The 128,255-nt window shown below is 38.2% G+C and overlaps 2 protein-coding genes across 3 annotated transcripts; one reads left to right on the top strand and one right to left on the bottom strand.

The window, feature by feature from the left end:
• The first annotated feature begins 25,059 nt into the window (after nucleotides 1-25,059).
• On the top strand, nucleotides 25,060-30,373 carry Mnn1 (menin 1). Its single transcript, XM_090173425.1, has 6 exons — nucleotides 25,060-25,618; nucleotides 25,683-26,020; nucleotides 26,670-26,935; nucleotides 26,996-27,323; nucleotides 27,701-28,075; nucleotides 28,162-30,373. The coding sequence occupies exons 1-6, from the start codon at nucleotides 25,171-25,173 to the stop codon at nucleotides 28,399-28,401; spliced, it is 1,995 nt and encodes a 664-aa protein (XP_090029551.1). The 5' UTR covers nucleotides 25,060-25,170; the 3' UTR covers nucleotides 28,402-30,373.
• Nucleotides 30,374-31,113: 740 nt separating this feature from the next.
• On the bottom strand, nucleotides 31,114-115,149 carry rk (G-protein coupled receptor rickets). 2 transcript variants are annotated; one of them, XR_016480638.1, is made up of 19 exons: nucleotides 114,081-115,149; nucleotides 109,561-109,864; nucleotides 68,973-69,044; nucleotides 65,790-65,861; nucleotides 58,215-58,361; nucleotides 55,795-55,866; nucleotides 55,369-55,443; nucleotides 49,824-49,895; nucleotides 44,569-44,712; nucleotides 43,601-43,741; nucleotides 40,113-40,178; nucleotides 39,905-40,048; nucleotides 36,299-36,370; nucleotides 35,874-36,166; nucleotides 35,599-35,769; nucleotides 35,391-35,522; nucleotides 35,221-35,327; nucleotides 32,191-35,159; nucleotides 31,114-32,054 (listed from the first exon to the last, which is right to left on the bottom strand). XR_016480638.1 is itself a non-coding variant. In XM_090173426.1 (18 exons), the coding sequence occupies exons 1-18, from the start codon at nucleotides 114,157-114,159 to the stop codon at nucleotides 32,475-32,477; spliced, it is 4,848 nt and encodes a 1,615-aa protein (XP_090029552.1). In that variant the 5' UTR covers nucleotides 114,160-115,149; the 3' UTR covers nucleotides 31,114-32,474. The 2 variants fall into 2 exon arrangements, 1 of the variants encoding a protein (XP_090029552.1); XM_090173426.1 differs by having other exon boundaries at nucleotides 31,114-35,159.
• Nucleotides 115,150-128,255: the final 13,106 nt, after the last annotated feature.

Genomic DNA, 128,255 nt, shown 5'->3' on the forward strand with positions numbered 1-128,255 from the left:
ACAGAACCCTGGGGGACCCCCTTGTCAACAGCACTCCAAGAAGAGGCTTGCCCCTGCAGAATAACTCTCCGCTTAAGACCAGAAAGGTAGTCGGAAAGCCGAGATAAGACATCGCCCCGAATACCAGCGGAGTGAAGGGCCTTAAGAAGGTACCCTAGCAGCACAAGGCAGTCGGATTAGAGTCGGGTAAGAGTCGTGTAGTTGGGTACGCGATGGAGGCGGTTTTCAGTTGTAGTGCGACTAATACCCAACTTATAAAAAAAACGAAAAGTCTATTAGCAGTAACCTTAACCACGAACTGTCATTTCTTAGAAGCCCAACTCGTGATTGTGAAATGCCATTTCAAAGCCTCAACCGTGAAAAGTCTTTCAATAATAGTCTCAATCTTGAAAAGTCGATTAATAGTAGCCTCGACCAGGCAATGCCATTTAGGAGTTATAGTCCTGGATGTGGTCGTGAAAAGACGTTTAATATCCGCAACTGTGAAAAGACATTTAATAACAGTTTTAATCGTGAAATGTCGGTTAATGGTAGACTTGTTCGTGAAAGGTCATTTAGTGGTAACAAAGAACGTGATTCTTCAATTAGGAACCTAAATGAGTTTATTTATGAAAATGATCGTGATAGATATCCTGATAGACCTTATTGTGAGTATTAATAGTGTGTTAAATTTTTACCAAATTTTTTTTTTCTACATATGGTTTTATGGTATTATAGCACCGGAGCGATCAACGAGACAAAGCAACGGGATCGAGCCAGAGTTCGTTAGGAATTGCATAAAAAATGCCACTTTGCAAGGAAAATAGATAAATTATTTTTGGTTTTTATTCATAATTTTCATCTAACTGCTCATTTGGCATTTGGACGATACTAGGTGCGTTTGGCTAGGTACTGTCCTCTAGGTCGCGTTTTAGAAGGCCCAGCTTGGTTATAAAGAACGGGGCTGGGGGGGCGCCGGTCCGGCCCCCCAGCGCTCGAGCGAAGTGAGTGAGCGGCGCCGTCAGGCGCCAATACTTAGAATACATTGCCCGTTCTATAAGTCAACCTAACACAAAAGACATAGAGAAGGACAGGCTATAGTATAAGAGTCGGTGAAATGAGCTGTCTTTCAAAAGAGCAGTCGTTCAAAAGAGCAGTCGTTCAAAAGAGCAGTCGTTCAAAAGAGCAGTCGTTCAAAAGAGCAGTCGTTCAAAAGAGCAGTCGTTCAAAAGAGCAGTCGTTCAAAAGAGCAGTCGTTCAAAAGAGCAGTCGTTCAAAAGAGCAGTCGTTCAAATGAGCAGTCGTTCAAATGAGCAGTCGTTCAAATGAGCAGTCGTTCAAATGAGCAGTCGTTCAAATGAGCAGTCGTTCAAATGAGCAGTCGTTCAAATGAGCAGTCGTTCAAATGAGCAGGCGGTCAAATGAGCAGGCGGTCAAATGAGCAGGCGGTCAAATGAGCAGGCGGTCAAATGAGCAGGCGGTCAAATGAGCAGTCGTTCAAATGAGCAGTCGTTCAAATGAGCAGTCGTTCAAATGAGCAGTCGTTCAAATGAGCAGTCGTTCAAATGAGCAGTCGTTCAAATGAGCAGTCGTTCAAATGAGCAGTCGTTCAAATGAGCAGTCGTTCAAATGAGCAGTCGTTCAAATGAGCAGTCGTTCAAATGAGCAGTCGTTCAAATGAGCAGTCGTTCAAATGAGCAGTCGTTCAAATGAGCAGTCGTTCAAATGAGCAGTCGTTCAAATGAGCAGTCGTTCAAATGAGCAGTCGTTCAAATGAGCAGTCGTTCAAATGAGCAGGCGGTCAAATGAGCAGGCGGTCAAATGAGCAGGCGGTCAAATGAGCAGGCGGTCAAATGAGCAGGCGGTCAAATGAGCAGGCGGTCAAATGAGCAGGCGGTCAAATGAGCAGGCGGTCAAATGAGCAGGCGGTCAAATGAGCAGGCGGTCAAATGAGCAGGCGGTCAAATGAGCAGGCGGTCAAATGAGCAGGCGGTCAAATGAGCAGGCGGTCAAATGAGCAGGCGGTCAAATGAGCAGGCGGTCAAATGAGCAGGCGGTCAAATGAGCAGGCGGTCAAATGAGCAGGCGGTCAAATGAGCAGGCGGTCAAATGAGCAGGCGGTCAAATGAGCAGGCGGTCAAATGAGCAGGCGGTCAAATGAGCAGGCGGTCAAATGAGCAGGCGGTCAAATGAGCAGGCGGTCAAATGAGCAGGCGGTCAAATGAGCAGGCGGTCAAATGAGCAGGCGGTCAAATGAGCAGGCGGTCAAATGAGCAGGCGGTCAAATGAGCAGGCGGTCAAATGAGCAGGCGGTCAAATGAGCAGGCGGTCAAATGAGCAGGCGGTCAAATGAGCAGGCGGTCAAATGAGCAGGCGGTCAAATGAGCAGGCGGTCAAATGAGCAGGCGGTCAAATGAGCAGGCGGTCAAATGAGCAGGCGGTCAAATGAGCAGGCGGTCAAATGAGCAGGCGGTCAAATGAGCAGGCGGTCAAATGAGCAGGCGGTCAAATGAGCAGGCGGTCAAATGAGCAGGCGGTCAAATGAGCAGGCGGTCAAATGAGCAGTCGTTCAAATGAGCAGTCGTTCAAATGAGCAGGCGGTCAAATGAGCAGGCGGTCAAATGAGCAGGCGGTCAAATGAGCAGGCGGTCAAATGAGCAGGCGGTCAAATGAGCAGGCGGTCAAATGAGCAGGCGGTCAAATGAGCAGGCGGTCAAATGAGCAGGCGGTCAAATGAGCAGGCGGTCAAATGAGCAGGCGGTCAAACGAGCAGTCGGTCAAACGAGCAGTCGGCCAAACGAGCAGTCGGTCAAACGAGCAGTCGGCCAAACGAGCAGTCGGCCAAACGAGCAGTCGGCCAAACGAGCAGTCGGCCAAACGAGCAGTCGGTCAAACGAGCAGTCGGTCAAATGAGCAGTCGGTCAAATGAGCAGTCGGTCAAATGAGCAGTCGGTCAAATGATCAGTCGGTCAAATGAGCAGTCGGTCAAATGAGTAGTCGGACAAATGAGTAGTCGGACAAATGGGCTGCTCATTTGGCCGACCATAATTTCGGCTGAAAGAGTAGTCGGCCAAATGGGCTTTCGGACATATGAGGAGTCGGCCAAATGCACCCCACCCATCCTAACACCGACCTCGTTACGGATTTGTTAACTACGTAGCAAACAAAAGAAAAAAATAGAGGAACAAGCAAAGATTCAGTGGCGCGATCGAGCGGGCACGATTCTGATTCATATCCTCCATGATTAACAGCAAAAGATTCCATCACTAGAGTTTGATTCCCGAGGTGATTCCACGATTCTGGTATGAGATGATTCAATGATTCGAATTTGAAATCCTGTAAGATTCCATGATTCGGTTATGATTCCAGATCTGAAGATAATTCTTTGATTCCGGAAACATTTAAGATTCCCGCGATTCTGAATAGGGGAATCAAGGCCTGTTACCTGTACTTGATTCCTTGAAGTGGCGGACCCCTCGCTCACTCGTCTAAATTCTGCATCATTATTTTAGAGTTCCAACTAGTCTAGATATTATGGAATCACCGCTCCCAAAATGGTTTCTTCCACTCTATAGTGTTTACATCTACTTCATAGTTAGCTTGTGCCCATACAATTAGTTCTTATTTACAAACGTCCAGATAACTTGCAAGTTTAAATTTTGTTTTCTTCGTCACTCGTGACCTTCGGTTTCGTCGCGCAGAAAAGAACGCTAGGTTTTTTGGTTTTTTCAAAGTTCACAATTTGGTATTCTAGAATTTGAACAAGTCGGCCCAGGCCGTAATATTAGTTCCACATCAGTGTATTCGAGTGGGCAAACCCATACACCCTTAGTAGACACAGGTAGGCAAACTAATACAAAAGCTGTTGAGGCTACGTGATTTCTTATCGTTTGATATATAAATTGCCATCCTAAGTTAAAGAGTGGATGCCGCCCACCATCAGGAGACCTGGGGGGGGGGGGCACACTGATATAAAAGCTGTTGAGCCCATGTGATTTCCTATTGTTTGATATATAATTTACCAATCTATGTTAAAGAGTACGCATCGCCCACCCTCTGGATACGCGGGTGGGCAAAGCAATACAAAAGCTGTTAAGCCCATGTGATTTCCTATTATTTGATATATAATTTACCATCCTAAGTTGAAGGATTAAAACTTGGGCGCCACCCACCCTCAGGATACGCGGGTGGGCAAAGCAATACAAAAGCTGTTAAGCCCATGTGATTTCCTATTATTTGATATATAATTTACCATCCTAAGTTGAAGGATTAAAACTTGGGCGCCACCCACCCTCAGGATACGCGGGTGGGCAAAGCAATACAAAAGCTGTTAAGCCCATGTGATTTCCTATTGTCTGATATATAATTTACCAATCTATGTTAAAGAGTGCGCATCGCCCACCCTCTGGTTACGCGGGTGGGCAAACCAATACAAAAGCTGTTGAGGTCATGTGATTTCCTATCGTTATATATATAAAATACCATCCTAAGTTGAAGGATTAAAACTTGGGCGCCACTCACCCTCAGGATACGCGGGTGGGCAAAGCAATACAAAAGCTGTTAAGCCCATGTGATTTCCTATTGTCTGATATATAATTTACCAATCTATGTTAAAGAGTGCGCATCGCCCACCCTCTGGATACGCGGGTGGGCAAACCAATACAAAAGCTGTTGAGGCCATGTGATTTCCTATCGTTATATATATAAAATACCATCCTAAGTTGAAGGATTAAAACTTGGGCGCCACCCACCCTCAGGATACGCGGGTGGGCAAAGCAATACAAAATTTGTTAAGCCCATGTGATTTCCTATTGTCTGATATATAATTTACCAATCTATGTTAAAGAGTGCGCATCGCCCACCCTATGGATACGCGGGTGGGCAAACCAATACAAAAGCTGTTGAGGCCATGTGATTTCCTATCGTTATATATATAAAATACCATCCTAAGTTGAAGGATTAAAACGTGGGCGGAACCCACCATCAGGATACGCGGGTGGGCAAAGCAATACAAAAGCTGTTAAGCCCATGTGATTTCCTATTATTTGATATATAATTTACCATCCTAAGTTGAAGGATTAAAACTTGGGCGCCACCCACCCTCAGGATACGCGGGTGGGCAAAGCAATACAAAAGCTGTTAAGCCCATGTGATTTCCTATTGTCTGATATATAATTTACCAATCTATGTTAAAGAGTGCGCATCGCCCACCCTCTGGTTACGCGGGTGGGCAAACCAATACAAAAGCTGTTGAGGCCATGTGATTTCCTATCGTTATATATATAAAATACCATCCTAAGTTGAAGGATTAAAACTTGGGCGCCACCCACCCTCAGGATACGCGGGTGGGCAAAGCAATACAAAATTTGTTAAGCCCATGTGATTTCCTATTGTCTGATATATAATTTACCAATCTATGTTAAAGAGTGCGCATCGCCCACCCTATGGATACGCGGGTGGGCAAACCAATACAAAAGCTGTTGAGGCCATGTGATTTCCTATCGTTTGATATATAATTTACCATCCTATGTTAAAGAGTGGCCACCGCCCACCCTCAGGATACCCGGGTGGGCAAACCAATACAAAAGCTGTTGAGGCCATGTGATTTCCTATCGTTTGATATACCATCCTAAGTTGAAGGATTAAAACTTGGGCGCCACCCACCCTCCGTATACGCGGATGGGCAAACCAATACAAAAGCTGTTGAGGCCATGTGATTTCCTATTGTTTGATATATAATTTACCATCCTATGTTAAAGAGTGGCCACCGCCCACCCTCAGGATACGCGGGTGGGCAAACCAATTCAAAAGCTGTTGAGGCCATGTGATTTCCTATTGTTTGATATATAATTTACCATCCTATGTTAAAGAGTGGCCACCGCCCACCCTCAGGATACGCGGGTGGGCAAACCAATACAAAAGCTGTTGAGGCCATGTGATTTCCTATCGTTAGATATACCATCCTAAGTTGAAGGATTAAAACTTGGGCGCCACCCACCCTCCGTATACGCGGGTGGGCAAACCAATTCATAAGCTGTTGAGGCCATGTGATTTCCTATTGTTTGATATATAATTTACCATCCTATGTTAAAGAGTGGCCACCGCCCACCCTCAGGATACCCGGGTGGGCAAACCAATACAAAAGCTGTTGAGGCCATGTGATTTCCTATTGTTTGATATATAATTTACCATCCTATGTTAAAGAGTGGCCACCGCCCACCCTCAGGATACGCGGGTGGGCAAAGCAATACAAAAGCTGTTAAGCCCATGTGATTTCCTATTGTCTGATATATAATTTACCAATCTATGTTAAAGAGTGCGCAACGCCCACCCTCTGGATACGCGGGTGGGCAAACCAATACAAAAGCTGTTGAGGCCATGTGATTTCCTATCGTTATATATATAAAATACCATCCTAAGTTGAAGGATTAAAACTTGGGCGCCACCCACCCTCAGGATACGCGGGTGGGCAAAGCAATACAAAATTTGTTAAGCCCATGTGATTTCCTATTGTCTGATATATAATTTACCAATCTATGTTAAAGAGTGCGCATCGCCCACCCTATGGATACGCGGGTGGGCAAACCAATACAAAAGCTGTTGAGGCCATGTGATTTCCTATCGTTATATATATAAAATACCATCCTAAGTTGAAGGATTAAAACGTGGGCGGAACCCACCATCAGGATACGCGGGTGGGCAAAGCAATACAAAAGCTGTTAAGCCCATGTGATTTCCTATTATTTGATATATAATTTACCATCCTAAGTTGAAGGATTAAAACTTGGGCGCCACCCACCCTCAGGATACGCGGGTGGGCAAAGCAATACAAAAGCTGTTAAGCCCATGTGATTTCCTATTGTCTGATATATAATTTACCAATCTATGTTAAAGAGTGCGCATCGCCCACCCTCTGGTTACGCGGGTGGGCAAACCAATACAAAAGCTGTTGAGGCCATGTGATTTCCTATCGTTATATATATAAAATACCATCCTAAGTTGAAGGATTAAAACTTGGGCGCCACCCACCCTCAGGATACGCGGGTGGGCAAAGCAATACAAAATTTGTTAAGCCCATGTGATTTCCTATTGTCTGATATATAATTTACCAATCTATGTTAAAGAGTGCGCATCGCCCACCCTATGGATACGCGGGTGGGCAAACCAATACAAAAGCTGTTGAGGCCATGTGATTTCCTATCGTTATATATATAAAATACCATCCTAAGTTGAAGGATTAAAACGTGGGCGGAACCCACCCTCAGGATACGCGGGTGGGCAAACCAATACAAAAGCTGTTGAGGCCATGTGATTTCCTATCGTTTGATATACCATCCTAAGTTGAAGGATTAAAACTTGGGCGCCACCCACCCTCCGTATACGCGGATGGGCAAACCAATACAAAAGCTGTTGAGGCCATGTGATTTCCTATCGTTATATATATAAAATACCATCCTAAGTTGAAGGATTAAAACTTGGGCGCCACCCACCCTCAGGATACGCGGGTGGGCAAAGCAATACAAAATTTGTTAAGCCCATGTGATTTCCTATTGTCTGATATATAATTTACCAATCTATGTTAAAGAGTGCGCATCGCCCACCCTATGGATACGCGGGTGGGCAAACCAATACAAAAGCTGTTGAGGCCATGTGATTTCCTATCGTTATATATATAAAATACCATCCTAAGTTGAAGGATTAAAACGTGGGCGGAACCCACCCTCAGGATACGCGGGTGGGCAAACCAATACAAAAGCTGTTGAGGCCATGTGATTTCCTATCGTTTGATATACCATCCTAAGTTAAAGGATTAAAACTTGGGCGCCACCCACCCTCCGTATACGCGGATGGGCAAACCAATTCATAAGCTGTTGAGGCCATGTGATTTCCTATTGTTTGATATATAATTTACCATCCTATGTTAAAGAGTGGCCACCGCCCACCCTCAGGATACGCGGGTGGGCAAACCAATACAAAAGCTGTTGAGGCCATGTGATTTCCTATCGTTTGATATATAATTTACCATCCTATGTTAAAGAGTGGCCACCGCCCACCCTCAGGATACGCGGGTGGGCAAACCAATACAAAAGCTGTTGAGGCCATGTGATTTCCTATCGTTAGATATACCATCCTAAGTTGAAGGATTAAAACTTGGGCGCCACCCACCCTCCGTATACGCGGATGGGCAAACCAATTCATAAGCTGTTGAGGCCATGTGATTTCCTATTGTTTGATATATAATTTACCATCCTATGTTAAAGAGTGGCCACCGCCCACCCTCAGGATACGCGGGTGGGCAAACCAATACAAAAGCTGTTGAGGCCATGTGATTTCCTATCGTTAGATATACCATCCTAAGTTGAAGGATTAAAACTTGGGCGCCACCCACCCTCCGTATACGCGGGTGGGCAAACCAATTCATAAGCTGTTGAGGCCATGTGATTTCCTATTGTTTGATATATAATTTACCATCCTATGTTAAAGAGTGGCCACCGCCCACCCTCAGGATACGCGGGTGGGCAAACCAATTCAAAAGCTGTTGAGGCCATGTGATTTCCTATTGTTAGATATATAATTTACCATCCTATGTTAAAGAGTGGCCACCGCCCACCCTCAGGATACGCGGGTGGGCAAACCAATACAAAAGCTGTTGAGGCCATGTGATTTCCTATCGTTAGATATACCATCCTAAGTTGAAGGATTAAAACTTGGGCGCCACCCACCCTCCGTATACGCGGGTGGGCAAACCAATTCATAAGCTGTTGAGGCCATGTGATTTCCTATTGTTTGATATATAATTTACCATCCTATGTTAAAGAGTGGCCACCGCCCACCCTCAGGATACGCGGGTGGGCAAACCAATTCAAAAGCTGTTGAGGCCATGTGATTTCCTATTGTTTGATATATAATTTACCATCCTATGTTAAAGAGTGGCCACCGCCCACCCTCAGGATACGCGGGTGGGCAAACCAATACAAAAGCTGTTGAGGCCATGTGATTTCCTATCGTTAGATATACCATCCTAAGTTGAAGGATTAAAACTTGGGCGCCACCCACCCTCCGTATACGCGGGTGGGCAAACCAATTCATAAGCTGTTGAGGCCATGTGATTTCCTATTGTTTGATATATAATTTACCATCCTATGTTAAAGAGTGGCCACCGCCCACCCTCAGGATACCCGGGTGGGCAAACCAATACAAAAGCTGTTGAGGCCATGTGATTTCCTATTGTTTGATATATAATTTACCATCCTATGTTAAAGAGTGGCCACCGCCCACCCTCAGGATACGCGGGTGGGCAAACCAATACAAAAGCTGTTGAGGCCATGTGATTTCCTATCGTTAGATATACCATCCTAAGTTGAAGGATTAAAACTTGGGCGCCACCCACCCTCCGTATACGCGGGTGGGCAAACCAATTCATAAGCTGTTGAGGCCATGTGATTTCCTATTGTTTGATATATAATTTACCATCCTATGTTAAAGAGTGGCCACCGCCCACCCTCAGGATACGCGGGTGGGCAAACCAATTCAAAAGCTGTTGAGGCCATGTGATTTCCTATTGTTTGATATATAATTTACCATCCTATGTTAAAGAGTGGCCACCGCCCACCCTCAGGATACGCGGGTGGGCAAACCAATACAAAAGCTGTTGAGGCCATGTGATTTCCTATCGTTAGATATACCATCCTAAGTTGAAGGATTAAAACTTGGGCGCCACCCACCCTCCGTATACGCGGGTGGGCAAACCAATTCATAAGCTGTTGAGGCCATGTGATTTCCTATTGTTTGATATATAATTTACCATCCTATGTTAAAGAGTGGCCACCGCCCACCCTCAGGATACGCGGGTGGGCAAACCAATTCAAAAGCTGTTGAGGCCATGTGATTTCCTATTGTTTGATATATAATTTACCATCCTATGTTAAAGAGTGGCCACCGCCCACCCTCAGGATACGCGGGCGGGCAAACCAATACAAAAGCTGTTGAGGCCATGTGATTTCCTATCGTTAGATATACCATCCTAAGTTGAAGGATTAAAACTTGGGCGCCACCCACCCTCCGTATACGCGGGTGGGCAAACCAATTCATAAGCTGTTGAGGCCATGTGATTTCCTATTGTTTGATATATAATTTACCATCCTATGTTAAAGAGTGGCCACCGCCCACCCTCAGGATACGCGGGTGGGCAAACCAATTCAAAAGCTGTTGAGGCCATGTGATTTCCTATTGTTTGATATATAATTTACCATCCTATGTTAAAGAGTGGCCACCGCCCACCCTCAGGATACGCGGGTGGGCAAACCAATACAAAAGCTGTTGAGGCCATGTGATTTCCTATCGTTAGATATACCATCCTAAGTTGAAGGATTAAAACTTGGGCGCCACCCACCCTCCGTATACGCGGGTGGGCAAACCAATTCATAAGCTGTTGAGGCCATGTGATTTCCTATTGTTTGATATATAATTTACCATCCTATGTTAAAGAGTGGCCACCGCCCACCCTCAGGATACCCGGGTGGGCAAACCAATACAAAAGCTGTTGAGGCCATGTGATTTCCTATTGTTTGATATATAATTTACCATCCTATGTTAAAGAGTGGCCACCGCCCACCCTCAGGATACGCGGGTGGGCAAAGCAATACAAAAGCTGTTAAGCCCATGTGATTTCCTATTGTCTGATATATAATTTACCAATCTATGTTAAAGAGTGCGCATCGCCCACCCTCTGGATACGCGGGTGGGCAAACCAATACAAAAGCTGTTGAGGCCATGTGATTTCCTATCGTTATATATATAAAATACCATCCTAAGTTGAAGGATTAAAACTTGGGCGCCACCCACCCTCAGGATACGCGGGTGGGCAAAGCAATACAAAATTTGTTAAGCCCATGTGATTTCCTATTGTCTGATATATAATTTACCAATCTATGTTAAAGAGTGCGCATCGCCCACCCTATGGATACGCGGGTGGGCAAACCAATACAAAAGCTGTTGAGGCCATGTGATTTCCTATCGTTATATATATAAAATACCATCCTAAGTTGAAGGATTAAAACGTGGGCGGAAACCACCATCAGGATACGCGGGTGGGCAAAGCAATACAAAAGCTGTTAAGCCCATGTGATTTCCTATTATTTGATATATAATTTACCATCCTAAGTTGAAGGATTAAAACTTGGGCGCCACCCACCCTCAGGATACGCGGGTGGGCAAAGCAATACAAAAGCTGTTAAGCCCATGTGATTTCCTATTGTCTGATATATAATTTACCAATCTATGTTAAAGAGTGCGCATCGCCCACCCTCTGGTTACGCGGGTGGGCAAACCAATACAAAAGCTGTTGAGGCCATGTGATTTCCTATCGTTATATATATAAAATACCATCCTAAGTTGAAGGATTAAAACTTGGGCGCCACCCACCCTCAGGATACGCGGGTGGGCAAAGCAATACAAAATTTGTTAAGCCCATGTGATTTCCTATTGTCTGATATATAATTTACCAATCTATGTTAAAGAGTGCGCATCGCCCACCCTATGGATACGCGGGTGGGCAAACCAATACAAAAGCTGTTGAGGCCATGTGATTTCCTATCGTTATATATATAAAATACCATCCTAAGTTGAAGGATTAAAACGTGGGCGGAACCCACCCTCAGGATACGCGGGTGGGCAAAGCAATACAAAAGCTGTTAAGCCCATGTGATTTCCTATTGTTTGATATATAATTTACCAATCTATGTTAAAGAGTTCGCATCGCCCACCCTCTGGATACGCGGGTGGGCAAACCAATACAAAAGCTGTTGAGGCCATGTGATTTCCTATCGTTTGATATACCATCCTAAGTTGAAGGATTAAAACTTGGGCGCCACCCACCCTCCGTATACGCGGATGGGCAAACCAATACAAAAGCTGTTGAGGCCATGTGATTTCCTATCGTTTGATATATAATTTACCATCCTATGTTAAAGAGTGGCCACCGCCCACCCTCAGGATACGCGGGTGGGCAAACCAATACAAAAGCTGTTGAGGCCATGTGATTTCCTATCGTTTGATATACCATCCTAAGTTGAAGGATTAAAACTTGGGCGCCACCCACCCTCCGTATACGCGGATGGGCAAACCAATACAAAAGCTGTTGAGGCCATGTGATTTCCTATCGTTTGATATATAATTTACCATCCTATGTTAAAGAGTGGCCACCGCCCACCCTCAGGATACGCGGGTGGGCAAACCAATACAAAAGCTGTTGAGGCCATGTGATTTCCTATCGTTAGATATACCATCCTAAGTTGAAGGATTAAAACTTGGGCGCCACCCACCCTCCGTATACGCGGATGGGCAAACCAATTCATAAGCTGTTGAGGCCATGTGATTTCCTATTGTTTGATATATAATTTACCATCCTATGTTAAAGAGTGGCCACCGCCCACCCTCAGGATACGCGGGTGGGCAAACCAATTCAAAAGCTGTTGAGGCCATGTGATTTCCTATTGTTTGATATATAATTTACCATCCTATGTTAAAGAGTGGCCACCGCCCACCCTCAGGATACGCGGGTGGGCAAACCAATTCAAAAGCTGTTGAGGCCATGTGATTTCCTATTGTTTGATATATAATTTACCATCCTATGTTAAAGAGTGGCCACCGCCCACCCTCAGGATACGCGGGTGGGCAAACCAATTCAAAAGCTGTTGAGGCCATGTGATTTCCTATTGTTTGATATATAATTTACCATCCTATGTTAAAGAGTGGCCACCGCCCACCCTCAGGATACGCGGGTGGGCAAACCAATACAAAAGCTGTTGAGGCCATGTGATTTCCTATCGTTAGATATACCATCCTAAGTTGAAGGATTAAAACTTGGGCGCCACCCACCCTCCGTATACGCGGGTGGGCAAACCAATTCATAAGCTGTTGAGGCCATGTGATTTCCTATTGTTTGATATATAATTTACCATCCTATGTTAAAGAGTGGCCACCGCCCACCCTCAGGATACCCGGGTGGGCAAACCAATACAAAAGCTGTTGAGGCCATGTGATTTCCTATCGTTTGATATACCATCCTAAGTTGAAGGATTAAAACTTGGGCGCCACCCACCCTCCGTATACGCGGATGGGCAAACCAATACAAAAGCTGTTGAGGCCATGTGATTTCCTATCGTTAGATATACCATCCTAAGTTGAAGGATTAAAACTTGGGCGCCACCCACCCTCCGTATACGCGGATGGGCAAACCAATACAAAAGCTGTTGAGGCCATGTGATTTCCTATCGTTTGATATATAATTTACCATCCTATGTTAAAGAGTGGCCACCGCCCACCCTCAGGATACGCGGGTGGGCAAACCAATACAAAAGCTGTTGAGGCCATGTGATTTCCTATCGTTTGATATACCATCCTAAGTTGAAGGATTAAAACTTGGGCGCCACCCACCCTCCGTATACGCGGATGGGCAAACCAATACAAAAGCTGTTGAGGCCATGTGATTTCCTATCGTTAGATATACCATCCTAAGTTGAAGGATTAAAACTTGGGCGCCACCCACCCTCCGTATACGCGGATGGGCAAACCAATACAAAAGCTGTTGAGGCCATGTGATTTCCTATCGTTTGATATATAATTTACCATCCTATGTTAAAGAGTGGCCACCGCCCACCCTCAGGATACGCGGGTGGGCAAACCAATACAAAAGCTGTTGAGGCCATGTGATTTCCTATCGTTAGATATACCATCCTAAGTTGAAGGATTAAAACTTGGGCGCCACCCACCCTCCGTATACGCGGGTGGGCAAACCAATTCATAAGCTGTTGAGGCCATGTGATTTCCTATTGTTTGATATATAATTTACCATCCTATGTTAAAGAGTGGCCACCGCCCACCCTCAGGGTACCCGGGTGGGCAAACCAATACAAAAGCTGTTGAGGCCATGTGATTTCCTATCGTTTGATATACCATCCTAAGTTGAAGGATTAAAACTTGGGCGCCACCCACCCTCCGTATACGCGGGTGGGCAAACCAATTCATAAGCTGTTGAGGCCATGTGATTTCCTATTGTTTGATATATAATTTACCATCCTATGTTAAAGAGTGGCCACCGCCCACCCTCAGGATACGCGGGTGGGCAAACCAATACAAAAGCTGTTGAGGCCATGTGATTTCCTATCGTTTGATATACCATCCTAAGTTGAAGGATTAAAACTTGGGCGCCACCCACCCTCCGTATACGCGGATGGGCAAACCAATACAAAAGCTGTTGAGGCCATGTGATTTCCTATCGTTAGATATACCATCCTAAGTTGAAGGATTAAAACTTGGGCGCCACCCACCCTCCGTATACGCGGATGGGCAAACCAATACAAAAGCTGTTGAGGCCATGTGATTTCCTATCGTTTGATATATAATTTACCATCCTATGTTAAAGAGTGGCCACCGCCCACCCTCAGGATACCGGGTGGGCAAACCAAATTAACCGATACAAAAGCTGGCCATGTGATTTCCTATCGTTAGATAGACGGAAAGTATCAAAGGTGAAATAGGTTAGCAAAACACGACGAACATAATTCTTTTAAATTATTGAAATTAGTGGAAATATGATTTAAAGAAATTCTTTAACTGGGATTCAAATGGGTTTATTTTAGGAAATTTATATCAAACATTTGGGTAGTTTAGGCACCAAAAATCATGTAAATTCGCAAATTCATAAAAAAAATACCCATTAATTTATTAACTGTTTTTTTTTTCGATCACTCTCCCTTTAAGGGGGTTGGTCGGACGGGTCGGAAATTACCGGCACTGCGTGCGCGTCAAGGAATTCTATCGAATGAGACCAACTGGTTTTTTTTGGGTAACTCTCAATTAAAGGGGGTTGGTCGGAGGGGGCGGCAATTAACGGCGCGCGTGAGGGGCGGAAAATCACGGGACCAACTATACAAACTATAAAAGTGTTCAAGGCTAAAAGTTCAAGCATGAGATTCGAAGAGAACGGCGTGGCTCGCTTGATAAAGGCGTCAGTTTTGGAAACTACGCGGCCAGAAATCTGGGTTCGAATCCGGTGTGGTCAATAATATAAATTATTTTTCGCAGCTCCATCTACCGTGTCGTCGCTTTCCACGACAAACAAACAAACTACAACACTTAACGACATTCCGTCCATAGCAATAGTCCTACTTCGATATACAGGGTCTTTTTTTTTGCTCGGAAAAGTGTTTTTTTTCAAAAACTATTTATAGTACCGATTTCAAATTTGGAAGGTCAATTCTCTATACCGGGGGACATCAGTTTGAGAAATTTGAGCGTTTTCGGTAATGTTTTTCACCAATTTTGAAAAATTATTTTTCGACCACTAGGTGCGAGATAAAAAATTTCTATTATAAAGTTGTAGGCCGTCATCGAAAACCCTTAAAAATTGTTCACTCGACGAAAAACAATTTATTTATCAGTGAAAATTCGAGCTTGAAAAATTTACAAGTTGGTGAAGCCAAATTACGATTGTTTGAAACGATAATTGAAACCGAATTACCTAATCCAGTTGAAACTTTGGTTAAAAAAACGACCGGATTTAAAAAACACGAGGCTATAGGTCAATCCTAAACATGCATTGGGTATTTAAAGGAAAACTTTGGGAGATTATTATCAGTGTTTGATAATATTTCGAACAATGCCTCGTTATTCAGTAGCTGAGCGTACCGAGATAGTTGCCATTTACTATGGAGAAGCAGCGCAAAACCTTAGAAGAGTGACTGAAATCTTCGCAGAAAGACATCCAAATGGAGCACCATCTGTAAATACAGTAAGACGAGCAATTTACGATTTCAATCAATTTGGTAACTTGCAACCTAGGTTTCGCGGATTGGGTCAACCGGATTTAGACTTCGAGAACAATGTACTCGCGTACTTTGTGGCATATCCTCGTCACAGTTGCGCTAACGCCGCTGCTGATTTGGGTTGTTCTGCAAATCGTGTGTGGAAAATTCTTCGTAAGAATCGCTATCACCCATACAGAGCTACGCTCCACCAAGGACTAATTGACGGAGACCATCAAAGACGTTATGAATTTAGCAACTGGTTACTAAATGCTGTCCAAGAAGATAGACAATTTTTGCGCCATGTTTTGTTCTCCGACGAAGCGTCATTTTCTAGAGATGGGCCCTTTAATCATCAAAACAGCCATCTTTGGTCTGACATCAACCCACATTGGGGTTTTGAATATCATCACCAGGTTCAATTTGAACGGGTCAATGTTTGGGTTGGACTTGTTGGAAACCGTTTGATTGGTCCCTTTTTCCTGCCGACGAACCTCAACGGCCAAAGGTATTTACATTTTCTACAGAACGAACTGAGTGACGCAATCGACGACCTTCCATTGGCTGAAAGACGTCAGTTGTGGTTTCAGCAAGATGGCGCCCCTCCGCATTTTTCCCGGCAAGTAACTGAGCACCTCAACAACGAGTTTCCTGAAAGGTGGATAGGGAGAAATGGTCCAGTGCATTAGCCAGCAAGGTCACCTGACCTAACACCGCTGGATTATTTTCTCTGGGGATTCGTTAAAGCAAAGGTATACGCCACGCCCATTGAAACTAGGGAGGAACTCATTAGACGAATAATCAGTGCTTGCCGAGACGCCACACCAGAAATGGTAGAGAAAGCGTTTGAGAACTTAATTGTCCGCGCACAAACCTGTGTTGCAGCCAATGGTGATATTATTGAAAATGTTTTGTAAAAATTTATGTGAATAAAATATCTGCATTTAAAAACCAAACGTGTACATTTTTTCAAGTGTGAAAACTCTACTACGTTTGTATTAGACTTGTTCCCTTTTCAATTATCGTTTCAAACAATCGTAATTTGGCTTCACCAACTTGTAAATTTTTCAAGCTCGAATTTTCACTGATAAATAAGTTGTTTTTCGTCGAGTGAACAATTTTTAAGGGTTTTCGATGACGGCCTACAACTTTATAATTGAAATTTTTTATCTCGCACCTAGTGGTCGAAAAATAATATTTCAAAATTGGTGAAAAACATTACCGAAAACGCTCAAATTTCTCAAACTGATGTCCCCCGGTATAGAGAATTGACCTTCCAAATTTGAAATCGGTACTATAAATAGTTTTTGAAAAAAAACACTTTTCCGAGCAAAAAAAAAGACCCTGTATATATACCGATGTGGAACTAAAAACTAGAATTCTATTTGTCGGTGCGAATAGTTTAGCCTAAAAATGACCAAATAATTTGGTCAAATCGAATAATGACGAATACTTTGCACAGCCCTATATTTAGCAGAGATCCTATATAGCTATTCAAGTTTTTCGGGATGCCGTACACCCGAATCGTGGCGCCATCTAGTGGAATGGAGTAAAACCAGAGAACCAGAAACACGTGATAATTTTCTAGAAATAAATGTTTTTACTCCCTGCCACCGAGGCGCTGGCGTAGCAAAGGGAAACCAAAGGGGGTAGACACTGTACGCGATTATACCATTGCTGTAGCGTATTGTTTCATATCTCCCTTAGCGTCAAGGTTCGTAAAAATGCTTGCCGGGTAACCAAGGCGTAAATATAGGAACTCTGTTATTTAGGTGAATGAGAACCTTGTAGTCTACTATCCCTTTAAGGGTCGCTCTTGAACAGGAAATATATTGCCCTGTTTAAATGTTACACGGGCAACGGAATAATATCTCGCCTTCTTGGCGAACTTGTTTAAATTTATTAAGTCAGATGGTGTCATCTATAAGCGTCATTTAGTGAGCAGAATCGAAAGTATTAAGTATGGCATCTTTCACGAATACAAAAATTTATAAATATATTATATACAAAATAAGAAGGAAGATTATTCTTGGTGTATGTGGTCACAAGGCCTTCACACCATACACAGTAAAAACAAGAAAGCCATCTATTAAGGTTAATAACCGAGAAAAAAATCTAGTACAGATAATAAACAACAAAATAGTTTAAAAAAACGACACGAAAAACCATAAGAAAAAAAAACTACTGTAAACGGCCAAACGCTGCAGGCAGAGTGACAGAAGTACCATCATCCATGGAAAAAAAATTATAGAAATCAGTTTTTCATAAGGATCATAATAATAAGACACCGACATTTAAAGGTTTAAAGGTTTTTATTGAAGCTGTCATTAAGACACCCTTTTGAAACAGGGCGGCTCTACATAAGTGAGCTCAGTTCAACGGGGTCTCGATCGAGAAACGGTTTGAAAGAATTTTTGGATTGTCTCCAAAATTCGTCTGTTACTGACGTCACCCAGATGAGATCCCATTGATTTTCAATAGGATTTCCTCTCAGTGACGTCACGATGTTCGTTAGCAACGAAGTTACCAACCTTAGCCCTTAGCAACCACAGCGTATCGAGGCAACCTTTTATAGCCTAAAATTTACTAACCTTGAGCTCAGCTAACATAGCATACTTTAACATTGCAAAAGTTATTTTAAAATTATTTAAAGTTTTCTAACATTTTCTTAACAATTTTGGATTTTCGTTTAGTTACATTAAAACAAACAAACAGAATAAACAAAACAAAAAAACATATGATGAACAGAAGGTAATTTCGAATTGTATCCCTCATGGTTTAAGTGTTTACCTTCCGCTTTTTTACTTGCCAACGGCCGAGGATAGAGGCTACCATCTGCGGGTGCCAGGTCTGATTTGGTTCCACGTCAAGTCTCAATATATGTTTTATATCAGTGTCTGTGTGCGTTACCCTCCACTCAGAGCTATCTTCAGTTGAAGTCGCGGGGCATTCTAATAATATGTGGCGGACGTCTTCCTGCGTTGCCCCACACAGGCGACAGTGTGGGGAAAAGCAAACAGTTGGAACTGTCTATAACTGGTAAGCAGGGCCCCCGTTCTAGCCTGGAATAGCAAACCACTGTACCAAGTCCCTTTATAGAACTCTGCTGTGTGGGGTTTAGTTTTACTAGCGTACAATTGGAGACTTCAGTTGTCACAACTTGTTTCCATTCCTTATAGGTCGTGGCCTGGCCCCTAGATGTATCGATACCGATTTCACGGTCCAGTCGAGCTATTCGTCTAGTCCAGCTCGTGTTGACACCATGCTGGCGTAGGTAGTTAATGATCTGTTTTGTCAGGTTGGAGTCTGGTAAGAACTTTAGATGGCCCAGGTAACATAGTTTGCTTCTAGCTTCTCGGTTTGTCATTGTGGACCATCTCATTTCACCTTGGACCGAGGCTTTTGCCGCGAATGTTTCGGTATTTAGAGCTGTTTTTCCAACCTCAAATTGTGTTCCTTCCACTACATCCATAACTCTTGGGGAGAGGCCTTACACCTCATTCCCGTACGATACAGCAGGTACTGCGACGATTTTCCATAACATCCGACCAACTGAGTATTTGTTGTACGACCTTTCCGCAAGGTTCCTGACTGTCCAGCGTAGCTTATTGCACCGTTTTATTAGTATATCCTCCATTAATGACATACAGGGTGTTAACTAAAAAACGATACAGAGCCAATTACTCAAAATGTGTTTTATGTAAGAATTTGAAATTTGCAGGTTACATAGAGGGTGCAGGGGGACAATTGACAATGAAAATTTCAATGACCTTGAACCAGGTCTTCAAGGTCATCCAAATTTTATCTCGAGAACCATTAGGATAAGAAGAATGGTTCCAATTAGAAATGTGTTCTACGTCTAATATTAAGTCTAAACAGTTTTGACCCGATCTAATTTGACCAATGGGAAGCCGAGAAACGTTAGACCAAAAACCATAAGGTCGTGTGTGGTATTCTAGTAAAGGCACGACATTTAAGGGCTTATAAATCGAAAACTACCAGATCTAATGGATCAAAATTGTCGTGACACTCTAAACTGAGTGGGGGAGTTAGAAATTTGTAACTTATGATGAACTTGAAACATTAGTTCAAGGTCATTCAAAATTTATCTCGGTAACCATTAGGATTAGGAGATCGGTTCCAAATAGAAAAATGTCCGCCACGGTTTTTTAAGTCAAATTACCTTTTACCCGAGGTAAATAAACCAATAAAACTCCAAAATAAACGTTGAAACTCTTCGTGAAAGAATTGTTGAAGCATTTGGCGATGTCAGCGAAGAAATGCTAGAGAATACGATGAATTCGGTGGGCACACGAGCGCAAGCATGCGTAGTAACCAATGGAGCTATTTTTGAACACTTCAGTTTTTTCATTATTTATTTATTTAAATTATTTGTAAATAATTCTTACGTTTATTAGTTGCTTATTTAGTTTCTTTTGTGTTTAAAACATTTAAACTAAAAAAGTTAATAAAATACTTGGTACGTCTTAAATCAATTAATTAACGTTTATTTTTGAGTTTTATTGGTTTATTTACCTCGGGCATTTTTCTAATTGGAACCGATCTCCTAATCCTAATGGTTCTCGAGATAAATTTTGAATGACCTTGAACTAATGTTTCAAGCTCATCATAAGTTACAAATTTCTAACTCCCCCACTCAGTTTAGAGTGTCACGACAATTTTGATCCATTAGATCTGGTAGTTTTCGATTTATAAGCCCTTAAATGTCGTGTCTTTATTAGAATACCACACACGACCTTATGGTTTTTGGTCTAACGTTTCTCGGCTTCCCATTGGTCAAATTAGATCGGGTCAAAACTGTTTAGACTTAACATTAAACGTAGAACACATTTCTAATTGGAACCATTCTTCTTATCCTAATGGTTCTCGAGATAAAATTTGGATGACCTTGAAGACCTGGTTCAAGGTCATTGAAATTTTCATTGTCATTTGTCCCCCTGCCCCCTCTATGTAACCTGCAAATTTAAAATTCTTACATAAAACATATTTTGAGTAATTGGCTCTGTATCGTTTTTTAGTTAACACCCTGTATAGTGCTCGCCTGAAGAAAAGGTGACACCCAAATACCAGAAATACATGAACCGAAATTATCAGCGACCTATTCCTCTAACGCTAGAGCCAAATTCTCTGTTTCCCCCTTCTTAAACGCAGTATGTCATCCCGCCCTCCTCAAAAAGCAAGAATCTCCGTCTCCGGGGTGAGCGTTTCAATACGCTACCTGGTGTTGCTAAGGTAAACTTTTGAGTTAACACAAACTAAAAAGGTGCTTCGCGTGCATCATTTTTAGTCTGTGTAAAAATTTAAAACCACGATAATTTTATCTTTATAAATTGTTAAAATTTAATACGAAAACCTTCAACTTGTCGAGTATAGATGCTTTTACACAGTGCTTTTTTTCCTACAAAACAAGCCGAAGTTAAGAGATAAATCGGTACTTTGCAATATAATTAAACGACTAGAAATGCCAACGACATTGAGTATACTTCAGAAGCTTTAACAGATATTTTAATATTTACATACATTTTCAGACTTTAACAATACAAAAATAACTCTCTTCTTTCCAAAAGAAACGGACGCGTAAGGTTTCCCAAATAACGAATTAATTTTCGTACGTTTTCCATTATTATTAACTAACAGACGTTTAGCTTACATACACTAAGCCTCGGTTGACAGACGACGTTTCTCGTAGTTTTTTCTAAGAAAAACGATACATTTTACCTCACTAGATGGCGAACTAGTTACCCGTGGTGCATTCGGATATATTCCCCGCGGTCGGGCGGGACGAATTAAACGAAGGTAAATTTTCTACCCTCCCCCTGGCGTACAAAGAAAACGTATCCCCCGAAAAAAGCGCTCGCTGATAATTTCGGTTCATGCATTTCTGCAAATACTTGAAACTATTTACATATTCTAGGGGTTGAGCCATGGAGGAAGAGAGGGGAGGCTTTATGAATAACCTTTTTACCCCGGGAGCTTGATGCCAACTCCCACAGGGTAGGAGAGTGGGGGCTGACAAAAAAGGGGATCAGCATCCGTCGGTTTTCGTGTCGTCTCACGCGTTCCCTATTTGGCGCCCTCTTTTAGTGTTTAGGCGTACTCGGTGTAATTTCACAACGGGCAACAATTTCAACAAAAATAGAGGGAGCCAACTAGAGAACGCGCAGCCAGGCCGTGAGAGTTGACGGATGCTGATCCCCTTTTTTGTCAGCCCCCACTCTCCTACCCTGTGGGAGTTGGCATCAAGCTCCCGGGGTAAAAGGGTTATTCATAAAGCCTCCTCTCTCTTTCTCCATGGTTGAGCCTTGTAGTTCCAAGGGTGTGTTTGGTTTTCCATTATTCATGACCATTAGAACGGATTTAGATGTACTGAAGGATAGCCCCGTTTCTCCAGCAAATTTTGTACAAATGTCCAGTAGTTTTTGCATGCCCTTGCTATTGTTAGCAAAAATAGCAATATCATCTGCATATAGCAGGCATTTCACGTGACCAATATGCTGTGGTCTACATTGCCAATAAGAGTTGAGCCATCTCGAGCTTTCAAGCCATGGAATGGGCGAGTCTCTCCTTTATGTTGGCCTCTCAATTTTTTCATGAATTTCCAAAATTTTATCCCCTTATCTTTACCAGCTGTTTCAATGTCCTTTTCCAATTTCTTTTATGGGAGGCTATTTTCCCTTCAATTAACAGCTTGGAGGCTTTACGGGCTTTCCGATATGTGTTCCATTTTTCACGGGATGCAGCTGCCTCTAGATTTTGCTTAACCGCTTTTCTGTGTTCCTCATTAGCTAATTTTCTCTGTTTAATGCTCCGCGCTACTTCTTGATCCCAACATGGTTTTGGTGTGATACCAAGGTCTTTTAACTTTACTTCTATACGTTTAGTTTTCAAGTTAGTAACCGTGTAACAAAATCAGTATAGGAGACAATTCCAGAGTCTACGTTGTGTTCCATAGCTTCCGAGAATTTCTTCAAGCCTTCTTCATCGCTAAAGTCCCAACAGACCTTCGGGTTTTCCTTCTCTAGGGTAGTTTCTGAAGATTGAGTTATCGCTGAGGGGGACAACAACATTGTGGTAAAAATGCTACAATGGTCACTGGCAACGCTGTTGGATCCGAGCTCGTCAATCTGAATCTTGGTCACCGCATCAATAAGACCGTCACTATAAAGTACATAATCAACCATGGTCAGGGATTTATTACCCTTTCTAGTATGTCTGCCCTCGCAGACCGGAGCCAAGTTACCAATTGTAAGATTAAAAGCGTCTGTGAACTGTTTTAAGCGTTTTCCATTTTCATTTTCCTCCCCCAGTTCAGAAATGTGGCCATTAAAATCACCCATTAAGACAATACTATTCCCCGCATCTGTCAACTCAATTTAATCTTTTTCCAGGCAGGAGAAAATTATTTTATTGAGGGCTTGAACCACAGGTGTTCTAGACATCGTCGGATGACTGAGATTGGTTTGTTTTCGGAGTATAACACCCCTATTCCTCCTCCCTCTTTCTCTTTACCAGTGCGGTTAACACCAATCCAGCTACATCCCCTAGGTATATCTGGAGTCTCCCCACCTCTCAAATGAGTTTCTATCATGCAATAGAAATATAGACCTTCTTTCTTCATTATTTGGGCAATTTCTGCATATTTAGCTTCCGATCGGGCAAATTGTACATTCCCAAATCCAAACTGGAGGAGGTTTGTTGGTTTCTTACGATTAGAACGGCTACGTCTTGTGCGATGTTTATATGTTCTAATTTGTACAAACGAATTTACAGTATCAAAATGTTTATTTACATATATACAAGTGTCAGGGACCTTTCCTGAAACTAGATCAAAAGGCATAGGTTCGGGGAATTGCATTATTGCTGCGATTCCTGTCCCCCCGAGGACAGGATACAATTGCCATTTTTTGAAGTGTTATTCAGAGGAAGAGGGTTCAGTCTCTTGGGACCGGCTACCCTGCTCTGGTCTGCTAGCTAGTCTCTGTCCATGATGGTAAGGTCGCTTTTCCTTTCGATATTTTTCAGGGTGACGAGGTCAGCTACTGAACCAGTGCATCATGCGTTCGGCAACAGTTCGGTCAGGACGAAACCAAATTTTCTGTATAGATACATCCTTATTACTTTTCAGTAGTTTGCTTTTACTTAGTACCAAAGAGCGACTATCCGAGCTATCAAGAACAATTCTGACTGGTTTCTTTAAGGGGTCTTCTGCACGGCCAAAACGGCTGCAGTCTAATATTGACAATTTATACTCATCCCCAATGTCTAGGTTCCTGCGTAGCCAGGTCTCTGCTGTCTCAGCCGAGTCGAGATCCTCTATTTCACAATGGAATGCTATAACCGTTCTGTTACGGAAGTCTTCACTATCACTGTCAGACTGTGCAGCTCTTACATCATTCTTCTCACCAAGCCTAGCCTCCAAAGTTTGGACCGTGCGAGTAAGCTCCTCAATGGTTACTTGTAAATGTTGATTTTCCTCTTGTAGATGACTATGTTCGTCCTTAATTACTTTCAAGTCTTTGGTGGTATTAGTGGCATTGGCTGCTATGGCTGCATCGAATTCTTTTCCCAGAAAGTCTATTTTAGCTTCCAGTTCTCTTTTGGTTTCACTTTGGTGAGCAGCTAGGGCTTGAATTTTCGCAGTTTGTTCTTCTTGCCAGGAATGCAGCTTTCTGTCGATGACTCCTTCCATTGCTGCCTCCACTAGAGCTTTCACAGAGGCCATTGAGAATGGTTCAATTTCCCAGTGAGATTTATCTTTCCCAAGCATTGAATTCTTTAATTCTCCCAACGAGTGAGGCTGACTTAGCGAAAGCTGTGATCGATGTCTTGTGAATATCCTGCTTTGGGTTAGTTCACCCAAGTCCAGACCAGATGTACAGTTATTACATTTCCCGGTATCTTTGAGTCCACTTACATTCGAAAGGTCAATGGGAATAGATTCAGCGTGGAACCATTTAAGGCAATCAGCAGCACAACATTGTATCCAAGTATTCTTTTTCCTTGTGCCTCTGTTAATAGGGCAATCCTCGTTTTTGCAGATATAGCGAAGCTCATTCATTTCATTTTTATTCGTAAACATCTTAACATTCTCGAACTTCAATGGCGGATTACCATAATGCCTCGTCGTCTCTAGGGAGTAGGGGCCTCAAATCCTTTCATTTGTGCTGTGTGGTGTCTAAGGCCAATAACCTGACACCAATTTTCTTATATAAAAAAAAGGATTCAGACTTTCAGTAAAATCGACAGTCGGAAGACGGACACCCGGAATTTTTTTGGGTTATTAGTTTATTACTAATTTTTGTTGGGGTTTTTTCGGTAGGTCATAAAAAATGTAATATGAGGTAACAAGTACGTTTTTTCGAAAATGTCAGGGTTTTCAGAAAGTGTCAAACGCTTATTCCCTCTTAATAAACTGGAGGATGTTCTTGTAATATTTAACGAACAACTGGAAAACACAAATGGCCCCAATTTGGCATTGCTTTCCATTATTGTCGGTTATATTGAAAACCAGCTGACATGTAACAGAAACTTATCCGCGCTTCAACACGACGAAGAAAAGGGAGATGCGAGTGATGACGATGAAGTTAACAAGCAAGAACCTTTCCCATTAGTAGAATTAGCTGCCATTGAAGCTTTATACAGTAAATTTAAAAGTCAAATAAAAGGGTCCATTGACATGTCAAAGTATAAAGGGAGTCAGTATTCGTCTCGGGAGCTGGTCAAAAAAGTATCAGACATAGTTTGGAGCTCTTTAACAAGAAGCTACTATAAAGATCGAGCGCACTTGCAGTCGCTTTATAGTTATTTGACAGGTAGGTTTGTAAATAATGCGTAACAATGAATTGTCAAGTTTTAAATTTTTGAATATTTCTCTAGGGAACAAATTAGATTGTTTTGGAGTTGCATTTTCGGTTGTAGCTGCGTGTCAACTGTTAAACTTAAATGATGTTCATCTAGCATTATCAGAAGACCATGCCTGGGTTACATTTGGTCGTAATGGGGTAGAAACAGCCGAAGTAACGTGGCATGGGAAAGGAAATGAAGATAAGAGGGGGCAACCAGTTACTACGTCATCCGTAGAAAAGTCTTGGCTATATTTAAATGGATATCCAATAAAATGCACACGCTATACGGAAGTTGCCGCTTTAGTTTCTGGAATTAATCCCTCTATAAACGCCATTAGTGATAGTTACGAACTAGCCCATCTACAACAGGTAAATTTTAAATTATTTTCCTTAGAATGAAAACATCGTAACTTTGAAAATAGAGTATTGAGAATTTTTACATCAAGTTTGGAAAAAATAAAAATAAATACCTATGACCGTGAGTGATTTGGAATGCCATAATTTCATGTGCCTGGGTTACAATGAGTAGGAGTGTCATGGCAAGCCATTTCCAGGGTCAGATTAAAGTAGGAACTGAGTGGGCACCTAACAATGGGTGTCAGCCAAATGGGGATACCAAAAAACACCTGAAGACCACTTTTTAGCAAAATAAAAAGTATTTTAAGGGAGAAAATATGAATCATCGAGCCCTTAGCCTTTCAAGCTGCACATGCAAACAGCTCCAAACTTATTATTAAGATTCACCTCAAAGCGAAAACTTAAGAACTTTGGGAAGGCAGTGGGGAGATAATTTCCGAACTCAAAAGTAGTTATACTGAATTTTCATTCAGTACCACAATATATATATATATATATATATATATATATTGTATTTGGTCAAGCAATTGAAAGATTAGCCCAGAATATTTCAGAATATGTTTACAACCGTTATTATTACTATGAAGTTATGTTGTTTTTATTCTTAACAAATGGTATAATCAAATCGAATAAATCTTCCATTACATATCTCATTACCCAGAAATTACTATGGCAGTTGTATGACAAGGGTCACCTAAGAAACTACCCCATGGCTTTGGGAAATTTAGGAGATTTAGAAGAGATTAGCCCAACTCCAGGACGCCCACCGCCTCTGCAACTTTTTCGGGAGTCAGTCATCTCAGCTAAAGAATGTTACAATGACCAACACGTATATCCCTGGACTTATCTTGGAGGTTTTTTATACCGTAATGGCAGATATAAAGAAGCACTAGAGGCATGGGCTAATGCCGCCGCTGTCATTAGAAAGTATGAAATATGAAATTAAACAGTTTGCAAATTAATTAATCTTTGTTTTACACCCCGAAGATTTAATTACAACAGAGAAGATGAAGAAATTTACAAAGAATTTTTGGAAATAGCTAACGAGTTAATACCTCACGTTATAAAAGTAGTGAGTACTGGTGGCTGCGAACCATCCGGTCTCAGTCAGATTCCTTTGTTACAAGATGCCCACTGTTTCGCCTCCCTTCTAAAATTCTACGATGGACTTTGTGCCTGGGAAGAGGAATCACCCACCCCAGTTTTACATATAGGATGGGCTCGACCACTGGTTGCCACCATTTCCAAGTTCCTCTATACAGTTCGAGCGTCAGTTGAAATCATACCAGAAACAGATGATAATAAAGCTACTCCCGTACTATTTGCTTTTTACTATTTCAAGTTCAGAGTATTGGAAGTTGGCTTTCTAATAATATTATATACATAAACCAACTTCTAAGAATATTGATTGAATCAAGAAATTTTAAGCCTACATTTGTTCAAAATTGCTATTAATTGAATTGATTTTAATTCAGTGGCATAGCCAGGATTTTGGTTCCAGGGGGGCACTCCATTGAAAAACAGTAAAAACAAAGATTTGTACATAGAACCATACGTTTCAGGGGGGGATATGTGCTCCCCTGGCTACGTCACTGTTTTAATTACATTAAAAATTTTAGAAACTACCTTAGACTTATCCATTTTAAAGTTAAATATCATAAATATGCGATTGAAAATGAAACATGATTTTAGGTTACGAATAAGTTAAACCACCAAAACACAGAAGAGACTCAATCAGATCCCATTAAGGAACCAGGAGTAAATGGCAAGTCCGCACCCAAAATGGAAAAGGAAAATACCTCGATGTTACTATCTCTGAAGACCAAATTTGAATCCAATGATGAACCTCATCCCAATATTGCAACTTTGGCAGCAGCTTGCGGGGACAACATTCTAAATCCAGACTATTTGTTAGGATCAGTAGCGGAGGAGCCATTTTCCAGGGAACCGCCTAAAATTAAAATTTCTGACAAATCACAGTACCTAAATGGGAATGGAAAATCACACCTTTGTCAAGAAACTGAATACCACAAGAAAAACAACGTTAATACAACCCAAACTAAAATTGTAAATAAAATTCAGTATTTATGAAGATTGTTTTTTTAAAATGTATTACTAACGTTAAAATAACAAAGAGTTTTTTTTTTTTAAAGACAGCACTACAGAAAATTGAGGGCAAGGTTTCCGTTACACTTTCGAGTCAAAAAATGACAGGGTTGAAAGATTTACTAACAGCTGAGCGAATCAATACATCAGCTATACAATTGCAACTAACGGCACAGTCCCAAGTGCACGTTAGCAAACGTGGAAGGAGTAACTCTAACCCAAACAGTGATTTTGAACTGCAGCATTCTATTTCAAATAGGTGCAGCAAACGCGCAAGAAGAGATTAATTTCAAGAGATATACAGTTGTAAATAAGGATTGTTTTTCGTGATTGGTTCTTACAATACCAGGCTTCGGAAGGATGTACTTATTTCAGAGTTGAGCTTTTATAATTTGTAAACTAATAATGCCAGCGCTTTTTTTGTATTATTTTATTTATAAAAAATGTATATAGTTTTTATTTTAAACTACCCAATTTCAATTTTTACTATTATTTTTCATACTATTTATAAAGAAATATAATTTTTACCTTTAATTTTATCAATCAGTCTAAAACCAATTATGATATTTATTAAATTATGATAATTTAAATTTTAGAACCATCTTATTTGGATTTTGATATAAAAATTTTATTCTCCCGTAAGCCTGGCATTGAAATGGATCAGAAATTGCTTTAACTGTTAAATTGTTGATCAGTATATGGAAAGATGGAATTATTATAAAGAATTCATTTTATGGTTAAAGGGATTGAGTAGTGATAACGGATATTTATACTAAAACTCAGTCAATAGCCGCTTTAGTTTTTACATAAAATTGTCTTTTCATAATCGCTATTCAATCCCTTCAAACTTTGTTAGTTGTAAAATAGGTGCTAACATTAATGTTTATGTTAGCTGAGTATGAGAAATATATAGTCTGAAGCGGTTAATTATTCATTGAACGAATGAAATGAAAGGCTAAAAGATAGTTGAAGTTACTGGTTGAGTAATGAACGCAAAAATTCCAATTAGAGCTAGTCCCTTGTCTAAGTATGTACGAAAACCATTGTATTAAGAACCTGACAGAGCTTTTTTTGGAGAATGTTGTTTCAAGTTTACAGTTAGAATTTTTCACGTTGTATTTGTGAGATTTTTTTTGTAAATGATAAGTTTTAAACATTTTACCAATTTGGTCTATTTTCTTATGAATATCAGAGTCGAATGTTTAAGACAGAGTGGTTAAAATAAGAGAATAAAATGGAAAATATTTTGCAACAAAAATGTACATTGCTAAGAAAAAAATTATGCAAAAAAGTATTTTTGATGTTCTACATATGAAAAAAAAAAACGTTGGTTGTATGTTTCTGAAATTGATAAGTATTAGCTATCCTGTTTGTCCTCAACTAAAATTGATCTTTATTTTTGGCAAAATTTTGCCAATTTCTAAAAATGGCATCAAAGTTTGTAACTATAAAATTCTTTCAAAAAAAGCTTTAAAAAAATTTACCACGTTCCTACCAGGGGGGAAAATTCTTACCGATTGATGATATGCCGTTTTTTCCTTTTACCCACTTTGGAGCGCTTACAGTTGACGTTTCGTGTTCTATTTCTTGTTTTAGTAGAGCAATATCTGGGAGCGCTTCGACGGTGGTAGTAATGGAAAATCACAATAAAATGATTACTTAACATTCCAAATTTATTATTTACTTAATGTTGAGTTAATATTTTTACATTTCTATCATTCTATCAAGGCATTTACACATGTTTATCAAACAAATTATTTTAGAATTTGGAAAGAAATTAGTGAATTTTGTGTTCAAGTAAAATTAGATTTCTATTTAGCCTTATGTAATTTATAAAATTACCGGTATTTGAAATTTTTATATCTATAACGTAAGTTACTAAATTATACGACTGTTTTCTATTTCCCCTTCAAAATGTATGATCAAAATTTGGGGCACAAAAGTATTTGCCTCAAATTTAAACACTTTAAAAATACTATTTTCGTTCCACCTTCCGTGTAAAAAAAATTGCAATTTATAATGTGTTTTATATTAATCTATTCGGCTTTAAATTTGTTAAGAAAAAAATGTAAAGACATAGGCCTACTTAGATCTTTAAAAAAACCAAAGCAAAAGCTGTGATTGAAGTTTATTAGACAAGTATCCCTTCTAAAGTTTCTTATTCTGATAAAGGAAAATTTAAAACAAGTCCGTTGTTCCATTATGTAAAAACTGTTACTTTTGCCTGCGAATTATGTAACTACAAACATGTAATAAAAAGATACCGATTCCCCTTATTTGGTTTAAAAATATGATTCACTTAATGATTGATAAGTCTTAGTAATCTTGTTTTGCCCCCATAGTTAATTTTGCAAAATAATAAAAAAAAAGGTCAATTCAAATATTAAGTAGGGATGCACCGTTATATCGGCCTATTTTTCTAATATCGACTTAAGCGAAGCCAATATTGGCCAATACCGGTATTAGAAAAATATTTTCAGAAAAACATTTAAAAATAGTAAAATTCTCGATTAACTAACTAATGATAATATTTTATTTGATTGGCCCATGGACTAATACCTTTTTTAGACAAGTTTTAACAAATAAAAAAAACGATATTCGATTTCCTGATAGCCCCATCTTTTACAAAGATTTTATCATATACACGGCTATGATAAATAACTTTGTTAATATATCGACCACGAATAGCCGATATATCAGTGTATCCCTAATCAGAGGTGAAAACCAGTATAAAAAATAAAACTACAACTCATAAATATCTACCTAAAATTAACAAAGCCCTTTTTATTACTTACTTTGTAGATTTTGGTGTGAAATGAGAGAGGCTAATAACCCTGGAACTAATCGCTTAATGCACTTATTGGAATAGGCCTAATCAAAATGCTTATGAGCTTTACATTAATGAATTAATAATTTAAAAAATTAAGTGGTTCAAATATTGGTAATGCGTTTGATTACTTATTTATTAATATTAGTATGTTAAAAACAAACGGCAATGGTCAAAGACAATTGTTTTTATTCCTATCAATTATGATCCATTCGAGTAAACAGACAATTTAAAAATACAACAGGTAATGATTTGAGAATATGACAAAATGATTAGTCTACTGCGAACATGGTGGACTTAATTCCGTGTGTGAAATTTTAATCTCATTTCAAATACCATTTCTCTTAAATCGCAGGCACTTTTTTGTTTTGAATATAACTCCATTCATTTGACTTCATAGTCAATAGAAAATTAAAACTCTTTTAAGCACCATGTTCAATTTGGTTTTATAAGTAAAAATGTCTCAAAGATGACAAAACTGCTTTGGAAAATTTACAAAGTCCAAAGGAGTTAAAATACCCCGAATTGGTTTCAATAAATTAATTTAAAGTAGGTTTCATTCGCAAATATGTTACATGAGTATAACTTGTTGGTATTTCCACCATAATCCCCCGATTTAAAATGACACTCACTGATCTTAGGGGATTTTACTCAACAATAGTAATAGATTTAAATGGATGGTTCTTTTTCAAGCTAGCACTGCGGTAACGAAGATTGTGTAAATAAATCACTATAAGCACCATCTATTTTCTCTTCCTTATTTTTAAAGTCTTAAAATGTGCGTCATTTTGAATAATACGTTAACACAAACACAATATTAATTTGAAATGCCTAATAGAAATTTTCTTTAAAAAATTATTCACATAATTTTGAAGGTCCTTTATCCTTAGCCATTTCTCTTACTATTTGCACATTTAACTTACATTGTACTTATACAAAATTAAGTTCACAAACTCCCTTCTATATTAATATTAAAACTTAACTTACCAATAATACTTTGCTTTAATAGAATAAGAGCCATTCGTTGTCATTGTCTAATTTCATACTGTAGTCCAGTCCCAAATTTGTAAAGGGGCATGTTTAAGTAAATTTTGGAGGCCAAATGTTCGCAATCTAATAATTATTGATGACAACAATTTTTAAATATAAAACTTACGTTTTTTTTAAACTTTCTATTCAATCATGGAAGACGACTTTATTTTTCGTTTCCATATTATATTATACATTTTAATTGAAATTATCTAATTACTTATAACAGTGACTCGCTGATTGTCACTTGGACGCGTTATAAACACGTGTTCCCGCGAAAAACGAAAACATAACAGTGATGCCGGATCAAGACAATGTAAAATTTCAAAACAACAATACTTCCACACTCCGTGTTTATTATAATTTCCACAAGGAATCTTTTAAATTGTCACCACTAACCCATCAAAATAATGTACAACACTAGCAATGAAATTTATAACCTCGCGTCTCGCACGTTCTGATGTCACTGATTTCGCATCAGTCTGATTATTATTAAACGAGTTTTCACGTCACTCTATGACGCGATTGTTCTAATTCTTGCTGCTCCATCAATGGAATATCTTCACTGGTGCGTACGCAGGCTCTGGGGATCGCTTCTACCGTTGATTTCCTAGAACTCGGGTCTTGCGCCATAGTTCGAGAGCGACGCCTCTCGTCGGTTAAAAAGACATCATCCCCTTCCGAATCGGAATCGTCCTCGGCGAAGACGCGGCCCATGGAAGCCACGGAACCAGACTTCCGGCGCGGTTGAGAAGCCGAAATAGGCCTTCCTGGGGCATTCTTCCAATCGGAAAAAGCGGGAAGAGACGCGTGAGGTCTAGCGTGGGAAGCCAGAGCTACTTCGCTCTTGGAACAGTGTAATTTGGGCGGAGCTGGGGCAGAGGCCACGACAACCGCGGAGCTTGTGGTTTTATTCTTACGAAGTCGACTAGGTCCGGCTAGCTCTAATTTGGAGCGCGTTTTACCGCGAGGGCTTTGACTAGACAAGGATCTGAGAATCGCGGCGGGTAAACTGCGCAAAGACAACTTTTTGAGGGAGTTTTCCGAGGCAGTCTTCTTTTCCAGCTTGAATGGGGAGGAGTCGCGTAAGCTTGTGGTGCTGCCCGACTTGGCTCCCGCCGAGGAACCGCGGACGTTCTCTTCGCTGGCGTGTAGCCTCTCGAGCTGGGAACCGTCCGAAAAACGACTGACCGGCAGTCTGTCCATGGGAGGTACGTGATCGGCGGCTTCGGATTCTCGGAAAGTTGCGGAAACGCTGGTGGGCAGCAACGGTTCTTCGACAGGGTCTACGTCATCGCGTAAGTTAATGCTAGCCGTGGTAGTCACTGTCGTGGTGGTAGCCGTACTAGAAGTAGTGGCGTCGGGGTTCTCCTTCGAGCTATCTCCGTGGCACCCTTCGGCCGTAGACTGGTCGGTGGAAACGACCACGTGTTCGTCTTTCGAAGTCGAAACTTCGCTGCTTTCTTCGTTACTGGTTTCGGCCAAACGATTGTAGAAGCAAGTGAATTTTTCCTCGAGCTCTTTGCTTTTGAACGTCAGCGGGGGACTAGTCTCTTTGCGCGCGCAAGCCGGACAGAGATCCGAACCCGCCGGACCCCGAACGATTAAACCCGCCGCCGTCCCGTAAGGAGGCGATTTTTGAGGAAACGGCCTCATTTCGATCCCGCAGCGGTTGTGAACGGAGGCGGCGTTCCGATTCCCGACGGCGCAGTCATCCACCGCCGTCTGGCGGCACAACTTAGGCTTGTCCTTGCTGACACTCATCATGCCCCGAGTGAGTCGAGGGACTGGGCCTTCGCTACCGAACGTCGAAGGTTTTTCCCTGAGAGACGAGATAATGGCGCCCCGGCTCAAGCCGGGACCGGAGTTAGTGGGCGATCCGACCGAGTTGGCTTGCCTTTCATCCCCGACGGCATTCGCCACGGTAGCGCTCCTATCCCTGAGACTGTGACTAAACTGGCCGCGATTGGCCCCGGAATTGGCGTCGCTACTGACGCTCGACCTGGACATTCTAAACGTCGAAGTGGAGGAATCCTGCCGACTGCAAGAGAGATTCGAGTCTTGCGACTGCTTCCGGGTCACCGACCACGAAGTACGGCGATTGGCCCGTTCCAAAAGCCTCAGGGGCACGTTCCCTTGTCTCCAGCTGTCCGAGCGGGAAGAGAAATTCTCGCTGGATATGGACGAAGCTCGTTTGTGGTGACCGTGCTCCATATTCTTCTGAATTTGGGCTATGGCGTACGCGTAGTCGCTGTTACTTGGATCCTGGCGCGATTGATCTTGGCAGAACAAGTACCTCATAGCTAAAGCCTTCCATCCTCGCCGAGAACCGAACAAGGTTCTCCTTTCCGGTTGCTTGGCGATATGGCAGACGCAGGCCAGAGGTTCGCTGCCGCTGTTGACTCCGGCCATTAGGACGCCACCCGGAGTCAAAGCCGGACCTCCACTTTTACGTTCAGCCGCCGAGTTGGTATTAGCGGGCGTATGGCGGTTGCTGAAGTTGGAACTGTGACGGCAACGGCCAATTCCTCGAGTGACTCGACTTTCCTCGATTCTTTTGCAAATCAGGACACAGTCCTTCTTAAACTGCTTGGTGAAGATGGCGTAGAGGAATGGATTGGCGCAACTGTTGAGTGGCAGGACGAAAATGGTGAAAACTTTGGCCTCTTCTAGCGAAATTAGATGCAATCCGAAAACGGACGTTAGAGAGAAGAAAGCGATCGGCGCCCAACAAACGAAATCGGTGAACACCAACAGAGCCATTCGTTTCGCGATCCTGGAATCGTTGGAATTCCAGGCCTGCGATCCTCGGATGGCGCAATACATCTTCAAGTAGCAGCCCATCAGAATAAGGAAAGCCACGCCGTTGATTAGAATCAAAAAGACGACGTATGCCAAGGAAGAGGAATCGTGCACGTCAAAGGGCAGACAGACGGCGAATTTGCGGTAGTCGCTGACGCCGAAGAGCGGCAGGATGGACATGACTAGAGCGAAAGTCCAGCCGCAACTCATAATGTAGCCGGCGTGCTTCAAACACAGCCTCTTGTTCAGGTGCATGGCGTGAGTGATGGCGTAGTTCCGCTCCAGAGTGATCACCGACAGAGTGTAGACCGACAGCTCGCTGCTTAACACTCCGAGGAACCCGGCGATTTGACAGCCGGCGGAATACTGCCACTGAATCGCGAATACCTACAGAAAGAGAAAACTTGATCGTGAGCCTGATCCCGAAGAACGACGTTTCCGTCCTTACTTTGAACTCTCCCAAAGTGGAAGCGTCTACTACGGCCAAGATACCCAAGTAAATGCCCATGAAGAAGTCGGCCATCGCCAAGTTGCACACTAAGAACCGAGGGACATCTGGAGAATCGAGAAACGGGCTTAACTACGTTCGCCATAAGCTCCGAACACCTTTGTACTCACCAATTTTGGTCCTTCCAAATAAAAGAACCACCACGACGACTCCGTTCCCTAGCATGGCTAACAAGAACACGACCCACACTCCGCATCTCAGGGTCCACCAACCAAACAGATCTTCGCAGGGCATGAAGGGACCTGCCAAAGGGGGGGGGGGGATTACACAAAAACCCCTGGTTGTCAAAGACATTTTCTAAAAAAGTATTTTCGTTACCTGGTTTCGGATTACACTGAATGGGGTATCGGGCTCGGATGGACTCGTCACTGTTGTAAATGGACTTGTAGTCTTCGAAGAACTCCTCGGCGTACTGAGCGATGTTGTCCGGAATCATATAGTCTCGACCGTAGGCTTGAAGAATCTCGCCGTACTTTTCCGAAAAGTTTTCTGCGAACGCGGAGACGAGAGTTAGTTTTACTTCGAACACTCCCGGAAGTACCACGCGTAAAAGGAGATAAAAAGCAAGCGAGGAACCTAAGTCTCGACTCAACTGTGTTCGGGCCAGAAATCGGTGTAATTGGTGTTCCACAGTGACATGTCAATTTCCGGATTGTGCACCCACAAGATGGTCTCTTGGATGGCGGCCGGACCCGCCAAAGGCTTGTTGACGAAGGGCAGAAAGGCGCAGCAATGGTAGGCGTAGGAAAGACTCAAGCTGTGGATTTTAGGGAAGGCTTCCGGCGGAGGGAACTCCGTCAGCTTGTGATTCTTCGTCGTTTTTAAATACCTCAGGTTTTGCAGACCCTTAGTGGGTAGCGAAGAGAATTCGTTCATGGCTAGATTCCTAAAAGACATACGCTGTAGTACACGCTTCTATTTTCCGTAGTCAATAAAGTTCGTTCATTTCAATTTATTCGTATAGTTAACTTTATTGACCGTTTGATCTTTTAAATAAAAGAGAAGAAAAACTAATTACAAGTCTCGTAATTCCTTCAGAGGCAGGAACGCGTCGCTGTTGATATTATCTATCTTGTTGTTATGCAAATCTCTACAGTGGAACGAGAATTAATTAAAAAGAATCCAACGTTGATATAAAATGTATGTAGATTAAGCCTAAGCCTGGGAGGAATTAGCTATTACAAACAATCTTAAGCCGCAATTTCGCGAAACTTTGTATCTAAGCCTCCAATTTTAGCGAAAAGGAAAATTAAACATCATTTCAATTTAGATTTTAAGCCGCTATCTTCACTACCTACAAATTTAAAACGATCATTCTAAGAGTAAGTAGTATCTGGATAGATTGCTAAGAAATATGAAAATTTAATTTAACCATTAATTTAATTTATTATAGATTTTATAAATAAATTTAATTTGTTTAGATTGCTAAGAAATATGAAAATTTAATTTAACCATCAATTTAATTTATTATAGATTTTTTAAATAAATTTAATTTGTTTAGATTGCTAAGAAATATGAAAATTTAATTTAACCATCAATTTAATTTATTATAGATTTTTTAAATAAATTTAATTTGTTTAGATTGCTAAGAAATATGAAAATTTAATTTAACCATCAATTTAATTTATTATAGATTTTTTAAATAAATTTAATTTGTTTAGATTGCTAAGAAATATGAAAATTTAATTTAACCATCAATTTAATTTATTATAGATTTTTTAAATAAATTTAATTTGTTTAGATTGCTAAGAAATATGAAAATTTAGTTTAATTATCAATTTAATTTATTATTCGCGACCGAGGTGGCTGATAATTTACGAGAAAGTTTGCAAAAGCAATATGTATTCCAGATTACTTTTAGTAGCACCGAAGAAAGCAGTTCGGAAAGCGAAAGGGACACTGATCATAGTGGTCCCGAGGAATGTGATAATTGATTTCTTATTGTTTTATTTGTTTAGAATTCATTGATTTTGTTATAATAAATTGACATTATCCAATAATTTTTTTCAGTTAATAAGTTTTCTCTAGTCTTATCAAATAAAGTCTTAGTCTGTTTACTTGAATATTATTGCTCGTTTGTTTACAAAAAAAAAACAAATAATTATGCATACTATTTTAAATTTAAGAATGATAGGAAAGTCTTATCTTTTAAATTTGCTCGCCCCCACAACTTGAAATTTAAAAATAAAGATTCCAATTTCAGTTTCTAGATGGCGCAAAAAACCGACGATAATAGCAAAATTCGAATTTGACCGTAAAGTGGCCAAATTTAAATTTCGCGCGGTCGACTAACCGGAAACAATCTGAGGTATCCTTGCGCCGACTGTACTATATATTTTGTCTTTCTTAGCCTGCAACTCACTATACCTATGTAGCTTTCAATGGCAAATCAAAGAGGGCGTAGCGATAGTTTTCAGTCGCGAATAGAATTTTATTGACAAATTTCATTTTAACTCTTATTGGATCGATCTTCAACTTCCAACGAATAATTTTTGTCCGTCGTCTATATCGAATTTAAGGGGTGGAAGAGTACGCAAACCATACGCCGTGCCTTGTTTACCATCTTAATATCAGCGCTTTGGAATTTTAGCTCAACTCGAACGCCATCCGTCAATCACCCTTTGCCGCTAGATGGCAGACCCCTCCGAATTCACTACCCGTTTATAAGCTTCGTCGCTCCAATGAATTAATGATCACTGTTTGCCAAAAGTCTCGCGTCTCCAGACAGTCAGTTTCGGTGGCCAGTTCCCGGCAACGCTGGTAGCGACCCCTTCTGGATGTAGCCACCCAATATTATACGCGATATTTTAGAGAAGAGTTTTCCAGCCTGATTTTAAAACGCCATGTCTAGAACGTATTTGATATACAGGGTGTTTCAAATGGTTATACAAAATTTTTAAAGAGTTGCAAAGGGTGAGTTGAGAAGTAGGCCTGTTTTTCCTCATTTTCCTACGATGAGTGAAAAGAGCGCTAGAGAGCTTCAAAGTGTGACCTACTAGCCCCTGGAAGTAGAAACGCGAACATTAAGTTTTGGTTTCTTGTGATAGGTAAAAAAGGACTTTGTAAACAAATAGAGGTAACCAGCGTAACAATAAGTGAACTTAAGCAGTATTTAAAGTCCCTGCTGCTTGGTTTTGCGCTTGTTGCAGCCTATTTCAAGGGGCTAGTAGACCACACTTTTAAGCTCTCTGGCGCTCTTTTCACTCATCGTAGGAAAATGGGGAAAAAAACCGGCATACTTCTCAACTCAGCCCCTACAACGCCTTAAAATATTTGCATAACCTTTGGAAACACCCTGTATGGGGCTTGAACAATAGGAAGAAATCCGAAAAGATCTTGCAGCGACCCCCGACGGCGGAAGACGGCAAGAATAAAAATCGGTTTAAAACAAAATCAATTTCGGAAAAGTCTAGTTTCACGGAGTTAACAAAAAACTAAGAATACGTTTTTTCTTCTATATCGTATCGTGTAGTGAATCAATACTTAAGCCTTGCCAAAAACGTATCAGACGTTTTTGGTGAAGCGAAATATTTAAAAAAAAAATAAATGAAACGGTATTGAAGAAAAAATAAAAGTTGTTTTCAGTTTAGCATAAAGATATAAAAAGATATTTTTTAAAAACTGTCGGAAAAAGTCTCTCTGTGGAGCGATTTGCCAAATATTTGCGTGAATGGATCTCAGAGGCCAAAGCTGTCAATTTCATACGCTGTTTTTCACAACAGTTTCGTGTTTAAAAAGGGTCAAAATGTTCGACGCCGGCGGCTTTTATTTGAAATATCTAACAGAAATAAAAATAGACGAAAAATAGACCAGCCGCCCGTAGAAGCGTTTGAAACGCCTATTTAGGGTTGTGGAAATATAAAGATAGGGTTTGTTTATAATAATAATTCTTGTCCTTATTAGTGTATTTTTTATAACTTATAATAAAGTAATAATATGTATATTTGTTGTAGATCCAAAATAAAAATAAGCAAACAAACCTTCTACGTTGTATTATAGAATTTGCCCTAAAAGATAACGTTTTCCCGCCTTAAATATGCGTATATAAATAAAGAAATAATATTCGTCGGCCAATCGATCAGTAATGCAATATTTATATATCTCTTCATCATGTAAATAACTCATCCTTTTATTACACACAATCGCTAGGGTTTGTGTGTATTAGTTTCGCGTACCGTGTCCGCCGCTGGTGTTCGCACGATTTCTCGCGGTACGTTAAAGGTACAATTGTGAGATCGGTGGCCCGAAAGTGGGGCATTTGCCCATTTTAGTGGTTTTTGGGCGATTTTCGAATTAAAATGTACACCATTTTTTTAAATTAAAACCGACTTAGTTGAAAATTATATTTTTTCGGTTGCATTAAGAAATTTTAATTTTAAGTGATATTTCTGGCCAATTCGCGGGACCCCACAACCCGTGTAAGCACTATCATCATATTTGAATTTCGTACAAATTGATACAGGCGCCATCTAACTCGTTCGCTACCTTATTTCCAAAACCAAGTAACTCGAAACATTCGGTTTGTCTAAAAATTAATTTTACTTTACTTGATATTATCACGGAAAGAGGTTATAATTTAAACTTCTGGTTATAAGATGATCGTAAAACCGACCAGAGTACTCACAAAACCAAGAGGTTTTCCAGGCCTATTAACGTTTCAGCTTCCAACGACTCCAGCCGATTATTACTCAGCAACAGATCGATCAATTTGCTTTGGTTTTTGAAAGGGGTGCCGTTCAGTTCGCTGATGAAATTGTAACTTAAATCCCTAAATATAGATTAAAATTAAAGTAAAAAAACCACTATTCGATTTAAGCTTAATTGATACTTACAATAATCTCAACTGGGTACAGTCGGTTAAATTTGGCAATGCGTGAATTTCATTTGAATTTAAATTTCTAGCATTAACATAAAACCATTTTAATTATTTTAGTTATTATACTAGAGGTATCGAGTCCAACTAAAACGCCTACGTGTACGTGTACGTGTACGTGAAGAAAGCTTTAAAAAGGTCCAGATTTGTCGGTTTATAACAATTAATTTCACCGGTGAAATTAATTCATGTCATAAGTAACATAATAACAAGAAGTATGACACTTCCTATTGCTTTAATGCTAATTTTCTAACCGAAACTTTTTTCGGCACTGATACTCTCTTCAAGCTGTGACTTGGACTCGCGACTTACCGTTTTGGATGACTGCTTTTTGATAAAAATGTAAGCCTAATATCGGAGAGCACGTTCTGGAGTCGCGAGGGGCTTTGGCTTTGTTTTGAAGCCCGCGTGCGAATCATGAGTGATAAAAAGTTTTTATTTTTATCATTTTAGCCTAATATTCCGCCTATCTATCGGAAACCAGATATTTCGGCTTAGCGGAAGTCTCGCATATTTTAGACACTAGAGGGCTCTGTGCTGAGAAAACATCTTGATTACGCAATAGCTATGAAAATCAGTTTGGTTGTAAAACTCGTTAATTGTTATACTTATTGTTATTATGTTACTTATGTTCATATATAGTTCAGATTTTACGTAAACACGCATTGTATTATTAAAGATAGAAGTAGTGTATTTGTCCGCTGGGTTCCTAATACAAACGGAATATATTTTCATTTCAATAACGTTTACTTTTTCCTAAATAAGTATTTGCAGACCCCAGAGGTCGCGTCTGTCGTCGAATTTTAATCTTCGAAAATATTTATCTTTCAAGAAAATGGTAAAATTTGTACTTTAAGTTTATTTTTTCAATTTTCGTCGTTCTTTCGTGTTTCTGTTTGTCCTAAATTGTCGCCATGGAAAAAATGGGCCGATAGATGGCCCGGTGAAATTCATTTAAAAAAGCTCTACTAGTTCTGCTATGTTCCGATAGATGGCGGTAGTGCAATTATGTTTCTCGTAAAATGCGTGTTCGCATCGCAACTTGGTTATTAAAATCTGTAATACCGGAAATTTCCAGACATTTTGACTTCCGGTTTTATATTGGTAAAAATGATACTGCCGTTAAATCTGGAAGCCTTATCTGAAACGTCTTCAATTAGACTTTTCAGGTAACATAGCGCCACGTAGCGGCCAAAGCGAGAAGCTCATAAACTGCTGGATTATCGTCTGCTGAGCACAGTTTATATTTCAATGGCTTTACGTAAACTGAAAAGGCTAATTGAAACCATGTACGAAATAGAACACGAACTAAGTTAAATCACAGACCACCTATCCCAAGAGGGACATGTATCGCTGGTAGTAATTTTATGTCTCGAATGTGATGCAGATTTTTTAAGAGCACGCCATCTCACGGCAAATAGAGGCAGTTTCAAAGGTACAAAGTCGAGCACGCGTAACCATACAAAATACATTGTAGAAGCTGAAGGATTTTCACGCGCTATTTTCCATTTGTTGCAAAAAAAAAGGCGCATCACTTTTGAGACACCTTTTTTCGAGATTGATGCAAGTCCTTCTTGGGGTAGGTGGTCTGTGCTTAAATAAAGTTTTTATAGAGCGCAATCCTAGTCAGGGTACTTAACCTACGATTCGCGAAAGACTTATTCACAAATAGCCTTCACGGAAACCAACATTAAGCGCGAAACCTTTAGTAACTCGATTTTTATTATTTTAATTATACCAGATGGCGCTAACGTTTTGGCAGGAAGGCAATAAAAAAATAGATAAATAAATAAATACATTTACTACAAAAAACAATTAGCACTTTCGCCCCGCAGCAAGAGGAGCCGGATTTGATCCCAGCTTGTGGCACTGGTTGAAACTCGGAACCACTAATGCGTAGACTTTGCAAGTTATCTCCCAATGGTTAAAAACTTGTGGTAATAGTTAGTTTGGGGAGCTGTTGGCCCGCGTGGCATGAAGGGCTTGCCACCACCCTCCTACGCATTGTAACCCGGTCACCTGTTTAAAAGGCAGTATCAGTCGCTAGATGACTTGGGCCTAAGGTGGTGCCAAGGGTATTAGCCTAGCTGTTTATTATTATATTATACCATAAGGTCCCCATAAGCAAAGGTCTACCATAGTGGCCCATGGTAACGGCGTTGTCATGGAGAAAAGAAAATTATCTTACGACGATAGGGCAGTAGCGACATCTCCGTTTTAAAAATTTCTACATCTAAAATATTATCTTACTCGGTAGAGCAGACACGCTCGGGTTGATAAATGCCGCATAAAACGCGTCTAAATCTCAAATTTGTAAAATATATAACTTCAGAAACAAGGTATCTTATTTCTAAAAGCCAGATTTAGGTTCTGATGAATCATTTGGCAACGATAAGTGTTAATTTTAAGTTTGAAAGTGATAAAATTGTGAATAAGCCTTGGCTACGGTGCTAAGGGATCGCGGTGCTAAGGGATCGCGGTGCTAAGGGATCGCGGTGCTAAGGGATCGCGGTGCTAAGGGATCGCGGTGCTAAGGGATCGCGGTGCTAAGGGATCGCGGTGCTAAGGGATCGCGGTGCTAAGGGATCGCGGTGCTAAGGGATCGCGGTGCTAAGGGATCGCGGTGCTAAGGGTTCGCGGTGCTAAGGGATCGCGGTGCTAAGGGATCGCGGTGCTAAGGGATCGCGGTGCTAAGGGATCGCGGTGCTAAGGGATCGCGGTGCTAAGGGATCGCGGTGCTAAGGGATCGCGGTGCTAAGGGATCGCGGTGCTAAGGGATCGCGGTGCTAAGGGATCGCGGTGCTAAGGGATCGCGGTGCTAAGGGATCGCGGTGCTAAGGGATCGCGGTGCTAAGGGATCGCGGTGCTAAGGGATCGCGGTGCTAAGGGATCGCGGTGCTAAGGGATCGCGGTGCTAAGGGATCGCGGTGCTAAGGGATCGCGGCGAAGATTTATCCCGCGTGGTTCTAAGTTTAACGCGCGAAATTAATTTGGGGAAATGCCTAGTTGAAAACATAACCACTAGGAGGTGCAGATTTTGAATACATACCTCTTAATAACGGGTATGTGATCGTCAAAAATTTGGCCTAGACCTTTGCTTATGGGGACCTTATGATAGGTTTATGATCAAATGTATAAAAGAAGTTCAACTCTGGAAACATTTCGATATAAAAAGAAACTAAAAAAGTGTTTGATATTTCTCGCGTACGAGATAATTTAAAGGCATGACGTTCCAGACTGTTGGCGCCATCTGGTAAGACTGCGGGTATTTAAAAATTGGCCTCTAATGGCGTTACCCCTGTGAAAGAACCTTTTCATATGGATTCTGCTCGTAAATGAGAACGTAATGGCGTGTTTCGAATTGAAGATTTCTCACACGTACACGTTTACTAGTGGGCCTCTAAAGCTCTCAAATCTGAAGCGTCCATCGTGGCTCTGAATACTTACAAGCTCTTCAGTAGAGGAACATTTTTGCAGAGATCATTGGGAACGGATTTAATTTTGCCCCTGTCCAGTTTCAAATGTTCCAACGCCACAGTTCCTTCCAAGTCCAAGAATTCTTCCAAGTGTTTCACATCCGATAAAGTCCTATTTCCCCCGACAACGAGCCGTTATTAAGAGTGGGACTAACAACAGCTAACGGAGTAGCCCGTGAACAAAGATAATTAAAGGGGCTGGAAAGTGGGGTTTTGAAATCGTCTAGTGACGTAGTATCTCCAAAAAAATCCGGACCCTGCTTTATTTTCTTTTTTCCCCGCTTGAGGAATTTGGCTCTGACGGAGATGTTTTGAAAATAGTGAGGAGCGACCCGAGAGAGACAAGTGACAGGTATTCATAGGCGATCTAAGATATTCGGGCCTTCGTGGACGTGGTTTTGGGTCTAGTATTTTAATATTTATTTAATTATAATGAACGAGTTTAATTCAAATAAAAAACCGGAAACGTGATGATACGAAAATATCTCTTGTTGGTGAATTAGATAAGTGAGAAAAGGCAAAAGAACTGTGGTTAGTACTAAGGTTTATCAAAATGCTCCAGTGAAACCAAGGCCCTGAGAAATTAGCTTCGATTCATCTAGCGTTTTGTTACAAAATTCGATGAAACTCGCAAATAATAATTTAAAAAATTCGAACACACTACTACCAAAATACCTTATTGCTCAAATGAACATTTGTTGTTCACTAAACTAAATCTTAATAAAGATTAATGGAGTTTTAAAACTTCCTACGAGCTCAGCTAACACTAACCAAGACCACGCTGGATTTCGTCATACAAAAATTCCAACACAGCGGTGCCTGTTTACGTCTTCGCGAACTTGAGAAAAAGTAGTTCTACGCGCCAATTTTCGTTAATGACGTCACAGATGACGTTTTTCAAAACCCCAGTTTCCAGCCCCTTTAACGATGGTCACTTACAGTTTCTTGAGGTTAGGCAAATGGCTGAAGGTGGTCTTCCCGACGGACGAAATGGAGTTGCCGCTGACGTCGACGACGGCCAGGTGACGGTTCATCTCGAAATCGCCATCGTGCAGCGTTCTGATTAAATTCGACGCGAATGTTCTGGAAAAGGTAATTATATATAATTGTGTGTGGATGGGAACGTAAGTAATATATGAATATATAAGTATCCATCTTCCTTTAATTCTAATGATATTTGCTTGATACTTCTACTTTCGTAAGCTCGATACGGTTCCAAAGAATAAAATCGTTTCATTTTATTTAATCGGTTTTTTAAATGAATTTTAAATTGATTTTTTTTATTTAAATCGGATTTTTATTAATTTTAATTGTTTTTTTTTATTTAAATCGGAATTTTATTAATTTGAATTGATTTTTTATTTAAATCGGAATTTTATTGATTTTAATTGATTTTTTATTTAAATCGGAATTTTATTGATTTTAATTGATTTTTTATTTAAATCGGAATTTTATTGATTTTAATTGATTTTTTATTTAAATCGGAATTTTATTGATTTTAATTGATTTTTTATTTAAATCGGAATTTTATTGATTTTAATTGATTTTTTGATTTAAACCAGATTTTTATTTAAATCGGATTTTTATTGATTATAATTGATTTTTGAATTAAATCGGATTTTTATTGATTTTTGAATTAAATCGAATTTTTATTGATTTTAATTGATTTTTGAATTAAATCGGATTTTTAGAATTTTAATTAATTTTTGAATTAAATCGGATTTTTATTGATTTTAATTGATTTTTGAATTAAATCGGATTTTTATTAATTTTAATTGATTTTTGAATTAAATCGGATTTTTATTGATTTTAATTGATTTTTGAATTAAATCGGATTTTTATTATTTTTAATTGATTTTTGAATTAAATCGGATTTTTATTGATTTTAATTGATTTTTGAATTAAATCGGATTTTTATTAATTTTAATTGATTTTTGAATTAAATCGAATTTTTATTGATTTTAATTGATTTTTGAATTAAATCGGATTTTTATTAATTTTAATTGATTTTTGAATTAAATCGGATTTTTATTGATTTTAATTGATTTTTGAATTAAATCGAATTTTTATTGATTTTAATTGATTTTTGAATTAAATCGAATTTTTAGAATTTTAATTGATTTTTGAATTAAATCGGATTTTTATTGATTTTAATTGATTTTTGAATTAAATCGGATTTTTATTAATTTTAATTGATTTTTGAATTAAATCGGATTTATATTGATTTTAATTGATTTTTGAATTAAATCGGATTTTTATTATTTTTAATTGATTTTTGAATTAAATCGGATTTTTATTGATTTTAATTGATTTTTGAATTAAATCGGATTTTTATTAATTTTAATTGATTTTTGAATTAAATCGAATTTTTATTGATTTTAATTGATTTTTGAATTAAATCGGATTTTTATTAATTTTAATTGATTTTTGAATTAAATCGGATTTTTATTGATTTTAATTGATTTTTGAATTAAATCGAATTTTTATTGATTTTAATTGATTTTTGAATTAAATCGAATTTTTATTGATTTTAATTGATTTTTGAATTAAATCGGATTTTTATTAATTTTAATTGATTTTTGAATTAAATCGGATTTTTATTAATTTTAATTGATTTTTGAATTAAATCGGATTTTTATTGATTTGGTTTTTATTGTATATAAGTGGCCTGTTTCTCTTGACAAATTGATTTATAATTGGCATTTAGCATTATAGTCAATGAAAATTTAAATAAATCTTAAATAAATTAGTACTTGGAAAATAGTTCCGAATTGACAGTTCAAAAGAACCTACTTTTCTAAATATTAGAGGCGATTTTAAGCCATGATTTTTTTAAATCATTTGATTTAAATAGGTCATTTAAATCAAATTAATTTAAGTACGAAATTTTCTCCTATTGAAAACTACCTCTATCATGAGAAGGTAAGTATTAAATTTGTTAAATTCCATCTTGAAAGATTTGAATGTAAAAACGACTTGAGCGAGAGGGTGAAACTAACCTTTACCCTTTTTGACTTTCTTGTTTTGTATCAAGAATCTAAAAACAAAAACGACAACGCCAACAACAAGAACGTGGAACGTGTCTGAAGCGAAATTGGCTGGCTGGAATTACCGCCAATTCCGATCCTCAGAAGCGATCAAAGTCGGCCGTGAGCGCTTCAAAAACACGAAAGGGAAAATTCCATTCGAGCGCGGAGAATAGGCCATTTGATTTTCCAAGAACCCGCGCGTGCACTCAAGATCTTCCAAATTGAAAGAGTTCAATTCGAACAACATTTTCTCGTTGTAATTTTTTTTCAGTTTGTTTTTCCGTTAACGCAATCGAAATTCTTGGATTTATCTGGTTCCCCTCAGGGGGAACTTATACTACTCCAGTTAGGATCTTTTCAATCTAAACTAACTTTGTTTTGAAGCCCCGCAGCCCTACCCGACTTGAATACCAATTTGTACACCGCAGTGGGGTGAGAGTATTGACTCGAATCAATAGTTTGTTTGTCTCGAATGTTTAGAATTCAATATTTTGTATAATTTATGAAATTATACTTCAAATCCAACATTTTAAATTTTAAGGTTCAAGTTCTTAAATGTATCAGTGGCGACTAGAGCTACCACAGAAATCAAATTGAGGATATATAGCGATCAGGAAAAGATTTCTAATATCACGGTCCAAATTCAGTCTTTGTAAAGAAGTTATTTTGATATAATAATAGTCAGCTGATTTTTTTAAGAAATATAGTATTAAAGATTTCGAGCTGAATATTTTCTTGTTAAGTTTTAAGTATATACATATTTGAATTAAAAAATTTTCCCGATCGGCGCCGCTGAAATGTATACCGTTTCTGACGTAGCATTAAATTTGAAATAAAACAGACTTACTGTAATATATGCAATACAATAAACCAATAATATTAAAGTTATTAAAGGTTTATAATTCGTCGAACTTTCAACCAGAAACAATGAATAGATCTTAATGGGGCACTTAAATTTAAAGACGTAGCAGGAATTGTTGATTGAAAAGGGATAGTTAAGATGATTGATCAATGTGTAAAGAGTTGATCGCTTTTTAAAGGGATTGTTAAAGCAGTTGATCGCTTTTTAAAGAGAGTGTTAAAGCAGTTGATCAGCGTTTAAAGGGATTGTTAATGCAGTTGATCAGCGTTTAAAGGGATTGTTAATGCAGTTGATCAGCGTTTAAAGGGATTGTTAATGCAGTTGATCAGCGTTTAAAGGGATTTTCAAAGCAGTTGATCAGCGTTTAAAGAGATTTTCAAAGCAGTTGATCAGCGTTTAAAGGGATTGTTAATGCAGTTGATCAGCGTTTAAAGGGATTGTTAATGCAGTTGATCAGCGTTTAAAGGGATTGTTAATGCAGTTGATCAGCGTTTAAAGAGATTTTCAAAGCAGTTGATCAGCGTTTAAAGGTATTTTCAAAGCAGTTGATCAGCGTTTAAAGAGATTTTCAAAGCAGTTGATCAGCGTTTAAAGAGATTTTCAAAGCAGTTGATCAGCGTTTAAAGAGATTTTCAAAGCAGTTGATCAGCGTTTAAAGAGATTTTCAAAGCAGTTGATCAGCGTTTAAAGAGATTTTCGAAGCAGTTGATCAGCGTTTAAAGGTATTTTCAAAGCAGTTGATCAGCGTTTAAAGAGATTTTCAAAGCAGTTGATCAGCGTTTAAAGAGATTTTCAAAGCAGTTGATCAGCGTTTAAAGAGATTTTCAAAGCAGTTGATCAGCGTTTAAAGAGATTTTCAAAGCAGTTGATCAGCGTTTAAAGAGATTTTCGAAGCAGTTGATCAGCGTTTAAAGGGATTTTCAAAGCAGTTGATCAGCGTTTAAAGGGATTGTTAATGCAGTTGATCAGCGTTTAAAGGGATTGTTAATGCAGTTGATCAGCGTTTAAAGGGATTGTTAATGCAGTTGATCAGCGTTTAAAGAGATTTTCAAAGCAGTTGATCAGCGTTTAAAGGTATTTTCAAAGCAGTTGATCAGCGTTTAAAGAGATTTTCAAAGCAGTTGATCAGCGTTTAAAGAGATTTTCAAAGCAGTTGATCAGCGTTTAAAGAGATTTTCAAAGCAGTTGATCAGCGTTTAAAGAGATTTTCGAAGCAGTTGATCAGCGTTTAAAGGGATTTTCAAAGCAGTTGATCAGCGTTTAAAGGGATTGTTAATGCAGTTGATCAGCGTTTAAAGGGATTGTTAATGCAGTTGATCAGCGTTTAAAGGGATTGTTAATGCAGTTGATCAGCGTTTAAAGAGATTTTCAAAGCAGTTGATCAGCGTTTAAAGGTATTTTCAAAGCAGTTGATCAGCGTTTAAAGAGATTTTCAAAGCAGTTGATCAGCGTTTAAAGAGATTTTCAAAGCAGTTGATCAGCGTTTAAAGAGATTTTCAAAGCAGTTGATCAGCGTTTAAAGGGATTGTTAATGCAGTTGATTAGCGTTTAAAGGGATTGTTAATGCAGTTCATCAGCGTTTAAAGGGATTGTTAATGCAGTTGATCAGCGTTTAAAGGGATTGTTAATGCTGTTGATCAATTTTTAAAGGGATACTTAATGTAGTTAATAGCTGTTTAAAGGGATTGTTAATGCCGTTGATCAATTTTTAAAGGGATACTTAATGTAGTTAATAGCTGTTTAAAGGGATTGTTAATGCGGTTGATCGATGTTTCAGGGGATTGTTAATGCAGCTAATCAGGGTTTAAAGGAATTGTTAATACCATTGTTCGGTGTTTATAGGGATTGTTAATGCAGTTAATCTGTTTTTAAAGGGATTGTCAATGCAGTTAATCTGTTTTTAAAGGGATTGCCAATGCAGTTAATCGGGTTTTAAAGGGATTGTCAAAGCAGTTGATCAATTTTTAAAGGGATACTTAATGTAGTTAAACGGTGTTTAAAGGGATTGCCAATGCAGCTGGTCGGTGTTTAAATAGATTGTTAACGCAGTGATTCCGAGTTTAAAAGGAAAACATTTGTCCTAGATAAAGAGAGTAAAAACAGTCCAATTTCAAAGCGATGCCGCAAACAATAGAATGAACCACAAAATTAAATTTAAAGTGACATCCTCATCGCTTAACGAAGCCGCGCCAAGGAAAAAAATTGTCGACTTTTAAAAAAGTAGAACACGAAGTAAAACGAACGCCACTTTGACACGGTTGAAGAAGAAAAAAGAATGAACAACAAGAATAAAATCCACTTACAGTTCTCGCAACGAAGAGAGGGATCTGAGAGCCTTGGAGGGAATGACTTTCAGCTTGTTGTTATTCATCTCCCTGCAAATGGAAATCCCGGAACAAGGACGCGTTAGAAACGAGACAGCGACGGATCGTCATTACCGACCGCAGCGCCCCCTCCCCTTCACGCCAGCAACTACTTCATATTTAACAAGGCCTAACAAGATTAGAACTCGACCATTTGGGTTTCTCCGAATCAGAGCGACGGCGGAGGTCCGCGCATTTTAATTATCCGGACTAAACACTAGGCGTATCTCCCTTTCGATCCGTCAGATGCCGCGACTTTACGTTCTCTCATTGAGTGACGGCGTCTAGCGAGCGTCATCTCTCGGGGAAGTCGGACAACTTTTAACTATTTTCCCGCCTAATTTCATTCGGTTGATGGGCAGAGGTACTAGGGCAAATGGGCCTTAACACCGATAATGAGGACGGGGTTTTATGGTCCGTCCTTATAACTATCTCGCCTCTTAAACGTCCTTAAAAGGACGACTGGGATGATTGGTTACGTACCCAGTTACGCGGAGAATTTTAGGGTACTCTAAATAATTTCCCTCCCCGTAATATACGCGTCAGTTTAAAGTTGGATGACCTTAGATAGAGATGATGAAGGTGAAGAGGTGAAAATCACCCCGAGGGCTATAAACTATCACGTTATTGGTCAGCGGTTAATACAAAATTCGCGTAAATTCGATCTCAGCAATCGAATCTGTTCCATTGCGCCGAATCCCATTCGACCGAAAAACCCGCACTTTGGCGGATTTAAGATTCGGTCTAATGGGATTGTCCCATTCGACCGAAAAAGCCGCACTTTGGCGGATTTAGGATTCGGTCTAAGGGGATTGTCCCATTCGACCGAAAAAGGCGCACTTTGGCGGATTTAGGATTCGGTCTAAGGTGATTGTCCCATTCGACCGAAAAAGCCGCACTTTGGCGGATTTAGGATTCGGTCTAATGGGATTGTCCCATTCGACCGAAAAAGCCGCACTTCTCCGGGTTTAGGATTCGGTCTAAGGGGATTGTCCCATTCGACCGAAAAAGCCGCACTTCTCCGGGTTTAGGATTCGGTTTTATCCGTTTCAGCATCTGTCAGAACAGCATGCAGTGTTACCTAACCTAACCTAACATCACCTAACCTAACAGACTTAAAAATATATTAAAACGCTTCCATAAAAAATTAAAAGGAGTAGAAGGAAAAACTATTTTTATTGTGAATAACGGTCGATTAGAAAAATACAAAACCCGCCTTTGGGCTAATTTCATCAAAAACATTGGCGGAATTCGGTCTAATGGGAATTCGGGTCGAATGGGATTCGGCGTAATGGGAAGATGCCACATAATCACTGAGAAGTGTGCCTCTGTATAATATATCCGTAGAATAACAACGAATGAGACCTTGTTTCACACGGAACAAATCATAAGTAACATAATATCAATAAGTACGTCAATTAGGACAAAATATCAGCAAACTGGTTTTCAGAGCTATTGCGCAATCTAGGTTTAGTTCTTAGCGCAGAGCCATCTAGTGTGTATATATTCGGCAGGAAAAATATACTACTACCACCAAGGACGATAACACGGAGCTTGGTGAGAATGTCAGGGTCGAAAAACGATTCCGTCAGGAAATAGGCCTTTCTATAAAGTAACATTGGCCTTATTGTTTTGATGTTTCTGCTGCGTCACGGGTGACGTATCGATGACGTTTTACTACGAATAGTCCGGGACATATGGGTAAATTCGACGAGGCACCCGGTTTTCAAGCATAAACGGAACCGAACCTCTACGTACTTATTGTTATTACGTTACTTATGGTACTATATATATGAAAAATCCTTGAATTTCTAGCGTTATTGAAAAGGTTACCATGGAAACAATATTTCGGGATCGCTAAGTACCGAGCTAAATTAAAGATTGTTTAAATTACGATTCACTAACTTCAGATTCTCTTCTATAACGTTGAAGACGCGTTTTTCGTCACGGAGTTGGAAGTGACAGATCCCGTTAATAGTGTTTAATTACGGAAAATAACTTTTACGACACACTTATGAGTTATTACGTTACATACGCAATTAAATATAAGATTTAATCATAGAAAAGATTAAAAATAAAACTACGCGATTATGGTTACTCGAAAACTATTCTATCTGATTTGCATTCGCAATTCATTATGATAATGAGTTTAATTCAATTTCGCGAAAGTAAAAGCGTGTATAAGCTTGGTTTATAATTTCGGCTGGCGACGGTGGCGCCACCCGATAACACAGAGGTTATTGTAATAAAACAAGAAAAATTATAAGTAAGAGCTTTATTTCAAGACATAGTCTTGATAAACTACAGTACGTTTCAAAAGTTCCATTTCATAAAATTTTGTATTTATACCGAGGGAGAGTGACTATTTTCAAGCGATCCGTGGCCATCATGGTAAAATATTCCTCGGCCCAAGAGGGGGGGGGGGGATATGTCACCGGTGTAAGCTTCAGTCGCGTCAGGGGACGTAAGCGTTAGAGACAAACTGGATAGTGCCCAGGAAGCGGTATGATTTGTGACGTTGGAATGCAAGCCCGATATAGATTTTTTTGCATTTGATTGAAAAATGTAGCAGCCCTCAGTCCTCAATGTTTTTCCCACTAAAGAGTTGTTAGTGGTAAATTTCGCTGGCGAATAAGTTGAAATTTAGTAATAAAGTTTCTGATAGACTACGGAGTCGTATTGTAAAGCCGTTTCGACGAATCACATTTTAACAGGAGAATGGGAACTGCACAATAAAAGGGGGTAGACACCAGATCTTTTTTGCACGTTAAGCAACGTTATGACGTCAATAAAAGAGTGCGAGCGTCAGATTCTGAGGCTTTAACGTGATCACGCTGCTTCACTGCGAAGAGAGACCCGATGCTGACCCCTTTTTAGTCGACCCCCATTATCCCTATGGCCGGCGGATGAGGCGTCAGAATTGCTTTAAAGTACGACTCCTTACCTTTTCCTCCATGGGAAAAATGTCATTTTTCTGCATATTTTTAACGCTCGGAAAAATACTAAAATAAGCAATTGACAGATTTCAAAATTTCGTTTTTGCACGCGACAATGCTTTTACATTATGAGGTATATCGGGCTTATTTACCCAGGGTGTTTCAAAAGGTTACGAGTTGAAAGAGCGCCAGAGAGCTTCAAAGTGGGGCCTACTAGCCCCTGGAAGTAGGCTGCAACAAGCGCAAAACGAAGCAGCAGGGAAACGCGAACATTAAGTAGAAAATGGCTTTTTAAACAAATCGAGGTACCAGCGTAAAAAGGTAACTTAAACAGTATTTAAATTTAATTTTGGTCACCGATAGATGGCACTATTACGGAGCGCATCAAGAAAATATTTTCCAAACACTAATTTTGGTCACCGATAGATGGCACTATTAAGTAGCGCATCCAGAAAATATTTTCCAAACACTAATTTTGGTCACCGATAGATGGCACTATTACGTAGCGCATCAATAAAATATCTTTCAAATACTAATTTTGGTCACCGATAGATGGCACTATTAAGTAGCGCATCCAGAAAATATTTTCCAAATACTAATTTTGGTCACCGATAGATGGCACTATTACGTAGCCGCGTAGCGCATCCAGAAAGTATGGGTCTTCTGCTAGCTGTCTCATCCGTGTTTTTCCCACGGGCCCTTGTCCAGTGTAAGGTATCTATGCTATTTCATATATCTATGATTATAACGCGCAAACTGAATTTTAATATCCACCAATATTTTATCAATATCTAGTTTGGCGAGGAGCCTCCGAAGTTTTAAAGTCCGTCTATAGGTCCTCACCGACTAGAAAGATTTGAAACAAACTATACTTCCGATATCAAATTTCGCGTATAATATAAAGCGCTTTACAAGCGTGACCTCGTATAAGACGCAGAGGGTCGGGGGGGGGGGCACACCAATAGATCAACGCCAGTAAAGGAGTGACTTACAAAGCAATCCTTGCTTCGCAAATTGCCCTCCACCGGGGGATTGTTCATTTTTCGATTTTTCTCTCTCGACTTGTTTCCTCAGCATTTTAATGAGTTAATTATATCATTTTAAAATACTTAAGAAAACCTTCCTAATGACGCATTGTTACCCGCAAAAGAGCTTCAATTATAATTACTTTCAAACCGGACAAAAGCAAAATCGGGTCTAACGAACGTAACAACATTTGTTCGTCAGTAATTTTTCACGCTGAAGACCCTAATCTAAAATCGTGGCCTACGTTATTATAAAGGTCCATTCACGGGAAATTTTGTTGAATTAATTTATGGCATTTTAGTTCGATAATTCTGACCACTATGTTATCTCGTATCTGAACCCCGTTGCCTAGGCAACAGTTTCAACTTTCAAGAGTCAAGATCCGCCATTAAATATGGCTGTGCAAAGTGCTAACTGTTTTATTATAACAAATTTAGGCTGAAATTTACTTTCTTTAGGTTCTTTAAATAAGTTTAAATCCAAGAATATTCCATTAATTAAAATGGTTTTAATGTAAATTGTTGTTTTTAGTTGGTGGGAAAAGTGAAGCCTAACGTTTTAAAAAACACCTTATGAGGCATTGATCGGAGAGCCATCTTTCGTGAATCCGAAGTAAAGCAACAAGTCGTCACGGCGTTAAAAATAAGTCGTGCAAGGGCCTTTATAAATTACAATACAATAGGCTAAAAGGCCTAAATTTACCTTAACATGTACGTAACAGCGATTCCCAATTTTACTGGCCAAAAATCGTCTATCTCTCCAAATAAATTTTTCAATATAATCACCGATTTTGTTCAAAGTCGGGTATAATGTACACCTCCATGTAACTTGAAAAACCTGCAAGGGAAAAGTTGCGACGGGCTTTCGTTTTGCCATGGCAACTGAAAACGTTTTTGACAACATACGATTTGGAATTATTTCCATCGAAAATAACATGGGAATCTAAAGTATTTTAAAGGTCCCCCAATTGACCAAATTGCATTTAAACTTGATTAAATTAAATCTTTAAAATCAATTTAAATGTATTTTTAACGGTTTTGAAATTTTCGGAATTTTTCATTTTTTAAAAGGTTTCACAGGGGTGACCCTTAAAATCCCTCAGATTCCCATGTTATTTTCAATGGAAAAATCCCAAGTCATGTGGTCAAAAACGTCTTCGGTTGCCATGGCAAAACGAAAGCCCGTCGCAACTTTCCCCTTGCAGGTTTTTTAAGGTACATGGAGGTGTACACTATACCCGAGTTTGAACAAAATCGGTGATTATCACCTCGGGTCGTCTCCTTGTTAGTAACCTAATTTAACATAACCTAAATCAATAAACACAGCACAAAAACATTAGGCCTAACCATCAATTCGTGATTTTCAAAGAAACAAGATGACGTAATCCGCAGCCAATGATCATTGGGAACCATTGCTACGTTTAGTCGATTCTGTTTAACCACCTTTTACGATATTAGTAGGACTGTCTACCGACAGATGTCGCCGCGCACCGTCAAAAAAATAAAAAAAACAGTAAGACTTACAATATTTTGAGCGATTCTCCGAGTCCTTCGAAAGCGTGATCGTCGACGGTGTCGATTCTGTTGCCCTTAAGAAATCTGCGCCAGACCACGAAGTAAATAATAATTAGAATCTCGTTATCCGCGATAAAACTAATTAACTAAACAACGTCTCGACCGGCGAGACCCCTGGAGGCGATAAAAAAAATAACAAAAATAAATCTAGAGTGCTCTTTAAGGCTTCGTAAAGAACAGCCAGGCGAGGATAAACCAAACAAACGCTAAGTATAGTGCGAGAACGAACGCGGGAAGGAGGGGGGGGGGGGTACGAACTGCTATATTATTTCGAGAGGGGCCGTAATCCAAAAGTACTTAAGGGGGAGCGAGCGGAGGCCTAGGCGAACAGCGACGCCTAACGTCATAATATAGTAACGACTTTCGATAACTTACAAAATAACGAGCTTGGTCAAGTTCCGGAACGCCCCTGCAGGAAGCGAACGCAGGAGATTGGTCGCCAAGTTCCTACAGTGAGAAAGAAAAAAAAATAAAGACAAAGGCTTAGCGACTAATCGAGCCAAAGGCGGCGAAAGGGGTAAATTCCTCGCGCTCAATTTGACCTTTTGTCCATCAACTGACTGGCGGATCCATCACTAGGTGGCGGTAATTACCGATTGCGCGTCTCTCCCACCCCTTTGAGCCTCCGAATGATTAGAATTATATAGCGGAGTTCGGAAAAGGAGTACGAAATTAGCGAACGGAACGCCCCCTGGGGAAATACAGCCGAGGCGCCCCCTACAATAGCTCGCCATTGTACTATTCGGCTAATATTTGACTTTCCGAAGTTTGATATTGTAGAGTTAACTCTAGGTAGTTTCGTCTATCAATCCCCTGGATAGACGTTAAGTTCCAATGTCCAGCGCTATACGGGGCGCCGTCCGACCGATAGGGTTAGATTGAGCGTAGCTTTGATATTTCGAGTCGCCGTCTGCAATCGTTGGCGGCGATAAAGTAGTCGGCTAATGTTCTAGGTGTGGTTAGGTTTCGGCTGAGCACGCCGTGATCTACTTACTAATGCTTGACCGTTACGGTATCTCTCGTAATTATTATTATCAGAAGTTCACGAGCCTGACACTATTCGATGGCCGGTTCGTTCGCGCGCTTCGTCGTGTTCATCGCAACGTCCATCTGTTGCAATTTTGTTAGAAATAGCACATTACGATAGAGCTACCTAAACGTACGGCAGTCAATCAAAATTAAGATGAATTTTAAAAGTAAACGGCTCATCAGAAGTGATCATAACGCAAATAAATGGATATTATTCGAATATATCGCTTTAATAATAATTGTCTGAGCAAGCACGTAGAATGACGCGCCATCTACTATCGGATAAGATAAATTATTATAATTTTTCTAATATAATCGGCTTGGATAATACCCGAGGCCACCCCCAGACACCGCCTAAGACCCCAAGTCATCTAATGACTTGTAATGCCATTAAGGTGACCGGTTACAACGTGTAAGAGGGTGGTGGAAAGCTCTTCGGAAGGGGAAATCGAAGAACTCGAGGAAAACCCCTCGAATCCCTGGGGGATAGAACTTCCAAACTCAACGCGGAAGGAGTAGCGCCGTGTTTTATCAAAAACTGAAAAGGGGCAGAATGTTTGGTCAAAAACTGAAAAGGGTGCAAAATTATGTTTGGTCAAAAAATTAAAATGGGCAGATATATGATTGGACAAACACTGAAAATGGGCAGATATATGATTTGACAAACACTGAAAAGGGGCAAATATGTTTGGTCAAAAACTGAAAAGGGGCAAATATATGTTTTGACAAAAAATTAAAATGGGCAGATATATGATTTGACCAAAGAATTTAAAGCCCCAGGAATGGAAGGATTGATATTATTGGCCGAGCTAGAAACTTCCGGCAAAGCAAATCAGAGTAACCGGAAACGGCTACCGCAACCCGGTCTCTCTTTAAAAACGAGAGGCCCAAAAGTTCCACTAGACGGAGCTACACCTTCCATTCTTTGATTTGACAAACACTGAAAAGGGGCAGATATATGATTTGACAAACACTGAAAAGGGGCAGATATATGATTTGACAAACACTGAAAAGGGGCAGATATATGATTTGACAAACACTGAAAAGGGGCAGATATATGATTTGACAAACACTGAAAAGGGGCAGATATATGATTTGACAAACACTGAAAAGGGGCAGATATATGATTTGACAAACACTGAAAAGGGGCCGATATATGATTTGACAAACACTGAAAAGGGGCAGATTTATGATTTGCCAAAAAATTAAAAGGGGGCAATGTATGTTTTGTCAAAAAATTATAAGGGTACAGATGTATGTTTTGTCAAAAAATTAAAAGGAGACAGATGTATGTTTTGTCAAAAAATTAAAAGGGGACAGATTTATGTTTTGTCTAAAAATTAAAAGGGGACAGATTTATGTTTTGTCAAAAAATTAAAAGGGGACAGATGTATGTTTTGTCAAAAAAATTAAAAGGGGGACAGATGCATGTTTTTCAAAAAATTAAAAGGGGACAGATGTATGTTTTGTCAAAAAATTAAAAGGGGACAGATGTATGTTTTGTCAAAAAATTAAAAGGGGACAGATGTATGTTTTGTCAAAACATGTTTTGTCAAAGTATTTGTTAAAAAAATTAAAATTGTAGTCAATAACTGAAAGGGAAGATATATTTTGTTAAAGAATTTAAAAAGAGAAAACCAATTGTAATCAAAAACTAAAAGGGTAAGATCAATTTAAGTTAAAAACTAAAACGTTTGGCGAAAAGTTTGAAATCTGTTGCGAAAGAATTTTCGGAAGCCCAAATGACAGGAAATGTGTCAACTTACAGGACATCAAGCTGGTGCAGCGTTTGCAGGGCCGCAACGGGTACTTGGGTCAGCTTGTTGTCGTCGAGATAGAGTCTGGCGAGGGTGCGGGCGAGGGGCGCCACGGCTTCCGGAGTGACGTTGCCAATCTGGTTGCCGCTCAAACGTCTAAAGCGAGCCGAGTAAGAGAAAGACTTCGATTAGATTATTGATGGCAAATTCGACAAAAGACGGCGAACCAAAAATCCGATAAACGAACGGAAGAGGAAGAAAGTACGACATCCAACAAGCGCCTTCTAACTAGGACATTGATCTCCCTCCCAACCCCGTTTATAGGTGTTCGATCGAACCTAAATAGACCAAACAATGTCTAAACGAACCATCCATTCTCTAACAAGCGGGATCATTGCAAAAAACCGCCTTTTTTAATTTAAAAATCCAGTATGGTTAAAACCGCTTGTACCCGGTGGTTTAAGCCGGTTAAAACCATCAATAAAAAAATGCTCAAATTGCTTATATCTAGCCCTCATTACTTCGAAAATGCTCAAATTACTTTATTTTAAAATTACTTTTTTGCGCGTGACAGTACCTTTACATTGTGAGGTAGAGCAAGATTATTTACCCGCTTTTATACCCTAACATGGCGGCGTATTTTCACGCGCAAAATGAATTTTAAGATCCTCTAATTGCTTATATCTAGCTCTCATTACTTACGACAAAAAGTGAAGGTTAAGTTTTAGTTTTTTCAATATTTCTAATTCATTTCTCAATATTTATTTAATAAAAAAAAGTGGATTTAATCATGAATTATAAAACGGTTTAAATCAGGGCCTGGCTTAAACAAGTCTAGTTGGTTCTTGCCAATCCTGTTTCTCCCCTAGCGGATAAATAGTCTAACGCGCCACCGAAATCGCACCCTTTCCAATAACAGCTTGTCTTGAAAAATACTCTAATTTCATAAGTATTCTCTTAGAATTAAACGTTTTACGACTCTCGTATAAAATTTATGGAACTTCAAAAGGAAGTTCTCAATCCCAGATGCGACAATAAAATTCGAACTTCCTGTCGACTCGAAAAACTACTCGAAAAGATCTTTTAAAATATCGCTTTTAGACCGGAAAAAGCACCAGTCCTTTGGAAACATTTTATTTATTGACATTGGCTGTGTTCTCCCCTTTTATTTAAACCTATCTTTTTCCTTTCTGGAAAAGCCCTTTTTACGTTTCCATCAACCACCACTTGATTTACAAGAGCTTCTGAAATTTATCGAGAGCTAAGAGCGACCAACCATTGCATAAATAATGCGCCTTACTAAAAATTGAATAAGATTTATTCGTGGTTTTTATGTGGCGGGAGATGTTTATAGTGGTCGTTGCTACCGACAATTTTATACACGGTTCAAGGACTCTATATTATTATTCGACGAAAGACAAGAATCGAATTTTTACTAAATAACGGAATTTCAACTTATTTTAAAGTTAAATTTTTTATTTATAGAATACACAACTATAAAATAAACCCATAAAACTAATGTTGGTTAAAATCTCTTCCAAATACGTAAAATTAAAAAAACACTTTTTAAAACAAACTTAAAAAAATAGTTTAAAGGGGAACGGTCAAGCTTTAACCAGTTAGATAGCTCTATAGTCCATTAAAAACTAAAATTTATGGCGAAAACCGCATCAAAAAATATTAAGCGGTTAATTTTTTAATAAAATAAAGAAATTTCGGGAAATCGAAAAGCGCGCGTCCACCGCGACACCTGGTGAGAAGTCGGTGAGACAGAAAAACAACGAAAAAGCGCGCGCTGCTGAAGACGCGAAAAATTTGTTTTGCACGCGCGGCGCGTTCCAGGATAGTTCGCAAATCGCTCATACGGGGTTAGGGGCGCCCCTAAGATGGCGGCGAAAATTCAAACCCAAACACCTGGCGTTATTTTTCGTTTCAACCTTTTGGGCCAAAAGCTATTTTTACAAGACAAAAAAGGTACGTGTTAGTATATTGAACGTCTTGTTAATTTTTTGATACGGAAATAAGGCCATATTTGGAAAAGCTTGGCCGTTCCCCTTTAATTTCAGACTACTTTTAAAAAGAAACTTATCCTTAAAAATAAATTTTAAAAATTGTTTAATATATTTTAACCAAAATACGAGTTACGTTTAAAATAGTAACTGTTGTTATTCCAACGATATTAACCGATTAATATCGATTTAATCAATAATAGAATAAAAAAACACTACCGAAATCATATGAAACCAAACAAAAATACGACTAAGCCAATAATCGATTAAATAGTAACCGAAGGGGGGTAGGGGGGGGGAGATAAATAGATTAATCAGGTCATGAAATCAGAAATCCGTCGGAATGAGGCATCGGCTGAGAGTGACATCTCCCGGGGCAAAACGCGTCACCACCCGACAGCGCTGTCAAAGGTACTCCTAATCAAGCCACTCTTTCCCAACAAAGCCAGCTAACCTCTAAACCCCAATAATTATTATTCGTTCCGCGACGGGATGAAGGGTGAAGGGGGGAGGGGTGCAGTTGCAAACCTCGTGGGGGGGGGGTAGGAAAGAGAGGTCAGGGGGTTAGTAAAAGACGGGGAGGATGGAGCTGGGTTAAAAGAAGCCCAAGATGAAGAAGAGATAGAGAGAACACTCACAAAGACTCGAGATGCGTGAGATGGTAGAAGGAAGCAGTTGGGATCAGGGGAAACGAGTTATCGTGAAGAGACCTGCAGAAGAAATTAAGCTAATTAAGACCAAGGAGGATCCTCGAAAGACAACCAGCGAGGGATGAGGAAGCGAGAGGTGGGCCATACAGGGGATCGGCACGGGGGAAACGGGTTGCAAAAAAGGCCACGTCATGTTATCAAGGTAATTAAGAGGACGTGTCTCACTGGAATATCTTTCATTATATCAAATAGATTTATGGGGTCAATTGTGAAAGATGAGGGCGCGTCGTATCAGAAGTATCGTTCTTGTTCACCCACTTCGAACGTCTTTAAATGTCTACCTACACTTTAAAAGCCTATTCACACGAGACGACATTTCACCCAACTTTGTTGCTGATCGACATTTCACCCAACTTTGTTGCTGATCGACATTTTACCCCACCTTGTTGCTGATCGACATTTTACCCCACCTTGTTGCTAATCGACATTTTACCCCACCTTGTTGCTGATCGACATTTTACCCAACCTTGTTGCTGATCGACATTTTAGCCAACCTTGTTGCTGATCGACATTTTAGCCAACCTTGTTGCTGATCGACATTTTACCCAACCTTGTTGCTGATCGACATTTTACCCAACCTTGTTGCTGATCGACATTTTACCCAACCTTGTTGCTGATCGACATTTTACCCAACCTTGTTGCTAATCGACATTTTACCCAACCTTGTTGCTAATCGACATTTTACCCAACCTTGTTGCTGATCGAAATTTTACCCCACCTTGTTGCTGATCGACATTTTACCCCACCTTGTTGCTGATCGACATTTTACCCAACCTTGTTGCTGATCGACATTTTACCCAACCTTGTTGCTGATCGACATTTTACCCCACCTTGTTGCTGATCGACATTTTACCCAACCTTGTTGCTGATCGAAATTTTACCCAACCTTGTTGCTGATCGACATTTTACCCAACCTTGTTGCTGATCGACATTTTACCCAACCTTGTTGCTGATCGACATTTTACCCAACCTTGTTGCTGATCGACATTTTACCCAACCTTGTTGCTGATCGACATTTTACCCAACTTTGTTGCTAATCGACATTTTACCCAACCTTGTTGCTGATCGACATTTTACCCAACCTTGTTGCTGATCGACATTTTACCCAACCTTGTTGCTGATCGACATTTTACCCAACCTTGTTGCTGATCGACATTTTACCCAACCTTGTTGCTGATCGACATTTTACCCCACCTTGTTGCTGATCGACATTTTACCCAACCTTGTTGCTGATCGACATTTTACCCAACCTTGTTGCTGATCGACATTTTACCCCACCTTGTTGCTAACTTTGTTGCTGATCGACATTTTAACCAACCTTGTTGCTGATCGACATTTTACCCAACCTTGTTGCTGATCGACATTTTACCCCACCTTGTTGCTGATCGACATTTTACCCCACCTTGTTGCTGATCGACATTTTAGCCAACCTTGTTGCTGATCGACATTTTAGCCAACCTTGTTGCTGATCGAAATTTTACCCAACCTTGTTGCTAATCGACATTTTACCCAACCTTGTTGCTGATCGAAATTTTACCCCACCTTGTTGCTGATCGACATTTTACCCCACCTTGTTGCTGATCGACATTTTACCCAACCTTGTTGCTGATCGACATTTTACCCAACCTTGTTGCTGATCGACATTTTACCCCACCTTGTTGCTGATCGACATTTTACCCAACCTTGTTGCTGATCGAAATTTTACCCAACCTTGTTGCTGATCGACATTTTACCCAACCTTGTTGCTGATCGACATTTTACCCAACTTTGTTGCTAATCGACATTTTACCCAACCTTGTTGCTGATCGACATTTTACCCAACCTTGTTGCTGATCGACATTTTACCCAACCTTGTTGCTGATCGACATTTTACCCAACCTTGTTGCTGATCGACATTTTACCCCACCTTGTTGCTGATCGACATTTTACCCAACCTTGTTGCTGATCGACATTTTACCCCACCTTGTTGCTAACTTTGTTGCTGATCGACATTTTACCCCACCTTGTTGCTGATCGACATTTTACCGAACCTTGTTGCTGATCGACATTTTACCCAACTTTGTTGCTGATCGACATTTTACCCAACTTTGTTGCTGATCGACATTTTAACCAACCTTGTTGCTGATCGACATTTTAACCAACCTTGTTGCTGATCGACATTTTACCCAACCTTGTTGCTGATCGACATTTTACCCCACCTTGTTGCTGATCGACATTTTACCCCACCTTGTTGCTGGTCGACATTTTACCCCACCTTGTTGCTGATCGACATTTTACTCCACCTTGTTGCTGGTCGACATTTTACCCCACCTTGTTGCTGATCGACATTTTAGCCAACCTTGTTGCTGATCGACATTTTAGCCAACCTTGTTGCTGATCGACATTTTAACCAACCTTGTTGCTGATCGACATTTTAACCAACCTTGTTGCTGATCGACATTTTAACCAACCTTGTTGCTGATCGACATTTTAACCAACCTTGTTGCTGATCGACATTTTACCCAACCTTGTTGCTGATCGACATTTTACCCAACCTTGTTGCTGATCGACATTTTACCCAACCTTGTTGCTGATCGACATTTTACCCAACCTTGTTGCTGATCGATATTTTACCCAACCTTGTTGCTAACTTTGTTGCTGATCGACATTCTACCCCACCTTGTTGCTGATCGACATTTTACCGAACCTTGTTGCTAACTTTGTTGCTGATCGAGATTTTCGACCCATTATCAGTAAAAGAGAGCAATTTCGTTCACACTACACATAAAAACGTTTTCGATATTTCGCGGTTTTACCAGCGAAAAAAATTGGTCGTAGTTCTAAAAAAAAAATAGCCCTACTGCTACAAAATATGCATATTTTTCGAGATATTAATATTTGCAATACGAAAATTATTCGATTTAAATAGGGGGGGCTAAGCCTTGGTCATAAAAAATCCGACCATTTGTCAAAACGTGAAATGTTTCGTGTGGAGAACATGTTGTGCAAATGCTTTCTCCATTCACACTGAGCAATTCGGTGTACGACGATGTTTATGAAAAATGTTGACTCGTGTGAATAGGCCTTTAGCGTTAAAATTTAAATTCATAGATTGGAATACGTCGCCGTTAAAACAAAACCACGTATCTTTTCGGTGGCCTTTTTGAGAAAAATGGATTTTTAATTTTGCAGGGACTTGTGAAATAGCGTGTTAGGTTTTTACATGTGAGTTAATTTTATAGTTAAATAATTTCGTTTCAATATTGAATTAATGAGGATTTTAATTTAAAAATATTTTAGTTTTTAAAAATATTTTGCTAAAGGGGAATTTTTAGAGATACGTGGTTTCACGTCATAAAGTGAGATAGGAGCTGAAAATAAGCAAGATACGTGCTTTTGCGCGAAATAAGTTGTGTATATCAAAGATACGTTTAAATGTTTTCTCGATTTAAAAAAAATAAATCGAATTGCAACCTATTAATGTTTTTAATGTTATATACGTAAATTGGGGTGTAGAATCTAAATATGTCAATTTTGACAAAACCACGTATCTCAAGTTACGTGGTTTTGTTTTAACGGCTACGAATATTTGATTTGAACGTCATAAAGAGACCCAAGAAAAGCGTTAACGAGATCAATAAGTGGCGCTCCATTTGTGACGATTGTTAGCAAACCACTATGGCTTCGGGTTAATATACCTTTGAATTTGGATAATTTTACATTCGTTTCTTGGTATTCAGATATTTTAAAGCTTTTTAATCTGAAATCCCTAGTATCTTTATTAAATCTAATTTTTATAAAACTTAACTATTATAAATTAATATTTTTTATTATTATTATTAATTATTTTCCCATTTTTCAGTATTTCCGGATAATTCTAAAACAACCTTTTAATAATACACAAATTGCTTTCTGGGAAACCAAAATATATAACGAAGCCATTAAAGATTAGATTTTTATGTAGAATTTATTTGTCCTAGATGGCGCTAAGTTATTTTTTTGTGTAAGTGGAATTAATGCTTAAGGAAATATTTTGCGTAAATGCTATAAACAAAACTTGAAATCAGGAAATATTTGCTGTTTCTAGATAATTAAACATTTTGACATTTCAGACTGTGGCGCCATCTGGTAAATCTTCTGGTATTCAAAAACCGTTCTCTAGTGGCGTTACCCCTGTGAAAGTAGCTCCCCCCCTTGTCTCAAAACCGAAAATAAAACACAAATATTAAAAAAAAGGGTGACGTTTGATCGAAGTCACCCGACCTCGTTAAAAACCTTTAGTTAAAAAAAAGTGCACTTTGAAATTCAAATAGGCGAATCAAATTTCAACTTTGTAAAATAAATCAATAAAAATCGATCTATAAAAGCGATAATTTTCGACCTTTATCGAATAACGTACTCGCTTTCCGCAATTAACAAAGCCAAATAATTGTCCAATTTAAACACAGTCGAATAGTTTCATTTTAAATAATATAAACGCGCTTAAAATATCTCAACTTTTGTGACACCGTATTAATTCTGGTACAAAGAGTGTTTCAAAACTCTCTCAAACGAACGCTTTAGTCTTTTAGAGCAGAACTTCTAAAAATATTCGTCGTAGAATTAAACTAAAGTCGGGGAAAAGTTGAAAGTCGATCCAGCGCTCGACTTCAAAGGTGCTACATAAAAGACCTTTCAAGCGAAGCGTTGAAGACGGCGGCGGCTGTAGCAACGGGTGACAAATAGCTGGCAACGGGGAAAGGACGTACAAGTGGGACGATTGAGATTATAGGCCAAAGAGGAGACAGGCGGATGGGGCCCTGGAGGAAACTGCGCTCGACGCGTATCATAAGAGCATTCAAATCTCGACAAAATGAACGTAAAAAAGAAATTTCGGAAAAGCTTACAAAGTTTTCAGCTTCTCCAGACCAGAAAAGACCTCGGGCTGCAGTTCGCTCAGATTGTTTCCACCCAAATTCCTGACAGAGGAAAAAAACAGATTAATTCTTCATATTTTGGCAGGCGTATATAGAACCAACAATTTATCTTATGAACCTTTTCGAATTAAAAATATGTTAGCTTATATTAGTTGAATTAGTTTAACAGCGTCAAAACAGAGATAATTGTGATTGTTGGTTTTGTAACTAACAAGGAGAGTACCGGAGGTGTTTATTGCCGATTTTGTTCGAAGTCGGCCGTAATGTAGACCTATATGTAGACCCTTCCATAAAAACTTTCCCAAAGGGAGACTTTGCACTACCCATTCTATTTGCCATTGGCAAACGAAAATGTTTTTATCCTACAAATTCTTAGTGGAATCTGAAAATACTTTAGTCGTTTTGCAGTCTTAAATATAGTTTTTTCCACAAAGGCTAAGTTTGAGAGAGCGTAATCTTGATGCTTCAAATAATTTGGATTTATTTATTTTGATATACATTATATTTTATTTGAAAAAACATCATTTAACACTGATAAGCTAGGGGGTAGTAGGATAACCCCAGTAAATTAACTTCTCCTTGGACACAGAAGTAAAACGTGTGGAACACTTCTACAGGCGCCAATAGGCCAATTTGAAACTGGTAGGAGTGTAGATTGTACGGAATAAAGGTACGTTTGCTGTCTTACAAGTTTCGCCTACACGTTTTCAAGGGGTCGCTTAACCCGAACAATAAATAATTAATGGAAATTGACAAAAGCGTTACGACCAAAATGGAATAATGACACCAATTTCCTTCAAATTATCGTAATTTAGTTCCTTAATTGAGATGAGTCCTTAACAAAATTCCCAAGTTAATATTAATTAAATTAGTCAACGTTTCGGTAGCATCACCAAATTTAGTTAATTATTCTCCTTAGAAACCCACCTGGCACAATTAGCGTAGTTAAATAAATAATAATAATCAACTAAGCTAATTCCCAAGGCACCACCTTATGTCCAAGTCCTCTTATCGAATTTTAATGCCTCAAACAGGTGTACCGGGTTACAATGCGTAGGAGGGTGGTGGCGAGCCCTTCATGCCACGCGAGCCAACAGCTCCCTACACTCACTATTACCGTTAACCTCAGCAAGTTTTTATGGAAAGGGGAAACCGAAAAACTCGAGGGAAAACCCATTTAACCAGTGGGGGGGACTTGCAAACTCAACGCGGAAGTAATTGTTCCGAGTTTTCATCCAGTACCACAAGCTGTGATCGAACCCGGCTCCCCTTGCTGCGAGGCGAAAGGGCTAACCACTCCGCCACCCCACCTTAAAGGGAATATAACCTGCAAAGCAATCTTTATGGAAGACCCCTACAATTTTTCAAATTGCCCTGTACAGTGGCGCCAAACATTTCTAAAACCAAAGGCAAGAGCGGCCAGAGCTGCAAACGTTGGTGTTCCACACCAAATACCTGAGGTTATATTCCCTTTAAATAAATAATTGAACTCCAGTGGCTGTGGCGCACGCAAAACTACTAATTATTAAAATACTAAATAAGATGTCCACCATTATCAGGGTTGCCACAGTTTTTCCTCATTCAAATTCCCTGACTTTTCTAGGTTTTCCCTGACTATCTTCGCTTATTTTGTGGCTAAATTTTGTATTTGTTTACCCTAAATTTTAGTAAAGGTTTCCTATTTCCCTGACATTTCCCTGATTTTTAGACTAATTTTTGAAATTCCCCGACATTTCCCTGATTTTTTGACTAATTTTTGAAATTCCCTGACATTTCCCTGATTTTTAGACTAATTTTTGAAATTCCCTGACATTTCCCTGATTTGTAGACTAATTTTTGAAATTCCCTGACATTTCCCTGATTTTTAGACTAATTTTTGAAATTCCCCGACATTTCCCTGATTTTTAGACCCATATTGAAATTCCCCGATTTTTCCAGGTACCGTGGCAACCCTGATTATTATATTCGTTAGGATTTAATGAATCCTACGAACCACGACCCAAACAACTACGAAACTACAAAGGATTTAACAAAAAAAAGTGAAAATGTAATTTCGTCCAGCGCGTATAGAATTTAGAATCTAGAAATAATTCGCCCCTCTACACAAAGAGTTCGAGTCTACAGGTCTAAAACGTAATCCCCCGAAATCCGAGAAGATTGAGTTTTTTATAGGTATAGAGGAAAAGAAAAGAAGTAGAAGAAGTGTATAGATAGAGTCTATTTCAAAACTTAGAAAATATAGCGTAACAGCCTATTCGGAACTCTATAGAAAGAGAAGCAACTTTATATAGAAAAAGAGATGCTGCGGAGATGGGATTGTAAAAGAGGCGAAGGGGGTTCGTCGAATCAGAGGTAGATGGCGGCCCATACGTGCCATTACGTTTAATGGCCGTATTAAGAAAATAAAAACGCGCCTCGCAAATTCCGAAAAAGGAGGGCGCCGCGATCGATGACAGCCATTATTGGCAACGCCGTCAAAGGCAACAAACGTCAAAAGAGATCTTACGATTGGCCGAGCTCGAAAAAGGAAACAGGCCCCTGGATGCGGGGGGAGGAAGCGACGCGGCGTCATCTATATTCCACCAGCGGAACTATCTCGCCACGCTACGTTAAGTGGCCGCCCCACTTTGCCTAGATTGATGTTTAGACCTTTTTAGTTTACCCAATCGCCGCTAGATGTAGCTAAATGCCGAAACATTCAAACGGCGACCCGGTGAGGGGGGGAGTCGTAAATAAAGGATCCCACTCCCCCCTCCTTCTTAAAATAAAAACAAATTTTGCGAAAGGCTCGCACTAAACGGAATTAAAGTCTAAAACGGGATTTTCCTCCTTCAGATTAAGCTATAAGTTTGCGCGCGCGGAATAAATAAAAAGATCGAGTCTGCTCGAATGTGATCACAGCAGGGGTTAGTTTAACCCTTTCCTCGGGGTTTCCGCCCCTCCCTTCCAGTAGCGGGTTTAAAGGTCTTAAGGGTAACTTCCCCCGAGTTTCCGCCATTGATATATTGGTGGGCTTATTGGAAATTGCAACCGTGTTAAAAGCGGTTCTCTTCATAAAGTTTAGAATGCGGAAGGGTTTATCCGAAGGCCAACGGCGAGAGTGATGCACAATTTTAAGCCTTTCCCGAGATGAACCGGCAAAATGACACTCACAATTCTTCCAAGTCTGGCAGCCCTTCGAATGCGCGCGCCGGAAGCTGAGTTATGGCGTTCTTGCTCAGGTCCCTGCAAAGACAAAGATTTCATATTATCGCAAAAGCTTATTTGATTTATTACACTGTTTTCTCTTGATAAGTTACTAAAACTAACGTTTCTTTAGAACAGGGTTGGGGAAATATGGATTTTTAAAAAATTAAAAAATTCAATATGGATAAAATCCGTTGTAACTGGTGGTTTAAGCCGGTTAAAACCACTAATACAAAAATGCTCAAATTGCTTATATCTAGCCCTCATTATTTCGAAAATGCTCAAATAGTTGATTTTATAAAATAAAAAGTGGTCTTGCCCAGCTTGTTAATATGTTGCTCTTACGTCAGAAGACACAGCTTTATTAGGATATTTTGCGCACGAGCGATTGCACGCGCGCTAAAAAAAACAATATTCCTCGCGACTGTAGCGCGCGCTAGTAGGCTTGTCAAAGTAAGAGACTGTGACGTAAGAGCAACTTTTAAACAAGAAGGCCACGTTAGTTTATAAAAAGAACTATTGACGGCTTTTAAAATTCATTTTGCGCGTGAAAATACCTCTACATGTTATGGTCAAAAAAGCACGCAAAGAAGCCTGTGTGCCCAAGACATGTACCCGTAGTGTCGCGCGCTAAAACGTCATTTCAAAATCCGTCAATTGACCGATTTCAAAATTAAATTTTTGCGCGTGACGGTACCTTTACATTGTGAGGTATAGCTTTTATACCCTAACATGGCGGCGTATTTTCACGTGCAAAATGAATTTTAAAATCCCCCAATTGCTTATATCTAGCCCTCATTACTTCGTGAGACGACGTAGCAGACGACAAAAAGTGAAGGTTAAGTTTAAGTTTCGTTTTGGAATAAAAAATGCAGAATACTATATTCTGAATTTTTTAATTGAAATAAATAGTATTTAAAAATTTTCAATATTTCTAATTAATTTCTCAATATTTGGTTTAATAAAAAAAATGGATTTAACCATGGATTTTATCGATAGTTAAAACCAGGGTGGTTTAAACCAGTCTGGCTGGTTCTTGCCAATCCTGCTTTAGAACGATCAGTATAAATAAATTTTATTAATAAAATAATATTTAATATCTCCGTGGTAACTTCCATCCAACTTACAATTGTTAGGGTATACACTACTTCAGAAATACGGTTTGGGCAATCGCAGTGACTGACGCGAAAAGCAAATTACGTTACTACTAAACTTAAATAGCATCTACTTCCTGAAAACTGCCGTAGATGGCGCCGAATCATACATAATTGTGCCTTATTACCAAGGTTATTCAACTTGGAGGAGGTTGGATTAGTAAAAGTAACGCTTGTCCCACAATAAATCAGACATTCTAATCACCACTTGAGTTAAGGGGGGTTTTAATCTTAATTTGTCAACAGCGCCCTCTGTTACAGATAAATGGAAGTTCGTGAAAAAGAAGTAAAATATGGTGGGACCGATTAATTATGAAAATTATTTACTAAAATTTATTTACTTTTACATTTAAAAAAATAAATATTTACCAAAAATGTTAATTTTTTTTAACTGTGGCTACATTTACTAAATGTAATTAACTTATTTGGCACTCCCGTGCAATAATTAACATAAAATAGGGGAAATTTGAGAAAGTGACTTATAGGCGCTATCCGAAAGCTTTCCTAATGTAACCTCATCAAGTTAAATAACCCTGTTTTTATACAACTATCGGCCCACCCTGGTTTTAAATTTCTGAGTGCCCCACCGTAAAATATAGCTTGATGCCAAAAGAGTTTGGATATTAAACCATGGTTTAAGTAGTCTATGATTAAACTTACGAAGATCACTCGGGCTAATTAACTTTTGATTTTATTTCAGTATCACACCAACTACAATTATATATTAACTGTGAATAATTGTCTCATTGGATGTAAATTGGCAATTAGAGAGGCGACTATATGCTGTGAGGAAATGAAGCTGGACTACTATACGGGATTATCAGCGGATTTTCGAATTTTAATCCTTTGTCTATAAAATAATGAGGTTGGGGTTTTTTTGGCCACACGAAATCCGTTCATTGAACAAAAAAAGAGCTTCATTAGACACACTTATTTTCCCCAATAATTAGGAATAATTTGGACCACAGGAAACCCTCCAATTTTTTATAAGGCAAATAGGAGTAATTTTGTCATTTTGTAGGAAAAATAGGAGTAATTTTGTCATTTTGTAGGAAAAATAGGAGTAATTTTGTCATTTTATAGGAATATATAGGAGTAATTTTGTCATTTTATAGGAAAAATAGGAGTAATTTTGTCATTTCATAGGAATCTATAGGAGTAATTTTGTCATTTCATAGGAATCTATAGGAGTAATTTTATCATTTCATAGGAATATATAACAGTAATTTTATCATTTTATAGGAATATATAACAGTAATTTTGTCATTTTATAGGAAAAATAGGAGTAATTTTGTCATTTTATAGGAAAAATAGGAGTAATTTTGTCATTTTATAGGAATCTATAAAAGTAATTTTGTCATTTTATAGGAATCTATAAAAGTAATTTTGTCATTTTATAGGAAAAATAGGAGTAATTTTGTCATTTTATAGGAAAAATAGGAGTAATTTTGTCATTTTATAGGAACAATAGGAGTAATTTTGTCATTTTATAGGAACAATAGGAGTAATTTTGTCATTTTATAGGAAAAATAGGAGTAATTTTGTCATTTTATAGGAATCTATAAGAGTAATTTTGTCATTTTATAGGAATATATAGGAATAATTTTGTCATTTTATAGGAAAATAGGAGTAATTTTGTAATTTTATAGGAAAAATAGGAGTAATTTTGTCATTTTATAGGAAAAATAGGAGTAATTTTGTCATTTTATAGGAAAAATAGGAGTAATTTTGTCATTTTATAGGAATCTATAGGGGTAATTTTGTCATTTTATAGGAAAAATAGGAGTAATTTTGTCATTTTATAGGAATCTATAGGAGTAATTTTGTCATTTTATAGGAATCTATAGGAGTAATTTTGTCATTTTATAGGAAAATTAAGAGTAATTTTGTCATTATATAGGAAAAATAGGAGTAATTTTGTCATTTTATAGGAATCTATAGGGGTAATTTTGTCATTTTATAGGAATCTATAGGGGTAATTTTGTCATTTTATAGGAAAAATAGGAGAAATTTAGTCATTTTATAGGAAAAATAGGAGTAATTTAGTCATTTTATAGGAATCTATAGGAGTAATTTTGTCATTTTATAGGAAAAATAGGAGTAATTTTGTCATTTTATAGGAAAAATAGGAGTAATTGTGTCATTTTATAGGAAAAATAGGAGTAATTTTGTCATTTTATAGGAATCTATAGGAGTAATTTTGTCATTTTATAGGAATCTATAGGAGTAATTTTGTCATTTTATAGGAATATATAGGAGTAATTTTGTCATTTTATAGGAAAAATAGGAGTAATTTTATCATTTCATAGGAATATATAACAGTAATTTTATCATTTTGTAGGAATATATAACAGTAATTTTATCATTTTATAGGAATATATAACAGTAATTTTATCATTTTATAGGAATATATAACAGTAATTTTATCATTTTATAGGAATATATAACAGTAATTTTATCATTTATAGGAGTATATAACAGTAATTTTATCATTTCATGGGAATATATAACAGTAATTTTATCATTTTATAGGAATATATAACAGTAATTTTAACATTTCATAGGAATATATAACAGTAATTTTATCATTTCATAGGAATATATAACAGTAATTTTATCATTTTATAGGAATATATAACAGTAATTTTATCATTTCATAGTTATATATAACAGTAATTTTATCATTTCATAGTTATATATAACAGTAATTTTATCATTTCATAGTTATATATAACAGTAATTTTATCATTTCATAGTTATATATAACAGTAATTTTATCATTTCATAGTTATATATAACAGTAATTTTATCATTTCATAGTTATATATAACAGTAATTTTATCATTTTATACGAATATATAACAGTAATCTTATCAATTCATAGGAATATATAACAGTAATTTTATGATTTTATAGGAATATATAACAGTAATTTTATCATTTCATAGGAATATATAACAGTAATTTTATCATTTCATGGGAATATATAACAGTAATTTTGTCATTTTATAGGAATCTATAGGAGTAATTTTGTCATTTTATAGGAAAAATAGGAGTAATTTTGTCATTTTATAGGAAAAATAGGAGTAATTTTGTCATTTTATAGGAAAAATAGGAGTAATTTTGTCATTTTATAGGAAAAATAGGAGTAATTTTGTCATTTTATAGGAATATATAACAGTAATTTTGTCATTTTATAGGAAAAATAGGAGTAATTTTGTCATTTTATAGGAATATATAACAGTAATTTTGTCATTTCATGGGAATATATAACAGTAATTTTGTCATTTTATAGGAAAAATAGGAGTAATTTTGTCATTTTATAGGAAAAATAGGAGTAATTTTGTCATTTTATAGGAAAAATAGGAGTAATTTTGTCATTTTATAGGAAAAATAGGAGTAATTTTGTCATTTTATAGGAATATATAACAGTAATTTTATCATTTTATAGGAATATATAACAGTAATTTTATCATTTTATAGGAATATATAACAGTAATTTTATCACCCTCCTATGCATTGTAACGCGGTTACCTGATTAAAGGCCTTAAAAAGTCGTTAGATGAAATATTAAAAATATTCCTATAATTTAATAAAATTAAAAAGAAAATTTAAAAGAACTTTGGTTGAATATAAATATTACATTTAATATGAAAACATCACAGATCTCGTGACTAGATAAATGTATTAATGTATTACGCCTTTTCGTAATAGAAACTTAACTACTTGGTATTTTTCTTGTTCATTTGATCATGGGCTTTCCGAAAATGTCACTCACTTGATGAAATACCGCCGTTAAAGGGGAATTGTCACCAAAGCCAAAATTTACGTGGAAAATATATTAATGATTATGACCCTGAAATTTTATAGTTATTGGAAAGTATTTAAAAAGTTACGCTACTTTTTCCGCAACCTAGTAGACCTACATCAAACGGCTAAAAAATTTTCAGAAATCACGGTTGAGCCTACGTGCAGCGCCAAAAATTTGAGAAAGGACGGCGTGTAAGGCATTTTAAAAACACGATAAACTACACTCTACGAATAGAACTTGTTTAAAAAGCCAAGGAAAATGTCGTAGCAGACGACAGTTCCGACCGAAAAACGATAAAACCGGGAAAAATAATATTTCGTTCACGAGATGGTAGGTTCAACCAAGCGGTTCTGAGATTCTCGAATCGGGGGGGGGGGGGGGGATAAAACACGAAATTTGGTTGCTAATAATAAATCAAAAACTGGAAATATTAACATGAAATTTTTTGTAGAACCATTTTCGCACGTCCTTTATCAATTTCAATGGTTTTTAACCAATTTTAGGGTGGTGTCAATTCCACTTTAAGTTCATTTAATATTAAAATTAAATTTACGTGCAGGGCCCCGCTGCGGATTTTATTCTGAACGATAATTTTACCGTGCCTAGTTTGTGACGTCATTGACTACGGTTTTTTCAGAATTTTTCCCACTGCATACTGGTAGATTATACAGGATGTCTCAATTTGCTCGATCAGGCCATTAGTCTCAAAATGTATTTATGCTAGGGTTCTGAAATTTTCAGGGTTTATTTGTTAGGTATGGAAGGCTTTGGTTACTAAATTTCAGAAAAATCGAACGATTTTGTGCCGTTTTGGAAAAATTATTTTTTCACCGGTAGGTGTCACGCAAAATGTTTCAATAGAAAAATTGTAGGGCATAGTCGAAAGTGTAAAAATAATTTTGGTTCGGTTGAAAAAGACCTATTTTTCACTGAGTTTGGAGGTCGGGGGAAAAACAAGTTGTACTAGCAGGCAATAGCATTTAACGAATTGTAGGTAACATGCATTTCAGTTATAAGATTTCGAAAAATAACAAATAATAATTAGCCCAAGTGACAAATGTTTTTTAATGACTTCTACAAAATGTTTTCAAAAATGCCACCTTCTGATGCAATGCACAAATATGCACGATGTTGCATATTGCGAAATGCTCCCCGAACCATTTCTGGAGTCACCCGGCGACATGCTTCGAAGATTCTTTGTCGTAAATCTTCAACGCTCGTCACAGGTGTTTGGTATACGTAGTCCTTTACGAATCCCCAAAGAAAAAAGTCGAGTGGTGTTAGATCAGGGGATCTTGCAGGCCAAAGAACAGGACCAGTTCTTCCGATCCATCTTCCAGGAAACTCGTCGTTTAGATATGCAACCACGTCACGATATTGGTGAGGTGACGCCCCATCTTGCTGGAACCAGATGCGTCTGTACTCGGCCAGAGGAATGTCGTCCAACACGTTGGATATTTCATTTTGAAGGAACTCCAAGTAGTTTTGACCGTTCAGACGATTTGGCAGGAAGAACGGGCAAATAATTCTGTCACCTAACAGACCAGCCCACACATTTAAGCGAAACTACACTTGGTGGCGGTGAGGAAATCCCCAGTGTGGATTCTCGTAGTCCCACATATGTTGGTTTTGACGGTTGAAAGGCCCATCTCTTCCGAATGAACATTCGTCGGACATCAGTAGCTGATCGTGAAAATCCTGGTGTGCGTCAGCCATGAGGCAAAACCAATTGCAGAAGTCGAGTCGGCGCTGTCTATCACCGTCATGCAGTCCTTGGTGAAGTGTCGCTCGATAAGGATGAAAATGGTGTCTTTTGAGTGTTCTCCAAACGTAGTTTCGATCCAACCCTAAGTCAAAGCTGGCAGTCCTGACGCTCGCTCGAGGATAGGCGACGAAGTAGGCAAGTATGGTGTTTTCCATGTCGATGTCCTGGAGACCACGACCACGAAACCTCGAATTGATATTACCCCAGTTGTCGAAGTCGCGGACCACTCTGGTCTGCAATTGGGAAATCTTCGTCTAAATAACTGACTTACTAGAGTAGCATTACGACGACCTTCTCCGTAAAATAATTCTAGCATGTGAGCGCGCTGATCTCGAGTGTAAAGAGGCATACTGGACAACAATCGGCCAAGCTGAGATAATGTTTTAACTTTGAAATGTAAACGCTTTAAATACTACTCGGACAATTGATATTTCACGTTAAAAAACAACAAAAGAAAAATAAGCGTAATTTTTGGTCTACAAATCTTTGTTTGATGATCTTACTCGTAACCACGTCGAAATGGAAGACGCGGTCTTTGTCTACTTTGTCTAATTAGGTGTTGAACGTAATAATTTTCTTTAACAATAACTTTTTGCAGATCTGATTATTAACTACATAGCTGAAAGCATAAGTTCCCTAAAATAAATGTACATGTGTGTTGTGATTATGTACGATTGTTTACGTTAAAGGCTATTGCCTGCTAGTACAACTTGTTTTTCCCCCGACCTCCAAACTCAGTGAAAAATAGGTCTTTTTCAACCGAACCAAAATTATTTTTACACTTTCGACTATGCCCTACAACTTTTCTATTGAAACATTTTGCGTGACACCTACCGGTGAAAAAATAATTTTTCCAAAACGGCACAAAATCGTTCGATTTTTCTGAAATTTAGTAACCAAAGCCTTCCATACCTAACAAATAAACCCTAGCATAAATACATTTTGAGAAAAATGGCCTGATCGAGCAAATTGAGACACCCTGTATAGTTCCTACTATCCTACCAAGATCATTTTTGTAATATCCTTGCTAGATATGGAAATGCTATAGAATAAGCGTGAGCGCGTGTTTTTAAAACCATGTAAGCACCCGCGTACAAAATTCAGAAGTAGAATCCCATGGTTCTATTGGAGATTTTTCGGATTCGGCCACGGAATCAGTAACATCTACATTTTGTATCCAAGTCTAAGCTCTACGTTGGGCATAGCGACCAATGAGAAATAACGTGTAGTCAATGACGCCAATCACCACGCTAAAATTCAAATTATTTGACCGTTCTACTAATTATTTCTAATTAACTACGAAACTGAAAGCAACGAAACTTTATATTTGTGTACTTTAAACGTACGCGCTTCGTTTAATAACAAAATTGAGGCGATAAAGAATAATTTGCAACTTACTCTTTAAATTAATATTAAATTTACATTTTAAAATACGAGCCTGCCGTAAAAGCTAATGAAATTAGTGCTTTAGTAAAAGGCTGAGTGTTTTTGGGCGCTTTCTATCGAACTTTAAAACTATATTGAAATCAAGGCGCGAAATACGAAAAATGGGGTAGCAAAGTTCTCAAATTATAGGAAGTTATAGGAAAATAATCGAAATATATGGAAAATTATAAAATATTTATAGAAGTGTGGTCACCCTGAATTTCAGATTTGAAAACTTATTATTTACAATATCATATATATTTCCAAACGATTGTTTGGATCTTTAAAATAATTAATTTTGAAATTTACTTTTTGGTTAAAAATAAGACATCGTTTTAGATATATATAATATCTAAAACGATGTCTTATTTTTAACTAAAAAGTAAATTTCAAAATAAATTATTTTAAAGATCCAAACAATCGTTTGGAAATTTCGGGAGGAATTTCAGATTGACTTATACAAGGAAACATCCCGAGGTGTTTCTCCCCGATTCAAACTCTGGGGTTAAGTAGACCTTCATGTACCTTGAAAGCTCCTAAGGGGAAAAGTTTCAATGGCCATTCGTTTTGCCATGCCAACCAAAAATATTTTTCACAACTCAAGTTTAAACTTTCTCTACGTAATAGAGCATGAGAAAAATCACGTTTTGTAAACCCTTACGATTTTACCGAATTTTATTGATTTCACCCAATTATATCAATTTTACCCAATATTGTTTTGCAAAATTTTATTTTTTTATTTTTTGAAAATAATTTTTTTTATAAAATTGGGTAAAATCGATAAAAATGGGTGAAATCAATGAAATTTAAAGTTTAAAACGAATGACCATTGAAACTTTTATCTTTAGGAGCTTTCAAGACAAATAAAGGTCTACCCAACCCCAGAGTTTGAAAAATATCGCGGAGAAACACCTCGGGATGTCTCCTTGTTAGTCATTCCATCCTGCCCTCGATATTCAAACGAGACTGTGGTCTTTTAATAGCGTAATAAACCCATAAATATTTGACAAGGGGGTCTTTTCACAGGAACAACGCCATTAGTGGCTGCTTCGTGAATACCCAAATTCTTAACAGATGGCGCCAACAGTCTGACACGTAAAAAATTTAAATTTTCTTAAAACCGCGAAAATATATTAATTTTTTCGATTTCGAAAGAATTTTCCCAGAGTTGCACTTTTGCTTATAATATTTACATAAAACATCGCTTAAAATGGTGTTAGTATTTTTTGTAATAAATCTAGAAGTAGTCATACCATTCCCTCCAAAAATAATTGGGCGCCATCTAGTACGAATAAAAGCGTTCAAATCGAACCTCCGAGGGCTACGATGCAAATGTTTGCTTTACCGCGTAATAAATAAACAAAACCGCTATAATCACGCGCTAGCCGATAACGAAATCGTTGATGGAATCGAATAACTAAAAACAAAACCCCCTATTACACGTCCAACGATTAATTCAACGAAGTAAGAGAGATAACAGAAATACGCCGAAGAAGATAAACGAAAAACAAGTAGCGCCATCTCTCGGCGAAATAATATTATCAGTTCCCGTTAAACGACGAGAGCGAGCGATCTAGCCGAGCTAGGCTAAAAAAAGGGTCCAAATTAATAGAAAGATGCTCCGGAGAAAAGAACGGGGGGAGGAGTTCCCGGTACTCGCCAGCAATAACGCTACATCAATCGCGCCTACAGGGCCATCTACATTCTACAGGCGGAACAATTGAGACTAACTCTCCACCAGGGGGACTCTTATCGCTGGCCGACTCCCCCAGCCCTAAGTGCCCGGGCCCTTTAAAAGCTTGTAGGCCGCGTAAAAAAAGGAGGATCTCCCTCGGAAAAGCTCCGTGAAGTAGAAAGTGGAGCGAGTATAGAGGGCGAAATAATTTTTCATTTCTTATCGGCGGCGGCGGCCGCCAGGGGATGGGAGATCGTAAAAACCCTTTTTTTTTAGGGAGAACGCCAAAAGTAGGCGCGAAAAAATTTATGGCACTTCTCCGGTCCCCGACGCGGCGTGCAGAAAACGTCAATATCGTTCCTTGTTTTTTCCCGCACTAAGCTTAACTCGCGTAATGTTTTTTTATGATTTGGTTTTTCACTTTTTGTTGTTGTTCAATGGATGCTTCTGAGATTGGCAGGTTTTACAGAAACTGAAAGAGACAGAAATTACGGTTGGCTTATTTTAATATATATATATTTTTTCTATCTCGGAGGTGTATTTTTTTGTCTGGTTTTCCTTTTAGCGAGTATGTCTTTCGGGAGTTTTGGTACGTACGGGTTCGCTACTACAGGAAAGGATTTTTCAAACGGAAACTATTCTAAGATCGCTTTTTTGGTGGGAGGTGGGCGTGCTATGGCATATTTTAGATTTAGTTTGGGGTGGCGGTGGGCCATCTATTTACGCGTAACTATTGGGGGTTCTAGGTTCGCTTCGTGTCTGGGGTGGGCAAACTACGGCGGGTGCTAGGTTCGCTTCGTGTCTGGGGTGGCCGAACTACGGTGGGTGCTAGGTTCGCTTCGTGTCGGGGGTGGGCAAACTACGGCGGGTGCTAGGTTCGCTTCGTGTCGGGGGTGCTCAAACTACGGCGGGTGCTAGGTTCGCTTCGTGTCGGGGGTGCTCAAACTACGGCGGGTGCTAGGTTCGCTTCGTGTCGGGGGTGGGCGAACTACGGTGGGTGCTAGGTTCGCTTCGTGTCGGGGGTGGGCGAACTACGGCGGGTGCTATGTTCGCTTCGTGTCGGGGGTGGGCAAACTACGGCGGGTGCTAGGTTCGCTTCGTGTCGGGGGTGCTCAAACTACGGCGGGTGCTAGGTTCGCTTCGTGTCGGGGGTGGGCAAACTATGGCGGGTGCTAGGTTCGCTTCGTGTCTGGGGTGGGCGAACTACGGTGGGTGCTAGGTTCGCTTCGTGTCGGGTGTGGGCGAACTACGGCGGGTGCTATGTTCGCTTCGTGTCGGGGGTGGGCAAACTACGGCGGGTGCTAGGTTCGCTTCGTGTCTGGGGTGGGCAAACTATGGCGGGTGCTAGGTTCGCTTTGTGTCGGGGGTGGGCGAACTATGGCGGGTGCTAGGTTCGCTTTGTGTCGGGGGTGGGCAAACTATGGCGGGTGCTAGGTTCGCTTTGTGTCGGGGGTGGGCAAACCATGGCGGGTGCTAGGTTCGCTTTGTGTCGGGGGTGGGCGAACTATGGCGGGTGCTAGGTTCGCTTTGTGTCGGGGGTGGGCAAACTATGGCGGGTGCTAGGTTCGCTTTGTGTCGGGGGTGGGCAAACCATGGCGGGTGCTAGGTTCACTTTGTGTCGGGGGTGGGCAAACTAGGGCGGGTTCTAGGATCGCTTTGTGTCGGCGGTGGGCAAACTAGGGCGGGTTCTAGGATCGCTTTGTGTCGGGGGTGGGCAAACCATGGCGGGTTCTAGGATCGCTTTGTGTCGGCGGTGGGCAAACTAGGGCGGGTTCTAGGATCGCTTTGTGTCGGCTGTGGGCAAACTAGGGCGGGTTCTAGGATCGCTTTGTGGCGATAGTGCGTAAATTACGACGGATGCTAGGATGCCTTTGTGGCAGCGGTAAGAACTATTTACGATTGTTATGTTCTAAGATTGCTTCGCGTGGGCGCAAAGGTGTATTTATTTGACCTAAAATTGATCCATTTTAGTGGATGGGGTATGAAATACGCCCTCGCGTAGGCGATTAACAAAATATTCTGATAGTTTAATGTGGGGTCACTATTACAGAATATTTTATCATTTTCAGTTTGTGTCGGTGGTGGGCAAACTACTGTGGATTCTATAATCAGACGTGTCGTTGTTTCGCGCTCTATTGCAGAATCTTTGATCAGTTTGTGTGTTTTCTATAAAGTAACATTGGCTTTCTTGTTTTGATGTTGCTGCCACGTCACGGGTGACGTATCGATGACGTTTTACTGCGAAAAAGCCCTGGACGTAAGAGTAAATTTTACGAGGCACCCTGTTTTTAAGCATAAACTGAACTTCTACGTATTTCGTGACGAATGAGCTAAGTAAAAACAAATTCAGCAAGCGTAACTTGTTTTATAGAAAGGTCTATTCGTATACTGACGATTCGGCTACCCTAAAAAGTAAAAAGGATCGTCTGCATCCCCCTACCAGCGAGAAAATGCGTAACTACATTCGCCCACGCCCGTTAATATCACAAGGAACGATTTTAAAACTGGTCGTATCAGTAATGTATTTATTTTAACTTCATGATCTCCTTTCCCCTAAATCAAATTCGCCTTATATTTTCAGCGAGCTAAATAACGAAATTAAATATAATTGCGTAGTCAAGGAAAACTTATTGCTGACTTAAAACGATTTTAAAATCAACAAATATCACAAATAAACCCACTCTAAAAAATAATCGCCCGCGGAGATATCCCAACTGCCGTACACAAGAAAATAAAAAACAAACTATAAAGACTAGTAACGTCAGTATGACACTCCCTATTGTTTTATTGTTAATTTTCTAGGTATTCTTCAAAATAGGTTTCAGTCGGTCTTTGCGAATCGATTGATAAACTTGTTGATGCTTTACAAAATGATAATTCCAAGAATTTCAATAAACCGTCAAAGCACTTTTTCGGTACCATCACTAAAAATTAATTACCAGCTCGTAAAATAACACGACAGCAGTATTCGCCATTTTGTACTAGATTTTTAATCCTCTATGGGGGCATACTAATCCTGTAGTAGTTTGTCGATGATTGGGCAATACCAGTAAAAATCAGTTCGGTTATAAATTTAGCTAAATACCGTACTTATCATTATTGCGTTACTTATGATAGACTGAAAAATAAGCGCAAAAGTGAACGCGGATAACCTTACGCGGAATAAGCCTCCTCTAAAACGAAAGAAAAGAATGAAGACATTGTGCCAAGCCATAAAAATGCAGTAAGCGTCAATGTCCCATTGATTCGCATTAATACGCGGCAGAATATCTGTCATATTTCATAATCGGCTTTTAGTCGAAGCGAATGTTTATGGAAAGAGCCGATGTAGGCCGCCGACGATTACAGAAATGGCTTTCAGATGTTTTCATCCCATCGACCGTTCGCTCCTCGTTCTTTACATATTTGCCTATCAACACCCTACCCCCGCCTCTCCGAGGAATGTTTAGAAAACTGGATGATTTATAAATCAAGCGGAAATAAGATAAATTGTGAACGACCGAATAATCTTGTTGCTTTGAGTATATTACAGTTCCTCTTCAAAAAAAAAGATAAGCTTCTAATTCTGTCATTGGGTTCAGGTTGAAGTTGGATGTTTGTTAATGTTTGGGAAGTTGTTGATATATTTTTTAAACTTTAGTGGTAGAGTTTTATTTATACATTTTTTAAATTATTATTTTATTTTTATAAATAAACCGGATTTGGTATTATTTTACTAATTTTTCAAATATTTAATCACTCCTTTTGAAATTCACACTTTATATCGATAATGAAAATTTAAAAGTTAAAATTAAATTTTGAATTTATAATAATTAAGATAGGTGTTTTTGAAAAATGGTTTTCTAATAGAAATATTAATATTAATCTTATTTTGTGGTATTTGATAGCGCTGTGACGATTTTTAGTAAATTCTGTACAACATTTTTAGCGTTGCAAGTAGTGTTGTAAGTCGGAAAATTTCCGGAAAATGACCGAGGCCTTTTTCCGGAACATTTTCTGTATTTTTCGGGGGAAAAAAGTTTTCATTCCGTGATTAGTCGTAGTATATTGTTTGCAAGTTTAAATAAAGCGGCATTTTCACCTCATTTTTTCTTATCAAAAAGTAAAACTAAACCTCTAGACTAGTTTAAACTGATTAACAATGTAACACTATTAATGTATTTGCGGACAATTTTCCGGAATATTTTTTGGAAAGTTTTCCGCATTTTATTTTTCCGGAAAATTAACGATACTAGTTGCGAGTAAATGAACAAGGGTTGAATTAAAACGTTCCAACTTAACCCTTGTTCATTTACTTATAAATAAATACACTTGGTCTAAGAAAACTACCGAAAAAGTAAAACGATATAAATATTGATAGCGATTCAAATAGAATCGAGACATCGCACATATAGGATATAAATGGACCAAAATGAAACAAGAATTTGACACGGTAAAAGCTTTCTTACGTATTTACACAGATGCAACTTAAGCTCTTCAAAGTTTAAATCAAGGACATTCTGTTTAACTTATTAATAGAGATAAACAATCAACTGGAAATGAGGTCAGTTCAACACCAGCCAAAAGCGAAAAAGTAAACAAACCAAATTGTCTCCCAGTCGATATGTTCTTACATGAAATGACGAGAGAGATTGGAAACGCGTATCCGCAAAAGACTCTTCAATAAAATTCCCCCTATTTTTAATTTTTCATTATATTTTCGTGTCGATGAAAAAACTTGGTTAGGCCTAAAATTATTTTTTCGTGTCGATGTCAAAAGTCTCGGTTAGGCCTAAAATTATTTTTTCGTGTCGATGTCAAAATATCGGTTAGGCCTAAAATTATTTTTACGTGTCGATGTCAAAATGTCGGTTAGGCCTAAAATTATTTTTACGTGTCGAAGCCAAAATGTCGGTTAGGCCTAAAATTATTTTTACGTGTCGATGTCAAAATCTCGGTTAGGCCTAAAATTATTTTTTCGTGTCGAAGCCAAAATCTGTGTTAGAGCAGAGATAATACAGACCTCGTACCCTAGATTCGAAATAATTGAATTGCGGTCAACAGCGATTGTCCACTTCCTGTCGGAACTCCGGAAAAATTAGCTCTATAGTTACAGTCACATTACAGCAACCGACGGAGCCCGATTTTTCGGAGGTCACGTGCCGGAAGTGGGTAATCACTTCGTTAAAAAAACCGCCAATCGGAAAGTTCTCTGAATTCGAATCTAGCGTACATTATCTTTGGTTAGGCCTAACACACTAATTGTTGATTTTATAAAATGTCTTTACGCTTGCCCAACTTGTTGAAATGTTGCCCTGCAATAGTTCAGCCAATGCCTAAGAATGAGTTCATAAACTCTTTAGTGGGAGAGAAAACGGATCCACAGCTGAAGCGGGGAGGCAACATTTCAACAAGATGGCCAAGGTTATTTTATAAAAAGAACTATTATGATTGAATCGTAGTGTCAAAATAATGTAAAATTTTGAATAAAATAAACAATTAGACTTGCTACTGAGAAATAGGCATCCAGGCTCTATGTATACTTCGTAGCTAATCTCCGAATGAGTTTTATCGAAGCGTCTATTCCTATTTTACTATAATGATGTAATAAATCTGAAAACAAATCGCGTTACTCCATTAAATTGAGCAAAAAGCATCCGGCAAAATGGACAGGCGAGAGAAGTAAACAATTTAATTCACTAGCAAATACGGCGAAATAGCGGTCGAATGGCGGAAGTCAATTAAAACCTAACGCCCATTTTGACCCAATTCCGATAAAGCAAACATCTAAAATTGGCGATGGAAAGAGTTGTGACATCGGATGCGAGCAAATCCCTAATTGACCGCGCGTCCCGCTTTCAATGGCCAATAATTTTCCAAGCCGACTATAACTAAATTCGCAATTTGAGAGTTGGCGGTGCGGGGGGAAGCTAGCGTGGTCGTAGGAGAGCAACGCCACGCGCGGCCCCGGAGTTCAGTCTATTTATAAGCGTGTGTTCGCCGCTGACGTCAACAACACGCAGCGCCCCCCGCGCCGGACAAACGAGGAATAGGATCACCATTTATTCTCGATATTTCGTTGCAGCGACACTAGGGGGCTCTCTCGTCTCTACGAGGTTTCTACAATTTCCACAGCGCCAGGCAGCGGCGCGCGCGCTTCGACTGACAGCCCTCGCGCGACTGCAAACTACCCCGCTCACTTTACCCTCTTCCGCAGCTCCGATCGTAGTGGCGGGTTAGTCCGGGCCGTTAGGGAAAAACGATAGCTTCGGAGGATGAAGATCGTAACCATGACAACCGGAAGAAACAGGATCCGGAAAAGTCCCCCCCTCCCCGCCTCGATTCTGACGGCTTCTAAAGAGCACCGAAACAAGGCCGTTCGGCCAGGAGGAAACGGAAAGCCTTCGGGACCGGGCGGAGGGTGGAATTGGCGAGTGTCCAAAACCGGGGGTCGTCGCCCAATAGGCGAAAAAAAGTGTCCAGCCTGTCCGAAGATGAACAATTGGCATCAGCCTCGCGATAGTTACGGACGGAGGGAGGAGGGGAAAGGGAAGAAATATTACTCCGATGACCTATGACCCCGAACGTTTTCCCAAAACTCAACTGATGTAAGTCGTTTCCTCGGGATTAAGGCCTCCTTTCTCCTAATGTTAGTTTGCCCAGACGCAAACGGGAAAAGAAAGGATTCGAAATGTTTTAGAAATTCACGTAGCCATTTGCTAAAAGATCGTTTCGGAGAATTCAGTATTTTGGTCGGTCCATCTTCCGTAACTAAAAGCGCTCATTATATTTCATTTTGCGATTTCTCTATCAGTTTCGAGTTATTTTCTATGAAGAAGCGAAAACCTTCATTCTTTGTTATAGTTTCTTCCGCTCATTTTCTAAAAGCGCTTCAGTATAAATTCTACAAGGTATTGGCTTCGATATTTTCCACAGTAAATTAGTGATCTGAATGAGCCAACATTTTTGCAAATCATTGTTGGATAACAAAGGCTGCAAAAAAAGTTTATCCGTGCGAAAATGTCCACAACGTGTTGGTCACACGAACGCTTCTGTTGGCCAAGTTTTAAAGAACGGTCGGTTTTTCTGACCAAGGCTTAGCCACAAATATTTCAATTTATTAATTTTATTACACATTTTTATTACACAAAACTAAATGACAATTTTAATATAAAATACGATTTTAATGTAAATTGAAATATTTTGTGTTATTTAAAGAATTACCGGTAATTATCTTTGCCGGTTAACAAGTGAAATCTTTTCGTGGAGCGTCCAACGTGTTTTGCAAAACTTGATCGAAAACTGTGTTCATCAACAAAGATGGGCAAAAATGTTTGCTCGTGTGATAGCAATGACAACATTAATTCGTTCGGGTCATTTTCTAATAGTAATTGAGGTTTTGTTAAAAAAAAACATTTTCTGTAAGAAATTAGACATCAGAATATGTAAAGACAATTTTCATTTAAGTTTTTCACGGAGATCCATTATTCAATAGGGACTTGGCAGTGCTACGTCACAGTTTTTTTCAATAGAAAAATATGACCACAATGGCGGCCATGGACAAAGCTACGTAGTGCCAAGTCTCTATTACCAGAGGGTAAAGTCGTAGCGAAGCGACTTTACCCTCTCTGCTATTACCCATTTAAGTTTGCATAGAGCTAAGCACACGGACATCCAACAGGAGTCGTAAGGGTATTAGAAGCTGCCTTAGATAATTTATCCTAGTCGAAATCAGTGATTCCAGATCGCGAAAATGAAATTTCCCTTTCAAGGCGTTAAAATTTCGTTTTCGGACCATAAATTCCCTGAAAAATATTAATATTTACATAACAAAATTACGCGAGTAAACCAGGAAAATTGGTTTTCATGGTTTTAAAAATAATTATCCTGTAAGCCCCTAATATAGTAGTATCGCTCTGTAGCTTTGGGCTATGACAGCCATATTGAGGGCAGTTTTTTATCTATAGGAAAAAAGATGTGTGACGTCGACATACGTCACGCCGATATTACAAAATAAAGCGCCATCTATATTCTCAATGTCGAACTATGCATGTATACCCATAATAGTTAATTTCAAAAAAAATTGGTCTTACCCAACTGGTTAAAATGTTGAAAAACCCCGATTTATTAGTACACTTGTGAAAGTAAGAGACTGTGACGTAAGAGCAACATTTAAACAAGAAGGCCGCGTTACTTTATAAAAAGAACTATTCCTCTCTAATATTGTTTGATTTGTTAACGATAGCTTAAAACAAGTGGCGGCTCGTATCTAGTTGCATTCGCTCGCGTGATTATTAACTAATTAAACACGTGCTACGAATACTATAGAATCGGTGTTTCTAAAAAAATAAAACAATAAAAAATAAGAAGTATAAAATGTTTTTATCCACGACACGAGCGCAAGATATTTTAGCGCTTTACTCGCACGCGGGTTTCAGATTCCGAAGGTTTCCGCGACTGCAGCGCGTGCGCTCTACCTTCAAGAGCTACCGCTAAGTGACGTAGACAAGACATGGTCACATGACCTCTCGTATTTTATTGGTTTCGTCAGAAAAAAATTAAATACCCAACATATTTCTATTTAACTATCGAAAAACTATGTTGTGAAAATCAGTGTCAATCGTCGCACTAAAATGTTAAAATAAAATAAAGTTAATTAATTTTCGGAATTAATTTGAAACTGAAATAGAGCTCCACGAGGTGGCAAAGGTTGAGAACCACTGGACCACACCCACGAGCAACCTACGAATAAGCTTTGAAGGTGCTTCGAATTTTAATATTTATTTAGTTAAAATATTTACAATTATTAAAAATAATATCTCTAAGCGTTCTTATTAACTTATTATTAAATATAAATATAAAATATTTTACGAATTATAATGAATTAATATTTTAATATTTTTATTTTCAAAAGTGTACTTAACCCACCAGATTATGGCGCCACCAAAGTTTGCCCTCTACTTTACGTGGAGTGTTAGAATCGCATTGGCAGAAAGTGGTCCGAGAAGCTCAAACTACTGGCATGGGTATAAGCTATGAATGCACACTGATAAAGGTTTTAATACTGCCCCCCCCCCCTAGAATATTTTTAAAGAAGACCTTCATTTGAAACCATAGTGGTCTAAATAATATATTTTTTTAATATTATTTAATAATAAATAATTATTTAAATTATTTAAACGAAGATATGAAATAACGCGTTAAGATTGGGGATGCACTTTCGAGATAAGGTTTGATCCAAACTCCGAACAGGCGAGTCTAATCTAATCATACGTCAGCATTTGTAGAGGAGAAAACGCGCCTCCCGAACAACGCGCCTCCCTAATTTCAAGATGAGGCAAAAGCGATTTATCTCGGCACTGTCTAATTGATTTTATCTCAAAGGAGAAACCAGCCACCAGCCACGGACGGGATATTACTTTTACCCATTATCCAAACAGCCAATCACGAGCCTCGTATCCTCATAGTGGGGGGGGGGGGGCGGAAGCTCGCAACACGGTTTTCAAACGTTATATTTTTATATAAAAAGGAGCAACATTTTTACGGTATCCATCGCCGTTAGATGGCGGTAAAAAGAGAGTCGGGGAGCCCGTTTTAACACGAATCTAAACTTTCTTTGTTCCGACAAGGAGGACGCAACGGAGAACGGAAATGAGTTTCGGCTTCAAAGGGTTCCGGTCGGAAATGAGTCGCCTCCATCCCACAGACCACATTATACTCCATTTGGATTTTGGACTGGACGCTTCGGCTATACTCAGTTTCGGGTTCAGACAGACGAAATATCTAGTACATTTGACGGCGGGAATTTCGAATTTGGCCTATTTTCTGTTGAATTCTTAAAGATTCCTACGCCTGTTATATTAATACATTTAAGAAATTTCTAAACAATCATCAAATCGGACGTTTATGTATGTCAAAGTGGTAATCTCGGCCATACCCGTTCTATACTTACCCTGGACTCCCCAAACGGAATTTTCTGGGTATGCCTCACTTGTAGTACTAAAAATAAATTATGACAACTGCTTTTAAATCTTATCTATGTTTATTAATTATCACTTTGAAATATAAAGCAAAAGACGGTATTTTCCAAAATTATTTAACGCGAGTGATTCGCTTAACGACACCGCTGTTTTTATTCCTTCCAAAGGTACGAGTCACTTTTCTGCGACAGTAGTTTATTTTTTAGTTTTAATTTTTTGCGAGCGCTACTATATCCAAATTGTATCTTTAATTTTATCTTTACAAATTAATGGTTCTTAAACTTACTTTACTTTCAAGTTAGTGTACCTATGTACATTCATCTTCGTAAAGTTGTAAGTTCCGATGTAAGGGATGTACATGCGAAGTACCGAAGGAATGAATGTAATTTGATAGACTTGAATTTAGTCGTAGAAATAAGTAAATAACCATTCATTTAGTTTTAATTTTTTCGTCGTGTACCCATTTTACCCAAAAATTGCACCACTTGCTTAAAAAAATTAAATAATCCACATGGACGGATTTGAAAAAATTGTGGTGGCGGGGGGCCTCCAAATGGCTGGCCTACCTCCCCAAAAATCCTGGCGCCGCTGGCCCGCTACTGAACTCGGGTGTATACTTGGAAATTCAACCGTAAACCGATCAAATTCGAAATTGCCGCTGCCGATTTGTGGTAGTGCCTTTCCCAATGCATTCCATATCGCGCTGAGCTAACCGGCGGTAACAAATTTTAACTAGAGCACTTTTCTCTATAATTTTCAAGATGGTTAAATAGGACATTTTTAAATTCCTAGTTATACAACACAAACCCTTATCACACCAGTAGGACTTGCAACAGAGACTATTCTTTGAAATTGTTGGAAGTGAATTTTATAAGGTTATATATTTTGTATATAGCTAAGGTAGCCTAAGTGAAGTTGGTATATTTAGAAATATAACAATACAATTAATAGAATTTATACACAATCGATGAAATATCAGGTTTCCGCCGTATACAATGGTTCGCTTAAAAAAATTGTCGATAAATGAGTAAGGTTTCGTACTAATATCTCGGTAACTAGGTTTGCAATTTTGCCGGATAAGCGTTATTTCTCTTTGCGAGCCTCCCTGGTTCGAGATAGATCTGGCGAAAACCCTATGTTCATAATCCATAAAAAAATGTTAAAAATTTTACAGCGTTTAAACCGGAAGAATAATACACACTACAATACAAATATTTTAATTTCCTATAAAATTATACTTTAAAATTGACCTATAAAGAATTAAGAAATAGATCGGTTAATTTTCAAAAGGATATAACGACTATTTTGATTGAAATTTCCAGAATAAAATAAATTTAACGAAAGTATTTGGAATTATTATAGTGATATTTGAAAGAAAGATATTTAAAAAAAAGAAAAGTAATGGATGTTAAAAAATGCCACACTAAGTGAATAGTGCAACCCTGTCGCTATACGGGGGGGGGGGAATCGGGCAGTTTGCGCAGCTCCAACGGAGGGTTTTCGGTTACAACTTATAATCTAAGGGAGTTGCTAGTCCAAGTCGCTTGTTTGCGTTATATCATTTAGCCACGACCTGCCAAAAAGCTTTTACGGAGTAAGTCGAGCCCCTTGTCTCCGCAGCCCCTTCTCGGTCTGAGGCCCGCGACAGTGGTTCTATTCTTTCTGTCTCCACGGCGCGCTCAAATAGGCCAAGAAAATTGTGTACCAATTTAAAGAGATTATGGTTTCTTCCAACACGTATTACTTTTTCTCTCTTCGCGTCTAGAGGGCGCTAAAGGCCGAGATTGAAAGGAATAAGGAAGCCTTACTAAGACTTTTCTTCGGGTTTTCCTCTCTGTGTATGTGGCTGCGGCATTGGTTGGCGTTAACCGAGTTTGCTAAGCACGTTAGCCTGTTTATTCGGCCAGTTAAGAAGGAAAGCGGATATATAGAGGCCCCCGCCAACTACGGGACATTGTTTACTTAGATCAGAGGACTCGCGGAAAGCGAAACCCTACCGGGAAGGTCATTTTGACCTTTGCGGCTGTACAAGGACGAAACCGCCGTCTCATATCCGTACTATTTAATATTACATTTTTAAAGGAAAGTGGAGGATCGCTATTGAAAGAAAATTTTTTTAATGCAGAGGTGTCCAAATTATAAAATATCGGCATTTGAAGTTCGGGATTGTAATAAAAATAAGCTAATACCAGAGGGCAGGTCACTTCCTTGATTAACGACGCACCCCCCGAAAGATTAAATTCGATTAAATCATGATTATGTTGATTAAATTCAATTTAATCACGATTATGTTGATTAAATCACGTTTAATCGTGATTAGAATGTTTAAATCTGATTTAATCATAATTAAATGATTAAATCTGATTGAAACGATTAAATCGTGATTAGTATGATTAAATCGCGATTAGAAATTAGAACGAGAATCAAACACAATTGCGATAGAACCATCAATATTAATAATTAATGTTAAAATATAGTACTTAAGTTTTGATTTTCATTATAAAACCTCGATACAACCGATTCAATCTTGACTAGATTATTTAATCTTGATTACCCTGATTTAATCATTTTACTATGATTAAGACGCACCCAAAATGGAAATGACCTGCCCCTCGCTAATACCCAAGGAAATCACCCTAGGCCCAAGTCCTCTAGCCTGGTTACAATGCGTAAGTTTTTCTCACAGTGCCACAAGGTGGGGTTCGAATTAGTCTAATCTTGCTGCGAAGCGAGAGTGCTAGCCACTCCGCCACCCCAAGTAATTTTTAAAATTTTGCCTATTTAAAGTAATTATAAGGCATGTAGTATTTTTTTCGAGCTAAACATTTTTAAGGTAATAATAATCAGCTAGGTTAATACCCAAGGCACCACCTTAGGCCCAAGTCATCGAGCGACATATAATGACATGAATTCGGGTCTAGATCGCCTTTTCAAGGGTCAAGATAGATTTTATTAAATAATTATTTTTATTTTAAGGATTATAATAGATATATTTTTCTTTCGATATCAATATTTGGTGTCGAAATTTTTTATTTAAAATATCGTTATTTTGTTCGGGGTCGTAATTTTCAAGGATCAAGATAGTTTGTATAAAGTAATTCTTTTTATTGTAAGGTTTATAGTATATTTCTTATTTTCGAGATAAACATTTTAAAGGCCGAAATAGACCATTTACTAAATATCGTCAATTTGGACACCACTGTTCGTTCTACAGGTAACTATAAAAAGGACTATAAAGTTCCTATATACACTAAATTCGCACTTTTAACACCAGGTTTCACAGAAACGTGGCCTATATGTTACGTCAATAAAAGTCGTAGCACCTTGGACGAATAATTACTGGACCCGCGCGCTTGGTGCTTTTACGGCAGCGCCGCTTATAGCGCTGTTGTGTCAAGTATGGGAAATATTTCTATCCAAATAATAAACACGTGCCCAATATTAGCGGATGACGTTAGGCCTAGCGTTCTTAGCACGTCACTGTCGTCAAAGCTTACACCTTTATTTCCATTTTGACTAGGCATTTTGAAATTTATAATCTATTTAAACCTTCACACAAACTATATATGGAAAAACATAAAAATTCCTATTTAAATCAATTAAATCATTAATTTTTCTTCCAAGCCTATTAAAATTCCAAAAGCCTCACTTCTATTAAAAACAGCAGAGCAGATGTCGGAATGCGGGTCATCTGACATTTTTACGCGCGTGTTTTGTATTTGGATAGAAATATTTCGAGATTCTCTCGGTAGGAGCGCTGATGGGCGATGCAAATTGTGAATCCGGGGATTTTGCTTAGGTTTCGAGTCCAGTAATTATTCGTCCAAGGTAGCACTTCTTGCCGAATCATTTTCGATTTAGAATTTTGATAACGTTACATAAATAAATTATAATATACATTTTGTGTGGATTTTAATATTACATTTGTAAAGTGAGGATTTGGTATATTATTTATATTGTTAATAGAGGTTTCTGCATCAAATCAAACGGTGAAATATATTCCAATTATAGGCAGTGCCGTATTTCCGCCTAGGCCAACCTAGGCCTTGGAAGGGGCCCTCCAGTGACCGTAATTAGTTAATTACTGTATTCGAAGTCATAAATCTATAATATCAATCGTAATTTATATTGGAGAAATTTCTTAGGTAGAAGATTGTTTAAAAAATTACCAAAATTTGGGCCTTGCAGTTTACGGACGCAGCCTTAAATCGCAATGTTGCATAATTATCGCATATTTAGTCGACGATTGTTAAGAGCTTTTATTTAGTAATATAACCGTAGAGCTCAGACTTCTACGCTGAATCAGGGAAATTCAGGCACAGCCTAGTTCCAGGGATAAGAGTAAATGCAGCGCGTGAAAAGGGGGCCCAGACTCCTTATCTGCCTATGGGCCCAACATGGGCCAAATAATGATAAATCCAGGACATGACTATATGCGAAAAACCCGTCCAACAGCGCTAACACCCGACCACTATTGCCCCCTATTGGGAAAAATGCGCGATCGCGGACCTACGTCATTTTGGGGGCAAATTTTTTAGGGGCAGTTTTAAAAAATAATACACTTGGTCGTCGTAGTAAATATCCTGGAATATTTATTCACAGTTATCATATCTAGTGTGGTTATTAATGTAAGTACTTTTTTTACGTAATAGGTTCATAATTAGTATAATATATATAATTATATAATACTTTCCTAGAATAGTTAAAATTAATCTAAAACTGAAAGGCCAATATGGCAGGATTTTCTAATTACAACCGCCACTTATTTCCAAATTTCAACTTAGTCCACACAAGATGGCGTTCGGGAAACCGGAAATTTCTGCTTGATTTCGCTCCCAATTTTTTTTATTTGCACCTTTTCCCCGCCTACTAAAATGGCCGCCCGTTACTTTTGGTGGACGACCGATTTAGTACGTATGAAGGTACCAGAAGCATGTCCTGGATTTATCATTATTTGGCCCATGGGCCCAAGATCTCTAAGTCCGGCCCTGATTATAGGAGGTATTCGCGAGATACTTAGACAAGATGGACGCTAGCCTTCCACTAAAGCAATGATGACGACACGAGAATAGTCACTGTATTTCGTACCTCAAAATCTCCCTAATAGACCAACGCATATTTTCAAATGGTGAACCTTTTACAAGGTGGCGCCTCGGGTTATTTTTTAATACCCGAAAAATACCAAAGGCCGCTAATGGTAGGTATTTTAAATTATCTAAAAACCGAGGAAAATACTACATTTTTCGTGAATTTTTGTAGTTATTACTTAAAGCATCGTTTAAAAAAGTGTAAATAGTGGTTTTTGTAATAAATAGATATAAATGTATTGCATTGCCACCGGTGTTTTAGAATATATGTAGTATAAATAAAAGTACTTACACAGTAGATTTTAGTGAGTTTAGTGACTAAAATTTAAAAAAAAGTGACCGAAGAATGACTAAAAATCTACCAAAAATTGTAAAACCAATTCTGTTTTATTGAGTTTTTTGAATTGTTACACAAACACAAACAAAATAGTACCTAGCTATACCTGACAATTGTTTATACGGAATCAAATGGCAGACGTAGTTTTTATTACACCCCCTCTCCCGGAGTTTCTCAAGTACAGCAGCGCCAAAATGAGCCAATTATTAAAGTAAGTGGAGGGCTTTTCGAAAATTAAAAAAAAAAAAACAAAAGCTAAAGGAATTGGATTTTGTTTAATTATTTGTATAAAAAGGGTTGTTTTCTAACGTTCAATGCTAAGGAAATCTAAAAATCCGAAAAAAGTGATGAATAGTAACTAATTTTGGGAAAAGTGACTTTTAGTGACAGATTTTAAAAATAGTGATTTTTAGTGATAAAAGTGACTCAGTATCAGACCTTTCTTAAAAATCTAATCTCTAATGGCTTAGATTTAACGTTCGTTTCCCTTAAAAGAGTTTGCGAATTTGGAAAAATGTAAATTGAGGTTTCCCTTTAAGGAGTAAATGGAAAAATGTAAATTGAGGTTATTCCAAAAAACGAAATAGGTCGAAAATAGACTTATCCGAAATAAACACACGTTTCCAAAACGACACAATACGAAACACGTGCTCCCTCATTAGTGAAACGCAAATTAACAAACGAGAAACCCAACCCGCTGAGATAATCACCATGGCAACACCCTCCGTCGGGAGTTGCCATACTCTCCCCCCCCCCCCCCCCCCGCGCACGCCAAAACGCTCCGAAAAACACGCCAAGAAATCACCGACAACAAACGGGAGAAAGTCGCGATTGAAATAAAACAAAAGAGAATGACATTGATAACTAGGTAGCGGAGACGGGAAAAACGGAAAGACAACGCACGCAGACATTTGGCGTACCATCGTAATAATATATTTCAGGATGACATGCCTTCAAAGTACGGTTGCAACCCCCCCAGCGTGCGCCGAAATGGACCCAAAACGCTGGAAATTATCGATAACGTATGGCCTTTCAAAAGTGCAGGGGGGAGGGAACGTCGACTTACCGAAACACCCCCCCCCCTCCCCCTTTCCCTGGTGTGGCCGAAAGAACCCCTTAAAGTGGCTAGACCAAACACATACACCCGCGAAGTGACCGGAAGTAGACGCCGGCTCAGGCGGAAGCGAGACGCGGGGACACTTAAAAAGGATTGGGGGACGCTAACAGCGACAGGGAGATGTCAATCATCTCCCTCTAGGAAATAGTTGCGGGGTCTTAAGATATTGGCACGCGCGAAAATCCACTCGAAATTCTAATAATAAAACCTGGCCGGAGCCAAAGGATTATTTGGTCGAATATTTAGAACGTTTTAATAAAGGAAGAAAAAGTGTTTGTATCTAGATGGATGCCTTGTTTTCAAGCATCCTATTTTTACAACGGCCGCGTTTTATTTTATGACAGGACTGTCATTTTTAAGATTTGAGCCGCTGGGATTTTGGAGGGGAGCGAGATTTTATCGTCAATGTCTTCGACGGCGAACGGATGCGAATAAAAACCCTTTTAAGTCGACACTTTTTGTCTCGCTCGAGAACGCTTTCACGGAAGCGTTGAAAATAACGCGTTGACTTTGCTTCGATAAATAGATTTCATACTTTGCTCGTTAAATTTAAAATACCGAAAACTTTATATCCAAATTTCAGTTTTCGTAAATAATAACGCAGTTTGACGTTAAACTCGACAAAGTATGCTTTGTAAATAAGTAAATATTTCAACGTAGACTAACAAATGAGGGACAGCACACTCGTTGTTAAAACCCTCGTTTCAGAATCGCGTTGCGCACGTCCTCTGGTGGCAGAGGTTTGAAATAAAGCTACTCTAGTGTCACGTGATAGACTCGGAGCCCGTGTAGATTTAATACGTATAGTTTTGTTTGAGTAGATAAGTTGCCGAAAGTCGCCACTGCGGCGCTGGCGTCAGGCGTTGCTCTAAACGACCATTGCTCCGTAGTGCGCATTGAAGGTACAAGGCAGATACTTCTTTGGTTAGACTGCAATGTTCCGCTAGTAGGATTATTTGTCAAAGTTTTGAATAACATTTTTATGTTTTTAAAGCGACTCTTAAAAGAACCGTTAGTAAATTATAGACCCATCTCCTGAATCAGTAATATCTTATCTAAAAATCAGTTTTTGCTTTCGAAAACACTGAAGTACATATTATGTTATTCATGAAGTGACTAAAGAACTTTAAAATTCACTTGATAAAAGTACAAAAAACATTAAGGCATTAGTGCAAATTCAATTTTAATTTGAGAACCAGAAAAAGGTTTTAACGCTCTTGATATAATTTTTTACCGCAGTTAAACAAAATAATGTACAAATTACACTCAAAAGTTCAATTCCTTAAAAATATTCGGCATAAACAAATTTATATTTTTCAAGGTTGTTGGATATATGAAAATTTTGACGTACTATTGGCGCCATCTGGTAGGAATGCGGGTATTTAAAAATCGACCTTTAATGGCATTGTCCCCTCGCGAAATTATCTTACCCCTTGTCAAACGCGTATTGGTCTATTGGGAGAGCCAGTTTTGGGCGAATCAAAATGTCCATAGCCCCACGCCCGGGTACAAAACCTCATTATACCTTATCCGATATTAGCCTTTCCTTTTAAAAAAGAGGAAATTTAAATTCGTGACCCTATCGCTCAAAAACGTCCAAAACCATTTCCATACAAAAATTGATAGCGAGGCAACCAAGTTAATTAAACCCTTTAGCTTTAGGCCCCCCTGCCTTCTGCCCCCCCCCTTAACTAAAAATATCGGGTCAATCTCCGCTGGCAAAAGTTCAGATGAAAAAAAAGCCACCCAGAACAAAAACTAAAAAAAAAAAGGTTTTATCTTTCTTTTAATAATTTGACATTCTAAATAGGGGTTATCTCCGCTAGATGGCAGTCGCGCAAAATATGCTTCTCAACAAAAGAGGCGGAAATAACTCTTTGCCGGTCATAATAACCGTTATTTAGTTCCAGAAACAGACGCCAGGGGGAGGCAGAAGATCCGTCGTCGTGGCCCGGGTTGACGTCAAACATTAGCCGACCATTTTTACTCCGGGACAAGAAAAAATTAAATAAAAAGCAGCGTCTAAAACTGAGCCCGCGAAATATATAAAATGTCCCCTAATTTTTTCTTATTGTCCGAAAACAAGATTATGATTGATAACGTCCCTGGAAAACTATACAAGCGCCGTACGGCGACGTCTACCGGCGTAAAGAGGAAACTTAAAAGCTCCCGGGTTGGGGGGGGGGGGAGAGTTTGACGGGGAGGGTGGGAGTATTTTGATACGTAGTAATTACCGTTTTTTAAAAAAGGGACATTGAAATTGTTCCCGCGGACAATTTCTCGTGGACGCGTCACGAGAGATCTCTCCGACCACTTTAAATGATATTTAATCTCCACGCGTAACTTCAAACCGAAATCTAGACGTTCAAAAGGACATTAGCGTTGCTTTTTGAAGAATGGCTAATTTAATAATAAACAGAATACCCTCCTAAAAATCTCGCCAGGAAGAATGGTTTGGGAGAAATTTCAATCGCGTTACGCTTATTTTAGCCCATCGCTTTTTAATTGCTAGAACAAATGCCAGTGTTTGTTCTTCATTTGTAGCTACGCCCTAATAATGAATTTACTGTTTCACTAAGCTATACACTAGAGATACGAATCGGTAATTTACCCTTGTAATTTACGCGGTAAATTACCCTGGTAACAGTAATTTACAATTTTCTCAGGTAAATTACGAAAATGGTAATTACCCTGGTAATTACCAGGGTAATTTACTGTGGTAATATTTTGATCAACAAACGGTGAAGCCCGGTAAATGCGATTTGTTTACCCAATAAAAGCGTTTCTTCTTTGTATTCCTTGTTTTAATCGTAAAAAAAAACTTTAAAAAAAAATAAAACTACGGTAATTTACCGCGTAATTTACTGATTTCCTAAAGTACGGTAATTTAAGAACTCTACTATACACCCAAATATACCCTTGGCGTTCTTGTTTTCAGCTAAGTACTGATATTGACTTAAGGGAATTATGAATTGATTACAATTTACTATTCAGTTCGAAATATTTAAAGATTTTTTTTACAATTTCCCTTTTTTTTGCCGTTACCTTATAAATATGTTATATGAAGATTGTCCCCGTTCATGAGCTATGAATACCCTAATAAAGGTATGAAAATGCCCCCGTTCATGAGCTATGAATACCCTAATAAAGGTATGAACTTTTACCCCCGTTCATGAGCTATGAATACCCTAATAAAGGTATGAACTTTTACCCCCGTTCATGAGCTATGAATACCCTAATAAAGGTATGAAAATGCCCCCGTTCATGAGCTATGAATACCCTAATAAAGGTATGAACTTTTACCCCCGTTCATGAGCTATGAATACCCTAATAAAGGTATGAACTTTTACCCCCGTTCATGAGCTATGAATACCCTAATAAAGGTATGAACTTTTACCCCCGTTCATGAGCTATGAATACCCTAATAAAGGTATGAACTTTTACCCCCGTTCATGAGCTATGAATACCCTAATAAAGGTATGAACTTTTACCCCCGTTCATGAGCTATGAATACCCTAATAAAGGTATGAACTTTTACCCCCGTTCATGAGCTATGAATACCCTAATAAAGGTATGAACTTTTACCCCCGTTCATGAGCTATGAATACCCTAATAAAGGTATGAACTTTTACCCCCGTTCATGAGCTATGAATACCCTAATAAAGGTATGAACTTTTACCCCCGTTCATGAGCTATGAATACCCTAATAAAGGTATGAACTTTTACCCCCGTTCATGAGCTATGAATACCCTAATAAAGGTATGAACTTTTACCCCCGTTCATGAGCTATGAATACCCTAATAAAGGTATGAACTTTTACCCCCGTTCATGAGCTATGAATACCCTAATAAAGGTATGAACTTTTACCCCCGTTCATGAGCTATGAATACCCTAATAAAGGTATGAACTTTTACCCCCGTTCATGAGCTATGAATACCCTAATAAAGGTATGAACTTTTACCCCCGTTCATGAGCTATGAATACCCTAATAAAGGTATGAACTTTTACCCCCGTTCATGAGCTATGAATACCCTAATAAAGGTATGAACTTTTACCCCCGTTCATGAGCTATGAATACCCTAATAAAGGTATGAACTTTTACCCCCGTTCATGAGCTATGAATACCCTAATAAAGGTATGAACTTTTACCCCCGTTCATGAGCTATGAATACCCTAATAAAGGTATGAACTTTTACCCCCGTTCATGAGCTATGAATACCCTAATAAAGGTATGAACTTTTACCCCCGTTCATGAGCTATGAATACCCTAATAAAGGTATGAACTTTTACCCCCGTTCATGAGCTATGAATACCCTAATAAAGGTATGAACTTTTACCCCCGTTCATGAGCTATGAATACCCTAATAAAGGTATGAACTTTTACCCCCGTTCATGAGCTATGAATACCCTAATAAAGGTATGAACTTTTACCCCCGTTCATGAGCTATGAATACCCTAATAAAGGTATGAACTTTTACCCCCGTTCATGAGCTATGAATACCCTAATAAAGGTATGAAAATTGCCCCCGCTCATGAGCTATGAATACCCTAATAAAAGTATGAAGTTTTATCCCCGTTCATGAGCTATGAATACCCTAATGAAGGTATGAATGTTTCCCCCTTTCATGAGTTATGAATATACTAATACAGGTAGGAAAATTGCCTCCTTTCATGAGATATTAATACACTAATAAAGGTTTGAATATTGCCCTCTTATAAAAATGTTTGCGACCGGCCATGCCATCAAATGAACCTGTCAAAATACTCGGCAAAAAAGGGAGCAGGAAGTAGCGCGATTCCCCTCGGTCAAAACATTAAATTTAGCAATAGCTCTGTGACAGACAATCATTACCGGATTGTTTCCAGCGCGTCCTAGTTAATTCTATTATGTTAGTTATGGTTCTACTATAGTACAGAAAATTTGAACTCCTTAACAACAAACAGGTGAGCGTTGAAATTTTGATTTTTATTGAAAGGTGAACGATTTGGGTTTACTTTTTTTTTATTCGTTAATTGATTTATTTCGTAACTTCGATTCTGGGGCAATATTGTTTCAATAAACTGGCTCTCACTGGATAATTGATTATTTCCCTTTCTCAACCTTAATTTTTATTGAAAAATTCCCAAAAAAAACGGGGCAATTATTATTTTTTTGAAGCGAATTCTTCAGATAAAAAAATATTAAAGAAAAATTCGCACGAAAAAATGCTACGAAGTTTTCATTTCCCAAAAGTCAAAATACCAAGAACTCTTTCAATTAACATCGAAAAACTAAATTAAAACAGGAAAGATCTGTAAATTATCTTTCCAGAGTCGTAACTCGATGACTTAGTTTAATAAGAAAAATAGCAAAGGCTAAGAAATAAAATTTAGAAAAATAAGACCTTTCCCATTTTCAGAGGAAATAAACTACGAAGAAAATAAATTGAAGTGAAAAGTTCATTATTGTTCTTAGAACCGAATAAATTGAGCTCCACGATTAAGGTCGAAGCTAAAGATTTTGACCCAAATTATTAATAGTATTTATAATTAAAATTTTCGATGGTTTTTTTTATTAAAGAAAACCTTAATAATGGCGCGGTGTCTTAGAATATAAGCACTAAAAGGACAGCAATCAAAAATTACAACTGAATAAAAATTAATATTTTCATTTAACTCAATATATTCGAAATAAAGTTGACGTCAAGGATATAAACATTATTCGGATATATTGGCGGGTGGACAATTAAATTATAAAAATTAGACGGTTTGAAATTAAATTATTAAAATATAATTTGGAAGTGTTGCCACGCCCTTATATTAAATAAATGACAATTTAAATGAAATCGAATACAAATTTTAATGTTTTTCTTGTAACTTAATTTGGAGAAATAAATTTAGAGAAATTAAACAAAATGAAATCTATTGTAAGTAATAAAATTTATTTCAACAATAATTTATCCTGAACCTAAATTCTAAATTCAAAATTGCCAAAAAAAAAAACCACCCAATATTAAATTGAATAAATTTAAATAAATTTAGAAATAATATTAATATCCCTAAAATTGAATAAGAAACTGTTCTTAAAGATTATTCCGCGAAATGGGTCAACGACAGATAGAAAATTGGAATATATTTAAACAACTATTGACCGACGAATACATACATATTGTTAACCCACCGTCTAAACAATAGAATTTCGGCAATCGAATAAAAAAAAAGTTACGTAATTTGACGAAATGAACGGCGCTTCGACTTGTCAAATGGATGACGGATTAGCGAAAAATCCAAATCTTTGGAAATTAAAATAGATTTGCATATCGAAATTGCTGCTATAACAAAAAATGGAGTACGACCCTCCCTCACTAAGTTCAATCCGCCTCTTCCGTGTAGTGGGGACAAAATTTGCACCCTTTACATTATGTTAATTACGAACAAATTGATTAAATCGTCGGAGAGTGAACCTGCTATATCTGGGTCGGCCCCACCAGAATTCTATAAAGAGTTTCTCTACGGTCCCCGCGCTATTCTGGTTTGCCGGCGAAACAAGAAAAACGAGAGAGAGCTGGTGCAACTGCGCTTTTGAGATTTGGAAGAGAATGATTGATTGCACTTTAATCAAGCGAGTGTCCGAGAAGAACTATATTATTCCGAAATCTCGGCCTCCGCCATTGAAAACGTCATATTAGGGATTTAGAGCCGGCAAACGTTTAGCGAAAACCCACAGTCACTGGATTTTACAATGCAAATTTTGACGTCTAGTCGAGACCTTTCCAAGCGTCGCGAGGGAAAATAAACTTTCTTTAATACCGCGACGGCCGTGGTTCAAACCATAGAATAGAAGAGCCCGTTCTAAAACTTCCTTCACACAGACTAAAGAATCTAAAGCCCCAGGAATGGAAGGATTGATATTATTGGCCGCGTGTTTTGGTTACGCTAGAAACTTCCGGCAAAGCAAATCAGAGTAACCGGAAACGGTTAACGGAACCCGGTCTCTCTTTAAAAACGAAAGACGCAAAAGTTCTACTAGACGGAGCTTCACCCATACACCTTCCATTCCTCGGGCTTTATATTATTTGCTCAGACTAAACAGCTCGGTAGGATTTATTATTTTTTAGTTTTAAAAATTCGGTTTACGTTCGGTTATATTTACTGTTTTTTAAAAACTCACGCTTCAGGTCGATTTTTTTGTATCTAGCTAAAGTATACGACGTTAAGGGATTATATTTCAAAATATAACGATATTATTAATGGAATATTTACATAATCAATGTGATATCGTTATTTCGTTGCGTACAATGGTTTGTTCAAAAAAGTTTCCGATAAATGAGTACGGTTTCGTACTAGTATCTACATATTTAACCACGCTACTAGGTTTACCGGTTTACTTCTCGGTCAAAACCTCAAAAGGGTGAAAGCCCTCACGGAGAAATTTATTGAACAGTCTATCGATGACATCAAGGGGAAAACATTGATTTTCTCTAAAGCCCTTTCTATCTAAGAATATTCCAGCTAAGCCTTTTTCATCCTTATCTTAATTGCGAAGAGGCCACTTAGGCCAGGTTAAACCCAACGACGCAACATTCTTTAATTCGAACCAAATCGACACGTTCCTTGTTTCTTGCCAGAGTATCAAATTCCTCCCGTTATTTTCTTCAGACATAAACACTATTACATTTTGGCGCAGCCACTCAAACTCGGAACGATAAATCCAGCCAAAACTACGCTATACAGATAAATCTAAACGAGCTTCCTAGGAAAGAATCCTCCGAGTAGACCCTCGGAGCATGGCCCCAATATATGATAAAATGACACGCCAAAAGATGATCTGCTATTAGCTACCGTATAAACTAATCTAACTTCATTTTTTTATTCGTCCGGGCAAATAGTAATTAAGTACGCGCTCTAATTAAAGTTAATTAGTTCAAGACGCGCCGGTATCCCTCTCTCTCTCTCCCTGTCTTCCTATCTCTCTCTCTACGTAACAAAAAAATAAAATAATTAGTGTCGATTGTCTTCAATTGAGACAATGGAAGACTCTTCTTCGTCTTACGCGCGTTGAAATTAAATATTTTTTTATCTTTATCTGGAAGTTAGGCTCCCAACTCGGAAGTTAATAACAAATTCGCGTGTTTACAAAGCATTAAGCTAATTCGTCAGCGGGCATTTCTATAGGCCTACCGAACTAACGGCAGTGACGCATTTAGAATAAAAATGTGAAAAAATAATTACGTGTCGGGAAAGAAAGATAGCGTTGAACTGTCCTTTTTCGTTTCGCTAGTTTTTCTTTTATCCACGGATTATTTGCTACTTATACGCTTTCTAGATAAGACTTTCCGAGAGGAATTTTAATTAAAATACCTTTTTCATTGGCTCGCTTCCGAGAACACTACAGATTCGAAATACAATTTTCGAAATTTTTCGCGAAGAGTATACAATATTAAGGTATTAAAAATTTAAAATTAACGAGCCTTTCCTAATGATTATGAAACACGGAGACATAATTGGTCGATTTTTAATTCGGGACTTGTAATATAAGTCGCGTGGCAAGAAAACCTTTACTTTCTAACATTACATTTGTACGTATTAGGCAAGGGTTTTTCGAACATTATGAAAGGGGTTTATGCGCTTTATTTAAGGGTTTTTTTAGCATTATGCAACTTAGGCAAGGGATTTGTGCGCTTTAGGCAAGGGATTTGTGCGCTTGATGCAAGGGATTTGTGCGCTTGATGCAAGGGATTTGTGCGCTTGATGCAAGGGATTTGTGCGCTTGATGCAAGGGATTTGTGCGCTTTAGGCAAGGGATTTGTGCGCTTTAGGCAAGGGATTTGTGCGCTTTAGGCAAGGGATTTGTGCGCTTTAGGCAAGGGATTTGTGCGCTTGATGCAAGGGATTTGTGCGCTTGATGCAAGGGATTTGTGCGCTTTATGCAAGGGATTTGTGCGCTTGAGGCAAGGGATTTGTGCGCTTGAGCCAAGGGATTTGTGCGCTTGAGCCAAGGGATTTGTGCGCTTGAGGCAAGGGATTTGTGCGCTTGAGGCAAGGGATTTGTGCGCTTGAGGCAAGGGATTTGTGCGCTTGATGCAAGGGATTTGTGCGCTTTAGGCAAGGGATTTGTGCGCTTGATGCAAGGGATTTGTGCGCTTGATGCAAGGGATTTGTGCGCTTGATGCAAGGGATTTGTGCGCTTTATGCAAGGGATTTGTGCGCTTGAGGCAAGGGATTTGTGCGCTTGAGCCAAGGGATTTGTGCGCTTGAGCCAAGGGATTTGTGCGCTTGAGCCAAGGGATTTGTGCGCTTGGGGCAAGGGATTTGTGCGCTTGGGGCAAGGGATTTGTGCGCTTGGGGCAAGGGATTTGTGCGCTTGGGGCAAGGGATTTGTGCGCTTGAGGCAAGGGATTTGTGCGCTTGGGGCAAGGGATTTGTGCGCTTGAGGCAAGGGATTTGTGCGCTTGAGGCAAGGGATTTGTGCGCTTGAGGCAAGGGATTTGTGCGCTTGAGGCAAGGGATTTGTGCGCTTGAGGCAAGGGATTTGTGCGCTTGAGGCAAGGGATTTGTGCGCTTGAGGCAAGGGATTTGTGCGCTTGAGGCAAGGGATTTGTGCGCTTGAGGCAAGGGATTTGTGCGCTTGAGGCAAGGGATTTGTGCGCTTGAGGCAAGGGATTTGTGCGCTTGAGGCAAGGGATTTGTGCGCTTTATGCAAGTTATTTTCGAGCATTATGCAAGGGATTTTCACGCTTCACGTCACGCGGTTTGCGCGCATTACGCATTTTTAACCATTAAACTAGAGAGTCAAAATTAGGACACTTTGAGGATTAAAAACTTTTTTAATTGTACTTGGAAATTCAATTGCTAAATATTAAATTTCGTGGCTGAGATTTTTAGCTAGCAAAACAAGTGGCTAAATATTCTTTCGAAGAGAATTGCGATATTTTGAATAGCAATCGCTCGCTAGTCGAGTTAATATATGCAAATCGCCACTTCACGCTGTAATATTAATATTAATAAGATGAGGAAATTATCAGTGGTTTACGAATGAAGTAGATAAGGGAATGAGTGCAAAGACAATCAAAAGGCGGGTAAGTAGGGACACTATCATTATTAACTTGTGTATCTTTGGAATATAGAAGAATTAGACCATTTCGTGGAATATCAGAAATTGTTTCGAGTTATTAAGCCTCGCGAATTTTAAACATTTCCACCATAACTACTATCAGAAATATAATAATAATAATCAGCTAGGCTAATACCCAATGCACCACCTTAGGCCCAAGTCATCTAGCGACTTATTATGCCTTTAAACAGTTGGCCGGGTTATAATGCGTAGGAGGGTGGTAGCAAGCCCTACATGCCACGCGAGCCAACAGCTCCCTACACTCACTATTACCGTTAACCTCTACAAGTTTTTATGATATTAAATATATAATATATCTGTTACGGCTCCCTTTTCCGATAATTTTATTCGCTTGAAACCTGTACCTTTGCAGGCTCCAGTTGATTTTTCGAAACAGGTAAATTATAAATTATCAGGGTTCTTACAAAATTTCCGGAATTAAATTCCCTGACATTTCCAGGTTTTCCGGACCCAATGGTAAAATTTTCCCTGACCATTTTTGTAGAATAAATGAGTTTTTTTTAGAGCCAACTTGTGGTGTCGGCCAAAAGAATAAATGGGTGGTTTGAGGTAAAAATCTTGAAAAATATTTTCTTTCAAAAATTAATTTGCCTAATTATTTTTGGGGTAATTTTAAAATTTCCTTACTTTTTGGGACCATTTTAAAATTCCTGGATTTTTCCCTGACCTTTTGGGCACATTTCCAAATTCCCTGACCTTTTGGATATTTTAAAATTCCCTGACCTTTTGGAAACATTTTCAAATTCGCTGACCCTGATTATATTTATTTCCTTAAGAAATAAGCATTTTAAAATATTAGTTGGTTATGCATATCAAGAAATTAATTCCTTCTAATACATGATTCATACAACTATTTGAGAATCCAATTTCCCTGATATTTACAGGATTTCCCATTGATATTCCCTGAATTTTCCAGATCCACGGGCACCTAATGTTTTAAGATAACTTATGATCTTAGGATTTCACAAACACTTATCTAGTGTAACTATCTTTTCATGAAGGGGTATAGGGTTAACCATTTGACAATTCAACGAAATTGGTTCCATAATATTAAATATGGCAGAAGTAATAAAGTCAATAATTTAATAAAAAAAACTTCATGTAAATTTTTACTCTTTCTGAACCCTTATAAATAACCCTGAATTCCCTGATTTAAAAAAGGGAATTTCCCTGACTTTTCTGTCGCCAATCTAACTCCCCAATTTTTCCTAGATTTTCTGGTCTGTATGAACATTGAATATATTTATTATTTTTATAAATTATTATAATTTAGTAGCGTACATAATTTCGTAAATACCATGTACGTTTTAAAAGTTTAAAAATACGAAAATTTGGTAATATTAAAACTACAAATATTGTGAAAAAAATATACGAACCGTATAAAAAGACCATGTTAGTTTAAAAAAAAACTTAATACCCTATAAATATTTAATACTCTTTCTTTCTTAGTTTTAAAACATCAAGTTCCGAAATAGTTTGCGGAGCGTAATAACGTCTGGAAAATAGTTATTAAAGGGGATATAGACGGAATAGCTTTGTGTTGGAAATTAAGGTCTCCAGACTACGTATATATTTATCGTTTGTTGTCCCTTTTAAAAAAAAACCCCATTTTCCACATTGCAAGCTCGTAAAAAAAAGGATATTTTTTGTCAAATTATACTCGCGCCTCCGCTAAAACCATTTCATCCTTTCCAGTAAGAAAAAAAAACCAAACGATCTCCCCAAAACAGAGTAGACCCCATTTCAGACGACAACCTCCGGGCTACAACCGTTCTACGCGGGGCTCCCGTGATCTATAGACTGCAAAAATAGTAGTCCGAGCAACTGGACTGTCATTCCGCCCACCAGTCAGGTGAACTGCCAATCGCGGCTGTCACCTCCCCACTCTCCGACCAACGAAATGGTCAAAAGCGGAAGTCCGGGTCGCCGCTGTCTGCCGGGATTAGTTCCGACAGTAATGGCTACGCCGAACCACCGGTAATTAACATAAATTGATTTGCGGCTGACACCGACGAGCTTATAGGTGTTAGGACGAAAAACACGGGCTAGCGCCTACGCGGCCACCTCTATAAGCGAACGGGTGAACGCTAAAACAAAAGTGATTTCCCGAAAGAATTCAATCCCCGCCTTTCGGGAGAGCGAACGCTAAGCCTCGCCGCGAGACGCAAACCGGGTTATTTCTCCCTCCGCGACAATATACGAATCAATCGAAGCGAGGTGGCTAATTAAATAAAGTACTTTTCTGTCCCTCCGCCTGGAAAATTAGTCCCCTCCTCAACCCGGACGAGACTTATACAACCCGTTACCAAGTCGCTACTTTCTCTCGACCATTTCGCCTAACGGATTTTATTCTTTTTCTAGAAATTAACGACCCGGGTTCCCGAGATTTTTAACCGTTTTTATTCAATAGAAAAAAGATATAGAAGAAAGAGAGGTACGCGCTAAATTTCTGTCTTTTCTGGCTAATATTTCTGTCTTCCGTCTCGGTGATTTCGTGTATAATTAAAATAGAAAAAATGCTCTTTCGGTTAACGCCAGTCGCTTTGGACGAAGCCATTTTCAGGGATGACCGACTTATAAACAAAAATACGTTTCAAAGTTAAATTGCGAAGAAAATAAATATGGGCTATTAGAACTAAGTTTATTTTTATTTACGTGGTTGGAATTAAAAAATAATGGGCTCAAATCAAGCGTACATATCATGCGACAAAAAAATTTACAATAAATGCCAGTAACCCCTTCCAAGAAATATAAATCTTTCTCGGTGTATATTAAACTTATCTTATCCTTGAAATAATTTTTTTTTGAGAACCGGGTTTTTTTTTAACCAATTATCGAAACGAGGTTTCAAAACAACGTGTCTCGTATTTTTCAGTGTCAAAATATCGTAAATAACAAAAAAATAAGATGTTATTTAACCGGACTACTAACCAAAACCAAAATTATCTAGACGATCTTATAATGTGTACGCGTGTTGGAAATAAACAACGTCAGTCATACGATTTTTGGTATTTAAATAAAATAAAATCGCCCTACCCCCTTCCAAAACTCGTAATTTCGAAAAATACTGGCGTTTTTGTTTTACCAGAAGTAAATAATATGTTACGAGATAAGTATACATATCCATATTCTACTAAAATTATTCGCTTGAAAAGAATAGTTGCAAGGCGAAATACGTGATAAAACTATTAAATCGAGAAAAAATAGTTCTTATCTCAGTAAAAAACCGTAACGAAGTGTAACTTTTACAATTTACACCATTAGGCCTAGCTGATTATTATTATTATTTTTATTATTATTATTATTATTATTATTATACAGGCGATAAATATAGAGCCATGATGTGAAGCGTGTTTCACCGATTTGGAGGGAAATTAGCCTTTTCAGTTTGTATAGAGCCACATAGAGGCCAACGCCAAAACTTCATAAAATGGCGAATTGAATAAAAATAAATAATAATTATCAGCTAATCTGCCCTACGTTTCCGAAACGCATTATCGACCATTTTTGACTTTTTGAGTTTGAATGCTCCTCATACTAATTTTAAGAGTTTCGAAACGCATTAACGACCATCGGAAATTTGCAGAAACGCATTAGGTCGTTATTAACCAAGAATAGTCTTCATTTCGTATAATTTCGTCTGCTCTAATTTCTTCTTCCCAGGGGTCACAATGTCCGTTACTCGGTATTATTAGACCACATAATGCGTTTCTGCCAAGAATTTTAGCCAAATATAAACGTACAAAACGCATTATGTCAAATTATTCTGAGATTTACTTAATTTTGGCGATATTCTTTGTCATATTTAGATTGCGGACCAAAAGAAACCCCAACAACTAGTTTTCAGTTAGCTAAACGTTTTTGATTTTATTAAACCATTTTTTATACCAGGAAATGTACCCACAATTCCCAAGTACAATTTATCGCGTCAAAAGACGGGGATGAAAATTAGCTTTTATTTGACTCGATTTTCTCATCATTTTCATAAGGAAAACGCCCTCCGATTCTGAGCGCTTCGGTTCATTTACTTCTGGTAATACCCAAGGCTTATCCCATTGACCGCTACGTCCAAACTGGAAACCCAAATTGCAAATTGAAATGGTTGTCTTACAGAGAAGTGGTTTTGTCGGAGATGTTGGCGGGCACGGCGGACAGGTTGGAAGAGTCGCAGGTCACCTTGAACGGCTCCGGACACTTGCACATTCTCGGGCAGTCGATGACCGGCGGAGCTTCGGTACGCGGCGGAGGAACGGTCGGCTTGACCAGCGTGTCCATCGCGTCAGCCGGAGAGTAGAGGACGCTGGGCTGAGAGGCCACGGCGTTGACCAGCTGCCCTTTGGCCGAGAAGAGCGCCAGGACGCACACCATCAACCATGGCTTGTAGCGCGTCGATCTGCCGTGACGGTTTGCGACCCCTAGAGGGATAAAACATAATTAGTATTAATATGATTTTTTCATCTTGTTAAAATAATTTGTTTTTTTAAACTCTTGTTAAAATAATTTGTTTTTTTAAACTCTTGTTAAAATAATTTGTTTTTTTAAACTCTAGTTAAAATAATTTGTTTTTTTAAACTCTAGTTAAAATAATTTGTTTTTTTAAACTCTAGTTAAAATAATTTGTTTTTTTAAACTCTAGTTAAAATAATTTGTTTTTTTAAACTCTAGTTAAAATAATTTGTTTTTTTAAACTCTAGTTAAAATAATTTGTTTTTTTAAACTCTAGTTAAAATAATTTGTTTTTTTAAACTCTAGTTAAAATAATTTGTTTTTTTAAACTCTAGTTAAAATAATTTGTTTTTTTAAACTCTAGTTAAAATAATTTGTTTTTTTAAACTCTAGTTAAAATAATTTGTTTTTTTAAACTCTAGTTAAAATAATTTGTTTTTTTAAACTCTAGTTAAAATAATTTGTTTTTTTAAACTCTAGTTAAAATAATTTGTTTTTTTAAACTCTAGTTAAAATAATTTGTTTTTTTAAACTCTAGTTAAAATAATTTGTTTTTTTAAACTCTAGTTAAAATAATTTGTTTTTTTAAACTCTAGTTAAAATAATTTGTTTTTTTAAACTCTAGTTAAAATAATTTGTTTTTTTAAACTCTAGTTAAAATAATTTGTTTTTTTAAACTCTAGTTAAAATAATTTGTTTTTTTAAACTCTAGTTAAAATAATTTGTTTTTTTAAACTCTAGTTAAAATAATTTGTTTTTTTAAACTCTAGTTAAAATAATTTGTTTTTTTAAACTCTAGTTAAAATAATTTGTTTTTTTAAACTCTAGTTAAAATAATTTGTTTTTTTAAACTCTAGTTAAAATAATTTGTTTTTTTAAACTCTAGTTAAAATAATTTGTTTTTTTAAACTCTAGTTAAAATAATTTGTTTTTTTAAACTCTAGTTAAAATAATTTGTTTTTTTAAACTCTAGTTAAAATAATTTGTTTTTTTAAACTCTAGTTAAAATAATTTGTTTTTTTAAACTCTAGTTAAAATAATTTGTTTTTTTAAACTCTAGTTAAAATAATTTGTTTTTTTAAACTCTAGTTAAAATAATTTGTTTTTTTAAACTCTAGTTAAAATAATTTGTTTTTTTAAACTCTAGTTAAAATAATTTGTTTTTTTAAACTCTAGTTAAAATAATTTGTTTTTTTAAACTCTAGTTAAAATAATTTGTTTTTTTAAACTCTAGTTAAAATAATTTGTTTTTTTAAACTCTAGTTAAAATAATTTGTTTTTTTAAACTCTAGTTAAAATAATTTGTTTTTTTAAACTCTAGTTAAAATAATTTGTTTTTTTAAACTCTAGTTAAAATAATTTGTTTTTTTAAACTCTAGTTAAAATAATTTGTTTTTTTAAACTCTAGTTAAAATAATTTGTTTTTTTAAACTCTAGTTAAAATAATTTGTTTTTTTAAACTCTAGTTAAAATAATTTGTTTTTTTAAACTAGTTAAAATAATTTGTTTTTTTTAAACTAGTTAAAATCATTTGTTTTTTTAAACTCTAGTTAAAATAATTTGTTTTTTTTAAACTCTAGTTAAAATAAGTTGTTTTTTTAAACTCTAGTTAAAATAAGTTGTTTTTTTAAACTCTAGTTAAAATAAGTTGTTTTTTTAAACTCTAGTTAAAATAAGTTGTTTTTTTAAACTCTAGTTAAAATAAGTTGTTTTTTTAAACTCTAGTTAAAATAATTTGTTTTTTAAACTAAATATTCATGGTTATTTCATTTGAATGTTATTGTAAACTCTAGTTAAAAGATTTTCTCGTCGTAAACTCTAGTTAAAAGCTTGTGTGTTTTTTGAAATCCCGTTAAAAGCTTGTGTGTCTTTTGAAATCCCGTTAAAAGCTTGTGTGTCTTTTGAAATCCCGTTAAAAGATTGTGTGTCTTTTGAAATCTCGTTAAAAGATTGTGTGTCTTTTGAAATCTCGTTAAAAGCTTGTGTGTTTTTTGAAATCCTGTTAAAAGCTTGTGCGTCTTTTGAAATCTCGTTAAAAGATTGTGCGTCTTTTGAAATCTCGTTAAAAGATTGTGCGTCTTTTGAAATCTCGTTATAAGAATTTGCCTTTCGAAATCTCGTTTTAAGAATTGATTTTTTTAAATCTTTTAAGAAAATTAATTTTTTTAAATCTTTTAAGAAAATTGATTTTTTTTAATCATGTAAGAAAATAATTGATTTTTTAAATCTTTTAAGGAAATAATTTTTTTTTAAATCTGTTAAGAAAATAATTGTTTTTTAAATCTTTTAAGAAAAGAATTGATTTTTAAATCTTTTAAGAAAATAATTGATTTTTTAAAATCTTTTAAGAAAAGAATTGATTTTTTAAAATCTTTTGAGAAAAGAATTGATTTTTTAAAATCTTTTGAGAAAGAATTGATTTTTTAAAATCTTTTGAGAAAAGAATTGATTTTTTAAAATCTTTTAAGAAAAGAATTGATTTTTTTAAAATCTTTTAAGAAAAGAATTGATTTTTTAAAATCTTTTATGAAAAGAATTGATTTTTTAAAATCTTTTAAGAAAGTAATTGATTTTTTTTAAATCTTTTAAGAAAATAATTGATTTTTATTCATGTTTGAAGAAAATTATTGATTTTTATTCATCTTTGAAGAAAATAATTGATTTTTATTAATCTTTTAAGAAAATAATTGATTTTTATTAATCTTTTAAGAAAATAATTGATTTTTATTAATCTTTTAAGAAAATAATTGATTTTTATTAATCTTTTAAGAAAATAATTGATTTTTATTAATCTTTTAAGAAAATAATTGATTTTTATTAATCTTTTAAGAAAATAATTGATTTTTATTAATCTTTTAAGAAAATAATTGATTTTTATTAATCTTTTAAGAAAATACTTGATTTTTATTAATCTTTTAAGAAAATAATTGATTTTTATTAATCTTTTAAGAAAATAATTGATTTTTATTAATCTTTTAAGAAAATAATTGATTTTTAAATCTTGTTCCTAAATTATTTGTTTTTAAATCTTGTTCCTAAATTATTTGTTTTTAAATCTTGTTCCTAAATTATTTGTTTTTAAATCTTGTTCCTAAATTATTTGTTTTTAAATCTTGTTCCTAAATTATTAGTTTTTAAATCTCGTTACAAAAATTATTTGGTAGGTTCTTAAATTTACGCAAAATATTTGGAAAAAGTCTTTGGAAATAAAACACGCTAAATATATTACATTAATATTATTTGCATATTTGACGACTTCAATTATATTTGCCATTTGACTTACAACACAAAAGAATTTACTTCGTAATTACATAATTATAATAGAAACAAGTAAAAATGATTAATCAAAAATATGTTAATTACAACCTATAAGGGCGAAACAACTTTTTTTTCTTTCCCCATCAAAACACCTGTACTCTTTCACCGAGGCAAAGCAAAAATGTAGATTTTAATCATCAATAGATAAGACCCCAAAACTATGTCACGATCAAGCGGACATTTTCATCGATAAATATTTTTAATTTTATATATTTTTGTTATACTTTAGAGTCAACCGAAATACTAAAACTTTCTTAAAATTAAGACAAGTTTAAAACTTGGAAGATAAAAAAATTATTTCCGTTTGTAGACTTTTATTTCCTAAACGTTAAATATTTTCTAAGAAAAACTACGCCTCGAAAATAATATATTATCTTTCTGGCTTCCCAGTGACGTTCTTCAAAATAACCGAAAAATTCGTATTGCGACCTATATTACCGGGGGAATGTACAACATAGTCAGTTTGAGGATAGATAGCAACGAGTTGTGTGGATTTTAACACTGTATTATATAAGCCTTAGTTTTATGGCACACATTTATCCTCGTCGACTCGACGGGAGAATTTCTCTCGTAAATTTGCTGTAGCGGTAAAATCACTGAGAAAAATATTTTGAAATATACGATTTTGAGAAATATAAAACTAGCGGGGTTCTATTTCGCTACGCAAATCGTCCTGTAATATCCGAAAGATTATAACCGAAATTGCAAAAACACCATCATATACTGCTACTACTACATCAATATCTATAATGGTTTTTTATTATTAAGGGGTTCACGCTAAATTACATAATGTAGCAAAAACTGGTGCCCCCCCCCCCCTCGATAATTTACTAGAGATAATAAGGGGAAAATAAATTATCGCATTACCTGAACTCGAACATGAATTCCTCGTGGTTCTTGAAATGAGGACAGATACAGTCACACCGGTATAGCAGCCACTTTTCATTTTTACCGTACAAAAACTCGCTCATCGTTAAAACTAAGCCTACCGCCGCGCGAACATCGAATCGCTTCCATGTATATCATAAACAAACTAAAAAAGTTTTTATTTCGATAATTGGCCGTTTTCAATCTCTATCTCTCGTTTCAACCGCTATTAGGAAAAAAACGCGTTTTTGAACTCGACGCGAAAGTTCAGCCCGCGTAGGGAGAGCGAAAATTCCACCGACGCGCGAATCCCTAGACTCGAAAACTCGCTAAAAGTTTTTGGCGTATCGCGCGCGAGGTTCCGCGAGACGCGTTTATAAAAAGTAAACCAAAATTGTTACAATAGCGATCGTAGCGCCATTTTTAACGGCAGTCGGCGATGAATGGTTGGAGCCTCGGAGGTGTTACCATCGAAATTAGGCGCGTGGGATATTAAAAAATATTACGGAGGGGGACCAAAAATGTTCAATGACGTCACCTATCTCCAAAAAACCTTCCCTGTTTAATCTCAAGTCGATCCTTATTTTTTTTTCGGAGGATTTTTTTACACCCTGGAGCAATTCGGGTAAAAAAGTCGGTCATACGCTTACGACAAACTCGGAGCCAAGAAACCCTTCTCTCTGTTAACCCCCTCCTCGACGGATTTCGTAAAATGTTCTCCAGAGTAAACCGGCGCGCTGCTTTGCTAGTTTCTCTCTCTCTCAAATTTGACTGGTTTTTATAACGGAACTATCTACTACGTGCGTAGACTTTTCAAAGAGGGGTGCTGTATTCGAACACTAACGAACGGCACACGAATGGCCATAAAACGATCGCGAAATGGGGCTCGAAAAAATAATATCGAAAGCTGGAGAGTTAATAAAAATCGAGCGCTCGCTGCCGGAGACGCGTTTCGCGTCGGGCCGTGGACGGCCGAATAGCGGATCTCTCAGCGTTGCCTTCCGACAGCCTTTTCTCCGCGGCTTCTTCACTCTGGCTCTTGACTGACTCCTCGGGTGCAAAAACCGGAGACCACACTGCCAGTTTTTTCTTTCTCGAGCGCCGCTAGTTTTTGTTTATTTTCATCTCGCGATTTTTATATCCCCGCTATGCTTTTTTCCTTAAGCCTTTGACAAGGGAATAGATAAAGGGGAGGAAACGTTCGGGGCATTCGCGCGCGCGCCCTCGTGGAGAGGGGGGGCGGGGGTGAAGGATAAAGGGAGAGAAACAGCGAGAGCACCCTCGCGTCGAGATGCGATTTCTGCGCGCGCTTTGGTGGCGAACGCGGGGTGGGGAATCGCCGGCGAGGTCACTGCACCGTGCCGCAGTTTACCGAGCCAGCCGAGCTTCCATCGCTCGCCGTTGGGTGGCGTCGCAGTTTTACGCGAGAAAACTTAACTAGCGCGCGTGTTTGGTACGGCGCGCCGACGAAGAGAAGCGTTCAATAGGAAAGTTAAGGGCGATCTCTTCCGACCAGAATTTGAAACGATAGCGGCGGGGCCCTCGGCTCGCTGGGGTGATCGATGGCCTCACAGCTGCGCGTAGCACGTGGCTATCGTAGCGCCTTCTTTAAGTCACCCTTTTAAAAGACCCAAAAAATATGAAAAGGTTTTCCCGACAAGATGCTGAGGAGACGCTATTACTAGCTCCGCGCCTTAGAAATCTTAAAAAGTTGGTCGAAATTGCGACGGAGCCTGGTCGCCTCGCACCACCGGCAACTATTTCAATACCTCCCAATCAATCAACGGTGCTGACGTTACGTGGCGTAACGGAACAGAAGAAGGGGAAGGGGAGTTTGTTTCGAGTGGGGGGAGGGTAAATATTCCGCCGTGCGCGATTGGGCCACAGAAAGTAATAAAAGAAACTTGTACCGAAATTGATTTTTAGTTTTTATTTTATTTTATCACCAGGCGGCGCTGTAAAAGTTTGTTTCCCTTGTTTTCAGTCGGACCTTTTTGACTTCTCTCCCATTCAAAAAAAAAGTAACAAAAAAATGGGTGACAATAGCATTGATTGGTTTTAAAAGCTAAAGCTTATTTACCCATTTAAAACAACGGAGAGCTTTTGATCTTATGGAGATAAAAAAAATTCGTCGTGATGGATTGCCACTGGTCCGAATGTTAAATAAAAGTTCAAGAATCTCAGAATAATAATTTCGGGAATTTATCCTGAAAGTAACGAAAGTTAGGTTGTTGAGAGGCTGAGGGGATATGGAAAAATGAATAAATTACAGCCCGGTAGCCCGATGCTCTTAAAGGCATAACTGACCCGAAGCTGAAAGGTCAATTTACTCTCTAGCTACCCCCCCCCCCCCTTACTTTCTTACCATCTAATGGACCTACTAAATTGTATTCCCTAAACATCGGTCTTCCCCGCTCCGTTAACCCTTAAACAACGTTACGAATTTTAATTCGCATTTCCAGCCCTTATTCCTCCCTCACCCCTCCTTCTTTCGTAGCCGAGGCCTACCTGCCACGCGTTCTGGTCAGCAAATTAATTCCCACCACGGTAGCCCCCAATTTAATATTCCGCTGAACGCGTGTTTCGCCTTAATACACCTTTTCCTCCTCTCCAAAGAAAGGGACTAATTTTTTCTAGACTTGTAAATAGGTGGCAACAATTAAGTGGACGCGATATTTACTTCTGGTACCTTTTCCCGCCAATTAGGGACAAATTTCTATATTATGGGTTAATCGCCCTTTTTTTTACAGAAACACGACCACCGAAATGTCGTAAAAATTGGGGACTCGAAATTAATGAAACTTTAACTAAATAATGCATTAGATTAATTACTTAGTAACGTGGTAGTACTCGCTATGATTCCAAGTAACTCGAATTTCGTTTAAATGAGGTTAATTGATTTAAGATGTCGCTAGTTTAATCTTCGTACTGCGAAAGGCTGAAGCAAAAAGATTGATTTTGGCTACGCTCCTACTCCTATTTGCAATTTGAAGTTATAGACATGTAACCATAATTCGAATGAGCGTAGACCAGGAAATTATATTCGTATACACTTGGAATGTATAAAGCTCCATTTCATCTTGCGAGGGAGAAGGCGGGGCCTATTAAAAACGTAAAACTCTGTGATTGGCTGTTAAGTGATTATCAAAAGTCTTCGGATTCTATCAATTTCTTATTTGAAAATAAGAACGAAAATTATACTAACATGCTTTCTATCAATTCAATTTTAATTTTAATTAAATAAAACCTCGAAAGAAAATGGGCATTGGCGATTTTGTATTACACTAACTACGAACAAAATATTTTCAAAACAGGTAAAGTTTTCTTTTTTTTTACAAAAATAAGCGTAATCAAAATTTTTACGGTCAAAAGTTGGTTCTGAACCCCGTATTTGGGCACTTCGCATCATTCCATACATATTTTATCAGGAAACTATATAGGTATACACTTGGAATGTCTAAGGAAGATTTTTACGGCCGTGATGAAGCTCGTAGAAACGGGCGTCTTAAAGCGGGAAAACTCACGAGAAAAACTCTCGCGCCTCGCTACCCTCATTCGACGAAAACTCGTCATTAAGCCTAGTCATGGTTATTATATTATTAGCTTACCTGATTATCTCTTTTATAACCATACAAATACCCGAAATTAGGTATCACTACGCTTCTTTCGCGAAGAACATTATAATTACTTCAAAATATTAAGTACGATAACAAATTGAGGTTTTTAAATCCCTTGTTTTATAAGCCTTTTTTGCGCGGGAAGATCGCCTATTTGTTACCATGACGACGCACTCTTTTCGCGTCAAACCTCGAGCCAATGAATTAGAAATGTCGTGTTACGTCTTACACTTGACGTAGTTAAGCCCCGCCTTTTCCTCGACGCGCTTTCGTATCATCGTCCCAATGGAACCTAATGCTTGTTTTCCACTGGCGAGCGCAACGACGCGTTTCTCAGCTTTGAAACGTTCAAACGTTTTTACGCGCGTAAAGAAAATAACATTATGACGCGCGCTAGTGGAAAACAAGCTTTAGACATTCCACGGCCAACTTTGATCACGCGCTGTTCGCGCTACTACGGCCAACACATTCGTCGAAATTCCGCGAGCAAGGATTTTCCCCCTATAAACTGTACTATAATGTGTAGGAGGTCAGCGCCACGCTCGGTGGTTATATTGTCTTCAATGTAAAAACTATACTAAAATAATAATCCGCTAGGGGCGCTGACGTCATACACATCTTTTGTACGAATGAGATAGCCGCTGTAGCGCGAGAGATGCGCGAGAAATCAAAGTTGGCCGTGGACATTCCAAGTGTATACCTCTATAGAGTAGTGTCAGTGCTACATCACGCAACGTCACCCATGCTTTTTCCTATAGAGAAAAAAACGCGCCTAAAATGGCGGCCATGGCCAAAGCTACGAGGTGATACTACTCTATAGTTTCCTGATTTTATTGATTGAAGCCTTCGCTAAGTAGTCGCAGCCACCACCGCCGAAAAAATGGAAGACGCTCAGTTACAAAGGAAACCATTCTGGGAAACTTTGAAGTGTGTTCCACAAACCTGGTCTAATTACACATAAATCACGCATTTAGATCAACTAAAACGAGTCTAAAATTTATTCGAGCCAAGGTTTAATGGAAAATTTCCCAGTCCGTCCCAGCTTACATATTATTAATCCAAGGTTCCAGTCTTACTTAGACATTTCCATTCCAAGTATAATTTCCCCACGTCACACCTATGTAAGCCTTTCGAAACATCGAGTTTAAGCTTTTAGTAAAACACAAAACGTAGCATCCCAACTAAACCGCGATTCTATTACCAATGAGGTACAATAAATAGAGATATAAATCCGCCTTCCAGGACCTACCATTTCGCGGGACAGTATTTGTTGAGTTGGAGAGTTAGGCCTAGGAAATGAGCTTAATCAAATCGTGTTGGCGCCATCTATCGTGTTATCGGAAAACTAAACCTTAACATATTTTGCAAGAGTGTCTGCTTATAGAAACAGGTGGCGCCAACACGATTGGATAAAGTTGAAACTTAAGCCTAATTATCCGACTCAAATAAAACGTGTCCCGCGAATCCCAGATTTGTTTGGATCTCTATTTATTCTACCTCATTGTCTATTACCGAACGAGTAGCTACTGGTAGCTACACTGCAGCGTTGCCAGATTTTTCTACCGAATTATTGTACAAAGGGTAAAAAATTATAGTCCAACAATAAAAATTATGGTACCAATATAAAATAGTATTAATAACTTTTAATTTAAAGTGTTTGTTGCCAAACATGCAAATAAATTATCTCGTGTGTCGTTTCTTTATAGAAATCGGAAGAACTAGCAAGAACTATTTTTGAAATTTTGCCGCACGTGACGATTAGAAATTCCAATTTATTTGGTATCGACTATCGAGTAATCTGGCAACACTTAAACTATACTTTTAATTAGTATAAAGTTACGGGGTTTTTCCTTTCAGGCGACGATTTTATGTATCGTTAATAACAAATTCAAATTATTTTAGTATACATATAAAAATTGAACCATTATACTTATAGTACAATAGGTTGAAAATATGGTACATTTTGGTACTATATAGTACGCTCTCAAAATATTAGTACCATTTATAATATGATGTAAAATTATGGTATTTGTACCATAATTATAGTACGTATGGCAACGCTGCTACACTGTAAAGAAAACGCTTTTGAAGTTAGCAACTTCGCAAACCGCGGCAACCACGTTATAGGTTAAGCCTTGTTTCTGGCACGAACCGTTATGGCCTATTTAATGAACAAAAACCATAACAATATTATTTTGAACCCCGTTATATTTATTTTTCCCCGGCGCGAGTTAAGCCTCGGCGTCCGATATTCTCATTTTTGGCGGGAGAAAGGGGATTATCGGGACTTCGTAAGCACCATCGCGCGCGAGGAAATTTTTATAGGTAGTGAAAATAAAGTGTAATAAGGATTAATGTGACAAAAGCAGTCGGCTTTTAGTGAAAAATGGTCGTATATAGTCCGCTCCTCAATCCCTCTTTATACCAATTCACGGGTATATTTTTTTATTAGGGGTCATTGCGGGAGAGCTACCCCCCTCCCGAATAACGCCCAGGCCAGCCTAGTCAAGCGTTTATATCGTAAGAGCCACTGAGTAACATAAATATCACGCGGAGGGCCTAGGCCTATTGTTTTTTCTAGACGTATTTGGGGTCAACTATCGCCAGCACTCTTCCTTAGCGTTATCACCCCTAATTACTTATTCATTTATTCGGATTATATAGCAACTATTTCTGCGACTTTCTCTCCCCTGTCAGCCCCCGCCTCACACGTTTCCCAGTGTGGCGGACGCCCCCTCACGGCGAGCTTACGAACGAATTCGGTAAGAATGGGCTGGCGTTGAATGAGATGGTGGGCCCCGGCACTGCGACGCCGAACTTTTAAGCGGATACGGGGAAAAACGGGACAAATATAATGTAAGGGGGTGATATAAATAATTCCTAGAAGTTATGATTTATAACGTTTCGGAGTCGCTGCCAATACCCCGGAATCGCTGCTTTATAGACCGACAGACAGACAGACTCGTCGTGGAATTATTCGGGGATATATTCGTTTTATTTGAATAATAATAATAAATTGACGAATGGTAACGTGGTATAATTTCGGTGGTGTTTATTTTCGGGCTTTGGCTTAAACAGAATGGTTTTAAATATGAACTATAAAGAGTTCATAGTTCGTACATAAGATGTCACGGACATTTAAGTATACACAATCCCCCCCCCCCCTGATGTATGAAATATATTTTAAATATTAAATTTAAATTTGAACACCTTAATTAACTTAATAAACCCAAGTTGAATTTCATCGAAAAATAGTTTTTCGAGTTACCTGGTTTTGGAAATAAAGCAGCGAACACGTTAATTTAAATTAATTTTTAGACAAACCGAATTTTTCAAGTTACCTTGTTTTGGAAATAAGGTAGCGAAACGCAAATGTTTTTTGAAGTTAGATGACGCCTGTATCAATTGGTACGATATTCAAATATCACAATAGCGCGAATTAGCCTTTTCAGTTTACATAGAGCCACGTAGTGGCAAATGCGAAAAGCTCATGAACTGCTGGATTTTCGTAGGCCTGCTAAGCAGACGATAGTTCAATTAAGCGTTTGCTTAGCAGACGAAAATCCAGCAGTTTATGAGCTTCTTGCATTTGCCACTACGTAGCTCTATGTAAACTGAAAAGGCTAATTGGCCAGAAATCTCACTTAAAATTAACATTTCTTAATGCAACCGAAAATGTAGTTCAAAAATGATCAATACTAACTTAAAATATAATTTTCAACCAAGTCGGTCTTATTGTGAAAAAATTATGCTAGTTAAATTCGAAAATCGCCAAAAATCACTAAAATGGGCGAATGCCCCACTTCCGAGGCGAGGACATGATATTTGCAATTGATTGACCTCTAACTAATACACACAAATCCCCTAGGATTGTGTGTAAAAATTATTTAATTTTACGAGGGTTTATCAGTTTTATGCAATTTTCAATTATTCATTAAAATAATGATTTAAATCTTCCTTACTTCGTTTTGCGTCATTAAAGGGAATATAACCCCTCTTTTTTGGTAGGGTGCGCTTAAACTATACCGACTAGTTTCCACAAGCCTTCCTAGCAGGGGGGGGGGGGCAAGGAAGTAGTAGGAAGGCTTGTAGAAGCTAGTCGGTATAGTCTAAGCACACCCTAACAAACAAGAGGGGTTATACCCCCTTTAATGACGTATACGTACGACGTCAAAAGTAGTGTCTTTATTTTCTCAATGCAAAAATGAATTTAATTCCACTTCCAGTGTCGTCTGCTTAAACTATTTTCAATTTTCATGAAATACCAGGTTGGTATTACCATGAAGAAAAACTTAGAAGACATGCTGTAAAACAATGCTAATGGATCATATGGGTAAAATATCAGTTTTAAATTGATAATTTACCTTCGTAGGACGCTGTTCCAATTTGGCATCCGTTAATATAGGAGCAACAAACACAAGGAGAACGCTGCTAGCCTTTAAACACGTTAACGCAATGTTGTGTACAAATTTCATTGGACCAGCCTTTACGCTTAAGGTTTTACGGAAAGGGGAAAACAATTACCGAAATTTCCCCTTCCGACGGCAGCAGGCGCTAAAGCGTCTAACCAATGAAAACTGTACACAAGAAAATGCACGACTTTTTACGGGTTGCGTTCTCCTTGTGTGGGCAGTGCTGTGTTTGTTGCTCCTAGCTTTAATTAACTTCTGAGCGACTAAACAAATTAAATATCAATTATCACACAAAATATTTTCTTTGTTTGAATGCTTTAAAGAATTTTGACGACCCTCGGGCTATTTTTTCGAGTGGATTACTAATGTATACAACTGACAACTGTACTCCACTAAAGCAAATAGTTGGTTTTTTTGGCCGAATTTTCAGCGTAATAATAACCAAGGCTTAACTTTTATGTAGGTTTTATTTATAGAATAAATACTGCGAGTAACGATAATGATTTGAAATGAAAGCTGACTACTTTATTTACCTTTTGTGGCTCATTAAAAGACAAGACTTTTAACAGGTTAAAAATCAAAACACTTTACGAAGCGGTAAAAAAATAGTTGAAAACCACCATTTTGAGTCGAAGAAACGCATCAATGTAGATTTTCATTATTGTTTGAGCCACCGCTCAAAAAGTGTGGTACTTCTCCATAACACTGGGGTTGATTCCAAAAGTCATTGGGTGGGTGTAGACGACGTTATGACGTAGGGGAAGTGAGTCTTTACAAGATGGAGATAATAAATTTTGGATCCACTGATTGTAGGTATTTTTTCGCTACATTTCGGACCGAAAGGTTGTTTTCGAAAAACACTAGATGAAAGTGTAGCGTTAGTTCTAGATGAAAGTGTAACCCTAGTGCTAGATGAAAGTGTAGCATTAGTTCTAGATGAAAATATAACCCTAATTCTAGATGAAAGTGAAGCATATTGGTTCTAGATGAAAGTGTAACCCTAGTTCTAGATGAAAGTGTAGCCCTATTTCTTCGATGAAAGTGTTGCATTAGTTCTAGATGAAAGTCTAGCACTATTTATAGTTGAAAGTGTATCATTAGTTCTAGATGAAAGTGTAGCCCAAGTTCTAAATGAAAATGTAACCCTAGTTCTAGATGAAAGTTTAACCCTAGTTCTAGATGAAAGTGTAACACTTGTTCTAGATGAAAGTGTAGGCCTATTTCTTCGATGAAAGTGTAACCCTAGCTCTAGATGAAAGTGTAACCCTAGTTCTAGTTGAAAGTGTAGCACTAGATTAGCTAGTAGTATCCACTAATATTTTGGTCCATTTATAAAGATATTTTTTAAGTCATGTTTTAAATCCCACACGTACATACTCTGACACCGACCCCGTATTCTTAGAATTCCGAATGGATTCTTGATGTACATAAGCCGCTTGTAAAATCTTGTTACGTAATTGCGGATACGCGTAATTTTCTCTAGCGCGAGATAGAATTATTGAAAATGTACGGAGTATTAGATTTCAACATTCAAGATTTCTAAGAATGAAAGAAAGATAACGAAATTCAAGTCCCTCAGCTACAAAGTTTCCCCTCCGCGGCTTACTTAAGCCTCGTCCGTTGCTAGGACGGTGTCATCAAGTGGCGAACTCGCTTGAATGAGCGCGTAATTCGGCCCATAATAAAAATCATCCTTCTTTCACTCTTCCTCGGAGTTTGGCTGCCAAGTGACGCGCTGGCAGAAAAAGATAACTTTTCAACAGACCAAGGCCCGAGAATAGCTCTTTTTCTTATCACTTTTGGTTTCGGGTAGAGAAGCATTTCTTATCAAAGGGCGTAGGAGGGGTGGCGAGAGGGCCTTGGTCTCTGTGAAGAACGACCTCTAGCGGGAATATTTTATTCGTTTCCAGTCCAAAAACGCTTTTCGACAAAAATAAAAAACTAAAATGAAAAACTCTCTTTAAAAGGAGGCTAAAACGCATTGAAAATAAGCCCCTCCCACGGCGTGAATGAAACGGGCAGATGACCGCAAAAATTGATGTCTTTTAACTTTGGTACCGTCAGTGTATATGCCATTAGGTTTAAAGTGAAACGACACTTGTCATTGTAGGATGCGGAGGAAAACCAAATAAAGCCTCAGTTTGGTGGCGATCTGTTCATAACCTATTTACATCTGCTTTCGGCCAAACTCTTGGCGAAGCAAAAAATCCAAAAAGTTTGTTTACTGGCGAAATCGTACCGTCATGGTCGTCTTTACAGCATTGGAGGCCTAGTGTTGGGCATTTTCGTCAAAGAGCCGCTCAGCTCACTCACCGCTCGCACTCGCTAACCTAATATCCGCTTACGCTCACGCATTTTGAGCGGTAAAATAAGCGCTCCTCTCTTTTCGCTCTTTTTTGTTCGGTAAAATCAACGCTCCTCTTTTTGCTCTTTTTTGAGCGTTACAATAAGCGCTCCTCTTTTTGCTCTTTTTTGAGCGGTAAAATAAGCGCTCCTCTTTTTTCACTCTTTTTTGAGCTCTAAAATAAGCGCTACTCTTTTTTCACTCTTTTTTGAGCTCTAAAATAAGCGCTACTCTTTTTTCACTCTTTTTTGAGCTCTAAAATAAGCGCTCCTCTTTTTTCACTCTTTTTTTAGATCTAAAATAAGCACTCCTCTCTTTTTGCTCTTTTTTGAGTGGTATAATCGGCGCTCCTCTCTTTTTACTATTTTTTGAGCGGTAAAATAAGCGCTCCTCTCTTTCCGCTCTTTTTTGAGCGCTGAAATTGGCGCTCCTCTCATTTTCGTTTCACGCTCTTTAAAAAAAAACATTTTGCGGCTCAATTTCGCTAATAATAGCAAAAGCGCTCACAATGAGAGGGGCGGTGCCCATTACTGTGTAGGTCACCATGGACCAAGAATCTAAGGGGACTCACTAGTCCCGATATTTTGACAGGGTAGGCGTGGCCAAAATCGTAAGACTTACTGAGGTACATCAGCCGCTTTTAAGCGCCTTGAGAATTCCGTTCAACTATCACTACGAGAATCTTAGTTGGGGCTTAGGCGACAGTTCGTGCTAGAAAGTTAGATTAGGCTTAGTTCATAATTTTTTTTTTAAGTTTAAACATGAAATGGATAATAATAATAATAATAATTTTTTTAATTGTCCCTTTTGTCAAAGTACATAAATAGATTAAGGATTCCGGCAGTGAATTTGATACTAGGCTTACTAGTTATTTTTACTTAACACAATGGGTAATTCAAAAATAAAAGGTCTTAAAATGACTAAGCCTCATTATTTAACCGACCACAACGGCGCCATTTTATCAAAATTGAGCGTGAACGTTCCAGCTTCTCTACGAAACTTCGCCGGAAATCGACTTCAGTGACGCCAAGTTTGTCCACATGGAACTCAAATTAACCTTGACTTTTCTATTCCCCGTATCAACGCGTGCTTTTTAAAGCCTGAACAGTGAGTTCCCTTAGATTCTTGGTCCATGAGGCCCCTGTGGTTACTAGTTAGCTTGATTTATAGATATAGGATAAAGATTTTTTTGAGGCAGGAGCTTGAAGGTATCTTTATAAACAGCAAGGATCTCTAAGCTACCGAAGTGCTATGGTAGCATCCCCGCGTGGGACACCTTTGTTTTTCATGGTAGCTATTTTTATTTTGCGTGAAACCTGATTTTTTAAGATTTCATAGCCGTGAATTTCTAGCGTGTTGCGTTCACAGTTAATTCTACCTTTTACCTTGTTTGCATAAAAATGTAAATGTCACGATGCTCCGGATTCCAAATAATTTGTTTCTCTTTTATAAATCCCTTCGATTTATTTTTTTCTTGTTTTTCATTCTTTTTTTTTTGTTAATTTGTCAATTTCGCACTGGTTTCCATTACGGGCTACTGGTAATACCATAAGTGTATAATTTTGTAACATAAGTGTGACACTTCCCAATGCCGTTTTATGGCACAGGCGAGCGAGGCAACTGCCTTGGGGCCCGCACCACAAGGAGGCCCACACCACGAACTTTTAAGAAAAGATGGTTTTCAAAACTACTAGATCCAGGATTGAGTGTGCATTTTATCATTTCTACGAGTAAAGTCTGCACAAAAACACAGGCCCGTACACAGCCGCCAAAACTCGGGGGCGCTCAAATTCTTTTTGGGGGTGCTACCTTGAGTCATTTTTATCTCCCCACCGATGAAATTAGTATATATACCAACATTTGGTTTATTGTGTTATTTTTTAAACTATAAATTTCGATTTCCTTGAAAACATAATATTTTATTAAAAATATTTAAATACATTTTATATACCAAAATGCATGTAACAGATGTTATGTTATATCAGTTTTTTAATATACAAATATTTTAGATCATATCTTTCGGTATTTGAGCAATCGATTTTTTTTGGGTCGGTCGGATTGGGGATGCTCAAGTATTCATTTGGGGGCGCTGAGCATCCCCTGGCGCCCCCCCATGTACGGGCCTGCAAAAACAACGTGAAAAAGGCATTCTTGCAATGTTTTGTTTTTTGTTACTTGTACTATACATTTGGATATTTGAGTGCTTGCAACTCTGGTAGGGAAGGCCCACAGTGGCCCACACCACAAGTCTGCCTTGGGGCCCAAATTTGGTTAAAACGCCCTGAGTGTCACTTCCTATTCTTCACGTACAAAGGTTTTACTGAAAGCAACTCAAAAGACAGACTGCATTACGGGCTTCGTCGCCGTTTTGCGTCCGCTTGCTAACGCGTCAAACGTAGCCTTTGACAGAGCCTCGCTAGGGGGAGATTTTCTTCTTGCGATGACGTCACTCCGTTACTGAGTTAAATATTTCCCAAACTGACAAACATATGGAACAATATTATATTCTTATGGTAATACTGGTCAATATAATAAATTAAAAAATTACAATTTACAACCAGTTTCCCATTGGCTGAATGTAGTCACATCCTTGGGCAGACGTCCCGCTTGAAACTTTCGCTTGGGCGTGAAAATATCTAAAAGGATTTGATCGACGCTAGAAGCGAGTCCAAATTTAGTTTCGCAAGCGCAAACAACTAGCGCAAAATACAAGCGTGGATGAAAACTTAAAAGCTAGTAGCGCTAGCGTGTATTTTGAACTATTTCTAGCTCACGATAAATGTTTACACCATTAAAGCTTCCAAAAAAACCCGACTCGAGTCCGCAGAGCACCCCGCACCTCATTTCAGAAGTATTTGTTAATTTCAACGAAATTGAGCTGTTAAATTATAATTTTCACAAAGTTCGAAACGGAAATGAGGTGACCACCTATTTGATCTCTCAACTGACTGCATTTTAATAGTTGACTTCATAAAATTATAGGGAATATAACCTCAGGTATTTGGTGTGGAACACCAACGTTTGCAGCTCTGGCCGCTCTTGCCTTTGGCTTTAGAAATGTTTGGCGCCACTATACAGCGTAATTTGAAAAATTGAAGGGGTCTTCCATAAAGATTGCTTTGCAGGTTATATTCCCTTTAAAAGTGGTCTTACTCAACTTGTTAAAATGTTGCTCTTACGTCACAAGAAACAGCTTTAATAGTATATTTTTATTTTTAGTTTGTGGCATCGGTGATAAAACAAGTATTTCCGTTTCCAGTTTGTTTTTTAAAAATTTTATTCGAAACACATTTACGCAAAAAAAAGTTGTAAGTCTTCGTTTGATAGCGATCGAAATCTATCGCTGCGCCCTCTTTCGGTGATGGGCCAAATAGCGAGAATTAGCAGAAGTTATTTATAAGAGAAACGAATTTAATGATTAAGATCAAAGCTATGAAAGGTTAAAATTTGCATTTAAATGTAATTTTACACTGTGTTGTGGAGTTAACTAAGGCAAAATAAAAATATCGTTATATCCGCAGCATAGAGATGGCGCCAAGGATGTATGAACCTGTTTCCGGCGAGGCTCAATCCGTCTGGCAGACATTGAAGAAACTGAACTTCCCCACAAGTGCGCTAAGATGCAAATAGTCATCTAACTTTTTTCAAGCTCATTCCCCTTTCTCTAATGCCTTTCCACTATTTCTCAAGGTGCTTTGGACCGTCTGCACGATTCCACTTATCTTGGGTCGATTTTTAAGCGGGTTACGTATCTTGAACAGAGTGCTATGGCCAATCTTTTACGAAAAATAAGGTTGTGCAT

This window comes from Leiobunum rupestre, chromosome 4 (genome assembly GCF_980474605.1).
Source record: "Leiobunum rupestre chromosome 4, qqLeiRupe1.1.hap1, whole genome shotgun sequence".
In the NCBI taxonomy this organism is placed as follows: domain Eukaryota; kingdom Metazoa; phylum Arthropoda; class Arachnida; order Opiliones; family Sclerosomatidae; genus Leiobunum; species Leiobunum rupestre.

Coding starts and splice junctions, on each gene's coding strand:
- rk (XM_090173426.1), bottom strand. CDS start 114,159: ATGAAAAGTGGCTGCTATACCGGTGTGACTGTATCTGTCCTCATTTCA. Junction 40,049..40,112: donor TGTACCCAGTTGAGATTATT/GTAAGTATCAAT, acceptor ATCTATATTTAG/GGATTTAAGTTACAATTTCA. Junction 35,523..35,598: donor TCAGTGTAATCCGAAACCAG/GTAACGAAAATA, acceptor CCCCTTTGGCAG/GTCCCTTCATGCCCTGCGAA.
- Mnn1 (XM_090173425.1), top strand. CDS start 25,171: ATGTCAGGGTTTTCAGAAAGTGTCAAACGCTTATTCCCTCTTAATAAA. Junction 25,619..25,682: donor GCTTTATAGTTATTTGACAG/GTAGGTTTGTAA, acceptor ATATTTCTCTAG/GGAACAAATTAGATTGTTTT. Junction 26,021..26,669: donor AACTAGCCCATCTACAACAG/GTAAATTTTAAA, acceptor CTCATTACCCAG/AAATTACTATGGCAGTTGTA.